Source organism: Bos javanicus, chromosome 10 (assembly GCF_032452875.1).
Source record: "Bos javanicus breed banteng chromosome 10, ARS-OSU_banteng_1.0, whole genome shotgun sequence".
Taxonomy (NCBI): Eukaryota; Metazoa; Chordata; class Mammalia; order Artiodactyla; family Bovidae; genus Bos; species Bos javanicus.
Genome location: NC_083877.1, coordinates 64,019,272 through 64,146,519, shown reverse-complemented (window position 1 = coordinate 64,146,519; position 127,248 = coordinate 64,019,272). Strand labels below are relative to the sequence as shown.

At 40.3% G+C, this 127,248-nt stretch overlaps 1 long non-coding RNA gene across 1 annotated transcript; it reads left to right on the top strand.

The window, feature by feature from the left end:
• The first annotated feature begins 5,954 nt into the window (after window positions 1-5,954).
• LOC133255436 (uncharacterized) lies at window positions 5,955-73,481 on the top strand. Its single transcript, XR_009738938.1, has 3 exons — window positions 5,955-6,068; window positions 69,850-69,918; window positions 73,189-73,481. It is a non-coding gene; the product is annotated as an uncharacterized LOC133255436 (long non-coding RNA).
• Window positions 73,482-127,248: the final 53,767 nt, after the last annotated feature.

The following is a 127,248-nucleotide window of genomic DNA, read 5'->3' as shown; positions in this document are numbered from 1 at the left end:
CACCAGAGGGTTCCGTTCCATGGGAGGGGGCCAGGGAACACAGACTCACTAAGGCCACCAGGAAGGTGCACTTGTAAAAGGTGCCCCAGCATTATTTAGAATTTCAGTGTCAGCTCTCCTTTGCAGAGCAGGCCTGAGAGCAGGAGAAACTATCACAGAACTTAACTCATTGATACCAATGGGGTTTTGAAGGTACCACATTCCACATTTAGGAATGGTGCTAGGGCCTAAACGCTTGGTGACATAAGAGACTGCCGTCTTTGAATGGGCTCTGAAACAGGAAAAGCATCATACACATCCAAGTTGCAGCACAGGCAGGTCTGGTGCTTGGGATTGTTGGTCTGACAAACCCATTATCAGTGTGAGAATAAAACTGCAGACCCCTGAATTTCCAGAGCAAGGCTTTAGCACCTTTTGAAAAACAGCTCTTGGCATCCTAACAGTATCTTGTAAAGACAGACTGCTTGTTGATGGGGGCACAATGTAACCTTGAGTTCAGAACTTCTCATCATTTGTAAGGTCTTGGTGAACCACTGAGTCATAAAAGTAGGTATACCCAGCAGCAGTCCACTGCAAGTTGGTGCTGGTAATCTGGGATCTGGAACAAACAGGATTTATGAGTGAGTAGTCCCGAGCCCCATGGTACTCACTGAAGTTGCACCAGCAGCTCTTTCTTCCCCACACACTTAAGGGATGTAACATTTCACACTACTCAGAAGCAGGGGCCTAGTAGAGTGTTGAAATAGTCTGCTGAAGGTGCAGCTGAAACTCAGGTCAGAGGCAGCTCTCAGGATGTGGAGCCATCCTCCAGGTCGCTATACACATATTAACAGAGGCCTCTTTGTGGGGCTGTGTCCTCTGAAGAGAGAAAGAACACATGGGTCCAGGAACCAATTTAAGAGGATGGATTGAAGTGTATTTTGATAATGATTCACTTAAAAGAGGGAGGCTTACTAAGCAAGTTAATGGGTAAAAGGAAATATTTATTTAAAAACAATGGAGAACATTTCCTTGATATTTTATTACCCAGAATGCTACATTTACATGTATGCCTCATGTCCCTTGATTATTTGCATTTACTTTTAAGAGTGTTTAATGTTCCAAAAGTACTGGGAAAGTGTTTAAAATCTTTGAAACAAATAACATTTTACTTCTTAAAATCTGTTGTATAGTGAGGTTTTACTGATACAAAGACTATATTCCTATGCAAATCCCAAATTAGGCAGAAAATGAAGACTGGTGAAGTGAGCACATCACTTCCGGGGCTTTTTTTTAGGTCTTTAGGAAACACTAGGCAACTGGTATACATGGGAAGGCTAAATGTTAGCAGAACTATGAGGAACCAGAAGGCTTAAAGATTTTAAAGTAGTTTGATTGACTCGGTTACATGTGGACTCTTATTTACATTGAATCTTACATTATCTTCTTTTCTCATGTAGTAAAAAGTTAACCTTGAGTTTTTCTTTTCAGATTCTTCTCAGGCCTATGCATTGTTACTTGGGAAATAAGAGATCATCCACAACCTCAATTCTTGGTGGGTCAAGTTGTTATTTAAGTAGATATAGGAAGTAGTGCATTGGAGAAGGAAATTTCAACCCACTCTGGTGTTCTTGCCTGGAGAATCCCAGGGACAGGGGAGCCTGGTGGGCTGCCGTCTATGGGGTCACACAGAGTCGGACACGACTGCAGTGACTTAGCAGCAGCAGCAGCAGGAAATAGTAGAAGGCGATGGCACCCCACTCCAGGACTCTTGCCTGGGAAATCCCATGGACGGAGGAGCCTGGTAGGCTGCAGTCCATGGGGTCGTGAAGAGTCGGAGGCGACTGAACGACTTCACTTTCACTTTTCACTTTCATGCATTGGAGAAGGAAATGGCAACCCACTCCAGTCTTCTTGCCTGGAGAATCCCAGGGACAGGGGAGCCTAATGGGCTGCCATCTATGGGGTCACACAGAGTCGGACACGACTGAAGTGACTTAGCAGCAGCAGATAGTAGTAAAATTATACAGACTTAGAGGGCATAGAAGGCATATGGAGATTTGGTCAAGTGTACATTGTCTCAAGAACAACCCATTTCTCTTTGGTGGTGGTTGTTGTAACTAGGTTCTTGAGGCAATCAATAAGTTAATATTTACTGAGTGCTGCTGTGCTAGTCTTCCCCTGTACCGGGGACTGTGGAGAATACAGCATTTTAAAAAATGGCCTCTGCCTTCAAGTAGCTATGTACTAGCTCAGAGTAAGAGATATGAATACACACACACACACACACACACACACACACAAATAGTGAACAACATAACATTTTCCATGATTAAGTGCTAAATTCTATGTAAGAGACTGTAAGAGCTTGGTGTACCCAAGTCAGCCATTGTGACTGCTGCAATCAGATTTGCTCCTATGTTCAGTGCTGGACTCAGGGCCACATGATGACCTTTGTGTGGCATGACTGTTGATTGGATCAGTGGTGGTCACGTGGCCTCAAAGTAGCTAGTCTGTAGGCTAGCCAGCTACCTACAGTATGGCCCAATGCAAGCAATAAAACAGCAACAGGTCAAGGGAGCTAGTTCAGATTCTTCTAGGAACTTGTACCAGGAACTAGTGAGAGATTGAACATCATGATATGAGAGTAGAGTCTCATGTTCTTGTCTTCCTTCTCTCCTTGGGTGATGAAAACAAATGCGTGAAGAAATTCTGACTCAGCAAAAGGCTTTAACACTGGGGAGAGGGAGATGGGGAGCAGAGGGTGAGGAGGCCAGTTAGTGAAGAAACATAGACATGTGGACAGTCTATGGCAGGTCACTTTATATTCTTTTTTGTAGAATTACCTTAGACCTGTAATCACCTACAGGAAGGCCTGGATTTTGTTTGTCCTAGAACTCCTGTGCTTGCACATCCTTTCAATGAGTTCAGTATCACTTGAAGTAATTTGAATGAGTTTCAATTTCTTTCAACCAGATAAACTTAACTAGAACAGTGCTATAGGAGATTGGAGGGAAAGGTGAAGGCTATAGGTAGAAAAAGAGGTGTCTGATTTGTGTGGAGAGTCTAGATGAAGACATGTTTCTCTGGGATTTTCTTCTTTCTTCTGAAAAAGTCTGGTGCATTCCCCACCACTCATTGTAGCACTGTTTACAATAGCTAGAGCATGAAAGCAACCTAGATGTCCATTGACAGATGAATGGATAAAGAAGCTGTGGTACATATACACAATGGAATACTACTCGGCCATAAAAAGTAATGCATTTGAATCCATTCTAATGAGGTGGACGAACCTAGAGCCTATTATACAGAGTGAAGTAAGTCAGAAAGAGAAATATAAATATCGTATACTGAAACGTATATATGGAATCTAAAACGATGGCACCGATGAATTTATTTTCAGGGCAGCAATGGAGAAACAGACAGAGAACAGACCTATGGACATGGCGGGAGGAGAGGAGGGAGGAGGAGAGATATATGGAGAGAGTAACATGGAAATTTGCAATACCATATGTAAAATAGATAGCCAAAGGAAATTTGCTGTATGACTCAGGGAACTCAAACAGGGGTTCTGTGGCAGGCTGATGGGTGGATGGGGAGGGAGATGGGATGGAGGTCCAGGAGGGGAGGGGACATGGGTGTACCTATGGTTGATTTTTGTTGATATATGACAGAAAACCACAAAATTCTGTAAAGCACTTATCCTTCAATTAAAAAATTAAAAAAAAAAAGAAAAACAAAATTCTGGTGCATTTAGAGTTCCCATGAATCCAGAGTTTACTGCCACTCATTCACTAATGAAAATGCACTGATGTTCTCATGCACAAAAAGATAGGCTTAGTTAGGTTTAAGCTAAAAATCAGAACTTTCTCCCATTAGGTATAAACATTATTGTACATTGTGCCTCTAGCCCTCAATAGTACAACTTTAATCTATTATTAAAGATTCAAAACTGTATATGAAGATTACAATTTTTTAAAAACAGTGGAGCTGAAGATCTTAAATTTTTTTCTTAAGAATTAAAAATAATTAATGTTTAAAAATATCCACAATAGTGATTATTTTATTTAGACCCTCAAGGATAAAAGTTTCCATAGGTGGGGAATCCTCCATCTAAGTGTAAGGGAGCCACAAAGTTAACAAAGTTAACAAGAAACTCTGCAGCACTGCTGAGCCCTGTGGGTCTCATTTTGCCTGGGTTTGATATATATAAAGGCAGCCCCATTAACAACGGCTCTCCCCTCTGGTTGACGAAGATGAAAAGCTCAGCGATCCTGAGGGTGGAGAAAGCAGGTTTTGTTCCCTCTTGACAGATTGTATTCCTAGCAATCTGTTGAGATGAGGAGGAAGGCAGGTCTGGAATAAAAATAAAACCCCTTTAATTTTGAAAATGGTAAGAGAAAATTAAAATAGCAAGAGCAGGAGCCAGTCCCGGAGTCAGACAGCTGTGACACTAGCGCTGATGAAATAGACAAGGAAAAATGATTACAGGAGAATGTGGGGGGTGATGTGGAAGGAACGTTCCTACTACCCCACATCCTGTACTTGTCAACTCTCTACAGTCAGCCCAAGTGCTCGGTGTGGGCCATCGGAAGTCTGGGATTGGATATACGTGGGAGGATATTTGTCATCTTTCTCAACTTTGAAAGATTCTCTACCCTGATCCCACACCAACACACAAATCCCTCCCAAGTTGTGTGAGACAAGATTCTCATGGTGAGGGTAGGGTTTCCATGCTAGCTGAAGTTGGCCATGGATGGCTATAGTGTAGAGCAAAGTATTTCATGAAGACTTCCGAACTCTGGTGACTCTTTGTATTTTTTCCATTAAATTGTAGATTTTTCTGCTTAAAAAAGTCTTATTTAATTAGAAGAGAAGCAGCTATAGAATTGTGGAAAATAATTGAGACAAATAGGTCTTGCTTTGCTGTGAATCTAGACAGGTGAGATGAACCACTGAAAGTACCAAGGAAAGGTGATATGAGGGAACAGAAGGAAGAAACCTTGTTCAGCCTGCCCAGCTGTCAAGCAGCAAACTTTATTCAAACCCCAGAATCTTTTCAGCCTGATATAAGACCCTAGGAGAGGGATTCAAGTGGGTCCTTCAGTCTAGATAGGAAGATAAGACATATTTGTATATGTGTGCATGTGTGTGTAGAAATACATTAAATATTTTAGAACACCATAAAATCGAAAGTAACCTTGCTTGGTTTAGACAGTTAGTGATGCTTGAGTTCTGAAGGGAAGGATATTAGCAAGGGTTAGAATAGTCTGAAGATTTGGGGGATCATCTCAGTGTGAGCCCCAGCTACCTTCTCTTGCCACTTTTGCAATCTCTCTCAATTCATCCCCCACCTCAGTGCAGGAATGAGCACCTTGGAACATATGAACGAGTTCAATTTTGTAGAATCTAAAATTTGAAAAGAATAGAGGCTGGGGAGGTAACAATAATGGTAATGTTGATGGTGATAGTTAACGTTTAAGCATTGCTTCTAAGCACTTTAATACCTTAATTACAATCTTTTAAGCAAATCATGAGGTGATAATAGCAACAAAAATAAAAATCAATGGTAATAATTATCTTAGCCATTCATAGTTCCCAAGAAAGCTGAAGCTTAGGCAGAAGGCATCTATGTTATTATTTTTTGGTCACACCACAGTGCAGTATCTTAGTTCCCTGGCGGTGCAAGTGCAGAGTCTTAACCACTGGACCTCCAAGGAAGTCTTCACTGTTCTTTTATTACACAATGCAGTCTCAGGTTTCATGAGTCAAAGACCAAGGTGAATAATGCAGGCAAGGAGGGAGAGCCCATATGAAGATGCTGTCCATCTGGCCACCAGTGTAACTCATTGCTCAAACCATGGACTGCATCTCTGAGAAGTTATATAAATTTTGTCTCAGAACTATCCTTGGGTGGGAAAGAAGGGATGGGGAAGAATTTCTACACTAACCCTTGCTTCCCATTGTCTAGGGTGCTAACTTCCTTGCATTTCTTGATTGTGTATTTGAACCTGTGGGTGCTAATTAGGATCCTGCAGTAGCTTCAACTTGAGTGAAAAGAAAGCAAAGAGACAAGACACAGGTAGAAGGTGAGCCCCTTTCAAGGTGCTTCTGCTTAAATTGGATAAGAAAGCATGAAGAACCAGAGGAGACAGAAAGTAGAAGAACTGGGGTGGTACATAAATACTGTCTGATATTGTTCACTACTTTTGCCATGCAGGTTATATATACCCTTCATGATGGCTCAGGCGGTAAAGCATCTGTCTGCAATGCAGGAGACCTGGGTTTGATCCCTGGTTTAGGAAGATCCCCTGGAGAAGGCAATGGCAGCCCACTCCAGTACTCTTGCCTGGAAAATCCCATGGACGGTGGAGCCTGTTTGGCTGCTGTCCATGGGGTCGCAAAGAGTCGGACAGGACTGAGTGACTTCACTTTCACTTTCATGATAGCCAGCTCCCAGTTTATGAAAGGGATAAAAGGAACAAATTTTCTTTACTTTTCTTTCCTTTTTTTTTTTTTCCCAGTGAAAATGCTATTCCATCCATTCTTTCCTGTGAGAAATTTCATCTAACCAGTCACAAAGTTTCTCACCATGGCAGCTAGCTGCAATCTGAGTGAGCTAATACTAGAGAGTTAGTGAAACAGGTACAGTTTCCATAATAGCACCTGATTGAAGCCTTTTGTTGTTTAGTTGCTATGTTGAGTCAGACTCTTTTGCGACCCCATGGATTGTAGCCCACAAGGCTTCTCTGTCCATGGGATTTCCCAGGAAGGAATACTGGAGTGGGTTGCCATTTCCTCCTCCAGGGGATCTTCCCAACCCAGGGATCAAACCTGTGTCTCCCACATTGTAGGTGAATTCTTTACCACTGAGCCCCCAGGGAAGGCCATTGAAGCCTTAGTTGATATTTAAAATCCACCTCTTCTACCACCAGTTTCCCTCAGCCTCAGTTGGCCCTTCAGCTGGTCCGGATTGGCTCGCCTGTGGGATGCTGCAGATCTTCATCCCATGGAGGTCTAAGCCCTAATTTTTTCTGCCTTCATTTGACTATGGTTGCTACAGATGCCCCTTTACACTGTTATAGTTGGGTATGGAAATGATGATATACTCTAGGATATCCTCTGGGTTCCAGACATGCTCCCCTCTGTTCCTATTGTGTGAGGACAACTTTGGTTCTTCATGTAATTCTCTTGCAATTTCAGTAACTCCTTCATGTCTGCTGGTCTAATAACATGAAGAGCAAATTGATCAGGTGGTAGTCACAGCCTCAGATGCAGTAGAATCTTTACTGTGTAATTCCAGAGACAATGCTTCCTACTCTCTCCCCTGAACTTAAGATTTCTAATTCAGTTGTGGCTAAAATCATGGGCTGGGCAGCAAAATTCCTCAGTGGGTTCCTCGGAGGGGCAACCAGAGGGACCACTCTGATTTCCACCCCTTGATTTTCAGACTCATGTAATCTAGCTATTAGGGACAGAATACCATAAATACATGTGTACTTTCTCATGTTTATCCTTCTATTTTCTCTTGTATCCTAAGCAGCTAGGACAAATGAAGTTGTGTAAGATTTCGCAAGGTGTTATTGTTAAACTGGTCCTTATCTGAATGTTGCATATTCAGTTCTTGGGTAGCTGACTCTGGGACAGAGATTTGGGTGTAGGAGGTTTATTAGGCAGTGCTTTGGGCTCACCATTTGTAGATGGGAAGGAATGTGAAGGAACCAGGATTGGGCAAAGAGACATGTTGGGTGGTGATTCAGTCCTGATTTGGGGTGAGGAGGCCGTCTTTATACCTTCATGCCATGGCTGGAGCCATGACTTTATACTTCAGTCATGGCTGCCCTGGGAAGGAGTCATGTCCTTGGGTGGATGGTTCCCGTTAGTGGGGACAATTCCTAAAAGGGGCCGACAGCTGAGGCCTAACTGTTGTCAGCAGTCCCAGTACTTGGGAGAATATGTCCTTATTTCCTGAACAGGGACTTTGGTAGTATATCTTGGCATCCACCTCACTGTGCCTTTTCAAGTGCATTTCTCTAGTCTAATAGATTGGCCTCTTCTGGGGGTAGATGGTAAGATCACTGTCATATGCTTATATTACATCTCCTTTACATAGGGTAGGACTCTCAGTCTGAGGCACAGTTGTTTGGGTCTCAGGTCAATTGATTACACACTGGATAAGCATTTAGATAATGGGGCTAAAGGGGATACTGAGGATAAGGAAGATTAACTCATTCTGGAGCATGTGTCTATTCCAATAAGGATGAACTGTTATTTCTTCCAGGCTGTAAGGTATCTAGTGTAATTGGTCTTCCACAGATTGGTTATTCTCCTGGAGGAATGGTTCCACATCAAAGGCTAGAGACCTGGATCTGAAGTACTGGCAGAGGATAGGTCAGCTTTGTTGAGAGGAAGGCCATACTATTGAGCCCTTCATAGACCACGACTAATCTCTTCATGGGCCCACTGTGCACACACTGGAATGCTCCAGGAGGGAGGTTGGCTAATATTCATAAGTTATTCTCCCTGGCTGTTGAGAGTCTCCTCTGTGATGAATGCTCACTGAAGAGCATTAGCAGAAACAAAGTGTTCTCTGCCAGAAACATACATCTCTTCCCCAGAATTCTTTGTCTACGGTTTTCTACTCTTGCAACTTGTGGGACCTTAACCCGCCTAGCCATTTACTATACCAAAGAGTCTGTGGCTAACCTTTTCTTTCTAGCTACTTTTCTTTCCACACAAATTGGACCATCAAGTATAGTTATTACGGATCTGCCCACTAGGATGATTGGTTTTTTCCTCTCTCTTTTAGGACCACTTGCAGGGGTGGGGTGCTGTTTTACAGCAGTAAGACACTTTTTTTTTAGCACCAACATATTTCCCAATTCATCTGTGAACCAAGCCTGACTTTTTCTGCCTTAGTTTGTCCTGGGGAAAGAGTTTGTCATGAGCTGTGGGAGAGGCATCAGTGCAGTAGAGATCAAGGATGTGGTATATAGGCTCTGTTCAAATCATTTAATCATGGTTTTTGAAATTGCTCTATCTCTATGAAGGTCTGGTTACACACCAAAAGCTACTTTTCAAATGGTGCTTCTCTAATGCAGTAGGCTCAGCTGTGCTCCAGGCTACCAGGGCTGTGTAGTGTACCGCTCCTATTTGGGCTTGCTAAGGATTTTACACATCTGTGATACCCTGCTGTGCATACCATCAGCAACAGTGGATCATCAGGGCCATACAACCTCAGTGGTAAGGAAGCTTGCACCACACCCTGTGTTCCACTCAAAATTGTCAGTCTCCAAAGTCATCAGGTATGTGGGTTAGGTGTGATGGATACTAATATTTTTAAGTGTAACATATACTACCTCCAAAATCCAAAGAAGTAATCAAGTGCTTAATAGAGGAGATAAATATTAAAACAATGTGTCTTTTACTTTGGAGGGGATGTAGTGACACGCCCCAGACCACTACTTTCCTTAAAAGCTCACAGTTGTGGCAGGCTTCCGTATCTTCGTAGGATTTTTCTTGCCTCTTCCAGTGTAATGTGTCTTGCCAGAGCACCCATAGTATTTGCCATGTTGGTGCGCGTAGTATGATGTCATCAACATAGAGGAGCATTGGTATGTTCTGTGTAATGTCAAGATGATCAAGGTTCCTGGGGATCATATTTTGACACAGAATGGGTGAATTAGCTAGGTCCTTGGGTAGGATATTTAAAATATAATTCTGTCCTTGTCTGCCTTTAGATCTCTTTATCCTCTCTATTGATGGAGATAGAGACGAATACATTCACTAGACCCATAGCTGCAGAATAAGTGCCCAAGGCCATTTTGTTTTGCTCCACCAGAGATGCCAGTTCTGAAAGTAACATCTGCACCTGAGGCTCCCACCTCTGAGCTTGTGGTGGCCCACTGTCCTCTGCCACACTTCATCTGTTTTTCTCAGTTGTCAAAACGCTGAAGGGGGAATATGATGGAGAGTACCAACTTTGTTTTTTTCTTTGGTGGATAGTGCTAATCTCTGAAATTCATCTTGGGATATAATATTGTTTGTGACTTACTGTTTCAGCCAGTGCTGAGGCAGTTTCAGATGCTTTCATTTGACCTTTCCTACAATAATGGCTCTTATTCTGTAAGTTACACAACAAATGTGAAGCTGCTTCTAGGAGCTAAATATATCTCTCCAGTTATATACTTGGGAACTAAGAAATGAGCATAAAACAGGTCTGCAGTTTTTTTCAGACCCACTCTAAAATTATCTTGGTATAATACTTAATTTATCACCTGGCTTCCAGAGGCACTGGCCATTACAAAAGAATTATTATGGAATTTTGGTTTTCTTACCATTAGGGGCACCTCAGATCCTGTATCTCAAAATCCTCAAAAACTTTGGGTATTTTGGACATTTCTCTTCCTGGTGTACAGTTACCCTACACAATGGCTTCACATCTTTGGGGGGAAGAACTGGAGAAATAGTCATTGTATAAACTTGGAGGGGGGGCGATATATGGCTCTCAGTAGGATCTGTATTCTTTAATTGGTGGTTTCTGAATCTCAGAACAAAAAAAGAGCAAGGAAATAAAAATGTCATAGAAACCATGAAACTGGAACATTTCAAGGGGACTACTGTATCCTTGGCTTCCCACGTGGCTCAGTGGTAAAGAATCCAACTGCCAATGTGGGAGATGTGGTTTGATTCCTGGGTTGGGAAGATCTCTTGGAGGAGGCAGTGGCAAACCATTCCAGTATTCTTACCTGGGAAATCCCATGGACAGAGGAGACTGGTAGGCTATAGTCCATGAGTTTGCAAAGAGTTGGACATAACAGAGCGTGCACACGTGCGTATGTGCGCGTGCACGCGCACGCACACACACACAATATTTACCTAAACCAATGTCCTTTATTTCCTGGGAACATAGCTAAATGACTTTTCTCTGGCAGTTATTTGAGGCCATGTGGTTAAGTTTTCTGAGCAATAGAATGCAGACAATGCAATGTCTACAACTTGCATATGGGATGCTTGTTCCATAGAAATCTCTCACATAATTTTCCATCTTCTCATTTCACTCATCACAGGGGCCAGAACAGAAGGATGAGGGGCACTAGAGACATGTTTTGCATGATTCCGAGTTTCTTCTTTGTCTTCTCTTAGGCTCTAGTAATTCATGCTCTTTTAGATGAAAGGGGATTGGAGCTGGAGTTAGGAGTCCTGGGTCTGCTTCCTAGTTCCTTCATATCTATCAGCTCAGGTGAAGCATGTAATCTTGACTATTTACTTGTTGTTCAGTCGCTAAGTTATGTCTGACTCTTTGTGACCCTATGGATAGGAGCACGCCAGGCTTCCCTGTTCTTCACTATCTCCTTGAGTTTGCTTAAACTTATGTCCGTTGATTCAGTGATGCTATACCACCGTCTCATTCTCTGTCACCCCCTTCTCCTCCTGCCCTCAGTCTTTCTAGCATCAGGATCTTTCCCACCTTTGCATCATGTGGCCAATGTATTGGAGCTTCAGCATCAGTCCTGTCAATGAATACTCAGGGTTGATTTCCTTTAGGATTGACTGATTTGATTGCCTTGCTGTCCAAAGGACTCTCTGGAATCTTAACACCACAGTTCAAAAGCATCAGTTCTTCGGCAGTCAGCTTTCCTTATGGTCCAACTCTCACATCCATACATGACTACTGGAAAAACCATAGCTTTGACTATATGAACCTTTGTCGGGAAAGCAATGTCTCTGCTTTTTAATGTGCTGTCTAGGTTTGTCATAGCTTTTCTTCCAGGGAGCAAGCACGTTTTAATTTCATGGCTGCAGTCACCATCTGCAGTGATTTGGGAGCCCAAGAAAATAAAATCTGTCACTGCTTCCACTTTTCCCTCACCTATTTGTCATGAAGTGATGGGACCAGATGCCATGATCTTAATTTTCTGAATGTTGAGTTTTAAGCCAGGTTTTTCACCATCTAGTTACTGCATTTGGAAGATGAAGCATCATGTAAGGTGATCTCTCAGCCTCTCCTAGTCCCTAAAGTTGTATGAAGATGGAATATAATTTGAAACTGACTCACAGTAAGAAATCAATGACTTGATTTGGGGGAATTACCCATTTCAGGAGTCTTTGTTTTAGCAGATGTGAAAACTACTTCCTGGCTTGGCTTGTTTTGCAAGGGAGTTAGAGCAATCTCCGTCTTGACTCTAATAAATCCCATTTCCTTTTCACTTGAATTTCTCCTGCAGATTGATGCTGGTCCTGAAGATTAGTTTGGGGCCTTGATACCGCAGGGGAATTGCAGCAACGCAACATCCTAGAATGTGCTTAATCTGTGTAAGAGGCACAGCAGGCCCTGTATAGTTAAGCCCTCTGGAGACCATGATTGAATATTCAAGTAAAGTTTCCATGAATGGAACTTTTATGCCTAACATCTTCTACCGAAATAGCATTTGCTTTTCTGATCTCAAAGAGATCCTCTGCAGAACAAATAAAATGTTCACACTGAGGAAGAACACTCTGTAACCATAATTATGTTACTCTAAAAGGCTATAATAAACTTTAAGCAAGTGCTTCCTATTTTATTCTCACTGCAAACAATTTATAAGCATAACTGTCCTCTTGACGTGATAATGAAAGAGCAGTCACACATGTCAGCTGGGGCAATTATGTTCTTCAGATGTCTGCCGTAAGTATTACATGATTCCTTCCTGCTGACACCTTATCAACTGTGACATGCATATTAAAAAGAACACCGAAGAGAGCTAACTTTAAAATTTTGAGTACTTTCAAGGAGTTCCATCTGTATTAAAAAGCCTTGTATCTCATCTTCCAAGTTAGTCTTCTTTGCTGCATGAGTTTTGGTATGTTTTTTTGATAGTAAACAGGAACTTATTTTTTCAGAGCCTTAAAAATATACCTGGTCTATCATCTCTGTGAATTAAAAAACCCAGAGTCAGATAGGTATGGGTTCAAATTTCAGCTCTGTCATTTCCTAGCTTTTGAACTTTGGTCAAGGGACAAATTCCTTGAGCTTCACACATAAAAAGTTTAAAGTGCAGACCACACTGCCCAATTGTAGGGAGGATGAATAGGAGACCAAGTATGGAGCATAAGCTGAGAGTCTGACCCAGGAACCCTGACATGTTAGTCCCTCCTTCTTGCATGTTTCTTAGCGGGACCCAGAGGGTCTCTGCTCTGGGTGTGCTTTGGATGTTACGGAGAGACTCCCTAAGCCCCCGGCCTTTCTACTGAGGAGGAGGAATGGGAGATGAGAGGGTCCAGCAAGCATCTTGCAGCTCAGTCTAGCTCCAGAACTCTCTGTCTGTAGATTAAACATATTTTCTCTGCTCTTCCTTTCTCATCTCTCCTTTCTTAAGACCAAATCCCCCTGGCCCAGTTCCTCAAAACTTTCCGCAGTGTTATCAGGGCCCACTACCCAGAGGCCTTTTAAGGTGTGAGTTTTCCCATCAGACACTGTTCTCCCGCCAGGGCGCTCCTCTGACTCTGAAGAGTCTTCAGGCACCTGCCTCATCCAGGACACAGAGCAGCCCAGCAGCCCTCTGCTCTTCTCTTTACCCAGCACAGCCTTCTTATATTGATTTTAAGCAGGTATAAGCAGTTCTGGGTGAAGATGATTTCAGGACTCCTCCATAGGCTTTTCCAGAGCACTGTTATCTGGGTGGTCCAGACACTTTTGTTATGAATAACCTAAATCTCTTTCTGACATCTCCAATCTTGTCCCTCTCATATAGTTCACTTTTGGTACCAAATTCCATCAGGTACTCTTTCTAGCCATGATCCATTTACTAGGAAGACAAGTAGATCCTACACAAAAAGATTGGCTTGGTTCCTCTATTCGGATTCTCTCCAGCTTAACCACCTCTTTTTTAAAGCTGGCAGAACAAATTGCACAATCTTTTAAGAAGGGTTTCACTCTATAAAGGAAAAGTGATATCTGGTCATCGTACTACTTTTGTTACACCCTGGATCTGTTACCTTATTTTTTCATTCACAGCACTATTATATTGCTGACAGATATTAAAAATCTCTTGCTATAATTGGTTAATATATGCTAGTCTTATTAGTAACTTCATTGGTATTAGTAATTTTTAAATGTGGTGTGTGTGTGTTTGTATGAGAGATAGAGAAAGAGAGAGATTTTGAGCTGTGTAGTTGCTTATGAAGACCTACAAGACCTTCTAGAACTAACACCCAAAAAAGATGTCCTTTTCATTATAGGGGACTGGAATGCAAAAGTAGGAAGTCAAGAAAAACCTGGAGTAACAGGCAAATTTAGCCTTGGTGTACAGAATGAAGCAGGAAAAAGGCTAATCGAGTTTTGCCAAGAGAACACATTGGTCATAGTAAACACCTTCTTCCAACAACACAAAAGAAGACTCTACATATGGACATCACCAGATGGTCAGTACTGAAATCAGTGATTATATTCTTTGCAGCCAAAGATGGAGAATCTCTATACAGTCAGCAAAAACAAGACCAGGAGCCGGCTGTGGCTCAGATCATGAACTCCTTATTGCCAAATTCAGACTAAGTTGAAGAAAGTAGGGAAAACCACTAGACCATTCAAGTATGACCTAAATCAAATCCCTAATGATTATACAGTGAAAGTGAGAAATAGATTTAAGGGACTAGATCTGATAGACAGAGTGCCTGACGAACTATGGAAGGAAGTTTGTGAAATTGTACAGGAGACAGGGAGCAAGACCATCCCCAAGAAAAAGAAATGCAAAAAAGCAAAATGGTTGTCTAAGGAGGCCTTACAAATAGCTGTGAAGAGAAGAGGAGTGAAAAGCAAAGGAGAAAAGGAAAGATATACCCATTTGAATGCAGAGGTCTAAAGAATAGCAAGGAGAGATAAGAAAGCCTTCCTCAGTGATCAGTGCAAAGAAATAGAGGAAAACAATAGAATGGGAAAGACTACAGATCTCTTCAAGAAAATTAGAGATACCAAGGGAACATTTTATACAAAGATGGGCTGAATAAAGGACAGAAATGATATGGACCTAACAGAAGCAGAAGATATTAAGAGGTGGCAAGAATACACAGAAGAACTATACAAAAAAGACCTTCACGACCCAGATAATCACGATGGTGTGATTACTCATCTAGAGCCAGACATCCTGGAATGTGATGTCAAGTGGGCCTTAGGAAGCATCACTATGAACAAAGCTAGTGGAGGTGATGGAATTCCAGTTGAGCTATTTCAAATCCTAAAAGATGATGCTGTGAAAGTGCTGCACTCAATATGCCAGCAAATTTGGAAAACTCAGTAGTGGCCACAAGACTGGAAAAGGTCAGTTTTCATTCCAATCCCAAAGAAAGGCAATGCCAAAGAATGCTCAAACTACTGCACAACTAGTAAAGTAATGCTCAAAATTCTCCAAGCCAGGCTTCAACAGTACATGAACCGAGAACTTCTAGATGTTTAAGTTGGTTTTAGAAAAGGCAGAGGAACCAGAGATCAAATTGCCAACATCCACTGGATCATCAAAAAAGCAAGAGAGTTCCAGAAAAACATCTATTTCTGCTTTATTGACTATGCCAAAGCCTTAGACTGTGTGGATCACCATAAACTGTGGAAAATTCTGAAAGAGATGGGAATACCAGACCACCTGACCTGCCTCCTGAGAAATCTGTATGAAGGTCAGGATACAACAGTTAGAATAGACTGGTTCCAAATAGGAAAAGGAGTACATCAAGGCTGTATATTGTCACCTTGCTCATTTAACTTATGTGCAGAGTACATCCTGAGAAATGCTGGGCTGGATGAAGTACAAGCTGGAATCAAGATTGCCAGGAGAAATATTGATGACCTCAGATATGCAGATGACACCACCCTTATGGCAGAATGTGAAGAACTAAAGAGCCTCTTGATGAAAGTGAAAGAGGAGAGTGAAAATGTTGGCTTAAAGCTCAATATTCAGAAAACCAAGATCATGGCATCTGGTCCCATCACTTCATGAGAAATAGATGGGGAAACAGTGGAAACTGGCTGACTTTATTTTTCTGGGTTCCAAAATCACTGCAGATGGTGACTGCAGCCATGAAATTGAAAGACGCTTACTCCTTAGCAGGAAAGTTATAACAAACCTAGGCGGCATATTAAAAAGCAGAAACATTACTTTGCCAACAAAGGTCCATCTTGTCAAGGCTATGATTTTTGCAGTAGTTATGTGTGGAAGTGAGAGTTGGACTGTAAAGAAATCTGAATGCCAAAGAATTGATGCTTTTGAACTGGTGTTGGAGAAGACTCTTGAGAGTCCCTTGGACTGCAAGAAGATACAACCAGTCTATCGTAAAGGAAATCAGTCCTGAATATGCATTGGAAGGACTGATGTTGAAGCTGAAACTCCAATACTTTGGCCACCTGATGCAAAGAGCTGACTCATTTGAAAAGACCCTGATGCTGGGAAAGATTGAAGATGGGAGGAGAAGGGGATGACAGAGGATGGGATGGTTGGATGGCATCACTGACTCAATGGACATGAGTTTGAGTAAACTCTGGGAGTTGTTGATAGACAGGAAAGCCTGGCGTGCTGCAGTCTATGGGGTTGCAAAGAGTTGGACATGACTGAGCAACTGAACTGATTCTTTTATTCACTTATCCATTCACTCAAGAATTACTTTCTTGCCCCTTAACTGTGATGACTGAGCTCTTAGATATAAAATCAGGAGTACTAGGTTCTTGCACTGACTAAAATCAACTTACTGTATGAGCTTGGGCAAATGGTGACTTAACCTGCTTTAATTTTAGAATCTCCAGCTATAAAATCAAAGGTAGGACTAGAAGAACCTTCTCATGTCAGTATTCCAGGAGCCTGTCCTGTTTACATTTTATGCTTGTTTTTCTTTAAATTAATTGATGCTGCTATACCAGGGCCATCAACAGTATATGGGAAGTAGGGATAATTATCTGAGATTTTAAACTATGTGTGTATGTTTGTGTATGCATGGGCATGTGCGGGCATGCCCTGCTGTTGTGCCATGTGACGTAGGCAACTGGATAGTCAGTGGAGGATTAGGAAGTGATACAATTCATATTCATCTACCTATAAGTTACAATGTAAGGTTTCCTGCATCTTATCCATTCCTCTTCCCACTGTCACCAAAAGTTAAGAGCTGAGTGCTTAATCATATCCTCCTTTCCATACAGATTGCATGTTTCTTCTTTATATGTTTTTCTTATTTATTTATTTAATGTTATTTCATTTTTAAACTTTACAATATTGTATTAGTTTTACCAAATATCAAAATGAATCCGCCACAGGTATACCTGTGTTCCCCATCCTGAACCTTTCTCCCTCCTCCCTCCCCATACCCTCCCTCTGGGTCGTCCCATTGCACCAGCCCCAAGCATCCAGTATCGTGCATCGAACCTGGACTGGCGACTCGTTTCATACATGATATTATACATGTTTCAATGCTATTCTCCCAAATCTCCCCACCCTCTCCCTCTCCCACAGAGTCCATAAGACTGATCTATACACCAGTGTCTCTTTTGCTGTCTCGTACACAGGGTTATTGTTACCATCTTGTAAAAGAATGAAAATAGAAGACTTTGTAACACCATACACAAAAATAAACTCAAAATGGATTAAAGATCTCAATGTAAGACCAGAAACTATAAAACTCCTAGAGGAGAACATAGGCAAAACACTCTCCGACATACATCACAGCAGGATCCTCTATGACCCACCTCCCAGAATATATGTTTTTCTTTTTTAAGATTGTTCTTGACTATCATCATAACCAAATTTCTGTAGCCTGAGGTATGAGAAAAATAAGTGGATTATTTCAATTCACCTTTCTAGGGAAGGAGTTTATGATTCCTTGTTATAAATTATGGTTGTGACAATTCATACTGGCCAAGATTTTGGACACAGATTGGAATGGAACCTTAGCTCTATTACTTACCAGATGAATAGACTTGGGCAATTCAGACTTGTGTTTTCCCATTTGCAAGTGAAGAAAATAACTACTTTGCAGTACCGTCGAAGGAGTAGGGAAGGAAGATTATAGGTAATGTGTGTGTAATTCCTAAAAGATAGTGGCTACTCTGTGACTTATTCTTGTATTCAACTATATCTGTAAAGGATGGAAGTAGACTATAGGTATTTTTCTGGAAACAATCACCCAAGTAAATCACCCTGGGTCAAGGATAATCTCCTTGAGCTCTGTGCTGCAGACTTAGTTCTAATTTGCCTCTGAAAATCTCCTGAGATTGAGACTCAGAATTGCACTGAGTTCAGGAGAGACTTATCTTAGCCTCTCCCATCCCTCCTGCCCTTACTCAGATAACCTGTCCTTCTGTTAAATTACTGTGCTATGATTGGTAGCTCCCAGAACTACTTGATTGCACTTGTTGGCTCTTCATTTTCTGAGTGATTATAAATCGATCATTTGATGATCTGTTCCGTATTACCCAGGGTTTGTGACAGTAAGCTGACATATCTATCATTTTTAAGGTCATTCTTCTTTTCTCTTTTCTAAGTTCATCCTGACATTTTCTCTTTTCCAAAATATGGGGAATTCTCTAATGAAATTTATTTTAAAAATCCTACATGCCATATGGTGCAGTCAAAAAAAAAAACAAAAAAAAACCTAACCTAAGTAGTAGTTTGACAGTGATGTTCACACATTGGTTTAAATCTGCCATCATCACCAGCACTTGTCCTGGAGGGACCTGGCATGTAAGACAAGACCCACTTCTTCCCCGTTTGGAGATCTATAGTAGGAGGTCTTTAACTTAAACCTTATTCTCATTATCTGCTTTCAGACCTTCCAACATGTACAAGACAGTATGAATCCTTTAGTGTCTTAACTGAGAAAACAGCTTCACCCAGGTGGGACTTGCAGTTAGTTACGAAGGTGCCTTTCCTGTCCCTGCCACCTAAAGGAAAGGGCTGCGGTTGCTCTAGTGGAATAATTTGATGTGGCAGCTGCTTTGTTGCAGTGAGTAGTCACTGAGATCAAGATGGGGAGAAGCTCAACCATCTCTTGTTAATTCAATAGTGGCTAACATTTCTTGAGCACTTTCTATAGGCCAGACAGTGAGCTAAGCACTTTATATGGATTATCCCATTTAGTGATGAAAGTATTTTTATGAACCATATTCTACTATTATCCTTATTTTACTTATGAGCCTGGGATTAGCTCCAGGCTTCATATCATATCAGGGTGAACTTGGCCAAAATACTGAGTGGAGCTTCTGGCCTTCACCTAATCAAGATGGCCTTTCTGTAGTGCCACTAGGCATTACAAACCTCAGAAATGGTCTGAAACAACATGAACAGTGTCAGAGAATCTAGGCCTTAGTAATGCAGTCACTTCTTTGTGTGTGTATCACTTGCTCAGTCATGTCCAACTCTTTGTGACCCCATGGACTGTAGCCCACCAGGCTTCTCTGTCCATGGGATTATCCTAGCAAGAAGACTGGAGTGGGGCACCCAAAGCCAGTGCTCTGGGACAACCCAGAGGAATAGGGTGGGGAGGAAGGTGGGAAGGGGGGTTCAGGATGGGGGACATACGTATAACCGTGGCTGATGCATGTTGATGTATGGCAAAAACCATCACACACACACGCACACGCACACCCACCCACCCACACACCCACCCACACACACACCCACACACACACACCCACACCCACCCACCCACCCACCCACCCACCCACACACCTATTTCCTTCTCCAGGGAATCTTCCTGACCCAGAGATCAGACCTATCTCCTGCATTGGCAGGTGGATTCTTTACCACTGAGCCACCTGGGAAGCCCAAAGTCACGTCTAGGGATCACTTATCTAGCCCATATTTTAAGACAAGTTTTGACATCACTGACCTGTTGCAAGCTTCCACATCCTCATTTGTAGAAGCTCTATTGTTGTTAGTCACTGATAAAGGCAGGACCTACAGGACAGCAGGAGAGAAAAGATTTAATAGTTGCAAGTCTTGCACAGGCTTTTTTCATTGAAAAAAAGAAACACAACCATTTGACCCTATTTTGTGCCTACTTTGTGCCAACGTACTATCAAGTCCACGGTGTGTCATGGGCAAGCAGGTGGATTGGCACGTGTATGAACGTAAACAGCATCTTAATAGAGTGTAGGGTTGGGGGAGGGGTGTATGGAGACCTGTTAACATATAAATATAAAATAGAATTTAAATGTAGGGAAATGGAAGAGTACATAGAGCTAATTTGGTGGGAATGCCTCTTTGTCAGCATTTTCAAGGCCGTAGTTCAGAATGTTTATTTTTAAAAAAGCAGATGTCAGTCACTAATGTAATAAAGCATCTGCAGTATCCTGATAACACATAATACTCAAATACAACAAATGTGTGTAAACATTTTGCATCTCCCTACATTGTAAGAGAACTCATATTTTTATTAGATGTTTTTTCTAAGTTACCACACAGTTGCTTCCCCTTTCCCCTGGAACTGTTTCTAAGTGACATTTCTGAATGGTAAGTCCAGTGGTTTCTTTTCTCTTGGAACTTCTCCAGCTATACAATATCTCAAACTAATAAATACTAACTCTATTTTCCCTTGTTCCATTTCGATTTGTAGGTATGAAGGGTAGAGAAGGTTTGATGTTACAGGAATTGGGTCTAATTAATTCCTCAGGAACTCTTCTTATAAATTTTAGGTCATATACACTTAGCAATTCTTTCTAACAGTGAAAAAAGCAGGTATGTGGATGATAAGGAGAGACAAGCTAGCTGTAAAAGTTTTTATGGGTAATATTTCTGTTTTGTGAGGAAATATAGGTAGTATGTTAATAAATTAGTTTAAATAATTTAAACCCTAATTCCTACAGGTTACACTGAAAAGTAAATTATGTAACTAATGGAGAATGTTGGTGAAGTTCTAAAATTCCAAACCCAGGGAGTTCAGAACCTAGAACTATTTTACATTTGATTTTTATTTAAAAAATCAAGGAGGATGGTAATTTTATTTATTTATTTTGGTCATGTTGCACATCATGTAGGATCTTAGTTCCCCAACCAGGGATCAAACCTGTGTCCCCTGCAGAGGAAGCATGGAGCCTTAACCACTGGACCACCGAGGAAGTCCCTACATTTTATACAAAATAGCACCAGGAGGCATATTAGTATTTGTGCCTACACATTCAGTTTCCCCCCCTGGTTCAGGGAAAACTTTAGAATCTGGGAGCAATGGCAGAGGAGAATAGGGAACTTGAGTGAATCCTGGAATGTTAATGTCAGTCAAGAGTTTAGGGATACCGTCTATATAGATGTAACTCTTTTTCTAAAGTATCTAAAATTAGTGAGACTATTTAGACTCATCGACAGAAATTAAATTCATTCCCTCTCTACCAAACAAGTTTTTTCATGGGTTTATACTCTCATATGTCCTTGGACCCAAACCCATGTCTTTGACCAGAAATGTGCTAAGTCGCTTCAGTCATGTCTGATTCTTTACGACCCCGTGGACTGTAGCCCACCAGGCTCTTCTGTCCATGGGATTCTTCAGGCAAGAATACTGGAGTGGGTTGCCATTTCCTTCTCCATTGATCAGAAATGAGAAGGAAGAAAAAGGAAGCTATGGAGGAAGGTGAGAAATCTCCTTTGCAACAAATCTTAAATATGCTCTTCCTTTCTGTTTCCTTTACTGCAAGTCCAGTTCAGAATCCATGCAGTGTTCCCTAATGATGATGATAATAAATGACAATGAAGATGATAATAATATAAGCTAACACTGTGTTTGAAGGAAATGTCAACCCACTCCAGTAGTCTTGCCTGGGAAATCCCATGGACAGAGGAACCTGGCGGGCTGCAGCCCATGGGGTCGCAGAGAGTTGGATACGACTTAGTGACTAACGGTCCCTGGGTTGGGAAGATCCCCTAGAGAATGGAATGGCTACCCACTCCAGTATTCTTTCCTGAAGAATTCCTTGAACAGAGGAGCCTGGTAGGTTACAGTCCACGGGGTCGTGAAGAGTCCAACACAACTGAGCAATGTTCACTTTCACTTAAGCAACTAAAACAACAACACCGTGTCACCTATGAAGTGCTTTGCATATGTGAACTCATTTAATCCTCACAACCAGTTTCTGAAGTAGGTGATATTTCTATGCCCACTTTACCAGTGCGGAAGTGGGTTTTTGGGATGGCTGAGTAACTTGCCTACATTCACGCAGTTAGTGCCAGAGCAGGAATTCCATATCAGGTAGTTGGGGCTGCAGAACCTAAGTCTGTAATCACTAATGCTTTGCTGTCTTCTCACCAAATGTCTTGCCTCTTGGCTAGCCTTATGCTGCTGTTAGATTTAATGTTCTTAAAATACTACTTCAAACATTTTATTTCTGTGCTCGAAAGCCTTCTTGGCTTCTTCCCAAACACAGAGTAATGTCTGAACTCTTCAGCCAGGTATTATGGTGTCAGCTGCAGCCTAGCTTGTCAGCACCACCTCCATATGCTCCCAGTGAGGGTTCACTTCTGGCGGGCTGCCCTGCTCACTGTGTGTCTAGCTCCAGTCTTCTCTGCACTTACCTAGTACTTTTCCTCTTTCTGAATATTTGATGATATCATTTTCTCTGCCAAATATTTTTTTTTTTTCCCCTGCTCTACTGAAACTCAGCATGAGATTTGTATTCAGCAAGGAGTGACTAGGATGTGATGGGATTTTAAGCCATGCCCCAAAACATGGGACTAGTAAGCCTGGAGAAAAGATGACTCAGAGGGACAAAACCAAACGTTTTTAATTAAAAGACTGCCATGTGGAAGAGATTTAGAGTAGCTCTGTTCAGTCCATTATCAACCTGATGTGTCAAAAACAGATTCAGAATTCAAGTCCTTTCTTTACATGGCATTCACCCAGAGGGCACAATTCCATTGGATTTTACCACAGAAGGTATCTAAATGAAGGCTTATTAAATCTGGTACTCATAAACTGAAATACGTGCTCTTATCAGCTTCCTAAGGAATATTGATTTAACAAATGGTGTTCAGCAGTTGACAGCATGGTACCACCATTGTACATACTTTTAGATAAAGACTAGGAACTCTAAGGAAGGTCCCAGACACATTGCTTCATGATTAACTAATGCCTTTCTGTTTAACTATGATAAACTAACATTTATGATGCAATTATAATACAATTTTCAAATTAAAATGATTGGTTTACTGTTATTATCTATGTAGTTCATTGTATGTATTGTTGCATTAACAATATAGTAGGATCTATTTGCTTTGAGAGCTTTTGGCACCCATCATTTCCCATTAACCGAAGTTTAAAACCATATATTGAGCTCAACCCTGAGTTATCCTTACCTCTATTGACATAGCTCTGTCTTGAAGGTTATAAACCCAGACCCTGCTCTCACCCTTCCAAATTGCTTTGGAAAATTTGCTTCCCCAAAGAAGAATATGGATCCTAGGGCCTTCTGGATGGGCCAAGTATGCTTCTGACAAATATGTATACTTGATTTTTTTTTTTTTTGCAATTAGGATTCAAAAGTCAGATGGTGATTCAGTGAAATGGCCTTTGTGCTTTCTTCTGGTTTTGATATTTTATGCTTTTCAAACTTTCTTCTGCAGTGAAACTTGGGGGTCATTCACTCTTCTTAACCCAGAGGCTACACCACATATTTTGGCATTCCCACAGTTTTCATTCCACCAGCAGAAGTTTCGGTGTGATTGGAAAATGCGTGGGGCAGGGATTTTGACTACTGCCTTGCTATGAAGGGCTTCCCTTGGACCCAAAGCATTAGAAATACAGGTTCAAAAGAGAAGAAGGAGGTGTGTACCTGTTCTATACAAATCAATTTAATTTCTATTGTTATTGAGCAGTTCTGTTTTATAAACAGGACTTTAATTTTTAAGATCAGCTTGTGTTTTGACTGAGTATTTTAGAAAAGGAACAATCATTCATGCAGATAGCAGCCAGGTATTCCAATAGGGCTTCATTTCATACTATTATAGGCTTTTCCTAAAAGAAACAGTAATCTTTGTGGTGAGCACAGGGAGCTGTTTCTTCAATACAAATGCAATTTATTAGTACCAGCTGATTGATGCTTGAAGCCAGATCAATGGACATGATATTAATTATTCATTATGGTACTTAGGATAAAATTTGCACTCTCATGCAGTCAAAATTAATGAGGTTTTGCATTTGTACTATAGGAATAGCTTCCAACTCAATGCTTAAACTCAATATAATCTTAATAAAAAATTTGAAAAAGGCACCAATAATTTGAACTTTCTCATATCCACTGAACATTTGTTTTATTGGACCCTTATGTCCTATTAAAAGTGCGTTGAAAATATTCTTTTTATGTCTAATCAAACAGATATGGCTTACAAAAAAATCTCAAGAACATTTCAAATGCAAGATCATAATCACTGTAATAGAGCTTAAAAACTGTGATTTGGAGAACAAAATTGCAACTCATATCTTTATAAAAGACATTTACTGTAGCACATCTTCAGTGTTTTATTTCTCAGATAAGAAAATATTGGGACTGTAATGATCTTTCATAGACAGGTGAGTAGTATTCCTGTAGATTAGAAAAACCAAGCACAAAAGAGACTTGTCTTAAATCAAGAATATGTTTGGAGATATTGCATAAAGGCAGGCCCTTTTGGTCCCATATAGCAGGCTTTGTCTGAGAATTCTGACTTGTGTCTATAGCCACAAACAGGACTATAGAGGGAGGCCCCTCCATTTATCTCACACTCTCAAGGTTGTGTGGAATTCTATCATAGCACCTGGCTGGAGGGCAGCAGGGACAGACACGTGTGACATTTTGTGCTTTCCTTGGTGGCGCTGGTCATAAGGAATTCACCTGCCAATGCAGGAGATACTTAAGAGATGCTGGGTCAGGAAGATCCCCTGGAGGAGGGCATGGCAACCCACTCCAGTATTCTTGCCTGTAGAATTCCATGGACAGAGGAGCCTGGTGGGCTACAGTCCATGAGGTCCACCAAAAGTTGGATATGACTGAAGCAACTTAGTGCAGGAGGTAGAAGTGGCCAGTGGTACTGATTCATGTTTTTCTGTATTATGTTCTGAACTCTGTTAAAAAAAAAAAAAAAAAAGATTTCAAAGGCTGTACATGTTTTGGAAGGACATACTTCTAGGAGGAGGGGTGTGTCTGTATGTGTGTGTGGTGTATTGGTTAGGTTGCCTCTGGCCAAAAGTAACACAATCTAGGCTCCTGAAAATGTAAACAATAAGGAGACAAATCTCCTGTATATCTAGGCGCCCAGAGGCAAAGCAGGCTCCAGGCACAGTGATCAGAGGTTCAATGATGGCAACAAGGACCCTAATTCTTTTCATTTCTCTGCTCTGCTACTTTCTAGGGATGTTTTCCTTATGGTTGCAAAATGACCAGCAATGATGATAAGGGTACACAATTCCTTATTCACAAACAGCAGGAGAAAGAATGAGAAAAATCTTCCTCAAGCGTGGAAGATACACATCCCACAGTTGGCCCACCCTAGGTCACATACCTGTATTGGGACCAGCAATCATTTTTGGAAAATATTATGTGGAGATTAAGTTTCATTTATCAGGATTTCAGGAAATGGGATGGATGCCTGGACAGCACTGGGGTTCTGCTAGAAAGGATAAAGAAGAGAGATGGATCAGGGTAAAAAACCAATGTTTCTTCTACCAGAGAACAGGAGCACTCTTCCTGACTTAGAGAAAGCCTGTGTCTGGAGCCCTATTCATTCAGATTCTTTAGGTATCTGCCTTCCTATCTCTCTTCCTCTTGCTCTCAAACTCTAATAAATGTCTATGGGATACACTGGTATTGCTATTATGGCTTAATAAGGACATGTTTTTGTATGTTCTATATTTTACTAACCTATTCAGATCTATTTATCTCCACTAAGTTTGAGATAATGGAGAGAACACGTTTGATACACATTGTCCAGTTTCCTCTATAAAAAATGTTACTAATATTCATTTGTACCAGCTCCATGTGAATGCTCAGTTTCTATTCCTCAGATACATCAAGCTCGAAAATAGATTGAGAGATAATAATATGTTTTCTTGTTCTAAAAATTATATATTTGGGTCTTATTAAGTTAGAATAGATTCTAAAGCACATATTTACATGTTATTTTTTATAAATTATATTTCTTTATTCTAAATGATTTAGATTTCATATTTTAATTTTGTATATCTTTTTTTGCGATTGATGTTTTTGTTTAGTTGCTAAGTCATGTCTGATTTTTGTGATACCATGGACTGCAGCACGCCAGTCCTCATCCTTCACTATCTCCTGGAGTTCGCTCAAATTCATGTCCATTGAGTCAGTGATGCCATCCAACTGTCTCATCTCTGTCCATCCCCTTCTCTTCCTGCCCTCAATTTTTCCCGGCATCAGGGTCTGTTTTTGCAATTACCTGAGACTTTTGACCATTTATCAATTTGGGATGAGGTGATTTTCTTGATTGATAGATGAAGTATGAGATTGATTACATTAATGGTATCAAATTTTCACTTTTTCCTTTGTGTGTCCATTATACCTTTTGTCCTATGACTTCGGAATTCCTCCCATAAAAGTAGAGTCTGTTTCCCACCCCAAGGAACTTCTTTGATTGGTAGAATGATGCAGAAGTGATTTTGAGCCACTTTTGAGCCTAGGCCCCCAACAGCTTTGCAAATTTTTCATTTCCTTCCTGTACTCCTGCCTGATACATGCTGGGACTGGCTTGGTGGAAGATGAGAGACATGTAGAAAGATGCAGAGGCCGTTGTAAATCTGCTGACATTAGCTGACACCAGACATGGGACTGAATACAGTCAAGATCAGGAAAGCCACCTGGCAACTCCTAGTTGACCCAGACTGAGCTATAAATGATAAATGCTGTGTTTCTCTGAGGCTTTGGTTTTTTGTCAAGCAGTCTTGTAATGATAGTGAAGTAGCTCAGTCATGTCCCACTCTTTGAGACCCCATGGACTGTAACTACCAGGCCCTTCTGTGCATCGGATTTTCCAGGCAACAATACTGGAGTGAGTTGCCATTTCCTTCTGCACTTGTAATGATAATAAATAACTAATACAACTACTGTCCTCTTTCATCCATTAAGTTATGTATACATCCTAGATCTTGCCCTTTATTATGTTCATTATGTTTTGAATTGCAGAAGTTTAAGAGGTTTATAAAACTGAATCTGTTTTTTTCCTTTGTGACTTCTTCCATTCTTTTAACATGTAGGAAAAAAAACAAAAAAATCCTTCTTCACCGAGAAATCAAATAAACATGTACATAGAGGGCTTCCCGGGTGCTGCACTGGTAAAGAATCCACCTGCCAAGGCAGGAGACGCAAGACATGAAGGTTCGATCCCTGTGTCAGGAAGATCCCTACCCCCGGCCCCCAACACCTGCCGCCACTGCCCTGAGAAGGAAATGGCAACCCACTCAGTATTCTTGAATGGAAAATTCCACAGACAGAGGTGCTTGGCCAGCCATAGCCCATGGAGGCTCAAAGAGTCGGACAAGACTGAGCACACACAAACGTATGTCTTTCAATTGGTGGTTTCAACTTTGCATCCAATTTTTGCATATATTTGGGTCATTTGGTTATGTGGTATACTGTAAGGATCTAGAATTTTTTTCCCAAAATGATTTTTCCAATGAGTTTTGAAATAATCCAATCCTGGTTTGATTAACGAAACCACTTTCATATATTTGACTCTTAGATGTTTATCAACATTTACTTTAAAATACTTTAAAACAATATTTTAGGTATTGAAGTTTTATAATATGTTTTGTGTGTTTATGTGCTCAGTCACTCAGTCTTGTCTGACTCTTTGTGACTCTATGGACCATAGCCTGCCAGGCACCTCTGTCCATGGAATTTTCTAGGCAAGAATACTGAAGTGGGTTGCCACTAATATTTGTAAAGATTGGATAGCCCCTATTTGTGGAAACAGCAGAAACAAAGTTGATTAAAAGAGTATATTTACAAATAAACCAGCACTTTGGCAATCTCCTGACCAGTAATCTTTGTAAAAGTTAACCATCCATTAATAATCATGCCAAAAATTACCATTGAAGTCATTTATATATATTAGCACATTTTCATATGTCTTACACACTTAAAATTTTTTCTCTAATTTTTTAGCTATTATTGTTATAGGTATTTCTCCTTTATTTTTTTAGAGTGCTGTGAAGCTAGATGTTTTTGTCTATCACAAATCAAGCTATATTTTCAGAAGTATTAATTTGAAGTTAGTTGATTTTTATGATTTAATTTCAAAGGAAATTATTTTGTTCCTTTGAGTAAACATGATGGACAAAGATGGAATCAAGGCAGAGAACTGAGCTGCCCTTCTTAGGAAAAATACTGGAGGATTAGAGTAGTGGTCACTGCTATTCCAGATGCCAGATAAACAAAGTCTGCATCATGGTAGATAAGAGGAATAGGGGCTTCTTCTCCTCTTCTAGTTGGTGGTAGCAGAGGACTCATGTCATCCTCATCTCTGGGGATGTAGGGATTGTGCTCCCCTAGCATTTTCTAAGAACCACAGCACTCATAAGTGTGGTGATACCATTTCTAGGACTGTTCTGTTTTGTGCCTATTGTCCTGGTGTAATTGTTAATACTTGCGTCCTTCCCTTTCAGAAGTGTTCTGGTCTGGATGATCTATTACAAGTTGCCCTACTCCTCAGTTCAGTTCAGTCGCTCAGTCATGTCCTACTCTTTGTGACCCCATGGACTGCAATATGCCAGGCTTACCTGTCGTTAACCATCTCCCTAAGCTTGCTCTAACTCATGTCCATTGAATCAGTGATGCCATCCAGCCATCTTGTCCTCTGTCATCCCCTTCTCCTGCCTTCGATCTTTGCCAGCATCAGGTCTTTTCCAATGAGTCATTTCTTTGCATCAGGTGGCCAAAGTATTGGAGTTTCAGCTTCAGCATCAGTCCTTCCAGTGAACATTCAGGACTGATTTCCTTTAGGATGGACTGGTTGGATCTCCTTGCAGTCCAAGGGACTCTCAAGAGTCTTCTCCAACATCAGTTCAAAAGCATCAATTCTTTGGTGCTCAGCTTTCTTTATAGTCCAGCTCTCACATCTATATATGACTAATGGAAAAATCATAGCTTTGATTACATGGACCTTTGTTGGCAAAGTGATGCCTCTGCTTTATAATACATTGTCTAGGTTTGTCATAGCTTTTCTTCCAGGAGGATTTCCTGGCTCCAGTCACTCTCCACAGTGACTGTGGGGCCCAAGAAAATACAGTCTGTCACTGTTTCCATTGTTTCCCCATCTAATTGCCATGAAGTAATGGGACTGATTGCCATGATCTTCAATTTTTGAAAGTTGAGTTTTAAGCCAGTCTTTTCACTCTCCTTTCACCTTCATCAAGAGGCTCTCTAGTTCCTCTGGCCATAAGGGTAGTGTCATCTACATATCTGAGGTTATTGATATTTCTTCTGGCCATCTTGATTCCAGCTTGTGCTTCATCCAACTCGGCATTTCACGTGATGTACTCTGCATATAAGTTAAATAAGCAGGTGACAATATACAGCCTTGACATACTCCTTTCCCAATTTGGAACCAGTCCGTTGTTCCACATCTGGTTGTAAATATTGCTTCATGACCTGCATACAGGTTTCTCAGGAAGCAGGTAAGGTGGTCTGGTATTCCCTTCACTTTAAAAATTTTCTACAGTTTGTTGTGCTCCACATAGTAAAAGGCTTTAGCATAGTAAATAAAGCAGAAGTAGATGTTTTTTCTGGAATTCTCTTGCTTTTTCTATGATCCAATGGGTATTAGCGATTTAATCTGAATGTTTGGAAGTTCTCGGTTCACGTGCTATTGAAGCCTAGCTTGGATGATTTTGAGCATTACCTTGCCAGCATGTGAAATGAGTGTAATTGTGTGGTAGTTTGAACATTCTTTGGCATTGCCTGTCTTTGGGATTGGAATGAAAACTGATCTTTTCCAGTCCTGTGGCCACTGTTGAGTTTTCCAAATTTGCTGGCATATTGAATGCAGCACTTTCACAGCATCATCTTTGAGGATTTGAAATAGCTCAGCTGGAATTCTGTCACCTCCACTTCCTTGGTTCATAGTGATGCTTCCTAAGGCCTACTTGTCTTTGCACTCCAGTGTGTCTGGCTCTAGGTGAGTCATCACATCATTGTGGTTATCTGGGTCATTAAGATCTTTTTTGTATAGTTCTGTGTATTCTTGCCACCTCTTCTTAATATATTCTGCTTCTGTTAGGTCCATACCATTTCTATACTTTATTGTGCCCATCTTTGTAACAAATATTCCCTTGGTATCTCTAATTTTCTTTAAGTGATCTCTAGTCTTTCCCATTCCATTGTTTTCCTCTATTTCTTTGCATTGTTCTCTTAGGAAGTTTTTCTTATCTCTCCTTTGTCTTTAGCTTCTTTTCTCAGCTATTTTTAAGGCCTCAGACAACCATTTTGCCTTTTTGCATTTCTTTTTCTTGGGGATTACTTTGAGCACTACCTCCTGTATAGCATTACAAACCTCTGTCCATAGTTCTTCAGGTACTCTGTCTATCAGATCTAATCCCTTCCATTTATTTGTCACTTCTGCTGTATAATGGTAAGGGATTTGATTTAGGTCATACCTGAATGGTCTAGTGGTTTTTCCTACTTTCTCCAGTTGAAGTCTCAATTTTGCCATAAAGAGTTCATAATCTGTGCCACAGTCAGCTCCTAGTCTTGTTTTTGCTGACTGTATAGAGCTTCTCTTCAACTGCAAAGAATATAATCAATCTGATTTTGGTATTGACCATCTTGTTATGTCCACGTGTAGAGTCATCTCTTGTGTTGTTAGAAGAGGATGTTTGCTATGACCAGTAAATTCTCTTAGCCTTTGCCCTGCTTTATTTGTATTCCAAGGCATAACTTGCCTGTTACTCTAGTTATCTCTTGACTTTTTGCATTCCATTCCCCTGTGATGAAAAGGACATATTTTTTTTGGTGTTAATTCTAGAAGGTCTTGTAGGTCTTCATAGAACCATTCAACTTCTGCTTCTTTGGCCTTAGTGGTTGGGGCATAGACTTGGATTACTGTGATACTGAATGGTTTGTCTTGGAAGCAAACCAAGATCATTCTGTCATTTTGGAGATTGCACCTAAGTAATGTGTTTCAGACTCTTTTGTTGACTATGAGGGCTGCTCCACTTTTTCTAAGAGATTCTTGCCCACAGTAGTAGATATAATGGTCATCTGAATTAAATTTGGCCATTCTCATTTATTTTAATTCACTGATTCCTAAAATGTCAATGTTCACTCTTGCCATCTCGTATTTGACCACTTCCATTTTACCTTGATTCATGGACCTAACACCCCAAGTTCCTATGCAATATTGTTCTTTATAGCATCAGACTTTACTTTCACCAACAGACACACCCACAATTGGGCATTGTTTCCTCTTTAGCTCAGCTTCTTCATTCTTTCTGGAGCTGTTTCTCCACCCTTATCCAATAGCATATTGGATACCCTGGTCTGGGGAGTTCATCTTTCAGTGTCATATCTTTTTACTTTTTCATTCTGTTCATGGGGTTCTCAAGGCAAAAATGCCGAAGTGGTTTGACATTCCCTTCTCCAGTGGACCACGTTTTGTCAGAACTCTCCACCATGACTCATCTGTCTTGGGTGGCCCAACATGGCATGGCTCATGGTTTATTGAGTTTGACTAGGCTGTGATCCAAGTTATCAGTTTGGTTAGTTTTTTGTGATTGTGGTTTTCATTCTGTCTGCCCTCTGATGGATGATGATAAGAGTCTTCTGGAAGCTTCCTGATCGAAAGGGCTGACTGTGGGGAAAATTGGGTCTTGCTCTTGTGGGCAAGGCCATGCTCAGTAAATCTTTAATCCAGTTTTCTGCTGATGGGTGTGGCTGTGTTCCCTCCATGTAGTTTGGCCTGCTAGCATGCCTCCCAGGACTGCTGCAGTCAGTGTCTCTGACTCTGTGGCAGGCCACTGTTGACCCATGCCTCCGCAGGAGACACTCAACACTCAAAGGCAGTTCTGGCTGTCTCTTGTGGAGGTCCTTGCTCCGTTTCCCCTACTCATACTGCACCATGAAGCAGTGGCTGCAGCTCCAGTGGCCACTGTACCCTTAGACTGAGAACTGGGTGGGGAGAATAGGTGCTCAGCACTCAGTGGAACTTTTGTTGCCATAGACACAAGACCCAGACTGCTAATTAGGAGTGCAAAAGGTCACCTTTGTGTGCACAAGCCCTCTCCTTCGGTTTATAGTGCAGTGTGTTTTAACGGAGAGGGCAGAGGAGCCTGCTTTTATCAGCTTTTGGACCAATCTCTGCACCAAGTAGCAGAGCCTTCTTTTCAGAGCCCTGGGCTATTACATTTGCTTAATTGAAATACAATAGTTTTTGGTGCAAGCTAGAGCAGCAAGTATGAGTCATCAAACCCAAGCATACAGCAAGGCTGATTCTGAGAAGATAGTGGGACAGTTTGTAGAGTGACTCTGGGGAATGCTGGTGCCCTTCCTGTGTTATCAAAGGGACTGAGTGGCAGCATCAGATGCTGGATGTCCTTGCCATGCTTGGAACCTCACCCTGGGAGTCATCATCCCTCCCAGGCCTTCACCTCACTGACAGAAGTGCATGCTCCTGATAACTTTGCTCATGAAGGAGATCTGAATTAGGCTTGGTCATGCTCCCGCTCGTAAGCTTCTGGCCTTTTGTTCTTTAGAGACTGGGGGCATTGTGTGCGTTTGTGTGCGTATTCGGTCATGTCTGACTCTTTGCCACCCCATGGACGGTAGCCCCCTAGGTTCCTCTTTCCATGGGATTTCCGAGGCAGGAATACTAGACGTTGCCATTTCCTCCTCCAGGTATCTTCCCGACCCAGGGATGGAGCCCACATCTGCATCTCCTGCATTGGCAGGTGGATTCTTTACTACTGAGCCCCTTAGGAATCCCCTGGGGACATTGGGAAGGAGCTTATTAGGTTCCTGTGATTTGTTCATATCATTTCCTTAAATAGCACTTCCCAAAGTGCATCCTCCAGGGCTCCAGTTCTGAGAGGTAAGATGGTACTAAGGAAAAGGGGGTGGGCCTGGGAAATGGTTGTTTTGCCTTAGTCTGTGTTCTCTCACTTCAGCTTGAGGATCTTAGTGAAGTCCTCCCAGGAGATACGGTGAGAATGGAGCTTTGGAGGATTGTGACAGAGTCAGAGAGTGAGTAGAATTTAGAGAGGGAGAGAGGCTATACTGTGGAGATTTGGGTGACATGATAAAGTGTACTAGAAGATGAATTTCGTTTTCTTCCCTTTGCTGGAGAGAGAGGCAAGCAGCTAGAGGCGGGAAAAGGGGACTGTTCTTGGACTCTTGCCGTGGTATAGCTATGACATGGTCAGGGCCTGATGCAGGCTGGCAGTGATGGGGATAGAAAAGAGAAATTAGATGTAAGGAAATTATAAAACTATGGGAGGTGTGCCAGTGGGATGGTCACCATTGTGGGGACAACGATCAGCAGCAGCAGCAGCGATGGTGTGTTAACAGCAGCTGAAATCGGAGCCCTCACCATGTGCTGTGTACTGTGCTGAGTGAACACAGTCCATGGACTGTCTCATGAAAGCCTCCCAAGGATACTAAGAGGCAACATGTGTATTTTACTGATTAAGAAATGGATATTTATAGAGGTGAAGTTGTTTAAATAACCTAGAGCTAGTAAGTGGTTCATCTCACTTCGAACCTCTGCAGAGCCATAGAGAGGAGTGATCAAGGAGGGTGAGTTCATCTGCCTGGAGAGACTGCGTAGAGATGATGCCCAGAAGGAGCAGGTGGCTGCCTCCTTTTTGCATATTATGGGCTGATAATGGATCATAGAAAAAGCAAGAGAGTTCCAGAAAAACATCTATTTCTGCTTTATTGACTATGCCAAAGCCTTTGACTGTGTGGATCACAATAAACTGTGGAAAATTCTGAAAGAGATGGGAATACCAGGCCACCTGATCTGCCTCTTGAGAAATTTGTATGCAGGTCAGGAAGCAACAGTTAGAACTGGACATGGAACAACAGACTGGTTCCAAATAGGAAAAGGAGTTCGTCAAGGCTGTATATTGTCACCCTGTTTATTTAACTTATATGCAGAGTACATCATGAGAAACGCTGGGCTGGAAGAAGCACAAGCTGGAATCAAGATTGCCGGGGAGAAATATCAATAACCTCAGATATGCAGATGACACCACCCTTATGGCAGAAAGTGAGGAGGAACTCAAAAGCCTCTTGATGAAAGTGAAAGTGGAGAGTGAAAAAGTTGGCTTAAAGCTCAACATTCAGAAAACAAAGATCATGGCATCCAGTCCTACCACTTCATGGGAAATAGATGGGGAAACAGTGTCAGACTTTATTTTTCTGGGCTCCAAAATCACTACAGATGGTGACTACACCCATGAAATTAAAAGACGCTTACTCCTTGGAAGGAAAGTTATGACCAACCTAGATAGCATATTCAAAAGCAGAGACATTACTTTGCCAACAAAGGTTCGTCTAGTCAAGGCTATGGTTTTTCCTGTGGTCATGTATGGATGTGAGAGTTGGACTGTGAAGAAGGCTGAGCACCTAAGAATTGATGCTTTTGAACTGTGGTGTTGGAGAAGACTCTTGAGAGTCCCTTGGACTGCAAGGAGATCCAACTAGTCCATTCTGAAGGAGATCAGCCCTGGGATTTCTTTGGAAGGAATGATGTTAAAGCTGAAACTCCAGTACTTTGGCCACCTCATGTGAAGAGTTGATTCATTGGAAAAGACCCTGATGCTGGGAGGGATTGGGGGCAGGAGAAGAAGGGGACGACAGAGGATGAGATGGCTGGATGGCATCACTGACTCGATGGACGTGAGTGTGAGTGAACTCCGGGAGTTGGTGATGGACAGGGAGGCCTGGCGTGCTGCAATTCATGGGGTTGCAAAGAGTTGGACACAACTGAGCAACTGATCTGATCTGAATGCAACCGATAATGCCAGTTTCACCACGAAGGAGATGGGTTTAGTCCTCCCATTACCTTGAAGGTTGTTGGTGGGGGCGGGGGTGTGGGATTTGAGAAAAAGAGTGGCCTGGCTGATGTGGAAGGCAGATTAAATGTGACAAGTCTGACTAAGAGGGCCACCAACCCAGTGCTCTAGGGGCTTTAAATAGGTCCAGTGCTTATTATATTAATTTCGATCTAATATTTACTCAAAGAAAACAAGTGATAAAATCACTTGCCCCATCATTTTGAAATGGGTGTCAAAATCCTATTAAAAATCTGAGGATGACTGAAGACTCTGCAGTTGGGAGGAAAAACACTTTCTGGTTTTTGTAAAAGAACTATGGGATGTGTCAAGTATTTACTTCCCATTGCATTTGTAATGGTACTTCAGTATCCCCTGTGGTTGGATTGGGGAGGGGGAGGAGGCATTTGTATAATTTAAAAAAATAAATTATGGTGCCAAATATTCTTAACAACAATTTGTGTTAGTTTCTGAGCAGGTCTACAGAGGCTGTTGGAATGCAAGATTACAGCAGAAAACCAATTTCAATATAAGCCTATGGAGATCCCATTACAATATAAAAATGAAATGTTGCCAATACATGTTATACACTACACCCAGAAATACAAAGCAATACAAAATCCCTCATGCCTGTATGATATTTTGGTTCAAACATCCATGGACTGATTGAGCAGCATTCTCTAATAGGAAGCTGACACAGCGTCCTTACCTCAAATTGTGGTCGTTATCATCCCACAGATGATGTTTTATTTAAATGCATTATCCTTTAAGTCACCTGGGGAAATGGCACAGAAACTGAATTCCAAGTCTTGGGCCATAACTAGACAACTCAAGGATATTAACCAAGAGATTCATGCACTCAGCATGCTGGGGACACTAGTGATTCTCAACCCTGACTGTACATGAAAATCACCTGGGAAGTTTGAAAAAAATACCTATGCCTGGGTTCACGCCCAGAAACTGTTTAATCAGTTTGCTTATGGTGTGCAACACTGATTTAGATAAACCTGAAAAGCTGGATTCAGTAGGGACTGCTATGTGTGCCACCAAAAATATTGGGAGCTCTGCCAACTGGAACAGAAATTGCCTGCAAATAGGTATAATAATATATGCCATTCTCTCTCTCACCTCAGCTGCTGTATCACTTTAGAAGTTTGGTGGAGGGAATGTTGAGGCTTGGTGGGGTAGAGTTGGGAGCATTTCAGGTGATCTTGGGCAGCTTGGATTTCCAGCTGCTTGCACATTGGTTTGAACTATTACTGAGGCAGACATGGGTAGTCAAGCTCAATTCATTACCTAAGTCTAAATTATAGGTGGGTCTAAATTATAGGTGGGTGACAGCACTTTGTGTCTATTCAGGTATCCATCCTATTTCCAACCTTAAAGGACCAGGAGTGAGCCTAAGATCTAAATTTGCCAAATTGAAAGGGATTTCTATTTCTTCTCTCCCTCCTATGACCAATATTAGCAAGCAAACATACAACTTCTGGTAGCAAACAATGCTATCTTGAAACCCTGAAGGGAATCAGACTGAGGAGGAAGTTATACCCAGGAAGGCAGAGTGGAGAGATGGAAAGAACCTGTTTGACGACATCACTGAGTGGCTGACCTGGGTGCCTGGGACTTACTCTGTTTGGGGGCCTATTTACATTGCTTTCAGTAGTGAAAAGTAAAAGTGAAAGTCGCTCAGTCATGTCCGATTCTTTGTGACCCCAAGACTATACAGTCCATGGAATTCTCCAGGCCAGAATACTGGAGTGGGCAGCCTTTCCCTTCTCCAGAGGATCTTCCCAACCCAGGGATCATACCCATATCTTCCACATAGAAGGTGGATTCTTTGCCAGCTGAACCACAAGGGAAGCCCAAGAATACTGGAGTGGGTAGCCTATCCCTTTTCCAGTGGATCTTTGTAACCCAGAAATCGAACTGGGGTCTCCTGCATTGCAGGCGGATTCTTTACCAACTGAGCTATCAGGGAAGCCTGATAAATGCGTAAATTACTTTGAGTAAATTATGCAGAATTAGTGAATTATTTCAAATGGACAGAAAGAAGCGAGCATTCCAGTTAGAATTAGGAATCCCACTATGACATTAACTCAAAGATCTTAGACCAAGGGAAACCTCCCTGAACCTCAGTTTCCTCTTTTTGTAAAGCTAGGGATATGAACATGATCTAAGATTCTTTCAACACTATCAGTGTATGCTTAAGAATTTTATTTGTTTCTCAGTTCTTTCTGATGAAAAATTATTTTCTTACATTTTTTTTAATGTATCTTCTGTTTGTAACCTAGCAATTTAAAATTTCTGTGGATAGTTAGTCTCAAGTGAAATTTCCATACATCTTCATTGAATTTTTTGGTTTTGGGGTATAAGTGTCAGTCTAGTCTTTGGTTTCTATTTTGGCTTTACTTTCTGTCTTGGACTTGGTTTTTCTTTTTCTACAGTAGTCTTCTGTCTGGCTATGAAATGGCGTTATACATGGAGACAAGATTATATATGTTTATATGTGTTCACATGGAGCTCCTCAATCAATGAGTGACACATTCAGAAAAAAATTATCTAACAGAGAATGGTGGAGATACAGGCAGAGTGCCAGGGATTTTTCTCGCTTTGAGTCCTGAATTATTGACTCTAATTGTCCTTCAATGCCTATCTGTGTATATACCAATATCCAAAGAGATTTATTATTAATATCTTGAGCTTTACAGAAACTTTTATCTTTCAATAAATTTTTTTTAAAAAATTGAAGCATAGTTGATTTACAGTGTTGTATTTCGGGTATGCAGCAAAGTGATTCAATTATACATCTATGTCTATATCTGTCTATATACTTTCTCAGATCCTTTTCCAGTAAGGGTTATTATAAGATAATGAATACAGTTTGCTGTGCTATGCAGTAGATCCTTTAATTTATCTATTTTATATATTGTTGTGTGTATCTTTTATCTCAAACTCCTAATTTGTCCTTCCCCCGACTCTTTCCTTTCTGTAATCATAAATTTGTTTTCTTTGTGAGTCTGTTTCTGTTTTGTACATAAGTTCATGTGTATCTTTAACATGCCACATATAAGCATTATCATATAATACTTGGCTTTGACTGACTTCACTTAGTATGATAATCTCTAGGTCCATCCATGTTGCTGCTAATGGCATTATTTCATGCTTTTTTATGACTTATTCCATTGTATATGTACCACAAACCCTTTTGAGCTTACATTCTGAAATGAAAATTGTGTAACATTTACTGTATGTACACACCTACAGAACAAAATTTGAGGGTGTACTGTGTGTCTTGATGTCAGTCTTTAATTTTTTCTCCTGAAAACTGAGGTTCCTTAGCCCTCATGCTCATGGCAGCAAATTCACAGCTCATCTGGTCTCTGCCTTTTCCTCTTTCCCACATTGCTCTTGTCCTGCTGACTCGATTGCTGCTGCTTCTTTCCTCCTGTCCTTCCTCTATTCCCCTTCTTTCAACAGTTAGTGAGTACCTGTTATGTGCCACGTGCTGTGCTAGGCAGTGAATATGTAAAACTGCTCCCTGTCTAAGGGGGGGAAACAAACACAAAAACAAACGATTAAAAAGAATGTAATGATTTCCATATAGAGGCAGGGGGAGAACTGCCTGTTTGGTAAGGTACAGTTTGTCAAGAAATGACATGGTAATGAATTTTTGAACCAAGTAAAGATTTATACTGTGATCTTTAGCATATAAATGGCATATCTAGCATGTGAGTGGTAAAAACTTAGTATATATGAGACTCACTGTAATATACGAGTGCCATCTTCCATTTCATCCATAGCCTTGTGAAACTGAAGGGTGTGATTCTGTGGGATCTGAGAGCGTAACTGAAGTCTCCAGCAAGGCACATGGGAAGGCGACTTGGTGTGGTTACACGTGGTCACTGTGCTTTAGTCCCAGTGTGATTCTTGTTTACAAGGTCTTTAGAAAGAACTTCTTTTCTAACATTATCAACTTGCCTCTCGCTCACCCTCTACAAACATCTCACAAACCACCAAAGAAGTAGCCTTGATTGTAGAGCAAAATCTATCATCTTATGCCAGTCTAGGGAAAAACAGAAACTTTTTACAAAAGTTTTTCTCAGGGTAAATTCTTCTGCAGAGCAGTTAATGGCTCTTGTATTGACAACTCTTACTCACTTGTAAGCATATGGTCTTTATGGTAGGGCTGCCCAGTAATTTAAATATTGCCCAACACAGAGTCTAATCATGTAGCAGATGCACAGATGGTGCTGGAATGAACACACTGGTGGACCCTGAAGTTAACTTTCCTGATTTTCTGTTGCATTTTAATGTTTTGTGACTTACTGACAATGAATTTGATTAGAGTGGAAATCTGCTAGGTAGTTTTCAAATTATGTGAGCTATGGGTCTGGTAACTTCAGAGTGAGTGTGTTGTCTGGTTAGTTTTGGTTTAAAAAGCTTGTCTTTGAGTAATACTTTAAAAAATTTAAAACCTTCCCATGCCAGGTAATTGAATACCAAGAGTACTCAGCTGACACTGTATCAAGAGGCTTAGACAATGAGGACATTTATTTAGACCATTACAGTGAAATATAAATAAATGCAAGTATTATTCTCCCCAAACAAAGAACATTGTGTCTAGGATTTTGGTATTTTTATTACAGTTTTAGATTTTAATAACTAGTTGTGTGGGCAACACAGGTAATCTATCTGGCCTCATGTTTTTCAACTGTAAAATAAGAATTGCACTAAACTAGAGTCTTTTCCTGGACTTCCCAATGCTAAAGAATCTGCCTTCCAGTGTAGGAGATGCAGGTGTGATCCCTGGGTTGGGAAGATCCCCTGGAGGAAGGCATGGTACCAAACTCCAGTATTCTTGCCTAGAAAATCCCATGGACAGAGGAGCCTGGTGGGCTACAGTCCATAACATCACAGAGTCAGACATAACTTAGTGACTGAGCTTGCAGGCATAGAGTGCTTTCCTGCCAAAAAGTTTGAAAGTAGTTTTTAAATAAAATTGCAGGGGAAAAGAAATAATATAAAAGTTATACAACTGGAACTGTAGTTGAAGCAGGAATATCCAAGAATCTGGGACTCAGAAATGCAGATGCAAACTTACTAAGAAGCAGAGACAGCTTCCAGTGAGCGAGTGAGGACCATGGTTTCATCTCTGTACTGACGATACAACAGCAGTGTAAACTTATGTGACGTGTGGGAGGGTGAAGCTCCTTATCTAGAATGGCAGATCAGGGAACTGTGTGTACAGGAGTGCTGCCTGGGCAGTAATGGCAAAATCCATCTGTGCTTGTTCCAAACTGAGTTTTTAGATGAGTCGTTTAGTCTTCAGCATTTTGTCACCTTTAAACTATGAAATTCTGTCTCTAATCCTCCCAAGTACTGGAAGACACAATGAAAACACCATCCTCTGAGTTAATCATCTATTCCTCAAGTGGTGACAGCCTTGAAAAAACTTTCTCACTGTCAGAAACCAGCATAGAGCAGTTTTAAGCAAAGCCTCCAAAGTAATCCTGTTTGTGGGTGTTTTCATTAAACACTTGTTGTGACTTTCTTGATTTGGAGATTTTTCTACCTGACTGGGAAAGTACTCATCTCTTCAGCACTTATTTAATATCTACCCTATGGCAGGCATGTGCTCAGTGCAAGAGGTAAAAGCTAACTCTTCATCTTCAAGAAGTTAAGGTATAATATGGGAGAGTGCCACACAAACCAATTCCCATGCACTATGATGAGCCCATCTGAGGTCTGAACAGGGTGCTGTGGGGAAGATGGACAAGTAACCAACTCAGTCGAGCAGAGGAAGGCATCTCGGAGGAGATGATGCCAGAATAAGCTGGGAAGGAAGCTAAGAGGAGGAAGAAAAGTGTTTCAGGCAGAGGACACAGCAAATGGGGAAGCATTGAGGCAAGAAACAGTGATAAGAGTTGAAGATCTCAAGTATCTTGTGGCGGCTAGAGAACTGACCAATATGCATAGGCTGGAAACAGCTAGAGAGGTGGGCAGAGCCCCCATCCCACGCTATGATCCAGGACTGAACTTTGCTTTGAAGGCTGTGGAGAATCTCTGATGGAGTGAAAATAGGGAAACATCAAAATGTAGATTCATCAGGAATATTAGGAGGCTCATTCCGTCAACAATATAGATGATCAATGGTGGTGGGATAATGGGAAGAGAGTAAGAAGGCATGAACTTAGAGGGTAGGGGTTCATATACAAGACAGGTTCAGGGAAGAAGTGATCAACATCAGGTGAAAGCCCATAGCTTTTAATTATTCTTGAATCATCCTTTCATTTCTCAGTAAACCTTACTTGGTCACGCCGTCTGTACACACACATGCATGTATGTGTGTGTTTCTGTGTATTTTTTAATGTTCCATTGGGTTCTGTTTGCTAATATTACATTAGGGATTTTTGGAATTAGCAGGATACTCTGATTTCTTATTTCTTTTCTATACTTTGAAAGATTGGACATAATATCATGTTATTTGTTTCTTGAAGATTTGAAGCAAATGTGTTTGGGGGGATTTGTTGTGGTCTCAGAAGGAAAGTTACAAATCTGTGATCATGAAAGAAATTAAGAATGCTCTTGGAATTCCCTGGCGGTCCAGTGATTAAAATTCTGTGTTTTCACTGCAGGGCCCTTGGATTTAATCTTTTGTTGGGAAACTAAGATCCCACATGCTGTGTGGTGTGGCAAAAAAAAAAAAAAAAGAAAAAAAGGGAAGAATACTCTCAATTCTGATAATTTATAGCTTCTTTAGAAACTATCCATTTCATCTAGAAATTCAATATTATTATTACAGAGTTTCACAAAAGTACTTATGTGAAAGTGAAAGTCGCTCAGTTGTGTCCAACTCTTTGTGACCCCATGGACTATACAGTCCATGGAATTCTCAAGGCCAGGATACTGGGGTGGGTTGCCATTCCCTTCTCCAGGGGATCTTCCCAATGCAGGAATAGAACTGGGATCTCCTGCATTGCAGGCGGATTCTTTACCAGCTGAGTTTACTAGGGAAGCCCATCACAAAAGTACTCATATCTTCGGCATATGAGTCGTCGTTTCATTGTTGATTTCTCCCCATCCTCAGCTTCATTGTTGATTACGTTTGTGCTTTCTCCTTTTTTATTTTTTGTTTATAGTAACTGCTGGTTTATCTCTATTACCTTCCCCCCTAAAAATCACCTTTTGGTGTGATTGATTAATTCTTTCTTCTGTTTTATAATCTATCAATTTCTGCTTTTTATCGGAAATAATTTGTTTCTGCTGCTTTCCTTACATTTTATTCTTTTTAAAGTATTGAGTTGAAGTCTTGTCTAGTGATATAAGTGCATAGACATTTATGTTTTCACTTGTGCATAGCTTTCAGTGTTTATATTGAGTTTTATTAATGTTTTTCAATTGATAGCTTTTCAATGCTATAATTTGCTAGATATTCTGAGACAGTGGAGTCAGAGAAATTATGGTCATTATTGTCAAAGAATGAGTTATAACATTTCAGATGGGGGTTTTATTAGTTAATAATTTCTACTTTACATTATAACCAGAGATCTTGATCATTACTACTATTCCTGTTTGTTTTGTGATGCTTTTCTGGTGCCTACAATATGATCAACTTTTGTAAACTTTTTAACAAGTATTTGAGAACAGGTTTATTTGGTATTCACAGCTGAAGTTATAAAAATGTTAATGTAATGAATTAGGCTCCAGATCCTTTATATCCTCACTCTTTTTGAGTATTTGACTTGTTTGGGGCTGAGAGAAACAAATGAAAATCCTTTTCTGTTTGGAAGAATTCCTTAAATTTCCTGGTTTTGAAAGCTTTGTGTCCTCTTTTGTTTTAATTGGTGGAATGTAAAATAGAATAGTGGTTATTTCTTCATTGTAGATTGAAGTATCATAATAAAATACCCTCTGTCTTGCTTAATGCTTATTGCTTGGAAGTGTCCGGTAAAGACATGACAAATACAAAAAAAAAAGAAAGAAAAATCCAAATTACTTGTAATTTTACTTTTTATATTTATAAATATAAAATTTATATTTTTATATTTATAAATATAAAACTTATATTTTATATTTATATCATTTTACTTTTAATACTTATAATTCTTAAATACAACTGGAGAATCTTTGAAGGATTTATAGTATTTCACACACATGTATAATGTATGTTACATATGTAACCCATTTCAATCCTGTTATGTTTTTCTCTTTCTGGTGCTCTTGTTGTTTCCCATCTTATACTATATGGTTATATCCTTTTTATTTTAGTTCTGTTGTTCTCCTACTTTTGATAATTTATAATCTGGATTTTAGTTCTTCTGGTGGTACTTTTATGACCATGAATGCTTTTTAAAAGCTAGCTCTATTGATTCCTTGCTATGAGATATTAGGAAATTCATGTCCTTGTCCATCTCTATACCATCCCTGTATCACTGTCTTGAATTTTTAGTTTCCTTATTTTCATGATGTTAAAGTTCACAGCAGATATTAAATGTTATAGACTTCTGGTGGCTACAGTGTTCAGCACCCATTCTTAAATACCACAGCTTCCCCATTTCTGGTTCCTTATTGTGGTCCATCTTTTGGCTGGCTGGGGTTCCTTCTCTATCGTTTTTCCCCATAAGGGTCTGCTGCTGCTGCTGCTAAGTCACTTCAGTCGTGTCCGACTCTGTGCTACCCCATAGACGGCAGCCCACCAGGCTCCCCCGTCCCTGGGATTCTCCAGGCAAGAACACTGGAATGGGTTGCCATTTCCTTCTCCAATGCATGAAAGTGAAAAGTAAAAGTGAAGTCGCTCAGTCGTGTCCAACCATCAGCAACCCCATGGACTGCAGCCTTCTAGGCTCCTCCATCCGTGGGATTTTCCAGGCAAGAGTATTGGAGTGGGGTGCCATTGCCTTCTCCACCATAAGGGTCTATAGTTGTTATATTCTGACTCATTGCATAGTTGCAAATGCATGACTAATGTTTGTATTCATGATTGATAACTAATTGGCTTGAAATTATTGAAGCCATGGATATTTCTCCCCAGTACTCTCTAAACATTTCTCTGGCATTGAGTATTTTGTGGATGAATTATGCTAGTCCAGGATTTTTATTATGATTTTATTTACATATACATATATAACATATATATTATTGTACATATATAACACATATTCTGTTTTCATTATTGCTCCCCTTCCCAAAGAACCTTTAATATCACATATATTTTATACTTATTTATATACAAGAGCCCTCTGGAGGGCCACAAACTTATGTAAGACTTTTTCACCCCTCCTTTCTCAAGAACCAATTCTTGTCCCCTTGGGAATGACATCATCTCTATTAAGTATATATGTGCTAACCTGGTCTCCCATATCCTCTTGTAAATAACTTAATTTTTTTCAATGTGCATAGTATTTTTTCTGCAGTTTTTCTTGGGACACAGTGTGATCTTTGCTACTGAAGATTTAGGGCTTTCTTTTTTCTCTGCCAATCTTTATTATATTTTTGAAAAATTTCTTGCGTTTGTTTGTTCCATTCCCTTGTTGAAAAATATCAGTTATATCTGCATCAGATATCTCTTTCCATATTTCACATCTCTGATCTCCTAGCCTCTTTTTATTTTCTATTTTATTGCACAGTTGTCTTGAAAAGTTCAAGCCATAGCATTTCAGCTATATCTATGTTTTTGCTGCTTTTAATGCTTTTCATTTTAATAGTGGTTTATTATATTCTCTTTCTGATGTTATCCCCCTTTTCCTAATATGTGCATTTTCTGACTTTCTTTTGCTTCTTTTATTCCTTTCTTCTTTTTGATATTTCACAGCATCTTTGCAACCATCATCCCTCAGATTTGGGACTAATCTGCCTCTTCTCATCTCCTAATAGGCAGGTCGTCAGTCAGAAGATCCGTGTGAATTCATGGACTCCTCTGTAGCTTGTAGGTCTTTTGTTTGGTGATTTTGTACTTTGCTTGTTTAGTTGGGTATAATAAACAGGTGCATATCTGCTTACTCTTTCTGATCTGTCTTCAACCTTGCCTGACCTCTAGCTGTTTTCAACACTGTAGTCCTATCTAGAGGGAGTGAAGACAGAAACAGTTCTTCTTCAGCCCTTGTCCTTCTGTTTCTCAGTGTGCCAGTGTGTAACGAGCCCTCAGGATGGTCTGCTTGACCTTGGCATGTTCTCATACTCGTCCTTCCAGGTAAAGCTGTGTCCTTCATGTCCCTCTCAATTAATTTCAGAGAAATCTCTCTTCTTTTTCTTTTTTTAAAATTGAAGTATAGTTGATGTACAATATTATGTTAGACGCAAGTGTACAATGTAGTGATCCACCATTTTTATAGATTATACTCCATTTAATGTTATTACAAAACAATGGCTATGTTCCCTGGGCTGTACAATGTATCTTTGTTGCTTATCTCTTTAATACATAGTTGTTTGTATCTCTTCATCCCCTATTCCTATCTTGCCCCTTCTTTCCCTCTCCCTGCTGGTAACTACTAGTTTATTTTCTTTATCTGTGAATCTGTTTTGTTATAGTCACTTTATACGTGGAATTGTGTAGTTTCCACATATGTGAGAGCATGCAATATTTGTCTTTCTCTGATTTATTTCACTAAGCATAATATCCTCTAAGTCCATCCATGTTGTTGCAAATGGCAGACTTTCATATTTTTCCTGTGGGTGAGTAATAGTCCATTGCATTAATCATTGTTGTTTAGTCACTCAGTCATGTCTGACTCTTTGTGACTCCATGGACTGCAGCATGCCAGACTTCCCTGTCCTTCACTATCTCCCAGAGTTTGCTCAAACTCATGTCCATTGAGTCGGTGATGCCATCCAATCATCTCATCCTCTGTTGTCCCCTTCTCCTCCCACCTTCTATCTTTCCCAGCATCAGGGTCTTTTCCAATGCGTTGGTTCTTCGCATCAGGTAGCCAAAGTATTTGGAGCTTCAGTTTCAGCATCAGTCCTTCCAATGAAAATTCAGGATTTATTTCCTTTAGGATGGACTGGTTTGATCTCCTTGCAGTCCAGAGGACTCTCGGGAGTCTTCTCCAACACCACAGTTTGAAGGCATCAATTCCTCAGTGCTCAGCCTTTTTTATTGTCCAGTTCTCACATCCCTACATGACTAGGGGGGAAAGCATAGCTTTGACTATATGGATCTTTGTAGGCAAAGTAATGTCTCTGATTTTTAATACACTGTCTAGGTTTGTCATAGCTTTTCTTCCAAGGGGCAAGTCTCTTTTAATTTCATGGCTGCAGTCACCATCCACAGTGATTTTGGAGCCCAAGAAAATAAAGTGTGTCACTGTTTCCATTGTTTCCCCATCTATGTGCTGTAAAGTGATGGGACCAGATGCCATGATCTTTGTCTTTTGAATGTTGAGTTTTAAGCCAGCTCTGCTGGAGCTGAGCTCCATCATTTCCGGCTGAATTCTAGTGGAGGTGATGGCACTGCATATACATCCCACACCTTTTTTATCTGTTCATCTGTTGATGAACACTTAGGTTGCTTCCATATCTTGGCAATTGTAAATATGAGCAATTGCTTCTATGAACATTGGAGGGCTTGCATCTTTTTGAAAATAGTGTTTTATTTTCTTCAAATATTTGCTCCGGAGTGGAGTTGCTAAATCATGTGGTAGTTCTATTTTTAGGTTTTTGAGGAACCTCCATAGTGTCTGCACCACTTTGCATTCCCACCAACAGTGTACAAGTGTTTCATTTTCTCCACGTCCTTGCCAACATTTGTTATTTGTGTTCTTCTTGGTGATACCATTTTGATAGGTGTGAGGCGATATGTCATTGTGGTTTTTACAGAGTAATCTTCACTCTTATCAAGACCTAGGAGGTATGTGTCAGTTTTTGCTACCTCTGGTTTAGGTCCAAAATTTGCTGTATTTTGACAATATTCTTTACTATGATTTAGGGTTTTAGCCATTTCTTATTTTCATTTTAGGTGGAATTTTCTTTAGTTTTTATCCTCTTTATATCTGTGGCTTTCTGGGAAGGAAGAAGAGTAAACACAGCCTTATCTCCCATCCTAAACTCATGATTATACACTTCCCCAAATAGATACAGTTCACACTCCCTGTCCAGAGTTGTGACTAAGATCAGGAAATAGGCCACTAGTTATAAAACATGTCAAGCTTTTATAGTCAATATTTTGTAATAACTAAAAATGGGGTATAACCCTTAAAAATTATGAATCACTATATAGTGTACCTGAAACTTATAAAATATTACACATTAACTGTTCTTTAACAAAAATATTTAAACACAGGTAAAGCACTCTTAGTAATGTATTTGAGATAGTTAAAATGAAAATGTTACACTACTAATGAAAAATAGAATTTGAAGTAAAAGGGTGAGAAATAAGGGTGAAGAGGCCCAGAGAAAGAGCTAGGAGATTTCTGCCATGTTTCTGTGACAGGGTGGCTGTTGCAAATCAACATTGAAATTAACTCTAAGCTTCCTGGAATCCAGCACTGGGGAGGATAATCACAATGGCTGATTCACTTTATTTTACTTTATTGGAATATAGTTTAATTCACTTTTAATAGCTTGTAAAAGGGAAGCATATTATCCAATGGCCATCAACCAATTTGCTGGCTGAAAAAAATTCATAGAAACAATTTGTTCAATGGATGTCTGTTCTTCACTGTATTACTACATATCCCTTACATGTTTTAAACAGCACAGAGGTAGGTTATGCTCCTGTTTGGAGGAAAGGAGCTAGGGAGACACATTCCGCTGATAACCAACAGTGAGGGTCAAAATTGAATTTGCCTTATGCCTGAATGCTTACTGGTTCTGGATCTTCTTACTGTACTTACACCTAGACCTGCATTCTTGCCAATATTGATTCCTGAGGCTTTGTTAATTCTACTGATTTTTTTCTCCTGGTTCCCAAACTTTCTACTTGCTCCAGATAATGAAAATCTCTTAGCTTTACCTCTGCCTGGTATTTCCTGGGCCCTTGGCTTGAGCCGTTTACTTCAAATACTGGTGTCTGATGTCATGTCTGAGTCTCCTTACATAGAAGCTCAGAGCTTCAGCAAATGGTGGAAATAATCATGGTTGATAGTGGCTGCTGGAGAAGAGTGCTGAGATGTGCCGTGCAGAGCCCCTATCAGAAGTGCAGGATCATCCCCGCAGCCACTGAGAGTGCTGATGGAGGCAAGACCTCAGCTCCCAGTCTCCTGCTGTCTTGGCTGAAGGTGATGCCCCTTCCCAGGCTGGCTACATGCAATGACTGATCTTCATGGGGATATGAAAGCCTGGACCTTTTCCCCTGCAGGATTCAGACCTTCCTACAGGGTGGGCAGAGACCTTTACTGAAACTAGATTGCAGCCGACTTCTCCCTTCATTTCAATCTGGCTTTCTTTCCTTTTCTTCCCCAAGTACACTCACTAACAACCCTCCTGCCCACCAGTCCCCATCAAGGAGTCTACTTCCTGTGCAGTGCAAAAGGGAACACCTTCTTAAACCAGCTCAGGGTGATCCATTGCATCATCACGATCAGAACAACATGTAATTGACCCACATGCCATAGTATTAACTAATAGGAACTTGTAGAACCAGGAAGGAAACACAGGACAGTAAAAAGGGGTTGAAATTCTAGGGGGGAAGAGGGTGGATTAAAGGGGTGGGAAAGAAGTGAAAGAGGAAAAGCAAGCATACTGGTGTGGTTATATTTCTCCTCAAGATACAAGTTTGGGGAAGTTAGACATTGAAGGAACATCTGAAAACCACTCCAAATTCTCCCAACACAGTACCACCTAAACAAGGAACACTGCAAACATCTGTAAGACTCCTAATCTCGAAATTTTAAAATGCTTCTCCACCCTTCCCATTTGATTCTTACAATAGATTCTTGCAAAGTGGTGCCACTTTTATCTCATGGAAGGGGACAAGGGAACTCTTCAGAGAGCTTAGGTGACATGTCCCAGGCTACCCAGCAGAGCCCAGGGCAGCAGGGCCCAAGGCCAGTGCTTCTGCCATGTCCATTTCCTGTGAAATGGTGGAGCTCAGATGACTAACACAGGCTTCCCTGGTGGCTCAGATGATAAAGAATCTGCCTGCAATGTGGGAGACCCAGGTTTGATTTCAGGGTTGGGAAGATCCCCTGGGGAAGGGAATGGCAACCCACACTAGTATTCTTGCCTGGATAGTCCCATAGACAGAGGAGCCTGGCAGGCTATAGTCTATGGAGTTGCAAAGAATTGGACATCACTGAAATGACTTAACAGACAGCCAACAGCTGGCATTTACTCATGCAAACTAATCTCTTTAAAGTTGCCCATCTTTGGAGTTATTCACACACCTTGAATAAAACACTCTGGGGTGTCTGGCCTGCATGAGGGAACTGCAAAAATAATGGTAAACAAGTTAGAGTTGGTGAGAGAAACTCCGATCCTCTCAGCAGGTGCCTTCTACTCTCCACAGGTGTAAATACTACTCCACAAACCCCTTTAGTGTGTGGAGTCAGAGGCCTATTTATTTTTACAGTTAAAAAAATAAAGACTTTCTGAAATCTTGCTTGGGGTCTCAGAGCTTCCTGCTATGCCTCTGGGCACCTTAGTGTTGGTGTATAAATGCACAGAGCTTATTCCCTGAAGTTTCCATGGGGTCAACATGAGGTTTATTATTTTTTTTTATGTGAGTTGAAGCAGCATTGAGCAGATTAGAACCAGTTCCTGGAAGACCATCTCATAGAGAGTTGTGGCTTAGCTCTTAGGGGACTCTGTGCTATGAGTCTTGCTACTGAACAGTTTGAGATGAAATAGATCAAGGAGCTGGAGAAAGTCTCCCCCTGTCTTTGCCCCGGCTCCCCATCCCTGCTCATTCTGGTCTGTGCCAGCACACCCTCGCCGCCTGCACTTGCCATGCTCTGGCTGGTGGTGGACTCCCGAGGTGCGGGCATAGTCCTTGTTCCCTTTGTGACTCCCTTGAGCCCTATGGTTGAATGGATGATTTTTTTTGCATACATAATTAAATAAGCAAATCTCTAAGAATACCAACAGGAGAAAAAATGAGGGTGTTTCTCCTCCCTCCCTTCCTGAAAAGCCCCCTACCCGTGCACCAGATGGGCTGGGTAGCTATGCCTCCCCCTCTAAGCCTGATTCAGCAGTGGCTTTTATAAAGCTTTTCTGGTATGTGAGATGTTTCCCTAAAACAAAGCAGTAACCAATGATCTTTTCTTTCTTTTTAAAGTCTCCATTTTAGTCTGGTATTTTCTTTCTAATGAGAGGTAGCGGAATCATTCATTCCATACTTTACCTGTGGAAGAATGCTCTGGGGTATAGGAATGCTTTGTGGAAGGCAGAAGGAAAAGTGGATTAAATACAGTTCATCTGTGCTGGCATATATTTCTCTGTGGGGAATTCTTTTTTAAATATGACTAATGCAAAATGAAGTTGTGGGTGATGGTTGGGGAAAATCAGTCAAGAGCCACTGACTTTATCTAGTTTTGTTTTCAAAAGAACACAAAAAATTTTTGCTTGCATATTTTAAAATTAAGAACAGGACAAAATACTGTTCTATCCAACTGAGTAATTATAGTTACAATTTTAAAGAGAAAGTAGGGTAGTGTTGGAGGCAAAGTGTTGGAGGAGACATGCAGGGTGAGGAATCATGTATGTTTTAGAGATTACAGTTAAGATGGTCAGGATTATGCTGCACTGTACTAGGTAACAGTATTTAAAATATTTTTATTGAAATATAGTTGATTTACAATGTGTTAGTTTCAGGTGTACAGCTAAGTGATTCTGTTATGTATATATATACATATATATATATTCTTTTTTAGTTTCTTTTCCTTTATATAGATTACTGCAAGGTATTTAGTTCCCTCTGCTATACAATAAGTCCTTGTTGGTTGTCTATTTTATATATTGTGGTGTGTATATTTTAATTATTATTAACTGGGAGCCCCTAGTAGCTCAGCTGGTAAAGAATCTGCCTGCAATGCAGGAGACCCCGGTTCGATTCCTGGGTCAGGAATATCCACTGGAGAAGGGATGGTCTACCCACTCTAGTATTCTGGCCTGGAGAATTCCATGGACTGTATAGTGCATGGGGTTGCAAAGAGTCGGACATGACCGAGCGACTTTCACACACAACTGGGAGCAAGGCCTCCAGAGTCTGGTACGAAGTGAAGTGAAGATCAGGTCAGGGTCACACTCCATTCTCGCTCACCCCTGCTGTCTATGTGTCATTTAAGTCTCAGCTGTGGCCAAAGACCAAGTTCTGAATTTTCACAAGCAACACCAATCCGTTTTCCTGAGGGCTGTCCCTTTCTTAGGGATGGTCATCTTTTTGCCCAAGTTTGCCTTATTAAGAGGAAGGCCTGAGGAGCAGGAACCAGCATCTTTCTAACCAGTCAGATCAACCGAGTCAAACTTTATCGTCAAAGGTGTGACAGATGTTTCTTCTGGATCTTTCCTTCATTGCATTTGCACAGAAGCTAACTTCCACAGGACACAACATGCATCCTCTTACCACATGCCGTTCCGTTGGTGTACTGTGCAGTGTTTTGCATCAGACAGCTCCTGTGTGAGTGTGATTGTGTGTTGATTCTTCGAGTCTGATGGGAATGGTTTCAAAAAATGATTTCAGATTTAAGATAACCTGAGACAAAAAGCAGCAAAATAAACCTTCAAAAATATCCTCAGAAGATAAGAAGGAAAACTTCAGTAGACCTAGACATGTGCCCCTTCTGGTTGTTGTCGTTTAGCTGCTCAGTCATGTCCAATTCTTTTGCCTCCCTCGGACCATAGCCCACCAGGCTCCTCTGTCCATAGGATTCTCCAGGCACAAATACTGGAGTGGGTTTCCATGTCCTCCTCCAGTGGATCTTTCCAGCCCAGGGATTGAACCCTCATCTCCTATGTCTCCTGCATTGGCAGGCAAATTCTTTACCAACTGAGCCATCAGAGAAGCCTGTGTCCGCCTTTAGAGAAGGACGTCTGCTCCCTCGTGGGCAGTGTGTTCAGCAAGAGGGCCTCTGGCTGTCTGCTGCTTTGGGATCTGCCTCAGCTACAGAGAGCTGCTCAGCAAGGCTGCTGCACCTCCTGGGACAGCCTGCAGTTGAGTGAGGTGGAGGGACAAAACCTTGCTATGTCAGTCCACCAGATAACTCATATTGGCAACACGTACTCCTGAACCTCCTGCCAGCTTTCTGGAGACTTTGTTGGGTCTGCTTTGCAGTTCAACTGCTTCTGCTTCCATAGCTTTCCTATCATAGGTGTTGACTCTTAACAGATACTCTGTGTCCCAAACTCCATCTAGAAGTCGGCTTTTGGAGAACCCACTTTGTGATATTGTCGTTGATGCCTGTTCCTGAGAAAGCTGGCAGTGAGACTGGGATTTGGAGATGGTTTGCTGATACTGCCTGGCACTGAACACTCCATTACTTGTAGAAGGTGAAGCATAATGTGCAGTTCAGTGTGAAAACTTGTGTCAGTGGTAAATTGGGATGATGTCCAAGTGAAAGTGTGTTGAATGCATTGGCAAGTGTTTGAGATCCATGGAGGAAGTAGCTCTATGGGCAGTAGCATTGGGTGGCTATGGCTACCTGCCAGCCACAGCACAGTAAGATAACTAACCCTTGAGGGCAAGGAAAAGCAGAGTTTGGCTGTCATCTCCTGCAGGTGGAGGGCTGAGAAATTCATAGGCCAAACCCAGGATTTAGAAGTCAGAGTGGTTAACCTTCAAAGAATGTTAAACACTCAATAAGGCAGCCATATTATGCTAAGGTGAGGGCACAGGTTATGAAAATATAGACTGAGACACAGATATAGACTTTATGGATGTCCTGGAAGATTTTTTTTTCTCCCCAGACTCTCAGCATTCCTCAGTAAGAACTACCCTTCCCCCCACCCTCTCCATGCTGAAACTGAGAGCAGAGGCTTCTAGCCTAAAGTCTGCCTGTTCCCCTCTCTCGGTCTGCTCCGCCTCCCCACTGGCTCCTAGGCCTCCTGTAGGGTTAATACACAGTATAGTCCAGCCAGGGGCAGCAGCCTAAGCCTGCTGCCTCACCCTTTTCCTCAAAGGTGTTGATTCCAGACCCCTCATCATCATCTCAAGGAGGACTGCTTCTGGAGAACATGTCCTGTGAAAGGCAGAGTAGCTTAAGGCAGGCACAAGATCATTTTTAAATGTCAGTGTGAAAAACTGGGGAGTGCAGCACAGGAGAGCACATGGATTACATTCTGATAAGATCTAATCCCGGGAGGATTGTTTTTAGGCAGGACTGCTTTGCCATCACCCTATCTGCTCCTTGCATCCCGCTTGACCCCCCACCCCAACAGCCAAGTGTTCTCTTTCCAATGCCCCCACCATAGTGTGCTTCTTCCTGTATACCCGGATCTCTTGCTTTGGTTTCCTCCCCATATCAGAATTTATCTTTTTTTTTTTTTTTGATGTGGCCCATTCTTAAAATCTTCACTGAATTTGTTACAACACTGCTTCTGTTTTATGGTTTGGTTTTTTGGCCACAAAAGGCATGTGGGATCTTAACTCTTGATCAGGGATGGAACCCACACCACCTGCATTGGAAGGCAAAGTCTTAACCACTGAACCACCCAAGGAAATCCCCCCAAATTTATCTCTAATGTATAATACATATAAGCATTAACTATGGACAATATATTAACATGTTTCTCCCACAAAATGTTTATTCTTTAATAATACAGCCAATCAGAATTCTTAAAAACCTACTTAAAAAAAAAAAAAAAAACCTACTTAGCAGTGTCATTGTTCCACCTGCCTTCAACCTTGTCATTTGTAAAGGCATTCATCACACTGTCCCTGGAGCAAGTGTAAATTGATTGTATTTGCCTTGCCTTCTTGGCCTGTCTCCATGACTTCCAGGAGCCTCAGTTTTAAATAATAAGGATGATAATAGCTGTCTTTTACTAAGGACTTAGGGGGCTTCCCAGGTGGTGCTAGTGGAAAAGAACCTGCCTGCCAATGCAGGGGATGTAAAGAGATGTGGGTTTGATCCCCAGGTCGGGAAGATCCCCTGGAGGAGGAAATGGCAACCCACTCTAGTTTTCTTGCCTGGACAGAGGAGCCTGGTGGGCTACAGCCCATGGGGTTGCAAAGAGTTGGACATTACTGAAGTGACTTATGACACAGTGTCTGCCAGGTACTGTACTAACATTCTTTGTGGGTTAGCTCAGTAGCTCCTCGCCAAATTCCTATGAGGCAGGTAAATTGTAAATTCCATTTTATAGCCTTGATTCAGGTATAAGCCCAAGATTTGAAATCTTGCTCCCCTAACCACTGTACCACATTGCCCAAATCTTTTCTGTGGCTTGTAGAGGCCCTATATAACATGGCCACAGCTTATCTCTCTAGCCTTATTCCATCTCTGACCATTTCCATACCTGAACTCACTGGGCTCTGTGATGCCTCCAGACCTTTCTCCCTGATATTTTCTAGAACTCCTCACCATGGATCCTATATCCTGCTGCTCTCTCCTCACTTAGACTTTATTCATCCTTCCAGAATCCATCTAGACATTGCTTCCAGTGTCAGCTCCTCTCACTATTCTCCAAATATCAAACATGGTTTGTGGCGGGGTTGGGGGGGGTGTTCCATATATCTGTCCTTACTGTGACACCTGCTTGTCATCCTCACTGGCCCACAGGTTCCTTGAGGGAGGGCACATCTTCCTCACTGCCAGTTCTGATAGAACCTGCCACAGAGTAGACACTCAAAAACAGTACTTGTGGTATAAATGAATGAATGAACCCCAAAGGAAATACATGAGGTAGGAATTTTATGGTGGTGGTGTAGTTGTGTGATGGTTAATTTTATGTGTTAACCTGACTGGGCTGAGTGATGCCCAGGTAGCTAGTAAAACTTTTGCGGGTTGTGTGTCTGGGAGGGTTTTTCTGCAAGAGATTACCATTTGAACCAGTAGGCTTGAGTAGACCACTCTCACCAGTGTGAATGGGCATCATCTGATCTGTTGAAGTCCTGATAGAAGAAAGATGAATTTGCTCTTCACTTAAGCAGGGACATTCATTCTCTCGTGCCCTTGGACATCAGCACTTCTGGTTCTTGGGTCTTAAGACTTGGACTGGGACTTACACCATTATTTACCTCCTCCACCTTCCCACCCCATTCCCAAGCTTGTGGACTGCAAATCATGAGACTTCTTGGCCTTTACAGTTACATGCATCAATTTATATACATCACACATATATATAGAGTATAAATAGCACTTCCCTGGTGGCTCAGATGGTAAAGAATCTGCCTATAATGCAGGAGACCCAGGTTTGATCCCTGGGTCAGAAAGATCCCCTAGAGAAGGGAATGGCTACCCACTCCACTATTTTTGCCTGGACAATTTGGTAGGCAGAGCAGCCTGGTGGGCTCTAGTCCATGGAATCTCAAAGAGTCAGACACTACTGAGCAACTAACACTTTCATTTTTCTTTCATTGTATATTATATATGTGTGTGCTAAGTCATTTCAGTTGTGTCTGAAGTCATGATACTGGGAAAAATTGAGGGCAAGAGGAAAAGGGGGCGACAGAGAATGAGATAGTTGGATGGCATCACTGACTCAATGGACATGAGTCTGAGCAAACTCAGGGAGATGGTGAAAGACAGAGAAGCTTGGCATGTTTCTGGGGTCACTAAGAGTTGGACACAACTTAGCTACTGAACAACAACAAATATATATGTGTTGTTTTATATATATATTTATATATATATACACACACACACATACTATATATAATATGTATATATATATAACAATATATTACAATATACAACATACAATATATTATAATATATATTGTATATATATATACAATATAGTATATATATATATATATATATATACATATATACACACACACACACAATAAATTTTTCTTTTTTTGGATAGCCTTGTGATAATGTAACAAAACAGTGAAAAAAGAAAAATAGAGGTCTGTGTACTGAGCTCCAGCTGTCTTGACCCCACAGTTCACCTATGGACTTTCTTGTGTTTGGTGTTAAATTTTGGATCCAAGTCAGGTCCAGAGTCTGTTGTGCCATTTTGTTCCTGACCACATGTGCCACCCAGGAGGATTTGAGCTGGCAGTGTTCCAAGCCAGAAGAAGCCTGACAATTGCTTGTTGAAAGAAAATTGTTACCAGCTCTCTAGATATTTGCAGCCTGACAAATAAACTGTCTTCCTCAAAGAGTTTAGACACACATAACTAAACACTGAATACCCAGATGGCCCATCACAAATGAAAAGGTGGTAAATAAGAAAAGCCCAGTGTAATCAATGTTTCTGTCTTCTAAACAACATGGAGAAAAATCCCAATCAATATTTGAGATAGTTCTTTTAAAACAAGGAAATGTTCAGAATGAAAGACTATTCCATGCATAGAAGAAGATTTGAGGAAGCCTGTATTCTAATTCAAAATGTTCCCATTTTTGCAATTCATGAGATTTCCTCTGTAGCAAACGAGGAAAACTATTGTATATAAATTTTGACAGCTCTGGATAAAACTGAGTAAATGCTAGAAAACCTTTTCAGTGTTTATTCCCCTACAAAACAATAAAGGAAAATAATAGCTAAAAGGCAGCAAGCAGAAAGCAGGCCTTGGTTTGGAGGGCATATGCATTTTTTTCAGTTAAAAAGAAATTGCCTCAATTAATTGCTCTTAGAAATAAGACATAATGATAATGTAAAAATAAAGATTGCTGGAAAGTATGGATATTTATTTTAAGCCAGCTTGGTTAAAATGCCTTTAACGTGCAATACAATTTGTTGACTTAATATTTACCACACTAAGAAGTCAGATCTCTTTATGATCTCTTTTTTCCCTTAGAAAAGGGAGATTTTCTCTTTCCTGATTGGGCTTCAGTGATTCAGAATTATTGGTCAAATATTTATCGAGTGCTTGTGATTTGACTGTTGCTGGTCCACTGTTTAGACCTTAATTCTGACCATGACTCTGTTGCTTTCTCACGTATGAAAGTGAAAGACGCTCAGTCGTGTTCAACTCTTTGCGACCCCATGGACTGTAGCCTGCCAGGTTCCTCTGTCCATGGAATTCTCCAGGCAAGAATATTGGAGTGGGTTGCCATGCCCTCCTTCAGGGGATCTTCCCAACCCAGGAATCAAACTGGAGTCTCCTGCATTGTAGGCAGAGTCTTTACTAGCTGAGCTACCAGGGAAGCTTCTCGTGTGTAGAGAGTGGTTTCCACTGGTCTTGAGCAAGCTAAAAGCACATTTTCCCCATGGATCTTGTCTCTATCTGTCTGTGTTAACTCCGATGTTCTCATGACGTGTATAGTGCGCCACTCTCTTAGGCCTCCGAACCCTGCCACCCACATCTTCACCCTCCCCAGTTTAGCACCCCAGGCCTCTAGATGCATCTGCCCAGGGCACAAGGCAGAGGACCCACCTTGCACTGTTGTTCTTTCCTTCTTTCAAACACTTAAGCACTCTGTGTGTGCTCTGGGCACTCTTCCAGGTGTTGGAGAGATGGAGAGTAATGTGTAAGCAGGTAAATAACCAGGAAGATTTCAGAGACAATGAGTGCTCAGGAGAAGTGGGGTTTTCCTTTTTATTGGGAGGGTGGGTTGAATGTCAAGAAAGAGAATAGTCTGCAAAGATATGAGGCAGACAACTGGAGACACAGAGATAAGCAACTGTAAATGTGGTAAGGTGGAAACAAAAAATCCAGCCTGATAGGGTCAGAGTGAGCCAGGACTAGTGCCTTCTAGAAGGAGCTGGAGATGAAGTTATAGAGGTAAATCCACTGCTATTTGGTGAATTGCTCCCATTTTCTCCTCTAGGTCTGCTCTTCACTCCACTCTGTTTCCTGGGGGTGACTTTTCCCTGCTCTCTGCCCTGTGGCTGGATCCAGCCAATGACGAGTCCTAGCAGAGGGGAAAGGAGGGGCCTGGGTATTTAACTGGAAGTCTCAGCTCCACACAGCCTTTCTGTCTTCAGGTAATCAGCCTTCCTTTCAGGCCTGGGGTGCTAACAGTGCCCTGCAGTGACTAGCTCTGAGGATTCCACTCTACCCTGTAGCTTCACAACAACCTGCCCACACTTCTGAGTAGCATATATACAACTTTTTCCCAGTTTGAAAATGTCTTCTGTTTCTTATGTGACTCTAAATCAGATAGCCATTCAAACTGTGGCAAAGAGTGCGGATCTCATATGTTATGGAAAGCTATTTGAGATTTTAACTTAAATCGAGTTTGTTGAGGTATAATTCATATATAATAAAATTCACTGCTTTTAGATGTATAGATTTGTGAATTTTGATAAAACCCTATGGTCATATTAGAGCTTCCCATGTGGCTCAGTGGTAAGAAATCTGCCTGCCAATGCAGGAGACATAGGTTCAAGCCTTGGGTCAGGAAGATCCCCTAGAATAGGAAATACTAACTCCACTATTCTTGCCTAGGAGATCCCATGGAGAGAGAAGCCTGGCAGGCTATAGGCTGCTGCTGCTGCTGCTGCTAAGTCGCTTCAGTCGTGTCCAACTCTGTGCGACCCCATAGACGGCAGCCCAATGCAGGAACTCCATTGCAGGAAAGTGAAAAGTGAAAGTGAAGTCATTCAGTCGTGCTGACTCTTAGCGACCCCATGGACTGTAGCCCACCAGGCTCCTCCATCCATGGGATTTTCCAGGCAAGAGTACTGGAGTGGGTGCCATTGTCTTCTCTGGGTTCACAAAAGAGTCAGTCATGACTTGGTGACTAAACAGCAACAACAAATGGCGTGTTATCCCCACCATAATCAAGATGCAGAACATTTAAATGAGAGGGTTCCATGATCTCCCCTTTCCTGCCCCCAGTTTTTCAAACCTTACTCAAACTTGAAGAAAGATCAGAGGAAGGCAAGAATAGATACAAAGAGGCTGGTAGCTACCATGGGGTCGCAAAGAGTCAGACACGACTGAACGACTTTCACTTTCACATGGTATAGGAACTGTGCTAGACAACCAGGGTATAATAATGAATGATCCTCTGTTCTGAGAAAGATGATAGTCTAGTGGGAAAAATTAATAAGGAACCAGAACATTATAATTCAGTGTGATAGCTTGTTCCAAGATGCTGAAGTATGAGTTACTATGGGTATAACTGGGAAGGACACGTAGGAGATTAATAATGTACAAATTTCACCTTCCCATGACCTTTCTGAACTAACCAATACCTTTGCCCTGGGTTGAGAGTCTCCATCAGAGGTCTGATTCCATCAGCACCAGTATTTGTGGCCAGAGGGGAGCATAGTTTTTGAATTCTCTAAATCCCAATGGTTTTCAGGTATGAATGCTCTCCTTCAAAGTATAGAGCAGAAACAGAAAAAGAGTACTGCATCAATATCAGATAACGTGTGTTAGTGCCACTTAACATTTTCCACATCACAGTCCGCGCAGCACAGTCTGCTAAGACAGAGGCTTCCCACTGCTGCGAGAGGACAACAGGGAGTCTTGACACACAGTTCCCACCCAAGCTGAGGAATGTCAAGATTTTGGCTTTCCTACAAGCTGAGAGGTGCTAACATTGTCTCCCTCCTAATTGGAAAATTGTCATAGGAGAATGAAAAAAGCCATAGAATTTGGAGCCAGGAAATCTGGTTTAAGTCTCATCACAGTTTGGATCATCTCTGCCAAGGGACGACCCCTCTGACCCTTGGTTACCTCACCTAGAAAATGAGAATATCTTCCTATCTTACAGATGGTTAAGAACTTCTCAAGCATAATTATTACATTGCCCAAAACTCAGCAAGGATACAGAATCCCCAAGATTGAACACAATGCTCTGCCTGATGTGTGCGCTGGAAAGATGCTTGTGGTTGACTTTGACCGCACTGGAAGGACAGCTCCAGGGAGGGCAGGGGAGAAGAGGAAAATACTGATGGCTCCTTGCCACTGGTCACTTGTCACTGCTGGCCTGAATGAATCACCTCTTTTCACCTATGTCAACAACATCAGCTCTAATCACTACCTCCACCAAGCCCCCAAGCCCCTATAGAGCAGAGACTAGGGGAAAAAAGTGAGATAATGTGGCTGGGAGTACCATCTGGGTTGATTTTAGGTTATCAAATAACAGACATGAAGGGAGTTGAATGTCATTCTTTTATTACCAATTCAATTCTTGGTTCTATTTTCCTAAGTTTTAAAATTGACTTTCCTCTGCATTTGTAGAACTATCTGAAATGGATTGTTATACGTAAGCAGTGGCTAGTAGGCAAGTAGATATCTGTCCAGATAATTAACAGAGGAATGCCTTCAATCCTACAAAATACTAAGTCAGTAGTAAACCCAGGAATGATGGAAGAGGGTGGTTTATTGATATCCAAATCACTAAAATGCTAATAAATAGAATAATAAATATAACCCATAATGATACTATTAATAGATGACATTTATTGAGAAGAGGTCAATGGTACAAATGAGGTCCAAATAATTAAAAAAGCATGAAATTCAGGGTCTCATTATTATAAAGTTATGAAATGACCAGGGTGAACTTTCTGTGGAGGTCAGGAATGAGTTATTAAGTGGACTATCCAATTTTTCCAGGTTTCATTGTACATACTATGTACTAGGCATTGTGTTAAGCAGTTTATATGGATTTGCTTTATCTGGACAAATATCCCTATGAGATAGGTAGATGCCATTGATCTCATCAAATAACCAATGAAAAAGCTAAGGCTTGAGGATTGAGTATGCGTTCAGCTAGGCTGAGGTTGGGGAAGGAGGTAAATGGCATATCAGAAGACTTACCTCTTTGGGAGGCAAATTTGCCAAGTCTTGAGCCTCCTATTGGAGCCAATGCAGATGCAATTATTTGCTTCAAAGTCTGTTATGACGTTCTGATATTATTCTCAGAAGTCTCCGAAAGGGACCAGGTCATGACATCAGTGAAGTTTACTCCAGGTCAATCTATGCATTAGGCTTATTGTTTTCAAATTTCGCTGTTTATCATTGTCACTTGGAGAGCCCACAGAGGTCTATCTTCCATGTACCTGACCTTAAATCAGAACCTCTGGGGAAGGGGCCTAGAAAGATGCATTCAGACTACATTGCCAAAAATTCTGATTTGTATCTGTTAGGAACTATTGTGGTAGGCCAAGAAGTCCTCTCTGATTCTATTTTTCATCTTAAATTATGTTCATATATGTTGTCAAAATCTTTAGAGTCAAGAATCTGGTGTATACAGTGAAACAGAATTATGCCAGCCACAGGTAAACCCTGCACTTTTGTTTCTGTCTTTTCCTAACTTTTAAAAATTAGTTTTATGAAATATGCACCAATTACAATTTAATGAATTATGGCAAATGAGTTGAATCATGTAACCACCACCATAATAGTAAAATAATAATATTTCCATCATCCCCCAAAGTCATTTTGTGTTTCTTTGCAGTTAATCCCTTTCTAGGGCCCTGGCAACCACTGGTTCCCTTCTGTCACTGTAGTTTTGCCTCTTCTAAAATTTCATATAAATGGACCACTTGTAGACTTCCCTGGTGGCTCAGATGGTAAAGAATCTGCCTGCAACGCAGGAGACCTGGGTTCCCTGGGTTGGGAAGATTCCCTGGAGAAGGCAATGGCAACCCACTCAAATATTCTTGCTTGGGAAATCCCATGGACAGAGGAGCCTGGAGGGGCTATACAGTCCATGGGGTCTCAAAGAGTCAGACATGACTGAGGGACTGATGCTTTCATTTTCTTTTTGCTGTATATGGTCTTAAATTCTAACTTCTATCATTTAGCATAATGCTTTTGAGATCTGTCCAGGCTATTCTGTGTATTGGTAGTTCTTTCTTTTATTATTACTATATTCCATCATATATTCCATGCAACAATTTATCTGTTCACCTCTTGATGGACATTTGGTTGTTTCTAGTTTGTGCCTATTATGAACATATTTGTGTGAACACAGTCTTTACTTCTCTTCTATAAATATCTAGGAGTTGGAGGTGAAATAATGTCTGTTTAACTTTATATCTGCTAAACTTTACATCTGTTTTCTAAAGTGGCTATAATATTTTGCACTCCTGCCTGCATAGAATTAGTTTTGGTTGCTCCACATCCTCACTAGCACTTGGTTTGTTGGTTCTTTTATATTGAAGCATTCTGGTTGTGTGTAGTGGTATCTCACTGTGATTTTGATTTGCTTTTTTCCTAATGTCTAATGATATTTGGTATAGTTTCCTGTGCTTATTTGGCATTTTAAAACAGCTTTATTGATGTATAGTTGATATATAAAAGACTGCACACATTTAATGTGTATAATTTGAGTTTATGTGTATGTGCTCAACTGTGTCCAACTCTCTGCAACCCCATGGATTGTAGCCCTCCAGGTTCCTCTGTCCATGGAATTTTCCAGGCAGGAACACAGGAGTTGGTTGCCATTCCCTTCTCCAGTGGATCTTCCCAACCCAGGGATTGAACCCGAGTGTGCTGAATTGTCAGGTAGATTCTTTACCACTGCGCCACCAGACACTTGCTATTAGAGTTTGGACGTATTCAAATACTTGTGATACCATTACTACAATCAAGGCAATAGATACATCTAACACCTTTCAGAGTTCTCCTTGTGTTCCTTTGTTTTTGTTTTGTGGTAAGAACACAGCATGAAATTTACCCTCTGAAATTTTGAACTGCATAAAATGTGTTGTTAACTATAGGCATCGTGTTATACGGCAGCTCTCTAGAATTTATTCACGTAGCAAAACTTAAACTCTATTTGCTATTCATATATATTCTTTGATGGAGTGTCTATTTAGATCTTTTACCCATTTTAAAAATTGGATTGTCTTCTTACTATTCTTTTGCAAGAGTTCTTTAAATATTCTCTATCAGATGTTGGCAGACTTTTTCTTAAAGGGCCAGATAGTAAATATTTTATGTTTTTAGGCCATAAATTTTGGATCACAATTATTTAACTCTGACATTTTAGTTTGAAAAAGCCACAGGTAATAAAACTTGATTTAAAAAACCAGCTGACTGTAATTTGCCAACCTCTGTTCTAGATATAACTTCTTTATTAGATACATGTTTGGTAAATATTCTTCCTCTAGTTTGTACCCTTCTTTTTTTTTTTTTTAACAGTATCTTTTGATGTTTAAAAGTTTTTAATTTTTATGAGGTCAGATTTATCAGTGTTTTCTTTTATGGATTGTGCTTCTTGTGTTTTAATGTAAGAAATCTTTGCTAACCCAAGACCATAAAGATTTAGTTTAGCTTTTTTCCTGTGGTTTCTTCTAAGAGTTTTATAATTTTAGGTTTATCACTTAGATATATGATCCATTTGACTATAGTAATTTTATTAATTTTCTGTATATAAGTAATATTGGCATAAAGTAATATTACTTTGAGATATTAATTTTTAAATATGTTATAAGGTAATAGTCAAGATCCTTTGTTGTCTTTTTTTGCATTTGAACATCCAATTGTTTTGACACCATGTGTGTAAAGGATCGTCTTTCAACATTGAATTGCTTTTGTACCTTTGTGGAAAGGCAGTTGGCTAAATATGTGTGGTCTATTTTCTTACATGAATACTTCATCTCTTGATTACTCCATATATGTATATGTTAACCTTGAGATCAAGGAAGTCTCACCTTTATTTATTTGTTTTCTCAGAACTGTTACAGCTAGAGTAGGTCATTTGGATTTCCATATAAATTTTAGAAGCATCTGTTAAATATGAAAACACCTGCTGGAATTTAATGTTCATTGTGTTCAATCTGCAAATGAACTTGGAGGAAAATAAAAATATCAGCATTACTGAATCTTCCAACCCATGAAGATTAGAAGTTTCATTCCATTTATTTAAATTTCTGTTAATTTCTTTAAGTAATATTTCAAAGTTTTTGACTTACAGCTTCAATGTTTTTTGTCAAATTTGTCCAAATTTGTCAATTTTGTCATGTCTGACTCTTTGCGACCCCATGAATAGCAGCATGCCAAGCCTCCCTGTCCATCACCAACTCCCGGAGTTCACTCAAACTCATGTCCATCGAGTTGGTGATGCCATCCAGCCATGTCATCCTCCGTTGTCCCCTTCTCCTCCTGCCCCCAGTCCTTCCCAGCATCAGGGTCTTTTCCAATGAGTCAACTCTTTGCATGAGATGGCCAAAGTGTCGGAGTTTCAGCTTCAACCTCAGTCCTTCCAATGAACACATAGGACTGATCTCCTTTAGAATGGACTGGTTGGATCTCCTTGCAGTCCAAGGAACTCTCAAGAGTCTTCTCCAACACCACAGTTCAAAAGCATCAATTCTTTGGCGCTCAGCCGTCTTCACAGTCCAACTCTCACATCCATACATGACCACTGGAAAAACCATAACCTTGACTAGATGGACCTTTGTTGGCAAAGTAATGTCTCTGCTTTTTAATATACTGTCTAGGTTGGTCATAACTTTCCTTCCAAGGAGTAAGCGTCTTTTAATTTCATGGCTGTAGTCACCATCTGCAGTGATTTGGGAGCCAAAGAAAATAAAGTCTGACACTATTTCCACTGTTTCCCCATCTATCTCCCATGAAGTGATGGGACCGGATGCCATGATCTTCGGTTTCTGAATGTTGAGCTTTAAGCTAACTTTTTCACTCTCCTCTTTCACTTTCATCAAGAGGCTTTTTAGTTTCTCTTCACTTTCTGCCATAAAGGTGGTGTCATCTGCATATCTGAGGTTATTGATATTTCTCCCAGCAATCTTGATTCCAGCTTGTGCTTCTTCCAGCCCAGTGTTTCTCATGATGGACTCTGCATATAAGTTAAATAAGCAGGGTGACAATGTACAGCCTTGACGTACTCCTTTTCCTATCTGGAACCAGTCTGTTGTTCCATGTCCAGTTCTAACTGTTGCTTCCTGACCTGCATATAGGTTTGTCAAGCACTAGATTCAATTTGCCAATATTTTACATCTCTATTTGTGATTTTTCATTTCTTTATTTTGTATTTCTTATGATGTTGGTATCTTATTTTCTGTCAGAAATTCTGGGTCATAACAGGACATGAGAAGTATTTTCCTCTATTTCTGGAAGAAGTTTGGGATGAATTGGCATCATTTTCTTGAAATGTTTGGTAGAATTCACCAGTGACGCTAACTGGCTGGAGTTTTACTCGTGAGTTAGTTTTAATCTAAGAATTCAGTTTCTTCCATATTTATGGGACTACTCAGTTTCTTTCTTTGTGAACTTTGGTATTTTGTGATTTTTAAGTCATAAATATCCATTTAAGTTGTCAAATTTTTTGGCATAAATGCTTATAATATTCAGTTAGTATCTTTTAGATGTCTGTAGGATCCAAAATCACTGCATATGGTGATTACAGCCATGAAATTAAAAGACGCTTACTCCTTGGAAAGAAAGTTATGACCAACCTAGATAGCATATTCAAAAGCAGAGATATTACTTTGCCAACAAAGGTCTGTCTAGTCAAGACTATGGTTTTTCCAGTGGTCATGTATGGATGTGAGAGTTGGACTGTGAAGAAAGCTGAATGCCAAAGAACTGATGCTTTTGAACTGTGGTGTTGGAGAAGACTCTTGAGAGTTCCTTGGACTGCAAGGAGATCCAACCAGTCCATTCTAAAGGAGATCAGTCCTATGTGTTCATTGGAAGGACTGAGGTTGAAGCTGAAACTCCGATATTTTGGCCATCTCATGCAAAGAGTTGACTCATTGGAAAAGACCCTGATGCTGGGAAGGACTGGGGGCAGGAGGAGAAGGGGACGACAGAGGATGACATGGCTGGATGGCATCACCAACTCGATGGACATGAGTTTGAGTGAACTCTGGGAGTTGGTGATGGACAGGGAGGCCTGGCGTGTTGCGGTTCATGCAGTCACAAGAGTCAGACATGACTGAGCAACTGAACTGAACTGAAGTGATAGGATCTTTGATAATGATCCATCTTTCATTGCTTTATATTGGAAATTTTTGTTTTCTCTATTTTCTTTATCAGTATGACTGGCTATAGATTCATCAATTTTTAAAATTGATCTTAAGAGAGTACCTATTTCATTACATTTCTCCATTTTCTATTTCATTGATTTCTGGTCTTATCCTTATTATTTACTTTCTTATTATTTGGATTACACTTCTTTTTCTAGCTTATTTAGGTGGAAATTTTAGATAACTTATTTGAGAACTTTCTTCTTTTCTAGTGTACACATTTATTGCTATAAATTTTCTTCTAAGTTCTATCCCACCGATTTTGAGATGCTGTTTTAATTTTCATTCAGTTCAAAATATTTTAAAATGTCATTTGTGAGCTCCTCAACTCATGTAGTTATTTAGAAGTGTGTTGATGAATTAAAAATATTAGGAATTTTAAAAAGATACCTTTCTGCCATTGTTTCTAGATTAATCTGTTTTTGGCCATAAAATTTGCTTTGAATCATTTAAGTTCACTTAAATTTGTTGACACTAGTTTCACATCCAGGAGATGGTTTATTTTGGTGAACACCTCATGAACATTTGAAAGAGAAGTGTATTTTTTAGTTGTTGATAGACTTTGCAATAAAGGTCAATTTGGTTTAGTTGACTGATAATGATGTTCAAGCATTCTATATCCTTATTAACATTTCTCTGTGCTTATTCTGTTAATTACTAAAAAAAAAAAGGTATTGAAATCACCACCTATCATTATAGATTTGCCTGTTCTCCTTTCAGTGCATTAATTTTTTTCTTCATGTATTTCGAAGCTCTGTTATTGGGTACATATAAATTTAGGATTATTATGCACTGTTGTGAACTAACTGATTTGTGTCCTTCCAAAATTCGTGTGTTGAAGGTCTAGCCTCCAGTACCTCAGAATGTGACTACATTCAGAGATAGGGTTTTTAAAGAGGTAAATAAATTTAAATGATTTCATTAGGTTAGAACCTAATCTAATATGATTGATGTACTTAGAAGAAGAGGATATTAGGACATAAATACACTCAGAGGGAAGACTATATGAAGACACAGGGAGAAGGTAGCCATCTACAAGCCAAGGAGAAAGACCTCAGAAGAACCCAACCTTATTGATACCTAGATTTTAGACTTAATTGTGAGAAAATTGAAAGAGGAAATGGCAACCCACTCCAGTATTCTTGCCAGGATAATCCCATGGACAGAGGAGCCTGATGGGCTACAGTCCATAGCGATTGCAAAGAGTTGGACACGACTGGAGCACTCACTCTCACTGAAACGTCTCAGTCTGCGGTACTTTGTTGTGGAAGCCCTATGTATTTTTTGATGAATTGACTCTTTTGCCATTAGAAAATGTCCATTTTTATTTGTGGCAGTATTTCTCATTCTGAGACCTACTTTTCCTTAGTATAGTCCCTTTTTCTTTTGATTAGTGTTTTATTGTACATATTTTTATATTGTTAATTTTTAACATATATGCATCTTTTAATACTGTTCACTTCTTTGTAATGCTCGTATTTCCCTCTATATTTTTAATTATATAGAGAATATTTATAGCAGCATTTTAATACCCTTGTGACAGAGGATCCTGGTGGGCCACAGACAATGGGGTCATAAAGAGTCGGACATGACTGAGAGACTGAGCACATCATGTGCTAGTTCCATTGTCTCAGTCATTTCTTGATCTACTTATATTTATTGTATTTTTTGCTTTGGCTGGAAATTGGTCAAAATTTTATGCTGCTTGTCAAGCCTCATAATTTTTGATTGCATACCTGACATTGTGATTTTACACTCTCTATATTGTCAGCTGCTGGGTTTTGCTGCTTTCATTTAAATAGTGCTGAATTTTATCCTTATGTGCAGTTAGTTATTTGGAATCAGATGACTTTTTTGAATTTTGCTTGCAAGCTTTGTTAGGATTGATCTGAATCATCTTTTAGTTGAGCATCAATTTAGCTCTACTATGGCTTCCCTGATAGCTCAGTTGGTAAAGAATCTGCCTGCAATGCAGGAGACCTGGGATTTGATCCCTGGGTTAGGAAGATCCCCTAGAGAAGTGAAAGGCTACCTGCTCCAGTATACTGGCCATGGGGTTGCAAAGAGTCAGACACGACAGAGTGACTTTCACTTTCACTTTCATGGTGGTGATGCTCTTCTACATAATGCCTTTGGTCTCATAATATCTTTATACTCTGACTGTAGGAACACAGATTATTTCTATTCTGAGTAGGCTTCTAGGATTGTTCTTCCTACTCTTTTCTGTTGATTCTTTACCTGTTACACTTGTCTTTTTGTACTTAGCCAAAGACTCGAGGGGACCTCAGAGCAGAAAACTGGAGCTCTTTCTCTTACATATCCCTCCTTTTTGTTTTTTTGCTGCACAGAATTTAGCTGCCTTGGCCATGTGAATTCCAGTCTCTGTCTTCTCATGTCAAGAAGTGCTTGGCTGTTTGCGTTATCCCTCCTTGCACTGAGGCCTGATAACTACCTCTGAACAGTAACCTGGTGCAGTTGTAGAGCTCATTTTATTTGTGGCTCTTCTCTCAGGGATCTCTATACTGCTGTTTTGTCATTCATTACCTGAAAACTGAGATTTCATGTATTTTGTCTAGATTTTTAGTTATAAGGATAAATCTAGTTCCTATTAATCCACTTGACACCTTTATTTGCTTTAATTTTAAACATTATTTTGCTTTTCATAGTCAGTCCCTTGTTCTTAGGGGAATTAAAGGCCTAACAATATATACAAAGTACTTTTCCCCTAAATGTATTTTTGTCTGGGTGAGTCTCAGCTTTGTGGTATCTTTCTGGTATCTGATTAGTATCTGGATCTTTTCTCCAAACAGCTGTAGAGTGGGGCATTTCCCATAGGAAATGGCACTGCTCCTTTGGCACCTCCAGAAATCTCAAATCTCCCATATCTCCAAAGTTCCAAGGAACTTTCAGGACATAGATCTACTGAACTAAATATTTATGGTCTGAGTAAAAATTGCCTCATGCACATGTATTTCCCAAGCAGTCCAGTATTTCTAGTACTAAAGACAAATCCTAAAATCTAACCTTGATTTGCTGTTATCAATTAGAAACCAGCACAGAGCTGCAGTATATTTAGAAGATCATATAAACAGAGAAAGTAGACCAGGGGAAGAGAAAGGAGAAGGTAGAGAAAGGCTTTCAGTTGCTCCACGTGTGAGCGTGCTCAGTTGCTTCAGTCGTGTCTGACTCTTTGCGACTCCATGGACTGTTCCCTGCCAGGTTCCTCTGTCCCTGGGATTCTCCAGGCAAGAATACTGGAGTGGGTTCCCATGCCCTCCTCCGGACAGTTTCTCCACAAGGCCTGGCTGATTGATACCAATTATCTAGTCTGTTACCCTTGAATTTCAAACCCTAAGGCAATAGCTCTTCTTACAATGGACTTTCACACTGTAATTGTCATGTTTGGTGGGAAGAGGGATGGGGAGAGGAAAAATATGCACAACTCTGAAACATTACTGTCTTTTAATAAAATCTTGGAATTTCTCTGGCTGGCTGGTGGTTAAAAATTCACCTTCTAATGTAGGGAGTATGGGTTTGATCCCTGGTTGGGGAGCAAAGGCCACATGCTTTATGGCCAAAAAACCAAAACATAAGCCAGAAACAATATTGTAACAAATTCAATAAAGACTTTAAAAATGGTCCATATTAAAAAAAAAAGTCTTAAAAATAAAATTTCTAAGTTTGTGATGGTGGTAAGATTTCTTTTTTTAGGTTCTTGTAAGGTATTTTTCTTCCATTTCATATTTAAAGCATATACTTTAATTCCCCGCAAAAGGGAAGCCAATATATTTTCTATCCCTTTTGGACTCTGTGTTCTTGCTTCTTCTCTCCAGAGTCCACACTTGAATGAGTCCAGGAGTCTCTTTTGTAAGAGATGTTATTGGTGCCCCAGGCATACCTACCCTCCTGGGCCTCACCTTTGTGTAACACTCCCTGTCTTACTTCCAGGTGCCAGCCTGTGTACCTCTTTGCTGAAGGGCTTGCCAAAGCACCTGGACCCTGCTGCTTGTGCCTAAGGTAGGCTATAATGCCCCATAATTCACAACTTGGATGGGCTATCTCTGAATTGCTTCTTCTCCACTGATTCCTGAAGTTTCCCAGCAGAATGATGCTCCAGTTGCCACAGTGGTAGCTGTCTCACTTCCCACTTCCCTGCAACTGTTTCTTGGATCACCTCCCAAATAAACTGCTGCTGCTGCTGCTAAGTCACTACAGTCATGTCCGACTCTGTATGACCCCACAGACGGCAGCCCATCAGGCTCCCCTGTCCCTGGATTCTCCAGGCAAGAACACTGGAGTGGGTTGCCATTTCCTTCTCCACTCAAATAAACTACTTGTACTCAATTCCTTGTTTCTGAGAGAATTCAAATTTAGCTATTTCTGCTTTCTGGAAAGCAAGCAATTCCCCACAGACAACAGGATAATCTAGAAGTAAAATTCACAGCTTTATTTTCCCAGCAATGCTGGTCTCCAATTCTCACTGAATGTAAGAGAAAGAAGGAAAACAAGCATAGGGGAGAGAGTACCCTGCCCTCTGTCTTCATACTGTCAGGCCCCCAGGACACTTCCTTATCTGAGATGAGAAATAAATTTCTGTCCCCAACTCAGACCAGGTCCTGTTGTTCCAGATTGGGATCTATTAAGAGTATTGCTGTTACTATTTGTACTTCAGGAGCAAACCCTTCTTTTAGCCCTTAAGATAGATCCTTATCCTCACTGAGATTACTTCTAGAAGCATGATGGAGAACATCTCCCAATGCCAGACATTTTCTTCTCTCCACCTGGGGCTTTTCCCATGAAAAGTAAAGTTCCTCCTTCAGTTTGATGTTTCTGAATGAGCCTGTATCCAGTGCTTTTCTGCATATACCCAACTCCATCAGGTGCGATTCTGGCACAAGGTTTAACTAGGATCATGGATTTTCAGATATTTTTTATTCTGCCTATTGTGGTGGTTGCTACTCTAGTTAGTCTCCAGGATATGATATGCCTTGGGTCCTTCTTAGTGAAAACGGCTACATCATTAGTAGCCTTGACCAAAACTCTTATTACTTTGATGAATTGGTTATAACTTCCTAACTATTAATATGAACACTACTAATCTAGGGACTTCTGCTGCAGCCTCAGTGCCTTCTTGCCTGTGAGATCATGACCCTGGAAGAATACCTCCTGCCACGTGCAAAGAGTATTAGATCACTATTTTCAGAAAAACCACATGAAGAAGTGAGTTATATCTTTAAAAGGAAGGATAAAAGAGCTTTCTACATGGAAGACAACTTTATATCCAGAGGTGGAAAACTCCACCTCTGATTGCTTTTCTGAGTATTGATCCCATAGTGTCCTTAGATGCTCCTTGAGGAGGCTGTGAGGTTAGATTGGACTACCAGACTTGTTGAAAATCAATATTTTTTCTTGTTTCAAATAAAACGGATAAAGCTTGAACCAGTATTTAGTGTATCAGAGAAATATCTAAACTAAAGAAAGACAAACAGAAAACCTGGACTCTTGTAGGAGATGGAAATAAGTACAGAATTTGTTACTGATTAGTGGGTACAATATTTTTGATGTGTTCTAGAAGACCAGCCTGAGAGGATATTAGGATACATGGACATACTGATGAATCAGAAATAAGTAAAACTTGTGAATGAAAAATGTTGCTAGCATATCCATAAACAAATATTATTGCAGCCATCAAGCCACAACAGGCACCCCTGAGCATGAGCCCTGAGGGAACTCTGGATGGAGACAAATAAATTGCCAGCTGCCAAGCCCATCAGCTATCCCCAATGGTGCACCCTTAGGGGACTCAGCATGGGAAAGAACACGGTACTAGCCCTAAGTACCTAAGGTGCCTATTGAAGGAATGATTTTAATGAGCCCAGACTCTTGCATCTTCCCAAAGACAGAAAAGTGCTCAATCCCTTAACTTGAGCTGTCTGATTTTAACTAATGGTAATCTTTTGACATTCTGACCACTCTGTTTTTGGTGCAACATATCCTGACTCCTCCCTTACCACTTCTGAGCAGTCCTTCAGAGCTGTTTTAGAGGTTGACTCCTAGACTTAAGTCTTCAGTTTTGTCCACCAAATAAAACATAATTCTCAATTTTTAGTTTGTGCGTTTTTTTCAGTTGACAAAATATGATGTCAACAAAATGGGATGTAATGGTAAAATAGAGATGAGATCATTGAAAGAAATAACAGTAGGGATTGTGTTAAGCAACTGTGTGAGGTACTCTAAATGATACTGGATTTCAAAGGTCAAATGAGAATGTAAGTAGAGAGGAATAGTAGGGAACAGATGATGACTGGGAGGCATTTCAGAAGAGGGAGAGAGTAGGAAGGAGAGCAATGAGGAATAATAGATGCTATTTTATGGGATTACATGTGAGATTACATGTGAGACAAAGATGAATAGTTAAGGAAATAAAGTCAGGAAGTAGAGGAGAGAGAGGACTAGCCAGAGCAGGAGTCAGTGGCCTGTGGTTTCACTGGTGTATAGTCAGGTTCATCCATTTACATGTTGTCTGTGGCTGCTTTCATGACAAAACAGCAGAGTTGAGTAGTTGTGACAGTGCTATGTGATCTGCAAAGCCTAAAATATCTATTTTTACATAAAAGGTTGCTGACACCTGGACTAGAGGGAAGGAGGAAGAGTAGGAAAAATCAGTTGGTTAACGAAAGAGTCATAGGTGACCAATTGCCAATGAGAATGCCTTTAGTGGGTGTTGTCACTGCCCTGCCTGCATCCTCCAGCTTCTGTGAACATTATATCAACTGGAAAAAAAGATGCACTATCTTAAATTTGAGAGTTATATTTTATTCAGTGGACAAAACTGAGAACTTCAAGCTTAGGATGCAGTATCTCAGATAGCCCTAAGAAACTGCTCCAGAGAGGCAAGGAGGAGGGCAGGATACATAGGAATTTTTGCATCAAAGACCAGGTAGTTGGAACATTAGAACAGGTTTAATTTTATTAATTAAAGACAACAGACATCTCAAGTTAAGGAATTCAGTGCTTTTCTGTGTATGGGAAGATGCAAGAGTCTGGGTTCACTCAAATCGTTCCTTTGATATGCACCTCAGCTTTCTGGGATCAGTATTCTGCATTTTCTCATCTCAGGGTACACTGTCAGGGGTGGCTACAGGACTGACTGCTGGATTGTGGGGGCATCCTGCCTCCATCCTGAATTCCCTCAGGGCTCACTGTAGGGGTGACTATGGTGTGATGGCTTGATGGCTGCACCATCCTTTGTTTACTGATATGGCAGGCAGTATTTTTCATCCACAGTTGATAACCATCGCAGATGTTCCCTTCTGAGAAATGACCTTGACTAATGTCTGCAGCTGATGTGTACAAAGGCCGGCCCTCTTCCCTCAAGGTGAGAGCAACTCTCTGATGAAGTTCATCCCCCTGGGCTTCTCCAGGGATCAGGCTGAAGCTGGTCTCCAGCTGAGAGCACATTCCCTTGTTCCTTTGTTTCCCTGTCCTGTTTCCCTCACACCCCTACTCCTGAAGATGCTCCCCCACTAAATACCTTGAACCAGAATTCCTCTCTCAAGCCCTGCTTCTATGGAGTCTGACTTAGGCAGTGCTATTTAATGTCAAAAAGTACATCTAGTTGAGTTTTTAATGGAAATACATGCAAAGCACCTAAGATCACAGTGACTTTTATATTTTCTTTAGAAAATATGATCATTAAAATTGTCACTAATTAAATTACAAGTTATGGTCTGAGAAGCAGGCTAAAGCAGTTTACCGCATCACATTCTTCTTAATCATAAGCAGTGGATTTGCTTGTGTATATGGTGGACACACACATGCAGATCTGAGAACTTTGTCATCCATTGAGAAGCTGCTCTGGACCAGTGTGTGTGACTAGGCAGGGAGCCTTTCTAACTAGCAACTGCATTCAGGTCATTCAGAACTTTCTCTGTGGCTTGAAATCCATGAAACCATTTGTGTTCTAAGCCAACCAGAAAATGCCTTGGGTTCTACAGCAGCAAAGAGATGTCTGTCCTGTTATCAATCTATTGAATTTCTTCTATTTCTTTTCATCATCTGAGTATATTGGGATATGTCAACTTAAAAAAGCCACAGCCTAAAAGTTGAGAGTTTTGTTTTATTTGGTGGAAATGTTTAGGACCTAAGCCTGGGAGGCAACATCTCAAGTAGCCTTGAGAGAGCTCCTCCTCTGAGGAGGATTCAGGTTATATAGAAGTTTATAGCAAGGGGCAGGTAGTCTCAACATCAAAAGTATTTTTGTGAATTAAAACTAGATATCTCAAGAAATTTAGTGCTTTTCTAAATATGGGAAGATGCAAGAGTCTGGGCTCACTTAAATCCTTTCCTTCATATGCATCTTAGCTATCTGGGGCCAGTATTTTACATTTTTCACAAACTGAGTTCCTTGATGCTCACCATAGGGAGTGGCTGCAGCCTCATGGCTGCCAGATTGCAGGTATTGTTCTCCTTCCTTGGTGCCCTTAAGGCTCAGAAATTTACATTTGGAGGCCAGAGCCGCTGATGACTGTGACAGCCTTATTTACTGATATGGCAGGAATATTCCATTTCTCAGATACATACTACATTATTCGTCTTCTTCATAGTTTCTTCTACTTGTGGAAGTCCAGAAAAATTAGAAAGGGACTCATGGACCACAACAATGGTTTTCTAACTGTGAAGTTTCTTTTTTCTCTCACTGGTATGTCCTAGTTTAACATCCACTAATACAACCATGAAGCAGAAGAGTGGAGAATTAACATAAATCAAAGTTTTAGTAGTATTGGTAAAGTAGCCATGGGATCGTTGGAGGAAGTAGAAGTAACTAGAGTTGAAAACATTTTCTCCAGGCTGCTTTGACTGAAGTGCTTTATTTTATTTTATTTTTTTGCTAATAATCTGCTTTCAAAAGTCTATTAATTCTTCAAAATTTAGTTCTAGAGGACTCTTTTCTTGACATTTGCAAAATACTTACATGAGTATTCATCTACTACTATATCTACTTTCCCATACAAAATTAACAACTTGTATCAAGGATTATGTCTAAAATAGTTAATCACATACATAAACCAAATACCAAAGCTCCTTTACACATTTAACCACCACACTTAACTAATAGTGAGTGACCCTAAACACCCATGTAGTAGTTTTGAAAATACTGAAACAAGATCTGGAATTGAGCATATTGTCAGGTTAGTGGGTAGTAGCAAGCTGCTGAATCAGCTGGTAGACTGCATGACACGTGGTGGGACATGGCTGTCTCTTAGGTATGCTAACTCTTAGGAAAAGTACTTTAGTTCTTTGTGAAAAATATACCCCCCCTCCCCCACACCCAGTGAAGCCAACTGCTTATGTTGCTAACAAGAAGTTAGGAGTAGCTCCAAAACTAGAGAGACTCTACATGTCAGGGTCAGCAAAGATGGAATTTGTCTCATTATCCTTTTCTCTCAAGCCCATGGCAGATATTGCAAGTTGACTGACTATTCATTCTTTCCTGCTAACTTTAGCCCCTGTCTCACAATAATTTTAAGCTGAATTCTCTGGGCAGTCTCTATCAATACATCAGAGTAGGCACTTAACATACTTGTTAACCATATTTGCCTTAGTCCAAAGTAATTTTTCTCAAGTCACCTTTAATCTTTTTTTTTTCCCATAACTCATTTCAGATTTTCTGACCTTACCATGTTCTTTTCCTTATTGGTATCTGTGCTTTGATGGCTCACACCCTTTAATTGACTTTTGTTTTTAAAACACTGTAGGAACTATTACAGATTAGTTACTAAATTTTGATAGTTGACACAGACTTCTCTAGGTGTGTGACTATTTGTGATTACACATTACAGAATTCTCACTGGTTGGATTTTTTGCAGGTTAAGCCAGGTTTGCTCACTGAGGTGTAGCTTTGAATAACCACTCTCACACTAGAGTCATGTTTTATGTGTTTTATATTATATATATATATATATATATATATATATATATATAATGTGTATGTATATATATTTGGTGATTCTATGAATGTCTGATAATCTTTAGCTAAATTCTATAAATGCAATATCTCAGAACATTTTTCCTTGTAAAAATAATTGCAAATATATGCTAATTAATGTTATATAGTTTGTTCAAATTACATTTAAGTAAATGAATTGAGATCTTGTTCACATTTAAATTATCATGATTTAATTTGAAGTTTGCAGTTTATCAAGATTCTTGCACCTGTGAGGCCCTGGGTGGATACTTCTTCATCTTATGGTATTTGTGACTCTAGGCAAGGTCAAAGAAAGTGAGGATTCTTAGTTGAATTCAACACTCTATGTTTAATTTATCCCAAATTATTTCTTGCTATTATTCTGTCCTTGACCAGAGCAAGTTTACCATATGCACTCTGTGGAACAATAAAAACGATTTATAAGACTGCAATGTGTGCTTTGGTTAGGCTCATCAAATAAGAGAAAACTTCAGTGAATGCTGAATGAGCAGTTATCTCAGTGGTTGAGAATATGCTTAGGAAACTCATGACTGAGTCTCTTTGCTAATGCGGCTTAAAGTCAGGAGGCTCGACAGTCATTTCATTGAAGCATTAGGAGTTAAAGGCTTATCTCTCATTGTTGAACCACACTTTTGTGGAGTAAATAAAATGCTATGGAATTGTTCATGTGTTGAGGGATTAACCAAAGTTTCCAGACAGAGCCCTTCTGAATGGTAAAACTCTGCTATGTTGAGTATTGAGCACTTTGCAAGTTCTTTAACACATGAAATGAAATGTAAAAATCTTCTATCTCTTTCAGTGTGTTTGAAAAACCACTCAGTGATGGGCACTATTGATTGAAATGAAGCAAATTATTTTTTTTACAATGCATATGACTAAGATGTGATATTTTGGGGGAATTCTCTCCTGCTCAAATATACTTTATTCAAGAGAGATTTATTGTACATATCTTATGTACCAGGTGTTATGGCAGGTGCTGGTGATGGGTGCAGAAATAAATAAATAAAAGAGATTTTGTGATTATTTCATAATATTTGGTGTGAAGGAAAGGAAACAGTGCTATAAATGAATAGCAGCAGGACATGACCAGGTCTAAGTAATTAAAGAAAGCCTTGAGTTAACACCTAAAGGAGGATAAGTAGGAATTAATTAGCTGAATAGAAGAGCATTTCAGAGAGAATGAGCAATGAGAGTTAAAGCCCAGTGGTAGGAAGGTGTATGGAACCAAAGAAGGTTGAAGAGGAAACCAGTGCAGATTATTGTAATTAAGTGCAGGGAGCAGAGAAGGGGAGGGGTATGAGAAGGGTTTGGAGGTGGGCAGGTCCTGGGTCAGGCAGAGCCACATTGGGCATACCAAATATTTTACTACTTGTTTTAAGAGCTGAACAAGTCATTAAAATTAAGTGGAGCATGAGGCTCTCGTTTTGACAAGATCACTCAGGCTTCCATGATGAAAGGATGTTTGAAGGGGCAAAAATACTTAGAAGAAAAGCAGTTAGAAAGTGTGGAAAACCAGGGAAGAGGTGATGCCAGCTTTGACCAGGATGGTTCAAAGTATCTGAAATCATCACCAACCTCTCCTCCAAGTTAAAGAAAAATCCTTGAACATGTATGTACTTGGAGGCAGATTGCCATTTACTCATCAGTACCAGACAGGGAAGGGTTTGATAGACTAGTTCTGGCACAGAGTGGGGCCCCAGAGAATGGGTTCTAGGTTAGTAAATTGTAGAACCCAGAATTTTTACTTGGAGGTGTAGTCTAGACAGGAGTGGTAGGGGATCCTTGGCAGCTGAGAATTAGCTGAGGCTTCCCCAGACCTGATGCCTGGTAGTGCTAATTGGTTGCTAATTAGAACAAAAGAAAAGATAGAGGGAGGCCCAGAAAGGCAGTCCTATCTCTTCTCTGTGTTACTCAGTGTGTACTCTGCCATGTGGCTTACGACTTCATGAGGATACTTTCAGAAATCATAATTATAGAGACTACAGCTGAAAGGGATGTGTTCAATTCAGTCACTCAGTCAAGTCTGACTCTTTGTGACCCCATGGACTGCAGCATGCCTGGCTTTCCTGTCCATCACCAACTCCCTGAGCTTGCTCAAACTCACGTCCATTGGATCGGTAATGCCATCCAACCATCTCATCCTCTGTCATCCCCTTCTCCTCCTGTCTTCAGTCTTTCCCAGCATCAGAATCATTTGTAGTGAGTTGGTTCTTCTTATCAGGTGGCCAAAGTATTGGAGTTTCAGCTTCAACATCAGTCCTTCCAATGAACATTCAGGACTGATCTTTTTTAGGATCTCCTTTGGTTTGATCTCCTTGCAGTGCAAGGGACTCTCAAGACTCCTCTCTAACACCACAGTTCAAAAGCATCATTTCTTTGGTGCTCAGCTTTCTTTATGGTCCAACTCTCACATCCATACTTGACTACTGGAAAAACCATAGCTTTGACTAGATGGACCTTTGTTGGCAAAGTAATGTCTCTGCTTTTTAATATACTGTCTATGTTGGCCATAGCTTTTCTTCCAAGGAGCAAGCATCTTTTAATTTCATGGCTGAAGTCACCATCTGCAGTGATTTTGGAGCCCCAGAAAATAAAGTCTGTCAATGTTTCCATTCTTTCCCTATCTATTTGCCATGAAGGATAAGATCAGGATACCATGATCTTAGTTTTTTGAATGTTGAGTATTAAGCCATCTTTTTCACTCTCCTCTTTTACTTTCATCAAGAGCCTCTTTAGTTCATCTTTGCTTTCTGCCGTAAGGGTGGTGTCATCTGCGTATCTGAAGTTATTGATATTTCTCCCTGCAGTCTTGATTCCAGTTTGTGCTTCATCTAGCCCAGCATTTTACATGATGTCCTCTGCATATAAGTTAAATAAGCAGGGTGACAGTATACACCCTTGACATACTCCTTTCCCAATTTGGAACCAGTCTGTTTTTCCATGTCTAGTTCTAACTGTTGCTTCTTGACTTGGGCACAGATTTCTCACGAGGCAGGTAAGGTGGTCTAGTATTCCCACCTCTTGAAGAATTTTCCACAGTTTGTTGTGATTCACACAGTCAAAGGCTCTGGTGTAATCAACAAAGCAGAAGTAGATGTTTTTTGGTATTATCTTTCTTTTTCTATGATCCAGTGGGTGTTAGCAACTTGCTCTCTGGTTCCTCTGCCTTTTGTCAATCCAACTTGAACATCTGGAACTTCACGGTTCATGTACTGTTGAAGCCAGCTTGGAGAATTTTGAGCATTACTTAGATACCATGTGCTATGAGTGCAATTGTGCGGTAGTTTGAACATTCTTTGTTATTGCCCTTTTTTGGGGTTGGAATGAAAACTGACCTTTTCCAGTCCCGTGGCCACTGAATTTTCCAAATTTGCTGACATATTGAGTGCAGCACTTTCAACAGCCTCATCTTTTAGGATTTGAAATAGCTCAACTGGGATTCCATCACCTCCACTAGCTGTGTTTCTAGTGATGCTTCCTAAGGCTCACTTGACTTCACCTTCCAGGATGTCTGGCTCTAGGTGAGTGATCACACCATCATGATTATCTGGGTCATTAAGATCTTTTCTTGATAGTTCTTTGTCTATTCTTGCCACTTCTTCTTAATATCTTCTGCTTCTATTAGGTCCATACCATTTCTGTCCTTTATTGAGACCATCTTTGTATGAAATGTTCTCTTGGTATCTCTGATTTTCTTGAAGAGATCTCTAGTCTTTCCCATTCCATTGTTTTCCTCTATTTCTTTGCATTGATCACTGAGGAAGGCTTTGTTATCTCTATGCTGTTCTGTGGAACTCCGCATTCAAATGGGTATATCTTTCCTTTTCTCCTTTGCCTTTAGCTTCTCTTTTTTTTTTTCTCAGCTATTTTTCAGATTTTATTAGACAGCCATTTTGCCTTTTTGCATTTCTTTCTCTTGGGGATGGTCTTGATCACTGCCTCCTGTGCAATGTCACGAACCTCTGTCCCTAGTTCTTTGGGCCCTCTGTCTATCTGATCTAATCCCTTGAATCTATTTCTCACTTCCACTGTATAATCATAAGGGATTTGATTTAGGTCATACCTGAATGATCTCGTGGTTTTCCCTACTATCTTCAGTTTAAGTCTGAATGTGGCAATAAGGAGTTCATGATCTGAGCCACAGTCAGTTTCAGGTCTTGTTTTTGCTGACTGTATAGAGCTTCTCCATCTTTGGCCAAAGAATATAATCTATAATCAATCTGATTTTGGTATTGACCATCTAGTGATGTCCATGTGTAGAGTCTTCTCTTGTGCTGTTGGAAAAGGGTGTTTGCTATGACCAGTGCATTCTCTTGGCAAAACTCTGTCAGGCTTTGCCCTGCTTCATTTTATACTCCAAGGCCAAATTTGCCTGTTACTCCAGGTACCTCTTGGCTTCCTACTTTTGTATTCCAGTCCCCTATGATGAAAAGGATATCTTTTTTGGGTGTTAGTTCTAGAAGGTCTTGTAGGTCTTTGCAGAACCGTTCAGCTTCAGTTTCTTCTGCATTACTGGTTGGGGCATAGACTTGGATTACTGTGCTGTTGAATGGTTTGCCTTGGAAACAAAAAGAGATCATTTTGTCATTTTTGAGATTGCACCCAAGTACTGCATTTTGAAAGCTTTTGTTGACTATGATGGCTATTCCATTTCTTCTAAGGGATTCTCACCCATAGTAGTAGATATAATGGTCATCTGAGTTAAATTCACCCATTCCAGTCCATTTTAGGTCACTGATTCCTAAAATGTTGATGTTCACTCTTCCCATCTCCTGTTTCACGACTTCTAATTTGCCTTGATTCATGGACCTAACTTTTCAGGTTTCTATGCAATATTGCTCTTGACAGCAATGAACTTTCCTTCCATCAGCAGTCACATCCACAACTGGGCTTTGTTTTTGCTTTGGCTCCATCTCTGCATTCTCTCTGGAGTTATTTCTCCACTCTTCCCCAGTAGCATACTGGGCACCTTGGAGGGTTCATCTTTCAGTGTCCTATCTTTCTGCCTTTTCGTGCTGTTCGTGGGGTTCTCAAGGCAAGAATACTGACGCGGTTTGCCATCCCCTTCTCTAGGTGAACCGTGTTTGTCAGAACTCTCCACCATGACCCATGCATCTTGGGTGGCCTTGTATGGCATGGCTCATACTTTTATTGAGTTAGACAAGATTGTGGTCCATATGGTCAGTTTGATTAGTTTTGAGGTATCATCTAATGTAGTGGTTCTCAAAATGTGGTCCAGAGGCTTCTGTTTCTGGGATTATGGAGTAGAGGTGTTTATCCACTTCCCACTATTTCTCTTAGTAAGCACAACTAAACACTCAGGATACTTTTTTGTAAAGAAAACGTTAAGAGTCTATAAGAGAAAAAGAAGGCAGACTGGTATCAGGAGCCCAAGAAATGGCACAGTGATGAGTTCCCTGAGTTCTCTTTTAGCTTCATGTATAGACCTCCAACTGAAGTTACTGGCAACCCAGAAACACAAACAGCCACAGACCAAAAAAAAAAAAAAAAAAAACACACAAAAAAACTTCTCCAGAAAAAGTCTGGTCTTGGACCAGGAAAGAGCAGCCTGGCAAGACAGAAAACTTTTAAACATAAACTGTTAAACCCTGACACTGGAGTGGGTTGCCATTTCCTTCTCCTAGTCAAAGTATGGTCCTTGTTAAAAATACAGATTCTTGAGCTCCACCCAAGACTTCTGGAGTTAGAAACTTGAGGGTGGAGCTCAGCACTCTGTGTTTTGACAGGTCCTCCAAGTGATTCTGATGCCTGCTGAAGTTTCAGAACCACTGATATGGTCTTTTTGCAGACGAAGGAACTTGAGATGAGAGGCTGGTTTATTTGCCCCAGGTAACAGCTTGTACAGCCTAGTTCTTGTTCTAGATTTGCCCAGAATGCCTCTTCTAGTGCTAAAATCTTACGAGAACAGAGGAAATTTTAAAGACACATTTGAATTGTGTCAATAAGTGTTGTTGTTCAGTTGCTAAGTCACATCCAACTGTTTGTGACCCCGTGAACTGCAGCACGCCAGGCTTCCCTATACTTCATTATCTCCCGGAGTTTGTGCAAATTCATGTCCTTTGAGTTGGTGATACCATCCAACCATCTCATCCTCTGTCACATTCTGCCCTCAGTCTTTTCCAGCATCAGGATCTTTTCCAGTGAGTCAGTTCTTTACATTAGGTGGCCAAAGTATTGGAGTTTCAACTTCAACATCAGCCCTTCCAATGAATATTCAGGGTTGATTTCTTTTAGGATTGACTGGTTTGATCTTCTTGTTGTCCAAGGGACCCTCTGGACTCTTTTCCAGCACCACAATCTGAAAGCATCAATTCTTCAGTGCTCAGTAACAGTTGTTAACGTGTGTATTATTAAGTGCTTACACAGTAGGTGCTAGTTAAATATTGTTGAATATTGAACAATTTGTTAGCCTTCGATTCAGCTACAGTTTTAGAGAGGATGCCGAAAGAAAAAGGATCTTTTGGAAACCCCAAAACTAGCATCTGTAAATCCTGTCTCAGTGAAGAGGGCTGCTGCAGGTAAGGGATTGCATGCTAATCTTTCACATTCTTGGCCTCTTACCTACCCCCATACCCCCACCACTTACCTGAGGCTTTATAAATACTTGACTTCCTGTCATGCTAACATTTCTCAACTCTAGATTATTACTTGATGGGCATACCAGACCACCTGACCTGCCTCTTGAGAAACCTGTATGCAGGTCAGGAAGCAACAGTTAGAACTGAACATGGAACAACAGACTGGTTCCAAATTGGGAAAGGAGTATGTCAAGGGTGTATACCATCACTCTACTTATTTAACTTACATGCAGAGTATATCTAGAGAAGGTGATGGCACCCCACTCCAGTACTCTTGCCTGGAAAATCCCATGGATGGAGGAGCCTGGTAGGCTGCAGTCCATAGGGTGGTGAAGAATTGGACAGGACTAAGTGACTTCACTTTCACTTTTCACTTTCATGCATTGGAGAAGGAAATGGCAACCCACTCTAATGTTCTTGCCTGGAGAATCCCAGGGACGGGGGAGCATGTTGGGCTGCCATCTGTGGGGTCACACGGAGTCAGACACGACTGAAGCGACTTAGCAGTAGCAGCAGAGTACATCATGAGAAACGCTGGGCTGGAGGAAGCACAAGCTGAAATCAAGATTGCTGGGAGAAATATCAATAACCTCAGATACGCAGATGACACCACCCTTATGGCAGAAAGTGAAGAGCTAAAGAGCCTCTTGATGAAAGTGAAAGAGGAGAGTGAAAAAGTTGGCTTAAAGCTCAACATTCAGAAAACTAAGATCATGGCATCTGGTCCCATCACTTCATGGCAACTAGATGGGGAAACAGTGGCTGACTTTATTTTTGTGGGCTCCAAAATTACTGCAGATGGTGATTGCAGTCATGAAATTAAAAGACGCTTACTCCTTGGAAGAAAAGTTATGAGTAACCTAGACAGCACATTAAAAAGCAGAGATATTACTTTGCCAACAAAGGTCCGTCTAGTAAAGGCTATGGTTTTTCCAGTAGTCATGTATGGATGTGAGAGTTGGACTGTGAAGAAAGCTGAGTGCAGAATTGATGCTTTTGAACTGTGGTGTTGGAGAAGACTCTTGAGAGTCCCTTGGACTGTGAGGAGATCCAACCAGTCCACCCTAAAGGAGATCAGACCTGGGTGTTCATTAGCAGGACTGATGTTGAAGCTGAAACTCCAATATTTTGGCCACCTGATGCAAAGTGCTGACTCATTTGAAAAGACCCTGATGCTGGGAAAGATTGAGGGCAGGAGGAGAAGGGGATGACAGAGGATGAGATGGTTGGATGGTATCACCGACTCGATGGACATGGGTTTGGGTGGACTACGGGAGTTGGTGATGGACAGGGAGACCTGGCGTGCTGTGATTCATGGGGTCGTAGAGTCAGACACGACTGAGTGACTGAAGTGAACTGAACTGATGAAGCAGTGAAGAAAGTCTAGATTTGTGTGGTTCAAGCACTAAGCCTATTCTCCAAGTTAGTTAGAACAAGGGCTTTCAACAGTAGAGCAGTTTGTAATTGTTCCTCTACTGAGTTTTAGCCCTAGCTCACCGAATGATTACATTTATATCATTAAAATTTTGGTTTAATTGGAGCAAAGCATAAATGTCTGCTGCTTGGCAAATAAACACTTTTGTATTTTATATTGTTTATTTCAACCAATACTTATTATTGTCCAGGGACTAAATGGGTTTTTAAAATTTGTTTTAAAAGTCATGACTGCTAGGGTGGATTGATGGAGGCCAAGTTTGAGCCCATAATTATTAAAAGCAATATTTTAATAATTCTTTATTTGAAACCCCTATGTGTGAGGAGAACTCAAGGCTGACTGTAATTATGGTAGTGCAATTAGGCATTTTGACCTGGCAGATGCTCGGGGGACCTAAGGCTACTAGTCTGGCTGCTCCTGCAATCTCCTATTTTATGCTTTGCAAAGCTAGTTGGAAACAGCACTAAAGGTTTGTTTTAAAGATTTCGAAAGCCACTGGGTTCAGCAGATGAAGAGACATGATAACATGGTGACTATCTAAAAAGTCTAATAAACATCCTATTCTAATTCTCATCACTAAAGCCAGAATATACAAAATCCGGCACGAAAAGTGAAAATGGTGCTTTAGGAAGTGCAGGCTCAAGGTAAGATATTTTCTGAGGGGAACATATACACTCGGCTCCAGTGTCTGATTTTTGGTGGCTATTTGATGCTGTTTGCAAGCTCACTGTGACATTACACTCAGTTCATAAATGCAAAGGAACTGGATGTTGGTTTAATGCAGTGGTTCTCAAGGTGTGGTGCCTGGACCAGCAGTCTCAGCATCACTTGTAAATGTGCTGGAAATACAAATTCTCAGGCCCCACAACAGACCCACTCAATCAGCAACTGGGGATAGGGCCCAGCAATCTGAGTTTTCATAAGTCCCCTAGATGACTCTGATGAATGCTAGAGTTTGAGAAGCACCGGAGAGAGCGATTTAAAAGAGGATATGTCTTGGGGAAACAATGGAAACGGTGAGAGACTTTATTTTTTTGGGTTCCAAAATCACTGCAGATGGTGACTGCAGCCATGAAATTAAAAGATGCTTGCTCCTTGGAAGAAAAGCTATGACCAACATAGACTGCATATTAAAAAGCAGAGACATTACTTTGTCAACAAAGGTCCGTCTAGTCAAAGCTATGGTTTTTCCAGTAGTCATGTATGGATTCGAGAGTTGGACTATAAAGAAAGCTGAGTGCCAAAGAAATGATGCCTTTGAACTGTGGTGTTGGAGAAGACTCTAGAGAGTCCCCTGGTCTACAAGGAGATCCAACCAGTCCATCCTAAAGGAAATCAGTCCTGAATATTCATTGGAAGGACTGATGCTGAAGCTGAAACGTCAATACTTTGTCCACCTGATACAAAGAACCGACTCATTGTAAAAGACCCTGATGCTGGGAAAGATTGAAGGCGGGAAGAGAAGGGGTTGACAGAGGATGAGATAGTTGAATTCCATGGATAGAGGAGCCTTAGGGGGCTACAGTCCATGGGGTCACAAAGAGTTGGACATGTGCAACTAACTTTCACTTCACTTTCATATATATATATGTAAATTTAATTGAGGTATAGTTGCTTCACTTGTCACTTTCAGTTGTGTTTGTTTGATGGGGAAGGTCTGGGGGCAGGGATAAGACACATTTGTTTGTGTCTTTATTTCCTCTGTCTCACACTGTAACACCTAGGCCACAGCTCAGTGTACATAACAGGTGTTGAACTAATTATGCTGATTGAGAGACCCGTGAAGGCAAATCTTTTAAGAATGATTTGATGCTTAACAAAAAATGTGGCATGCTTGTAAATTATAAGCAAGCTGAGTCCATTTACTTAGCCAAATATATCGAACCAACCAGAAACCTTGTACTCAACTCCCAGTGCAGGGAAGCCGGGAGAAAAAGACTTAAGAAATGTTAGACTTAGAAAACAGCAAGACACATGCTTGTTCTACTGGGTTCTGTTTCCCACGTATGATTCCTTTTTTTTTTTTTAATTTATTTTTAACTGCAGGATACTTTACAATGTTGTGTTGTTTTCTGCCATACAATAAGATGAATCAGCCGTAAGTTGCGTGTGGGTGTGGGTGTGTGTAGCGTGTGTATGTTTCCTCCCTCTAGAGCCTCCCTCCACCCATCTCACCCCTCTAGGTCATCACAGAGCACTGGGCTGATCTCCTTGTGTTATATAGCAGCTTCCCACTAGCAGTCAATTCTACATGTATGATTTTTGCTTGTTAATCCGACTAAGATGCAGGACTTATTGTGAGCACCAGTGGATGGTTGAGCTCTCTGAACTTGCCTTCCTTCTACCGCCCCCTTCCTCAGCGCCTCTCTGCTGCCCGCCTTCACGTCACCTCCATCCTCCTCGTTGCTCTCACTGCTATACGTCCTGTGTTTTGGTGGCTTTCTCAAAACAACCCCCACCTTCCTGACATCAAGTATGGCCCTATGCTTCTGTTTCCTGGTGTTTTCTGTGTTGGCAAGGACCTCTGGGACCAACGATTGCCCAGCTCTCGGCTGTACTTGCTTTGCCCTTGCTGCCACTGTGTTGCCCAAGTTCATTTCAGTCAGGTTTAGTTTCCAGTGTCGGCCCTACCATGCTTCTTGGTGAGCACACTTATGGCCCTTACCTGCTACTCCTCTTTATGAAATGATATTCAGGTCAGAGTGTGCACACACTGAACACGCTAAGTAGGGTGGAAGCCTTGTGTTTCAACCCAAAACATTAGCAATATTTGGAAGAGTGTGGTCTGTGGATCACTTGCATCTGGGTGCAAACTAACAAGACAAATTCCTGGGCCCTCCCTCGAGCTACTGATTTTTGTTCCTGTAGTTCTCAGATGCTATTAAAAAAAACAAAAACAAAAAACTGTCCCGTTTGAGAGTCACTGATTTGTATCTTGTTCTTAATCTCGGTTGAAAGCCCCAGCATGGAGGAAAGGGGGAGAGAGGAGGGGAGTTTCTTAAAAAAAAAAATACAACATGAGGGGCTGGCCATACAATTAAGTAATTTCTGAATGTGTAGGAATTAAGCATCGGTGTTTTAAAAAAGCCTCCAAAGGGAATCTAGAGTGTAGCTACATTTGAAAACAAGTGCTTTAGTCCAGATAATTCAATATATGCAGTTTTAAAAGTCTGTAATATAAAATTACTTTAATAAAGTTTATCCACTTTGCCTAAAACCTTCCCGTCTGAAGGTCATGTCAATAAATGTCTTCCTTTCTGTGTTTTGCTGTGGAATTATCTTCCCTTTTCTGGTCTTCTTTCTGTTTCTGGCTTTTTTTCTGATTAAACAAACAACAGGAGCAAATATAAAGCTGGTGGTCTGGTATAGCAGGTATGTTTTGTTGTAAAAAGGCTATAGTTAAAAATAGAGACTTTTCACATGAAAAATCTAGGCAAGAATACTGGAGTGGGTTGCCATGCCCTTTGCCAGGGGATCTTCCCCACCCAGGTATTGAACCTGAGTCTCCTGCATTGCAGGCAAATTCTTTACCATCTTAAGTACCAGGGAAGCCATGGTGAAGGCAAAATCAGAACTCTCCACACTGGAGCCACCCTCCCCAGGAGTGCTTAGTAGCGTCTGTTACTCCCTCAGAGGGAGCGAGTCACCCCCTGCCCCCAGCCCAGCTGCTAACTCTGAACACTTCTACCTGGTCCTACAGGCACTGTATTTGCGACCTGTAGTGTAGAAGAATGGACTTAATCAGTCAGCATCTGAGTACCCACTATGTGTCACATACTCCAGGATAAAGGCTTTTCTTTTTCTCACACAAATCTGTGAACTATACATTGTCCTCTTTATAGGGAACTCAGAGGTTGGCCAAGACTGGGGCTTGACTTGGCTGAGGCACTAGATCTGAATTCCATCCAACTCTATGTTCTCGAAGCTTCCCCAGTTTCCCATGCTTGTAGGAACTGCAGTAATTCTGGCTTAGTTTCATACTTCTTAGATTTGAGAGAAGGAACTTTCTGGGGCACCTGTGTGAAGTATTTTGCATTCCATTAAGGCTTCATCATCTGCATTAAGAGAATTTAAAAATCAGTAAATTTGGGGAGGGCTTTAGTCTAATTAGGTTCAAGTGTCAAAGCAGAAGTTTTTGGGGCAATTGAAGGCAGATTTGCAATCCTGTCAAGTAGATGCAGTCAGATATGTAACCTGAACATTTCAAGGACAGTTAATAATGGCTTCTCAGGGAACTGAGTGGGAAGAACATTTGTTTGATGTAGTTAATTTTCTGAGCAGTTTTTTTTGTAACACAAATTGCTAAGTGCACCTCTGGTGAAGTGAGGCCTCATGCTCACAACTCAGTAGTGGTCACTTCAGCTCCTGAATGTCTAGAGTCCGGCCTTTTGGTATGGTTTTCAACTGGTGTTATAAATATTTTATCAGAGTTAGTTCATTAAATAGCATTTTATGTTCTTAGTATGATTTTCAGTGACATCTTGGGGCCAGAATCATTCCTTTAGAAATGAATCTCAAGTTACGAGGTATGAGTGGAAAAATTCCATTTCTACGTTCGTTCAGTGACACAGCCTTTCTGTAATGAAAGCATGCAACTGTTTTATCTAGAGCACTTTGGGGTCACTGAGTAAGGACTCAAAGGGAGGCATTGCTGAGCCATTCTGTGTCTAGAAAACACATGGAATGATAAGAAGGAATGGAGGACATTTAAGGTCCATAAAGAGGATAGTTAAAAAGAAAAACTTTAAAAATTTTGTGTTGGGGTATAGCCTACTAACAAGTAATGTGATGGTTTCAGTGAACAGCAAGGTGACTCAGCCATACACATACGTGTATCCATTCTCCCCCGCACTTGCCTCCCATTTAAGCTGCCACGTAATATTGAGCAGGGTTGCATGTACAGTTGGCTCTTGTTGATTATCCATTTTAAATGAAGCAGTGTGTGCACATCCATCCCAAATTCCCTAACTGTCCTTTCCCCCCACCCTTCCCCAGCCCTGGCAACCCTAAGTTCCTTTTCAAAGTCTGTAAGTCTGTTTCTGTTTTCTAAGTTCGTTTGTATCCTTTCCTTTGAGATTCCACATATAAGGGACATATACGATAGTTCTCCTTTTCTAACTCACTTCACTCAGTATGACACTCGTTAGGTCCATCCATGTTGCTGCAAATGGCATTTCATCCTTTTTAATGGCTGAGTAATATTCCATTGTACAAATATACCACATCTTCTTTACTCATTCTTCTGTTGATGGATAATTAGGTTGCTTCCATGTCTTGGCTATTGTAAACAGTGCTGCAATGAACACTGGGGTGCATGTATCCTTTCAGATCATGTTTTTCTCAAGATATATGCCCAGGAGTGGGCTTGCAAGGTCATATGGTAGCTCTATTTTAGTTATTTAAGGAACCTCCATATTGTTCTGCACAGTGGCTGTACCAATTTACATTCCCACCAACAGTGTAGGAGGGTTTCCTTCTCTGCCCACTCTCTCCAGCATTTATCGTTTGTGGATTCTTTGATGATAGCCATTCTGGCTGATGTGAGGTGATATCTCATTGTAGTTTTGATTTGCATTTCTCTAATTATTAGCGATAGTGAACATCTTTTCCTGTGCCTATTGGACATCTGTAGTCTACTTTGGAGAAATGTCTATTTAGGTCTTCTGCCCATTTTTTTGAGTGGGCTGTTTGTTTTGATGCTGTTAAGTGTCATGAGCTGTTTGTAAATTTTGGAGACTAATGATTAGTCACATCATTTGCAATGATTTTCTCCCAATCTGTAGCTTGTCTTTTCATTTTGTTTATTGTTTCCTTTGCTATGCAAAAGTTTTTGAGTTTAAGTAGGTCCCATTTGTTTATTTTTGTTTTTATTTCCATTATTCTGGGAAAAAGATACTGCTGCAATTTATGTCAGAGAGTTTTCTGCCTATTTTTTTTCCTGCCTATGTTTTAAGAGGAATTATTTGAAAAGCAACAAAGGAAAAGCAACAAATAACATACAGAGAAACCCATAAGGTTATCACCTGACTTTTTTTGAGTGGAAACTCTGTAGGCCAGAAGGGAACAATACTTTAAAGTTAATGAAAGGGGAAAATCTACAACCAAGAATACTCTAACCAGTAAGACTCAGTCAGATTTGACAGAGAAATCAAAAGCTTTATAGGCCAGACAAAAGCTAAGAGAATTCAGCACCATCAAACTAGCTTTACAAGGAATGAAAGACATTTAAGATATTAAAGTTAATAGTTATCAGGATAGGAAAAACATTTGTGGCTGTTTAGTGAGATCATGTTCAATGAATTTTTCACCTTTGTACTCCTGCAGTTTCTGCTGTGGGGTGGGTGGCTTTGTTTATTAAAGTACTGTCTACCTCTGTCCTCATTAGCTCAGGGTCCAGCTGAGCCTAATCTTGAGGGTAGTAAGACTTAACATTTATAGCTGACTGAACTGGAAAAGACCAAATAGACACTTCACCTTCCTACTGCCTGGAGAGGTACTGGGAGACTAAGGACTGAAGAGTACCCTGTGCTTTATTAGTGATGATTTCAGATGGCCTTGGCTTGCAGTGGCTTGAAGCAGGGTTTCCGTTCCCCAGCCAGAGACTGAAGTCAAGCTGCAGCAGTGAGAGCTGAATTCTGACCACTAGACCAGTGGGCAGTGACAAGGACCTGCTCCATCAGCAGGGCAGAAATGAATTCCCAAAAAGAGATGGAAGTAGCAAAACTAGAAAAATAATTATTAGGTAGAAAAAGAGTACATGTGGATAGACACACAGGCAGGCTCATAGAGTCATGCCCTTCTGGTAATTCAGATCACTTATGTGGGGCATCTCTTCTGGGTCTCCTTTGGCCAATCATCTTGCTTTACCTCGTTCTGAGTCCATATTTTGTTTATCTCAGGACCCTCCTGTGTGTGTACTCACATGCATCTCTTAGCCAAGGTGGATTCCGGCCAAGAGGCCTCTGGGTAGGTCTCCCTTTTTGACCTCCAAGGAGCCTTTCTGTGCATGTGTAGTTAAGAAGGTTTCTTTGACTTGGAGAATGAGGAGTATGTGGTCTTTTATCTCTTCTGGGCAGAGCTCAGCTCCTTTCTCCCTTCTGCTATTTTGGAGTTTTGGTTACAGGGGACAAACTCCGGCTGCTTAGCTTGGGGCCATTATATCTCTTATCCCAGAGGGATTCTGTTTCTTCACTTCCTTTCTAACTAGTGCATTGCTGGGGCTACCAAAACCACACCCAAGATGAAGGAAGAGTCTGCTATCCTGATTCCTAGTGTGCTGCTAGGTCATCGAAAGGGAGGGCAGCTACTGGGTTGTATGCTACTGTGTGGGCTCATTTGCTTAGGTTGTCTGCTCCTAGTTTTGTGTGTCAGCCTCCTTTTACCCACTGCTACTGAAACTCTTACTCTTGCCTGGAAAATCCCATGGACGGAGGAGCCTGGTGGGCTGCAGTCCATGGTGTCGCTAGGAGTCGGACACGACTGAGCGACTTCACTTTTACTTTTCACTTTCATGCATTGGAGAAGGATATGGCAACCCACTCCAGTGTTCTTGCCTGGAGAATCCCAGGGACGGGGAGCCTGGTGGGCTGCTGTCTATGGGGTCGCACAGAGTCAGACACGACTGAAGCGACTTAGCAGCAGCAGCAGCACGGAAACTCTCTCCAATGAGGGAAATCATCTCTCTCCAGGATATAGAGCCTGTAGATTCTGTCCCAGACCTGGTCACAGTGGGTCAGAGAGATTGGTATCCTCAGGCCCTCACATGGGGATTTTTGATTCTTGTAGTCTCTTGAAAGGAAGGTCCCAGGACTGGAGACAACACTTCCTGAAATTCATCAACAGAAGTGCCTACAGGTCTGCCTTGGCTATAAGCTTAGTTTCCTTGTTTCCTTTTGGTGAAGGTTGGCCTAGCAACTGACAGCTCTTAATTAGGCAACAGTCTTGCAATCTTTCAGCATGGAGATAGTAGAGAATAGTGGTAATGAGTTCCAGGATTGGCATCATTCAGACCAGCATTCCAGTCCTGATTTACCAGTTACTAGCTGTGTGTGCTGGATCACAGAGCTCTGAGCCTCAATTTCCTCATCTGTAAAATAAAATAATATCAAAATGTGTGGGAATACTAGAGGATTAAGTTATTTATCAAGGGCTATCACAGAGCCTGGCACTTAAGTCCTGGATTAATAGACATTGTTTTTAATAAGGAAATGTTCCCCAAAGTAACCTCAAATTCTCATTCATCAGATGTCAAAAGGGTCCCTGAATTTTCAGAACTCCTTTCACAGATCACCATCAGCAACAGTAAAGATTCCTTCTGCCTGGAATTCTCTTCCCCAAGAAATGTATATGTTTAGGTTCCTCAATATACTCAGAAATTGAAACAAAAGCCACCTTTTTGAGGTTTTCTCTTACCATCTTACCTAAAAGGTCAACACCCTGTTAAGAATTCATATCTGTTGTTCAGTCGCCCAGTTGTGTCTGATTCTGCGTGACCCCATGGACTGCACCACAGCAGGCCTCCCTGTCTCTTACCATCTCCTGGAGTTTGCCCAAGTTCATGTCCATTGCATCAGTGATGCCGTCCAGCCATCTCATCCTCTGATGCCATCTTCTTCTGCCCTCAGTATTTCCCATCATCAGGGACTTTTCCAATGGGTTGGCTGTTGGTATCAGGTGACCAAAATACTGGAGCGTCAGCATCAGTCCTTCCAATGATTATTCAGGGTTGATTTCCTTGAAGATTAACTAGTTTGAGTCACTTATTTTTCCTCTTGGCAACTATCACTATGTAGTATGGTATTTTAATTTATTATCATTATCTTCCAGTAACTCCTTATATTATGAGGGCAGGGATTTTTGTCTGTATTGTATCCCCAGGGCCTAGGGAAGTACCTGGTACTTGGTAGTTAATGAAGGTTTGATTACTTTTGACAGAATATCATGCTCCTTGAATGAAGTGGGAAGTCATTGGAGGAGTGACATGATCTGACTTACATTTTAATAGCATCAATCTGGGAAGCCAGAGTATTATCACTGTCACTTCTCCATTGTACCCATTATTCATCCATTCATTCAGTAGCCAGTTTAATTTGAAAATACAAACCCTCCAACTGGAATGGAATATTTTCTATGGAATAATCACACACCCACCCACCCACACACCCATCTTGTTTCTGTTGATTCCCAAGGAAGAACCAAGCAGATACCACTACTTCATGGCTTCTTCCAAATGTAGATAATCATAAGCTAGGTCCATATTCATAACCAGCTTTTCTGTATTCAGTTTGAACAAACACAGTCCTGGTTGATGCCAGCATATGTTGGCACAATGAGACAATCAAATGCCAAAGCCCACATGCAATGATTCAGGGAGAGAATGTTGGTTTGGGTTTTGAACAACTTCTCCAGGCAGCACTCTTGCTTCTATCCCAGGTTCCCCATCTTCTTAAGGTACTTCTCCCATAGGGCCTTCTGGAGTCTTATCTTGGCAGAGCTCAGTATAACAAAATTAAAAACAAAAATTAAAAGCTTAAACTTGTTTGGTAAAGGCTTCAAGAGCAACTTTGGGTAGGGTTGGGGTATTTTATGGAGAAGGCAATGGCACCCCACTCCAGTACTCTTGCCTGGAAAATCCCACGGACAGAGGAGCCTGGTAGGCTGCAGTCCATGGGGTCGCTAAGAGTTGGACACGATTGAGCGACTTCACTTTCACTTTTCACTTTCATGCATTGGAGAAGGAAATGGCAACCCACTCCAGTGCTCTTGCCTGGAGAATCCCAGGGATGGGGGAGCATGGTGGGCTGCTGTCTATGGGGTCGCACAGAGTCGGACACGACTGAAGTGACTTAGCAGCTGGAGCAGTGGTATTTTTAAGTGGGATTCGTTGTAGAAGGTGATGAAAGAGGATTTATAGCCTTAGACTTGAGGTGTTTACAGCCACACTTCTAATCCTAAGAAGGGAAGGGCTAATGACCATTGCATGAGTACTTTTGAATATTTGCTCAGCCCTGGTTTATACACCACCACATAATGCATATGCCCTAAACACCAGCCTGGTGAAAGACGCGGGTGCAGCGCCTACAATAGTGGACAGACAGACAGATGACTGCAGTGACAGAAAGGTTTAAAATAATCAGTAATTCATCTTTGTTGGTGAATTTAAAATAATTTATTTTCTAGTAACACACTCAAGAATTTTAAACATTTTTCTAGCTGAAACCTCTTACACTCTGCCAAGACCTTCAGTCCCCTTCTCCACTTTTCTGGTCTTTTTGAGAAGAACTGGAGGGGAAGCAGAGATAGATGGGGACTCAGGAAGGGAGATGATATAAAATTTTTACTTTGAAGTTTGATTTATTGATCTCTGTGTCTGGTATAGATAAGCTGGAGACATGAAAGCACACATAGAGCATCACAAAGTATTATTTAGTCCCATAAAATGTCATTCTGGGTTGACACTGGCAATTTTAAGTGATGACTGAAGTTTTCTTTTGATCACTCGTCCTGTTCTTCAAATGTAAAGACAAATATGGACTGAACAGCCTGCTAATTACATTTCATTTTGTAAAATACCTTTTTGTTTCATGATCAATTTATAGACTTTTTCTTTCAAATAATGCAAAGTAGAACATGACCATTACCTAAAACTTATGAAATTTACACTTAAGAAGTTACTGAACAACAGCTTTGAAAAGTTTCTCTGAGTTATGTGAAGAACAGTTTTATAATACAGATGGTTCTTATAATTGACAAAGACATTTACACTCTTTTCAATAAAATGTGTTCTAGCACCTTGACAAATTATTGTCTAATACTGCACAAGTATGGCATTAATGAAGAAATGGAAAAAATAAATATCACCATCAGCTTTACTATCAAAATCATCAATATTCATTTTAATGTGATTAAATACATTACGATGTGTGAACAGATTGTTTCCTTGACTTGCTGGTTTGAATTTTAGACAGCTGACAGTATTGCAGAATTGTTTATTTTGTAATTGCAATGCATGTTATGTGTCTAACATAATATGAGCATTTTCTTAATAGAATATTCATATTTGGGAATTAAATCTTGGTGTAGTCAAGTAACATTTTTAAGCCTATTGGCTTAATAGGAACATGATACAGATTTGTGGTATTTCAAATGTTCCTTTATTTTAAAATGCATCCCTTAAAAATGAATTTCTACAGATTACAAAGAGTTGGGTGAAGGGAAGAGAAATAGATGTATCCGGGGGTTGAAAATTCAAGGTGACTTTTATAAAAAAAATTGAATGGTTCTACTTTGGTTCAAATACTACAAGTTTTCTACTTCCTAGACCTTGCTTTGCAGATGGCAACACAGAATGGTTCTGGTTCAGTTAGTATCCTGCTAGAATGAATTATGAGAAGTCCAGACATGATTTAGTGACTTGGAGCTGCTGCTTTGAGTTCTGAAAATGGTGAATGTAGTCAGGAAACATCAGAAATAATCACAAAAAATGACCCCATAAATCTTAAACACTTCACTGAAAAAACATGTCCAGAAAATAATGCTTACCATGTATTAGTGTTTCATGTTGAGGAAGCAGAGATTCCTTGAGTTGTTCAATTGAGCCATTTTCTTAAGCTTAGCTGGCAAATAATCCGTGGCCAGTTGTACCTCATCTGAAATGACAGACACTAGGATAACATGGATAAATGGGATGACATCTTTAATTTATCACTTAAGTATTTGATGGTGATGGCCTTAGTTTGCTTTACAATAGTGATTCTTCTGGGGGAAGGGTGTCAGAGAGAATTGAAAGAATTGGTACCAGAGAAATGTCCTGACACATTGTGTGAGCTGAATAAGCATTCAGATTTAGGGCAGGGCCCTATGGATTTAAAGGTAGCCCATACAGAGTTCGCTGGAGTGGACAGGGGTTAAAACAATTTACTTGATTAAATTTCAAATTACCCAACGTGGAGACCATCATGTTCACACTTATTTTTAGATCAACAATTTAGAATTAACAGGAAAAATTTTCCCTGTAATCCTTAATAACTTAAAAAGTCAATAACATGTTCCACAGAAGCTAACAGCTTCAAATATTATTTCCTCAAAAGCCTTTCCTGACTTACTTTCTAGAGCACTCCCTCATTATAGACATCATAGCATCACGTCTTGTCTTGTTATTTGATTATTTTACTGAATGCCATCTTACTCACTTGCTCCTGGCTGCTTTGTCTGCCACTGTATTTTCAGTGTCTGTTCAGTACACACTCAATGGGTATTTGTTGACTGAATCATAAATGAATGAGTCTGGTCCATAGTCCTGAGGGCCCTTATAGCCTACATGGACAGGTAGAAAACATGAATAAATGTCACCCAGTAATGCCAGAGGGTGATATAAACATGTGCACAGAATACAGTGTGTACACAGTGTACCTCGAGTTCTGAGAAGGTTTATTTCAAGGAGCAATCAGGTGACAAAGGACCATGCAGCAACACTGTGTCCTCTACACCTGGCCAGTCATTTAGTACATCATTTTGATGCATGGGTAGCCACATCTCCCTCTAAATTATTAGGACTTTTTCATGTGCCAGTGACAGGAAACCTAACTCAATTTGGCTTTTAACAAAAGAGAATAGAATCCCATCTCTGAGAATATGGCTAGTTAGGTATTTGAACTGACGTTTCTTCTTAAGGCAAAAATGCTATATTAAGGGGAGGGAGGAGGGAGGAGGGTTCAGGATGGGGAGCACATGTATACCTGTGATGGATTCATTTTGATATTTGGCAAAACTAATACAATTATGTAAAGTTTAAAAATAAAATAAAATTTAAAAAAATGCTATATTAAGTAAAAACTACTCTTAAAAGTATTGAAGAGAGGCTAAAACTATTTAAGAAGCTATTCTTAAAAGCATTGAAGATAGTGAAGAATTATAAGGTCATTGTCAAAGAAGGTGGGAATCTAGAAAGGTAAATTGAGTGTTAAATTTTGTTTTGTTCAAAGAACACTTACAAAGCCTGGTTTGTTTTTATTGTTGCTGTTATTTTTGGTTTTGGGGGAGCAGCTTTGTCAGGGACAGGCCTCAGAAGGCAAAGCAGAGCATTTCCCCAGGATGGGGCACCTCATGGTAGACCCTCCCTCCATAAAGCTGAGACTCCAAAGGCCATTCTTCAGAGTAAGGGTGCTTCAGGATTAAATATGCTCTAGATCTCTACCTCCAGGGCCCTTAGGAGATTTAACCTTTGTGGTAAGCAAAGCAGGGAGGTAAAAGACCCTGAGAAATTTGACCAATAGATTGGCCATCAAGTAAAGTTTTAGCTTAAATATGTATCACTTTGTTGATTCAACGGGTAGTCCAGGACTGGCAGAAGGAAATCCAGATCTTTGGGTGAATGTCCCTTTATCGTAGGTATTGAAAAATTTTCTGCAAGAACATTTTTAAGTTGAATGACACACAGGAAACAAAAAAAAGAGGGGGGTTGGGCAGTTAAGCACAGAAGAAAATGAAGAACCATGTCCTAATTTTGTTTTTCATTGTAGCAGACTCTGCTTTTGGGGAGGATCAAATTGAAAAAACAAAATATTAATATAACTTGACCACATTAATAGATTAAAGGATAAAAAAATCATGTGATAATCTCAATAGATATAGAAAAATGCTATCATAGATTTCAGCATCTACTCATGATAAAAACTTTAAAAAAATCTATGAATAGAAGAAACTTCCTTACCCTCATTAAAAACTACAGTTTTTGATATGTTCAAAGCATTCCCTTTGGCTGATAATATGGCTAGTCTGTTACTGCTCTTAATCTCATAGTCTAGTCAGGAAAAAAGATTCTAAGTATTACACAGGCAAAGAAGAGTTGAGAAACCAGAGAGGGGTGGTGGATTTTATCAGAGATTACAAACAGCAGGAACCACTTGGACTGGAGTGATGTGGGACCCTAGTCACTGGGGTCCTCTGATAGAAGCTGGAACCATGGTGGCATGGGGATCACCGAAGGAAGGGCTACGCCTGGGAGGAGCTTCAAAGAAGAGACAGAGCTGCTGCTGGACACTGTCCTACAGCGACTGACAAAGAAACTCCCTGGTTTCTCCTCTCATGTTCTAATTTTCCTTCAATACCTTGTCTTGGTCACACTTCACTGAAAACCAGAGGACAGGAGGACCTGTTAATGTAATTCGTGAATTTGTGTCTCTTGGGATATAGAACAAGGTGAAGGATGGATAGTATATCTGGAGGGTAAACAGAAGCTTGCAGAAGGGAATGGCAATCCACTCCAATATTCTTGCCTAGAGAATTCCATGAGCAGAGGAGCCTGGGAGCTGTGGTCCATGGGGTCGCAAAGAGTCAGACACGGCTGAGTGACTAACACAACATAAACAGAAGCTAGGGGGTACAGATGAGAAATGATGATCACAACATGCAGGCAGGCAGTCATCTCTGGGGTGGGGGATGGGAGAAGTGTACAGGAGCCTTCTGAGATACTGGCAATATTCAATTTCTTGCCTTGACTAGTGATTACATTGCTGTTTGCTCTGTCTTTAAACCTCACATTCTCTTTTGTGTGTGTGGTTTATTTCGCAGAAAGTGCAAAAAAGAAAATTCATAGTTCACATAACTGGAAAACTAAAAGAAAGGACTAACTTTAAGTATATTTTAATTTAGAAGTTCAATCATTGCCAAAAAGGCTCTTCTCTGTCATCCCATCCCATTTTGAGGGTGGCTGAAACAATCTCAACTTTCACCCACTGATATTCCTTCCCTTTTCTCAGAAACTTCAGTAAATATTTCATTGTTATCTTTCATGCTCTTTCTGCATCACATGCCCATTCCTCAGCTCATCAATGTGGCCAAGGTGGAGAGGACTCACTTCCATGAAAATTTCATTAGCTGAATTTGGAGCACAGATGAATCTGCAATGGAATCAGTTCCAGTAGATGGGGACACAGGGGAGGGACATCTCAAGTGATCATTCTTCCACGTTAATCATTCTTTATCCACCCAGTTCTTGGTTTGACAGTCTTTCATGTTTGGTATAAAGCCTGCTAGGACTTGGAAAGAAACAAAGAATGAGAGAGAGAGAAACTGAGATCTCTGTGTATTTGTGCTTCTGCTCTGAGTCCTGACAAGCTATCCTTGAACAACACTTCCTAGTTGTTCCAAGCAATGTTATCAAATAATTGCTTAAGTCACAGGGTAAGTTTCTCTAAGCTGTCTGTTTGCCCCTCCTTCATCACAACCATTTTAATAGAGCACCGCTTCAAGCTCTGAAAGGAATGAGATATAAGATAACTCTGAGGGAGGCACCCTGGATCAGTGATGGTAACTAATCTGTGTAGCTTAGACAGTGTAGACCTTACATTTGGTTTACTACATATGTAAATAATGATTTCACCCTTAGTCATTTCTTTTGAATAGATAAGGTATATGTAATCCTCTATGTCTTTATCTTAATATATATTTATTAACCTTTGCTTTGAAACATTGTATTAAATAAACTTCTAAACTGCGGATTTAATTGTTGAATACATTTAATTAACCTTAACACAGAAAGGCGCTGCTAAGATTCCTTTCCAGGAAAGGTTTTGTTTCCTTAACTGCGCAATGCTATTAGCAAACTGTTTTCAGCTCTCAGCCCTTTCAGAGGTTGGAGACCGCTTTCTCAAGATCTTGGCTTTCCAGGGTGGTGTGATGGTTAAAAGTATGAGTCAACTTGGCTAGACCACTATATCCAGATATTTGGTCAAACTTTATCATAGGTGTTTCTGTGAAGGTATCTTTTTAGATGACATTGACATTTAAATCAGGAGACTTCCTGTAGAACTCCTTGCCCTCTATACTGTGGGTGGGCCTAATCCAAGTAGTTGAAGATCTTAATAGAAAACAGATGATCACCCCGGCAAAGGCGCGCATTCTACAGTACACTGCTTCTGGGCTCGAACTGTAGCACCTCCTCGCGTCTCCATCCTGTGGCCTACCCTGTGAATCTTGGATTTACCAGGCCTCCGCAATTCGGTAAGCAACTGTTTGAGCTTAATTTCTCTCTTTTTCTATAGAATCCTAATTATATAGTTGAACTACATTTTAATGACTAATCAAGGTGGGAATGCAAAGGTCCAGCCGCTTTAGCCGAACTTGAGAGAACTCTGATGGGTCTGCCCTGCCCTTGAGTTCCCTCCAGCACTCTAGCTGGTGGGGCTGTTGGGTCGTGTTATAGCTTGACTTCTGCTCTCTTCAGAGCTCTTCCCCTTCCTTCTACCTGCTTTAATCCTAAGAGCACTCCGTAATAAACATGCTGAGTACTAAATAGCTTATAACAAAAGGGAAGTAAAATACAGAAGGAACAGATAGTAATTCCCATTCTCCCTAAAACACACACACACACACACACACACACACACAGAAATCGCTCAGTCGTGTCCGACTCTTTGCGAACCCATGGATTGTAGCCCACCAGGCTCCTCAGTCCATGGGATTTTCCAGGCATGAATACTGGAGTGGGTTGCTGTTTCCTTCTCCAGGGGATCTTCCTGACCCAGGGATCGAACCCGGGTCTCCCGCATTGTAGGCAGACGCTTTACCGTCTGAGCTACCAGGGAAGCCCATCAAAAACACAGAAGCCCTAAAAATAAATCCCAAATTCCAAAAGAAAGATATAAGAGACAAAACAACAGGTCTGGGCTGAAAAGCAAGTTGACTCTGTAAAGAAGTTTGCTAGTTTGGAAGTAGAAAGAAAAGGGAAGTGAAAACTTATTATCAAGGTATTAATCTTTTCCTTTAGGGTAAAAGGCAACTTTGTCCCTAGCCTGCTACTGCTGAGGTTTGAAGAAGGAGAAGGACTTGAACAGAGAATTAGAGAGCAAGAAATACAGAAGTGCTTTGGATGGTTCTGGTGAGATACCAGGTATATCCCCACTAGGAGATGGGATGAAAGTTGTCTTGCATCTTTGTGGAAAAAAAGGAGAAAAACTAAATGCATTCATGTCCCTCTCCCTCCTCCTCTTCCTTCTTCCCCAATACACTTGGGACTAATGAGTTATATGTTCACACTCTAGTCCATTGCCTTTGTAATCTGTGGCATGTGCATTTAAAGGGAAAATGTGTTTTTGTCCTGTGGTTACATTACTAACTCTAGTTAATTACTCACAAAATAAGTTTAAAGTTAGAGCAGTTTCATTTAGCTTATATGGTGGTGTTTAAGTCCTCAACTAGCCTATAGACTTTGATTGTTGCTGGTATATTTATTTCTGTTTCAGAGCTCAGGTTTCACTTTTAGATTTTCTTAATTAACTTATCTCCATGGACGTATATCTCTTTGTCCATGTTGTGCTGAAATAAAGTATAATATAGTGTGATAACTTGATAAAAACTTAATGTAATAGGACCTTGTGTAGTTGAGCTATATCTTCTATTATCATTGTTGATTTTTACCTAAATAGAAATGGACCTAGCTCAGGGGGCCTATGTACTCAAATTGGTGAAAAGAAAAATCATTCTTTTAAGTAATTGTTTCATTGGTGATATACAAAGAAGTGTGATTTTACTTCTGTTTTCAGGATGGTGGAGTAATTTACCTTTGTGGCATTAATGTAAATTACCATGGTAGATTCTGTTGTTCAGAATGTTTGCTTTCTCCCTAAGGAAGGATTATGTGTATATATCCTCACATGATCCTTTGATATTAGCCTTGGCTATGTGCATTGCAATGAAGCAAAATGGCTAATGGGTAAAAATCATGTGTCACTTCTGAATAGCAGTTTTAAGAATCATTGCATGGCCTGTGATTTGGCCCCCTTTTCCTCTTCCCAGAAATGCTCCAGTTAGGGGCTGCTCTAGCAGTCTGGGCCCTGACATAAAGTTTCACAGAACAGAGTCATAACTGACCCGTGTTGATAATGCACTAGGTGAGAAATAAACCTCTGCTGTTGTAGGATACTAGAATTTTCCAGGGTTGCTTGTTACCACAGTATAATTTAGATAAAACTGATTGATAGAGTTTAATTTCATAGGTTTCGTTGTTGGTATAATTTCCATGTGGAGACTTGATATACGTACTTCCATGACGAAGGGGCACTAGACTGTAATAATTCTGTCTGGTAGGAATATTGCTAAAGTGAAATTTACCTTTGTATTTTATTCCTATAATCTGGTCCTTTCAGTGTTTTGTTTTTCTTTCACTTTCATGACAATAGCTAAGACAAGGAGAAGAAAGGAAGACAGGGACATAGGGAAGGTAAACTGGTTAAAAAATCGTGACTGGGGAGGGCAGGGAGATAATGGGTGGAAATAACAACTCTGTAATTAGAAGCAAGAATTTTCATTTTTAATTTGCATATTTTGATGATATGTATTGTTAATCCTTTTGAAAGTAATGCTATAAGTAGTCTGTTCTGCAATCTGGTAGGATCAAGGCAAAAAATGTAAGGTTTTCTTGCACTTAGCTCTCCCCTTAAAGATAATATACATTTGTTGGATTCTCACACAGTTACACTCACATATGCACACATGCTAGAGAAAGAAATGGAAACTCACACTGGTGTTCTTGCCTGGCAAATCCCATGGAGAGAGGAGCCTGATGGGCTACAGTTAATAAGTCTGCAAAGAGTCAGACACGACTGAAGCAGCTCAGCACAGCACAGCACATACACGCGTACGCTTAGTAAGATAAAGCTTTTATTTTATTCATTGAAGATCAATACTTAAAATAGTAACATAAATAACCGAAAGATAAATTTAGTTAATTACTAGAAGCTTTTATATGAGTTTGCCTAAATTATTTCTTCCATTTTGCAGGAGGCATGAGGGTTCTTGTTGGCCCGTATTGCTTCAGTTCTATACAAATATAAAAGTACGATTCACCAAAAACACCTAACTCCTAAAATAATAGCCACCATTTAAAATAGGCTTTTATGTGAGACACTATATTACATGATGTATAGGCAGTAACAAGTGGATAGCTTCCACGAAATGCTTTGAAAACCAGACTCACTGATTTATCAAAATAGGAAGTAGTTACATAAGAATGCATGTGAAGTGCATAGCTTAGTGTCTGACACAGAGGAAATAGGAATAAATGATAACTAGTATGTACTCTAATGTAATACTTCCACCAAATGATACAAGTTTTTAGCTTCATTTCCCCCATTTTTAATGTGGAAAAGATACAAGAGAAAATTGGCCAAGATCAATGTATTAAGACAAAACTTTTATGTTTTCAGTACCCCCTGACTTCCTCCTTTTTCTCTTTTTAAATGCCCTGGAAACACCCAGTCATCATCCTATTTTTGGAGTTTGTGGTGGCAGAATTTTAAGATTCTGTCCATTAAATATATACCCTATGTAATATCCTTCTCTTTTTTTTTTATTTTTACAGTTTTTAAAAAACTTTTTCATGTTTTATTGGAGTATAGCCAGTAAACAATGTTGTGATAGTTTCAGGTAAACAGAGAAGGGACTCAGCCATACATATACATGTATCCATTCTCCCCCAAACTCCTCTCCCATCCAGGCTGCCACATAACACTGAGCAGAGGTCCAGGGCTATTCAGAAGGTCCTTGCTGATAATCCATTTTAACTACAGCGGTGTCTACAGGCAACCACAAGTTCAGTCTCTAAACCTATGAATCTCCTTCTGTTTTGTAAGTTTGTTTGTTTCATTTGTCTTTAGATTCCACATGTAAGGATGTCACATGATATTTCTCCTCTGTCTGACTTACTTCACTCAGTGTGACAATCTCTAGGTCCATGTATGTTGCTGCAAATGACATTATTTCATCTTTTTAATGGCTAAGTAGTATTCCATTGTGTAAATGTACCACATTTTCTTTACCCATTCCTCTGTGGTTGGACATTTAGGTTGTTTCTATGTCTTGGCTATTGTAAACAGTGCTGCAGTGAACACTGGGATGCATGTATCCTTTTGGATCATGTCTTTCTCTGGATATATGCCTCGGAATGGTATTACAGAGTCGTATGGTAACTCTAGTTTAAGGAACTTCCATACTGTTCTCCCTAGTGGCTGCACCAATTTACCTTGCCACCAATGTGAAGTGTAGGAGGGTTCACTTCTCTTTACACCCTCTCCAGTATTTATTGTTTGTGAAATTTCTGACAGTAGCCATTCTGGCTAGTGGAGGTGTTACCTCATTATAGTTTTGATTTGCATTTGTCTAATAATAATACCCTCCTTGAATGGGCTCAGAATCTGTGACTATGATGGGATGTCATTCTCATGATTACATTACCTATTCACCAATTTTTTTTTTTTTTTTAAGTTATAAGGGAAATTATTCTGTGTGGACTTGACCTTTAGAAGATGGGGCCTCAGAGAGATGCTTCTGCTGGTCTTGAGGGAACAGACTGCCAAGTTGTGACGAGGGCAACTGGGCAGAGTTCCAGGAGAGGCTTCTATATTGAATTGATTCCCTCACCAACAGCTAGCAAGAAAAGAGACCTCAGTCATAGGGCCACAAAGAAATGAACTCTGTCAACATGTCAATGGAGCATGGAAGCAGACCTTTCCTTAGTCCTTGAGATAAGGTTGCAGTTGGCTGACACCTTGATTTCAGCCTTACACACCCCGGGCAGAGGAATTGCAAAAACTGTAAGATGAATAATTGTGTTTTTAAGAAGATAAGTTGTAGTAATTTGATATGCCTCTATCAGATCAGATCAGATCAGTTGCTCAGTCGTGTCCGACTCTTTGTGACCCCATGAATCGCAGCACGCCAGGCCTCCCTGTCCATCACCAACTCCCAGAATTCACTGAGACTCACGTCCATCAGTCAGTGATGCCATCCAGCCATCTCATCCTCTGTCGTCCCCTTCTCCTCTTGCCCCCAATCCCTCCCAGCATCAGAGTCTTTTCCAATGAGTCAACTCTTCGCATGAGGTGGCTAAAGTACTGGAGTTTCAGCTTTAGCATCATTCCTTCCAAAGAAATCCCAGGGCTGATCTCCTTCAGAATCTATAGGAAACTAATATAAGATGAAACACCTTGGAGCATGAGATCTGGCTCCTGAGTGACTGCTAGAGTCAGATGACATAGCTCAGAAATGCAGGGCAGTTAAGTCCACGTGGGAAAGATCGACCAGTGGGAATGAAAGAAAGAAGAGAAGCACCAATCCTCACTCTTTCCCCTCGCCCTCAGTGGACTATTCTAATTTCTCTTTTCTTTGTATCTCTTCCAAAGAAGTCCCACCTGCCAAAGGAATGCACCTCCTGCTTAATTTGCTTCGTCTTTTTGCAGTTTGTTGTGAGTAGCTGCCAGCTTGGTAATGTGTCACATCACACTTTGCTCACTTCTTTCCCCTTCATCTGCACGCCCCAAATAAGATGTTCACGCTTTAAGCCTTACCCCAGTTCTGCTTTCTGGATTGAGTCAGTCACATAATAATTGACAGATTCAGAATTTGAGTGCAAGTCTGGCCATAGAACTTGAGTTAATTTCAGGATAGCTGGTTTCATTTTGAGGAAATTAAATTTAAAAATGAAGAATACATAGCAGAGGCAACACACTATTTCTCTGCTAATAACCACTCAGGAGGACACGGGATATGGGTCTCAGATTGTCTTGTTATTCAAAATAGAGTTAGTCTGTTAGAAGGAACAATTTCTGGCTCTTTCAGTCTGTTCAATCTAACATACACATATTTGGGGACAAGGAACTGTAAAGCACAGTGATACTAGATTCCTGTAATGTTCATTTGCTAGTACGTCTTGGGGCAACAGTATGATGAAAGAGTCACTTGCTCTTTCCATAGTGAAGACAGATTTTCAGGCATGCTGTTTCCTCCCAGTTTTTTAAATGGTTGTTAATACATTTCCTAAGGTGGGGATTTTGCCTTGGACTATTTCTGAGATGCTCTTTTCAAGAAGCAGTGTTCAGTGAGCCTGGGGCAGAGTTTGAGGCAAATAAACAGAAATTGTTCCTAAGCGTGTTTTGAATACTGAGTTCTGTTGGTAAATGAAAATGTTCCTTTTAATGCATTGGCTGCAATAGAGCCTGTTAGGGTGGGTACCACACTTTGCTGCCTTAGTGATGGGGCCCAGAGAATAGGTTTGCCCTAATTTCCAGTTTATTTTTCTCCTTATGAACTCATGGGTAACTTGATGACCGTGACTGAGAGTTGAGGACGTCACTTTTAAGTATTTGTCCTTAGGATTCAGTTGCAGATTCCCTGGAAATGCCTGTGCTGCCCTAGATCTTTGACATTTTTACTGATAGTGTAGGTTATGTGGCAGTCACATTCATACCCCAGCATGCCCCAGTCACATGTGATTGAATGAGATCTGATGACAACCTGATGAAGCTGGGCCAAACATTCTCTCTCAGGAATTTGGAAGTAGAGCTAGAGATCAGCAATGAGATGGGGCTGATCTCCTGACCAGATGACCAGTAAATCTAGGAGCTCCAGAGCGGCCATCTTCCCTCCGTATGTGGATGGAGAACCTAAAGGCCAGTCTAGCTTTATTTTTTATGTAGATTATTCATTCTTCCCCATGATAACAGAAATGTGGTATGAAGACAGCTTGCCAGCAGGGATGGTTTTTTATTTTTCCCTCTGGATCTACTCTTCACCTTTCTCCTCCCTGCTTTCTTTCCCAGAAGACTGATCTCTATCATCTGGTTCTATGCGACTCCTTTGTCCTCTGGCCAGCATGAGGAATCATTAGATCAACAAGCAGGAAGAGAGGCGGGAGTATTTATTTCCTTGCTTCCTCCCTCTCAGGCCACAGACTTGCAGTGGTTGCCTTTCAGTGATGTCACAGATCTCAGAGAGTGATCTTTCTCCTTCAGCTACAGCTATAGATCTTGTTTTGTTGCTGTTGTTTAGTCACTGAGTCTTTTCTAATTCTTTTGTGACCCCATGGACTGTAGCCTGTCAGGCTCTTCTATCCATGGGATTTCCCAGGCAAGAATACTGGACTGGGTTACCATTTCCTTCTCCAGGGTATCTTCCCAACCCAGGGATCGAACCCATGTCTCCTGCATTGGCAGGTGGGTTCTTTACTGCCGAGCCACAAGGGAAGCCTCATAAATCTCACTATATTGGAATAAATGCACCCTAAGCCTAGCAATGGCACCCCACTCCAGTACTCTTGCCTGGAAAATCCCATGGACGGAGGAGCCTGGTAGGCTGCAGTCCATGGGGTCGCTAAGAGTTGGACACGACTGAGTGACTTCACTTTCACTTTCCACTTTCATGCATTGGAGAAGGAAATGGCAACCCACTCCAGTATTCTTGCCTGGAGAATCCCAGGGACAGGGGAGCCTGGTGGGCTGCTGTCTATGGGGTCGCACAGAGTCTGACATGATTGAAACGACTTAGCAGCAGCAGCAGCTGCAAGCCTAGCAATAGGCAGATGGTATTACCACCTCTGGGCCAAAAGGAGAAAGAGGAAGTAGCTTCATCTTGCCTTGTTTTCTCTTAACTTTTCCCTAAACCCTTTGCAAGTGATCTAGTTATGCCTTTTGAGAGTGCCTTTCATCTCCTGCTGGGATCATGACTGACTGATGAATGACCTGTGCTCCCAAAGAGATTCTTACACCTTTTGGGTTCCTGACTGGGAAACCTATGATCTTACAATAATTTGTTTTGCTTTAAATGGGCCTTAAAACCCACTAGCCCTAACAAAGTATATGGATTACATATATACTTATATGTATTATACTTATATTACATATACTTATATAATACATACATAGGCCTAAACAGTTTTTCAAAACAGAGTAAGAATTTCATTAATAAATCAAATAGGCTGTTTCTGTGTATATGTTAGTTACTTTGCTATGTATCATTTTTTTTTCTTTTTGGTTTTATTGAGATATAGTTGGCATATAACAGTGTATTAGTTTTAGATGTACAGTTCGATTTCATATGAATATATATTTTGAAATGATTACCACAATAGGTTTAGCTGATATCCATTACCTCGTATAGTTGGAAATTCTATTTTCCTTGTGGTGAGAACTTTTAAGACTTGGTGTTGCAACTTTCAAATATATATTATTATTAACTTTAGTCACCATGCTGTACATTACATTCCCCAGGAATTATCTTATAACTGGAAGTCTGTACCTTTGACTACCTTCACCCATTTCACCCACCCACAATCTCTCAGTTCAGTTCAGTTCAGTCGCTCAGTTGTGTCCGACTCTTTGCAACCCCATGAATCGCAGCACACCAGGCCTCCCTGTCCATTACCAAGTCCCGGAGTTCACTCAGACCTATGTCCATCGAGTCAGTGATGCCATCCAGCCATCTCATCCTCTGTCGTCCCCTTCTCCTCTTGCCCCCAATCCCTCCCAGCATCAGAGTCTTTTCCAATGAGTCAACTCTTCGCATGAGGTGGCCAAAGTACTGGAGTTTCAGCTTTAGCATCATTCCTTCCAAAGAAATCCCAGGGCTGATCTCCTTCAGAATGGACTGATTGGATCTCCTTGCAGTCCAAGGGACTCTCAAGAGTCTTCTCCAACACCACAGTTCAAAAGCATCAATTCTTCGGTGCTCAGCTTTCTTCACAGTCCAACTCTCACATCCATACAAGACCACAGGAAAAACCATAGCCTTGACTAGACGGACCTTTGTTGGCAAAGTAATGTCTCTGCTTTTCAATATGCTATCCACAACCTCTGGCAACCACCAATTTCTTCCATGTATCTATGAGTCTATTGTTTTGTTTTTGATTCCACATATATACGAAATCATACAGTATTTGTCTTTATCTGTCTGACTTGTTTCACTAAATGTCTATTCAGTTTCTCTGCCCATTTTTATTAGATTATTTGAGTTTTTGTTGTTCTTGTTATGTTGAATACATTCTTTATATATGTTGGATATTAACCTCTTATCAGATAAATGATTTGCAAATATTTTCTCCTTTCTGTAGTTTGCCTTTTCATGTTGTTAATCATTTTCTTTTTCTTTTTTAATAGAAGCTTTTCAGTTTGATGTAGTCCCACGTGTTTGGTTTTGCTTGTGTTGCCTTAACTCTTTTGGTCAACACAAAAAATCATTGTGAAGACTGATATTAAGGAGTGCACCTCCTATGTTTTCTTGGAGTTTTATGTTTTCAAACTTTATATTCAAGTCTTTAATCCATTTTGAGTTTTTTTGTGTGTTGTTAAGATATGGGTCCAGTTTCATTCTCTTGCATGTGAGTGTCCTGTTCTCCAAATCTTATTTGTTAAAGAGACTATCCTTTCTCCATTGTATATCCTCAGTTCTGTTGTTTTAGAGGAAAAGCTTTCAGCTTCTTACTGTTTAGTATGATGCTAGCCATGGGTTTGTCATATATGACATTTATTATGTTGAAGTATGTTCCCCTACACCAAGTTTGAGATTTTTAATGAATGAGTGTCGAATTTTGTCAAATGCTATTTTTTTTTTTGCATCTGTTAAGGTGATCATATGATTTTTATCCTTCATTTTACAAGTGTGGTGTTTCACATCAATTTTGTATATGTTGAACTATCCCTGCATCCTTGGAATATATACTGCTTGATCATGGTGCATGATCCTTTAATATATTTTAGAATTTGGTTTGCTAATATTTTGTTGAAGATTTTGGTATTTATGTTTATCAGGAATATTTGTTTATATATATATATATATATATATATTTTTTTTTTTTTTTTTTACTGTGTGGTCCTTCTCTGATTTTGGCATTCAGTTCAGTCCAGTAGATCAAGTCGTGTCTGACTGCAGCTCCAAGGACTGCAGCACAGCAGGCTTCCCTGTCCATCACCAACTCCCAGAGCTTGCTCAAACTCATGTCCATCGAGTCGGTGATGCCATCCAGCCATCTCATCTTCTGTCGTCCTCTCCTCCTCCTGCCTTCAATATTTCCCAGCATCAGGGTCTTTACCAGTGAGTCAGTTCTTTGTATCCCATGGCCAAAGTATTGGAGTTTCAGCTTCAGCATCAGTCCTTCCAATGAATATTTGGGATGATTTGCTTTAGGATTGACTGGTTTGATCTCCTTGCTGACCAAGGGACTCTCAAGAGTCTTCTCCAACACCACAGTTCAAAAGCATCAATTCTTCGGTGCTCAGCTTTCTTTATGGTCTAACTCTCACATCCATACATGAGTACTGGAAAAAACATAGCTTTGACTAGATGGACCTTTGTCGGTGAAGTAATGTCTCTGCTTCTTAATACGCTGTCTAGGTTGGTCATAGCTTTTCTTCCAAGGAGCAAGTGTCTTAATTTCATGGCTGCAGTCACCATCGGCAGTGATTCTGGAACCCAAGAAAATGGTCTGTCACTGTTTCCATTGTTACGCCATCTATTTGCCATGAAGTGATGGGACCGGATGCCATGATCTTAGTTTTTTGAATGTTGAGTTCTAAGCCAATTTTTTCACTTTCCTCTTTCACTTTCATCAAGAGGCTCTTTAGTTCCTCTTTGCTTTCTGCCATGAGAGTGGTGTTATCTGCATATCTGAAGTTATCGATATTTCTCCCTGCAGTCTTGATTCCAGCTTGTGCTTCTTTCAGTCTGGCATTTCACATGATGTACTCTGTATATAAGTTAAATAAGCAAGGTGACAATATACAGCATTGACATACTTTTTTCCTAATTTGGAACCAGTCTATTGTTCCATGTCTGGTTTTAACTGTTGCTTCTTGACCTGCATACAGGTTTCTTAGGAGGCAAGTAAGTGGTCTATTAGGTAATGCTATCCTTGTAGAAAGAGTTTAGAGGTGTTCTGTTTATTTTTTTGGAGGAGTTTGTAAAGGATTGGTTTTAATTCTTCTTACATGTCTGGTAGAATTCACTAGTGAAGCCATTTGGTCGTTAACTTTTGTTGAATGGTTTTTAATTTGTGATTCAATCTGCTTACTCATTACTGGTATGTTCTGACTCACTATTCCTTTGACTCAGTCTTGGTGGGTTGTATGTTTTTAGCAATTTATTAATTTCTTCTATGTTTTCCAGTTTGCTGTATAACTGTTTATAGTAGTTTTTTTAATAATCCTTTGTGTTTGTATGGTATCAGGTACTATGTTTCCTGTTCTCTGATTTTGAGTTCTTTTCCTTTTTTCTTGGTGAGTGTAGCTAAAGGTTTGTTAATTTTGTTTATCATCTCAAAAAACAGTTCTTAGTTTCATTGATCTTTTTTATTTTCTTGTCATGCTCCTTCATTTCTGTTCTAATCTTTATTTTCTTCCTTCTAACTTTGGGCTTAATTTGTTCCTTTTCTAGTTCCTTGAGGTGTAAGTTCTTTATTTGACATCTATCACTAAGAACTTCCCTCTTAGAACTGTCTTTTGATTCATCCCCTCAGTTTTGTATGATGTGGTTTCATTTTATATCAAGATATTTTTTAACTTCTTTGACCCATTGGTTGTTCAGTAACTTATTGTCTAATCTCCACATTTTTGGTTTCCTTCTTGTAAATTATTTCTAATTTCAGAATTTATTTCTAATTTCTAATTTCTTTCCATTTGTGGTTGGGAAAATGCTTGATATGATTTCATCCTTAAATTTATTAAGAACTTATTTTATGGCTTAACATATGATGCATCTTGAGAAATGCTCCATGTGTACTTGAGAAGAATGTGCACCTGCTTTTGGATGGAATATTCTGTAAAGGCCTGTCTACAGAATAATCTGTAAAGGTCTGCTGCTGCTGCTGCTCCTAAGTTGCTTCAGTCATGTCCGACTCTATGCGACATAGATGGCAGCCCACCAGGCTCTGCTGCCCTTGGGATTCTCCAGGCAAGAACACTGGAGTGGGTTGCTATTTCCTTCTCCAATGCATGAAAGTGAAAAGTGAAAGTGAAGTTGCTTAGTCGTGTTTACATCAAATATTTCCATATTGGTTTTTGTCTAGGTGATCTATCCACTGACAGTGGGATATTGAAGTCCTATGCTATTATTGTTCTGTTTCCCCCTTTTTGTCTGTTAACATCTGCTTCTTATATTTGGGTGTTCCCATGTTGGGTGCATAAATATTTTTACAGATGTTATAGTCTCTTGGTTTGACCCTTTTATATTATATAATGCCCTTCTTTGTTTCTTATTTCAGTCTTTGTCTTAAGGTCTATTTTGTCTAAGAAATATAATGAACCTTGCTTTCTTTTGGTTATCATTTGCATGAAATATCTTTTCTATCACTTCAATTTTAGTCTTTGTATGGCCTTGAAGCAGAAATTAATCTTTTATAGGCAGCATCTTTTTTGTCCTTTGGGCTACTGTATTTTTTTGTTTGGACATTTAGTCAACTTATATTTAAAACAATTAGTGATAGATATGGATGATTGACATTTTGTTAGTTGTTCTCTAGCTATTTCGCAGTTTCTTTGTTCCTTTCTTCTCTTGCTCTCTTCCTTGTGATTTGATGGTTTTCTGGTGTGCTTAGATTTATTTATCTTTTGTGTATCTACTATAGTTTTTTGGTTTGTGATTAACATGGGGCTTATATATAACATTTTAGAACTGTATAACATTTTAGAGTAGTCTATTTTAAGCTGATAATAGCTTAAATTTAAACACATAATTAAGGTTTGCATTTTTACTCTCACCCCTCCCACATATTATGTTTTTTTCTTTTGTAAGCCTTGTATTTTTATGTCACAGTTTAAATCTTTTTACTTTGTGTATCCTGTAACAAATAACTATAGTTATAGTTATCTTTCTGCCTTTGCCTTTTAAACTTTCACAGTAAATTTGTGATTACTTTCTACCATTACAACATTATTCTGAATTTAAATATATATTTTCACTAATAAGATTTATATTTTCACATTTCCTGGTACTAATGATAGCCTTTTTGTTTAAACTTGAAGCCTTTTTAACTTTTTGTAAGGCTAGTCTAGTGGTTATGAACTCCTTCATCTTTTGCTTGTTTGGAAGATTCTTTCTCTCTCCAATTTTGAAGGACAACTTTTGTGTAAGGTATTACTGATTGGCAGTTATATCTTTCAGCACTTGGAACATATTATGCCACTTCCTTCTAGTCTGTAAAGTTTCTGCTGAAAAATCTGCTGATTGTCTTGTAGGGGTTTCCTTATATGCAACAAATTGTTTTTAAGGTTTTCTCCTTGTCTTTTACTTTTGACAATTAATCATAAGTATTTGGAACTCACTGGGCTTCCTGGATCTACTTGTCTACTTCTTTCCTATGGTTAGGAAAACCCTTGTTTATTCAAGTAACCTTTCTGCCCCTTTCTTTCTCTCTTGCTTGTGAGGCCTCTGTAATGCAAGTATTTGTTTACTTGCAGATGTCCCATCATTTCCTTAATCTGTCTTCACTCTTTTTCATTCTGTTTTCATTTTGCTCCTAAATGAATGAATTGCACTGCCCTGTCTTTAAGTTCCTTCATCCTTGCTTTCACTTCTGTTCTCCTATTAAACCAGTCTATGGAATTTTTCAGTTTATGGGAAGATAATTACTTTTACAAAGTTGTATTGGTTTCTGCCATACAACAACATATATATACACACCCTGCTATATATCTTCTTTCTCTTGAGCTCCCTCCCCACTCCCATCCCTCCCCTTTAGGTCATCTCAGCACCATGGGCTGGGGTCCCTGTGTTATATAGCAGCTTCCCACTAATTACCTGTTTTACGCATGGTAGCACGTATATGTCAGTGCTACTTTCTCCATTGATCCTACCTTCTCCTTCCCCTGCTATGTCTACAAGTCTGCTCTCTATGTTTGAGTCTCCATTTCATCCCTGTAAATAGGTTCCTTAGTACTATTTTTCTGGATTCCATATGTGTGCACTAATAGGCGATATTTATTTCTCCTTTTCTGACTTCATTCTGTATAATAGGTTCTAGGTTCATCCACTTCACTGCAACTGATTCAAATTAATTCCTATGGCTGAGTAATGTTCCATTGTATATATGCACCACATCTTCTTTATCAGTTTACCTGTTGATGGACATCTAGATTGCTTTTGTGTGCTGGCTATTGTAAATAGTGCTGCAGTGAACATCTGGGTACATGTGTCTTTTTGAATTGTGGTTTTCTTAGGGTATATGCCCAGTGGTAGCAACTGAACTGAACTGATGCCCAGTGGTGGGATTGCTGGGTCAAATGGTAGTTTTATTCCTAGTTTTTAAAGGAAATCTCCATACTGTTCTCCATGGTGGCTGTATCAATTTACATTTCCATCAACAGTGCAGTGGGATTCCCTTTTCTCCACATCCACTCTTGAAGGAGTGGCTTTGAGTCGGAGGTGAAGCTTTCCATTCACACTGGCCCTAGCTCTTGGTTGTCTCTGCACTTTTGTGATTGTCCAAGCAGGCTTTGTTCTTAATGGTTTCCCCATAGCTGAAGATAAGCCAAGACTTTCAGTGTTCCCAAACGGAGGATCTCAATCAGCACCTAGATGCACCAAGCTGTACCCTCAGGCAGCAGTTTTTAAAAGTATGCAAATATACCACTTCCTGAGAAACATTGGGAGGTTGGTGACTGCTCCTTCTGTGATGAGCCCTCGGGAGACAGCTAACCAAGAACTGTCTCTGTTTGCCACAGTGCCACTGAACGCATGAACACAAGCCCCACGGGCTGTCAGAGCCAGGCTAGTGCATGGTATGTCCTTTTTGGTAGCAGCCACAAAATCAGGGTAACAGATGTGTGTCCAAACTTATTCACATGGATACTGGTGGAACAGGGAGAGCATGCAGATGGCATCTGCCAGCCTCCCTGGTCTCTGGAGGAGACTGCGTTGCCCTCACACTCTTCTTAAATTAGAAGCCTGGCTCTTAAACTACAGCTTTTAAGATATTCAAATAGGCCACTTTCAGTGAAAAATGGGGTGTTTTAGTCTGCTTTCTCACTTCTGAGCCCTGGAAGGATAGCCACAGCGAGTCCTTATGAGCCTGTTGAGAACTGTTTCTTTGTTTCCTATATTCTTGTGGGTCCTGTGGATGCAAGCCCTGTTGACTTTCAGAAATAGGGATTGTGGGGGCCTCCCAAATGGAAGTCTTAAAAGTTATGGAGCTATATATTAGATTCAAACCCTTTATTCCTCAGGGAGAATCTGGGAATTGTGTGTTTTCTTCCAGTGCTACAGTGCTACTCTGGGTAGGGGTTTATGGGGATAGTGTGTCTCAGACTCTCTCACCCATTTTGATGTGAGTTTTTTCTCATCTACCTGATGTGTAGGAGTTGCTCACATGATTTCTGGTTTTCTTTCAGCGGAAATTATTTAGGTGTAACTGTAGATTTGGTCCGACCATGGGAGAAAGTGAGTTCAAGAACTTCTGTGTTGCCATCTTGAGCTGGACTCCACATTTGTTTTAAATTTGAATCAGATATATTCTTTGCTTAGAAATAGGTGTGGAGATACAAGAAAGGAGATTGTAAAGAAGATGGACAGATGATTATAAAACAAGCAAGAACATGAGAAAAACCAGAGAGGTGAAACAAATGCAACAGAGGTTCAAAGGAGGAAAACAACTCATCGGGATTGGGGTGATATGGAGGAAGGTAGATACATCTTCACAGAAGCAGTATTGGATTAGCCCTTTTAGGAGAAAGAGTCACACAGAATGAGCAGATGAGTATAGTCCAGTAAAAAAAAAGGATTAGCAAATGCAGACAGCTGAGATGAAACTGGGTATGCAAGGAAACAAGACAGTCAATTTGGCAGGAGCAAAGAAACAGTAAGTGGAATGATACTGGGGCCACATTAAAGGCTGGGCAAATAACCTGCTCAAAATGTTTTGCTTTCTTGGCTAGAGAAATGTTATTTCTCTGTCTAGGCAATGGGGAAATCAGAGAAGAGTTTTGAGTAGGGAAATGAGCTTGGTTTGAAGTGAGATATATCTGCTTTGTCTGCTGGGTGATCCAGGTGGCTCCCTCAGGTAGACTAAGGATAAATGGCTCAGTAAAAAGAATGATACTATCTCCAGCTGATACTGAAGATGGTATGCAGTCTCCTAGGTGATTAACCCTGAGGCCAGGATGTTCCTCATACCAGCAAGGCTATTTTCTATTACCATGGGAGCTTGAGGCCTTTTAATTCCCATTATTAGATAATTACTTATACGCTTGTGTGTTCCAGTTCCCTCTCCCTCCACTGCTTTATAGAAAAATAAAACGAGGGAGGGCAGTGCTGCTCTTCTAGAGCCCAACTCCTGGTGTGTCCAGCTATGACTAAGTACTCCTCCCTACAGGGTGGTAGACATTGGTATCAAATGCATTATTTTTACTAAGTCTCTGAATTTCTGTGTCCACAAGTAACCTGTTTGATTTGTGTCGTTTGCCTCTGTTTTGGACTTGACAATTTTTGTGCTCTAGGAAAATTAATCCTAGAAAAAATTTCTAATCCTATAAAATCAATCCTAGTGGGCTATCTACTGCCACTTGGTAAGAATAGAGGCAAGATAGAGAAACCAATTAGCCAATTATAAGGGTAGCTATGCAAGTGATATTGAAGTCCCAGTGAGAATCTTAAAGACACATACTCAGGTAGTAGACACAGGATTTGGTTAGCTGAATGTGAGAATATAGATAGAAAATGTCAAGATTTTGAACCTAGATTACTGGAGACCAATACTGTTGTTCAGATAACTATGCTAAGTGACTTCAGTCGTGTCTGACTCTGTGTGACCCCATAGACGGCAGCCCACCAGGCTCCCCGTCCCTGGGATTCTCCAGGCAAGAACACTGGAGTGGGTTGCCATTTCCTTCTCCAATGCATGAAAAGTGAAAAGTGAAAGTGAAGTCACTCAGTCGTGTCCGACTCTTCTCGACCCCGTGGACTGCAGCCTACCAGGCTCCTCCATCCATGGGATTTCCCAGGCAAGAGTACTGGAGTGGGGTGCCAGTGCCTTCTCCACAGATAACTATGGAAGCTGGTTTATAGAGGATGGAATGGGGAGTAGTATGGATTTGGAAAGTTAGCTTTGAATTGTGTCCAAACCTGATGGAGAACCTAGTAGTAAATCTGGGCCAGTGTCTTCAAGGCAGCTGTAAATATGATCCAGCATGGAAGCCAGTGTTGGAAAGTTTCCTCAAATATGTCTGAAGTTCATGTTTTAAAGGAAGATTTTATTTTAGGATTTTAATAAAAAAGCTGAAATATGGTTAGGGATATTAACTAACTGAAACAAATAATTGTAAAACAGAACAAGTATTCCCCATGCATGGTCCCCCAAAAAAGTGAAGGTTGCAGGAATGAGTGCTTTGGGTTGTGTGTTCTCTGTTCTTTACTTTGTCAAGGGGATGAAAAAGTAGCCATCTGATAGAAGTGCCCCCAGACTGGATCTCCATGTTCCATTCATCATGTACTTATTTCTCATTGTTTTCCCCATGACCTTCTCTTCTCTCTCAGACCTTCTGGCAAATGGGCCTCAGGAGAAATACTTATCAAAATATGTGGGTTCATAATGAGATAATAATGCTACTATCTCACTCTAAAGATACTTGCTATTGCTGACTATGGCATTCATTTAAAAATTTTCAAACAACATTCTGGGTATTGTTTTGGGACGATATAGCAGATTTCTTAACTAAGGTGCGTACAGAGTAAAAGTGACAAACAGTTCTAAATTGATTTTTTTCTAGCAGGTATTTCAAGGATATTTCAGCTAATGGTATAATCAAGTTTATCTGGAGGTACTGAACACATCAGTGGAAGTCTCCTTATCTTTCGGTAGAAAGCTCTTAGCTCTGTTTCTTTAAGCTTGTTTGAAATTATTTCCTCACCTATGCAGTGGGAGAGCTGAATTTTATATTTTCCAGGTCTTTTCCTGCTTTCAGTTTCTAGGGACAAGTCCAAAATCACACAATAGTTCTTTGCCCAGCATGAAGAAGAAGGAAGCCTGACAATAACAGAAACGTGACTGGTTTTGGAATCTGAGGGACTGGGTTTGAATGCTGCTTCTAGTACCAATTACTGGTTGTAAATAAGACAATGGATTTTTTGGTTGCATTTTTACAGATGATAAAGTAAGTCTGAAATGCCATATATTTAAAAAGACTGTTTCTGGGACCTAAGTACAATAGGTATGTATTCAGTTCCCATTCCACTATACCAGAAAGCTTATTTTAGGACAATTTTACAATAATTGTGTTGAAACTAACCTTTGAGTCACCACATTTTAGTTTTATAAGCAGAGTAGACCCTTAATGGTCCTTTAGAAATTAAATGTCAGTGGACACTGAGATCAAGTTCTAGCTTTATTTTTGCTTATGTCTCTAGTGATAGGTTTAGCTCATAGGTTTAGCTTCATAGTATTAACATTTATATAATGGAGATAACATTCACTATGATGAAAACAAACAGAAAAACCCAAACTAAATCAAAACCAAAAAAACAAGAAAAACCAAAACCCAAATAAGAAGCAAACATGAAGAACTCTTGGAGCTCTTAAATACCATGAGGTTTTAGTGTAGAATCTTTGTCAAAACCATAGCTATCGTATAGAACATTTTCTCTCATCCCAACCATCAAAGGATTTTGCACAAATTAAAATCAGACATGTATTTTCTTACCATAGTTTCTCTATTAGGTGGTGGCTTCCTTTGAGGGAGACAATGCTTTAGTCATAGTTATATTGTCTGCCTTTAACAGAGTGACTACCACATAGACAATAAGTGTTGACTGAATATAACTTTAATCCTTCTTTCTTTCTTCAAGACAGAAACTGGAGTGCCCATCTCAAAGGGCTTACCTTTTATTGATTCATGATTTTGATGGTACTCATAGATTTTATTTATTTATACTATTTTCTTTAATTTTTATTGGAGTATAGTTGCTTTACAATGTTGTGTTAGTTTCGGCTGTACAGAAAAGTGAATCATCTATTCAGTTCAGTTCAGTTCAGTGGCTCAGTCGTGTCCGACTCTTTGTGACCCCATGAATCGCAGCATGCCAGGCCTCCCTGTCCATCACCAACTCCCTCAGTTCACTGAGACTCACGTCCATCAGTCAGTGATGCCATCCAGCCATCTCATCCTCTGTCGTCCCCTGCTCCTCTTGCCCCCAATCCCTCCCAGCATCAGAGTCTTTTCCAATGAGTCAACTCTTCACATAAGGTGGCCAAAGTACTGGAGTTTCAGCTTTAGCATCATTCCTTCCAAAGAAATCCCAGGGCTGATCTCCTTTAGAATGGACTGGTTGGATCTCCTTGGAGTCCAAGGGACTCTCAAGAGTCTTCTCCAACACCACAGTTCAAAAGCATCAATTCTTCGGTGCTCAGCCTTCTTCACAGTCCAACTCTCACATCCATACACGACCACAGGAAAAACCATAGCCTTGACTAGACGAACCTTTGTTGGCAAACTAATGTCTCTACTTTTGGATATGCTATCTAGGTTGGTCATAACTTTCCTTCCAAGGAGTAAGCGTCTTTTAATTTCATGGCTGCAGTCACCACCTGAAGTGATTTTGGAGCCCAGAAAAATAAAGTCTGACACTGTTTCCACTGTTTCCCCATCTATTTCCCATGAAGTGATGGGACCAGATGCCATGATCTTTGTTTTCTGAATGTTGAGCTTTAAGCCAACTTTTTCACTCTCCACTTTCACTTTCATCAAGAGGCTTTTTAGTTCCTCTTCACTTTCTGCCATAAGGGTGGTGGCCTTACAAATAGCTGTGAAAAGAAGAGAAGCGAAAAACAAAGGAGAAAAGGAAAGATATAAACATCTGAATGCAGAGTTCCAAAGAATAGCAGGAAGAGATAAGAAAGCCTTCTTCAGCGATCAATGCAAAGAAATAGAGGAAAACAACAGAATGGGAAAGACTAGAGATCTCTTCAAGAAAATCAGAGCTACCAAAGGAACATTTCATGCAAAGATGGGCTCGATAAAGGACAGAAATGGTATGGACCTAACAGAAGCAGATGATATTAAGAAGAGATGGCAAGAATACACAGAAGAACTGTACGAAAAAGTTCTTCATGACCCAGATAATCACGATGGTGTGATCATTGACCTAGAGTCAGACATCCTGGAATGTGGAGTCAAATGGGCCTTAGAAAGCATCAGTACGAACAAAGCTAGTGGAGGTGATGGAATTCCAGTTGAGCTATTCCAAATCCTGAAAGATGATGCTGTGAAAGTGCTGCAGTGATTTTGGAGCCCCCAAAATAAAGTCTGACACTGTTTCCACTGTTTCCCCATATATTTGCCGTGAAGTGATGGGACCAGATGCCATGATCTTAGTTTGCTGAATGTTGAGTTTTAAGCCAACTTTTTCACTCTCCTCTCTCACTTTCATCAAGACGCTTTTTAGTTCCTCTTCACTTTCTACCATAAGGGTGGTGTCATCTGCATATCTGAGGTTATTGATATTCCTCCCGGCAGTCTTGATTCCAGCTTGTGCTTCTTCCAGTCCAGCGTTTCTCATGATGTACTCTGCATATAAGTTAAATAAGCAGGGTGACAATATACACCCTTGTCGTACTCCTTTTCCTATTTGGAACCAGTCTGTTGTTCCATGTCCAGTTCTAACTGTTGCTTCCTTGTCAGTAATGCCTAATGCGGCTCCCGCATTAGGCATTACTGACACTTCCTGACTTGCGTACAAATTTCTCAAGAGGCAGGTTAGGTGGTCTGGTATTCCCATCTCTTTCAGAATTTTCCACAGTTTTTTGTGATCCACACAGTCAAAGGCTTTGGCATAGTCAATAAAGCAGAAATAGATGTTTTTCTGGAACTCTATTGCTTTTTCTATGATCCAGCAGATGTTGGCAATTTGATCTCTGGTTCCTCTGCCTTTTCTAAAACCAGCTTGAACATCAGGAAGTTCACGGTTCACATATTGCTGAAGCCTGGCTTGGAGAATTTTGAGCATTACTTTACTAGCATGTGAGATGAGTGAAATTGTGCAGTAGTTTGAGCATTCTTTGGCATTGCCTTTCTTTGGGATTGGAATGAAAACTGATCTTTTCCAGTCCTGTGGCCACTGCTGAGTTTTCCAAATTTGCTGGCATATTGAGTGCAGCACTTTCACAGCATCATCTTTCAGGATTTGAAATAGCTCAACTGGAATTCCATCATAAACCCCTTCTTTTTTGGATTTCCTTTTAGATCACAAGAGAGCACTGAATGAAGTTCCCTGAGGTATATAGTAGGGATTTTCATTGGTTATCTATTTTATACATAGTATCATTAGTGCATATATGTCAACCCCATTCTCCCAATTCATCTTCCCACCCACGTTTTTCCCCTCCTTGGTGTCCATACATTTGTTCTCTACATCTGTGTCTTTATTTCTGTTTTGCAAATAAGATCATCTATACCATTTTTTCTAGATTCCACATATATACATTGAAATTGAAAGTCTCTCAGTTGTGTCCAACTCTTTGTGACTCCATGGACTGTAGCCCACCAGGCTCCCAGGAGTGGGTAACCATTTTCTTGGTTACCCGTTTTGGATCTTCCCAAACCAAAGATTGAACCTGGATCTCTTGCACTGAAGGCAGATTCTTTACTGTCTGAGCCACCAAGATACGATATTTGTTTTTCTCTTTCTGACTTACCTCATTCTGCATGACAGACTCTAGATTCATGTACATTTCTAAAAATAACCCAATTTCATTCCTTTTTATGGCTGAGAATTATTCCATTGTATATATGTACCACATTTTTATCCTTTCCTCTATTGATGGACATTTAGGTTGCTTCCATGTCCTGGCTATTGTAAGAAGTTCTGCAATGAATATTGGGGTGCATGTCTTTTTGAATTATGGTTTTCTCTGAGTCTATGCCCAGAAGTGCATTTTCTGGGTCATATCGTAGTTTTATTTTTATTTTTTTATGGAATATCGATACTGTTCACCACAGTGACTGTATAAGTTTACATCCCTACCAACAGTGCAAGAGGATTCCCTTTTTTCCACATCCTCTCCAGCATCGTTGTAGATTTTTTTAATGATGACCATTCTAACGGGTCTGAGGTGATACCTCATTGTAGTTTTGATTTGCGTTTCCGTAACAGTTGCTGATATTGAACATCTTTTCATATGTTTATCTGATAGGTTTTATTTTAATAATGTATTTTGAATATCTTAAATTACCTTGATTTTGTGTAAGCTGAGATAAGTAATTTAAAAAGCAAAATCTTATGTTCTCAATGAATAGACCGATCGATTTAAGTAAGTTTTTCAATGGATGGCAACTATTTCATTATACTGGGATGAGAGCAATAGGTAAGAGAAGGCTATAGTTTTCCTCCTCGAAAGACTTTATGGCTAGGTGTTATGCTACACTTAAAATCAGTCTCTGGCATGTGTTTTCTTGTTGATATTATTAGGCCACAGGCACATCATGCAGGTTTGGTCAAGTCCCATCACTGTTCTGCCCGGCAGATTGACATTCTCCTTAAATAGGTTTGCTTGAAGTTGATCATTTTCTAGTAGATTGCACAGTTTTAAAATGGAATTCTACACTACCATGTGTAAAATAGATAGCTAGTGGGAGCCTGTTGTATAGCACAACGAGCTCAGTGGGTGCTCTGTGATGACCTAGAGGATTGGGATGTAGGGGTGGTGGGAAGGAGGCTCAAGAAGGAGGGGATGTATGTATATACATACGTGATTCACTTTGATGTACAGCAGAAACGAACACAACTTTGTAAAGCAATTATACTCCAATTAAAAAAAAGGAATTAAAGTGGAAGGTGAACAATGTTAAATTCAAATCATAAGTGATCTGTTTTTCCTCAAACTCCAAATGGTTTACATTTAAATGGAATCTCATAATTATATAAATTAAAACGATACTTGCTAATAAAATAATAGAGGCAAATGCAAAATAAAACATGTAGGTATGAGCCGAGAAGCCCTGTAACCTGCATGCTTATAACATATAATTGCTGAATGGATACACATATAACATTCCCTTTTCTACACATTGGAATTTTAAGGAAATTTCTTAATATGAGGTCTTTACCTGGTCAAAAACATAGAAATTCAATTAGCAATTCAGGTTTGCTCTGAATTGACATTGAGACATTAGGGTTATAAAAAGTCAAGTTTCAATCCCATAATAAAATGTGGTGTGTTCTAAAAAAAAATAAACACAACTGAGTTCTCACTTCAGTGTATGTTGTTCTTGGTCATCTGGAAAACAGAGTAAGGCTAGGTGCTTATACTGGAGGTCCAAGACTAGGGAGGTAAGGCTGAGGAAGAAAAGGACAAATGATGCAAAGACACGAAGCAGTGTGATGTTACGTGCTATTAGCTGTCTTTATGCAATGAGCTGAAGGAACACTTGTCATGTGTGTTCAGCTGGCAGAAGGAGAATGAGCATTCTGTGTCATCAATTGTATTAAATATGTTAATCTATGTAGTGTGTTTAGAATACTGTCCATAGTAAGAACTGTTTAAATATTAGCTATCAGGTATTTTCCAAGAAATGTTCCTTCTTCCAGGGCTCATGATATATATAATTCAGGTAAACTCATAAAATAAAACTGGCTTGGATTATATTCTATTTCTAAAATAAAGTTCTTACAGAATCAGTAAATAGTAGAAATTTACTATGCTCGAGAAACAAAGAATAGGTAATGTCTTAGCCTGGGCCCTCTAGAAATCAGAGCCTAAGGTAAGTTTTAGGATGTTTCAACTCTGAAACAGGGCAGTGAGTGTGAGGGAATAAGGGAAAGGGAGTCAAGGAAAGATATGAAACCATTCAAGTGTTACCCTTCCCCAAGCTTTAGCACTCAGCACCCTATAGCTACACAATAGTACATAGCACAAGTCTCAGCAGTTGTATTCACTCACCACACAGGGCTTTTCCGGGAAAGGGCCACACCTTAAAAGTTCACAGGGGAGAGAAGGAGAGATCTTCTGTCTGTCTGCCTTCTCCTGCCTTTTGTTTCATGTTGTCCCAAGGGGAACTAACTCTCCTGTATCACTAGTCCATCAATAGCTCTTCAGGAAATCAGATTCATGTCCTGCATTATGGTACTTTATTTAAATCCAGAAGTAGAGAGGCAACTCTGCATAGCTAGAAGATGAGAGAGAAAAGGAAGGAAGCTTCTGGGTTCACATATTGGATAGACGTGTACCTCCAATTTTGTATTCTTCCCTCAATATTAACTCCTGGGTGGATATGTATATATCTGATATCTCCCTCTGGTTCAAATCACCCCCTTCCCTGACAGTAGCGCTTGATTAAGACAATTATCCACTTTCTCCTTCTTCTAGATCAGGTGTATCATTCAGTATAAGAATATAAACAAATCTCATATCTGTTAAATCTCAATATCCCTAAGAATAGGAAGCATGCGTTATCTTCTCCAGATTTCTCAAAGCACTTGGCAACTAGATGGTCAAGGATGAATAAATATTGTTCATAGTGGTTAACCCTTAGATCCTGCCTGCCACATCTCCTATTATTTCCTTCTCTCTTCTCCCTTCAGGGACTGGTCCAGTTGTCACCTTAACCAAAATGGCAAAAATTTCCTGAGAGATCTTATATGGGATATCCTCCACCAAATTTCCCATGGCATTTTACTTAAAAATCTGAATTTATCCTTTGCTATTTTGCACTGCAATCTAGTTAAATGTGTATTTTACAGATTTCATCTTTATTTTATTCAGTAAACTTTGAAAACCTGGGTCTAGGACCTAGTGTTACATACATGAGAAGACATTGTCACTGTCTTCAAGGAAATTATGATTTAGGAGAGAGGTGTTCACAAAGCAATATCTCTATCAGTCATATTGTGCTCAAGTTGTAATGTGAGCAGAAAGGAAAGAGAAGCTTTAGGGTAGTTTTCACAGAGGAAAGTTAGAGTTTAAAAATGAGTGGCAAATGAATGTATGTTTTAGGGCAAAATGAGGCTGGAGGGTCATGGAGGGTGGACAGTGGAGGGGGTTCTTGCGTGTGCTTCAGGGGGACACTGGTGAAAGAGGAGAGCTGAGGCATGGGATGTACAGAGAAGAGCTGGAGAGAGCAGGCTGTGTAGGAGTGCATGATGGGCTGTACAGGACAGATAATTATCCTCGGGCAAAGGAGAATGACTGGAGCACTATATGTGGAAGGGACAGTGCAAGCTTCCTCAGGGTCAGGGACTGTATCTTGCACACATTTATTTATGATGCCTAGCAGAACTAATAGGTAACCCACACTCAGTGCATTTTGGTTAAAAGATGAATGAAGTTCTCATAGCTATGGGACAGCATGTGAAAGGCACAGGTCTTAGAATTCACAGTAAGACAATAAATGTTTAGAATTTTTTTGTTCCTGGGGTCAGACTTTGGAATTATGACCTTGTTGTTTCATACAACTTTGTTCTTCAAAAACTGCTACTGTATAATACTTTTTGTCAATTAGTTGGAATTGCATTCGGTTAATGGTATATGTAATTAGCCATCTTATCTTGCTCGGAAGGGCACCTAACAAGAGGTAAAATGAGCGGTATGCAGTGGTTGTAAAACTCCTCAGCTACAGAAACGGAGGTTGAGACCCTTTCAGGGCTCAGAGGAAATGGAGCTGAAAGAAAAAAAAAAAGAAACCTATTGTGAATGGAAAGTATTCTGTAAAAGGGAGAGAATCTAGGTCTGATTTTTGGGATTATGCTGCCATATATATTGAATTCCCAGGTACTGCTTAACCTTTTCTACTACTGTCTCTGCATTTTTCCTTTTCCCATGTACAAAAGGAGATAATTGCTTAGTTTCATAAACCTATTGTTTATCAAACTACAAAAATCTGGTTACTTAATAAAATTTGACAAAACTCAGCTGCATAAAATGAGTGTTACCAGAAGAGGTAACATTTATTTTGTGCTTACTATGGACTAATATTTGAAGTTCTCCACATGTATTCTTAGGCTTCCCTGGTGGCTCTTATTTAGTCCTTGGAACAACTCTGTGAAAAACAAAATGGTGTAACTGCTTGATTACACATTAGTAAGGAAATAATTATTCTCTACCCATGCTTATCTCTAGAGCTGTGCTTTCCAGTATAGTAGCCATTGACCACATGAGGTTATTTAAAGTAAAACAATTTAGTTCCTCAATAACAGTACCCCATTCTAACTGCTTGATAGCCACAAGTGACTAGTGGTTACCACATTGCATAGCACAGATACAGAATATTTCCATCACCAGAGAGATTTATGGGAAGTGGCGTTCTAGGGGAACCTAACATATACTGTTACATGGCTCAGAACATTTAGATTTAGAAGAGAACTGAAAGGTCACTGGTTTAATATCTTTATTTCTAGTTAAACTATTTGTCAGAGTTGTTAAGGGAGTTGCCTAAGATCACACAGTTAGCCAGGACCTAAACTAGACGTCTTTAACCATCACACGCACTGCTAGGTCCAGGTGGTACACAGCAAGAAGGCGGTGAAGATGTGATGGCCACAGCTTCGGCCGTCAGTGCTTCTGTTACCAGTAATCTCAGAGAGGATATGACTATCAGAGGATTCAACTCTAAAGAGCATGGGATAGTGTTCATTGCTCTCCTTTTTGACACCCAGGTGCTAATTCAGATGGAGCAACAGGGTACCCTAATTATGGGACAGCCTGAGAGGTGACAGATGCAGAATTGAACCTCCATTCCTTCCTTCAAGGGCCAGAGAGTTCTAAAGCTTTCAGTGACCCCCGCTCTTTCTCCTGTGATACCCTGTGATGGTGTTACCATGACTTTTGTTCAGCATCTTGGAGAGACGGCTTGTGCCAAAGTCTGGGAATATGTTATAAAGTTTTCTGATTAGTATTTTCATTGTGACTTTCCTTCATTTAAAATATTTAAAATTTCAATTATTATGAACACCATAGTTAACATTATATAATGAATCATACAATTTTTACAAGTATTATTTACATGTTCTATAGCTTTAAACTTTTTCATTTATATCTGATATTATAAGTATATTATAAGTACCTAACAACTTTAAAGATAGGTGTTTAAAATACTATAATTTGTTCCTCTTTCCTTTTATTTTAAATTTATTGAGGCCTTGCAGGTAATCTAGTGCCTAGCTAGCTTCCTCTTGGCCCTTGCAATTCTCAAACATGCTGAAGGCCTCTTATGCAAGCAACTGAGACTCCCTACTCCATGGCTTCTTCTGGGTGCAGGACTACATGTGTTTGCCCAAAGTGGAGCAGGCAAGAAATGATAGCGAGTCATAACAGCTGAGGATTGGCAGATAAATACGTCTATCTTTTTGCTCTGGGAGTAGGACAACTCAGTCCTGCTTTTGCCTTGAGGGAACCTACAAGGTGTCACATCCTTGGATAATATCCTTCACTTTGGTATAGGTAGAACTTGAGGCTTTCTTCTGTTCCATAAATATGAGAAGTGTAATGAGCCCATCACTTCTGTGATTATATTGTCAGACACCGTCTTCGCAGACTGGAGATTCTCCAGGCTCCATGTGAGAGGGTGTAGGGAGGGCAAGGAACT